We start from the raw sequence: 144,179 nt of genomic DNA, 5'->3' as shown, positions 1-144,179 counted from the left end.
ATACCAATCAAGAAGTAAGAGAACTTACCTAACATATAAGATTATCATTTATCTTTGTGGCCATATTAATTAATACCTTTCACTACTTCTAAGAGATTCATTATCACATTTCCATTGGCAAACTCAAATGTCTTTTTCCTTGTGATCAGTTATTGATGATGCGTAGACTAGAAAAGAATCCAATATAGATCTAGATTTTGGCACAAATTTTTTTTCTAAATAAATCTCATACATTTATACTTGACTTATATACTAAGACATACAAGATTCTGTATAGGTCAACTTGCACCAGGAATCAAAAGAAAAGCTTTATAGAAGATTCTAGATTTGACAAAACTTAGGCTAAATACGTATCATTATCATAAAATTCTTACATAGTGATTCAAAAGTAAGTAGGAAATTTGTTCATAAGTTGAGTCCTAAATATTAATTGTAAAATATTACACGGCGCAGCGAACAGAATCTGAGAAAGAGATAGAGAGTACACAACAAATAAGAGGAGAATCAGTAAATTCTTTAACTCCAAACAACTGATACAAAGATGGCTCTGTCCACCCGTGCGCTTCCACTGTGTGAAGCTTAGATGGCGATCTAGACAGAAGATAGGTGAAGAGCTTAAGGCTAGCTGGAACAACAACTCTGATTGGGTGAAAGATGAGTGTAAGATGGCTACGAAGGGGTTTAGCTTTTATAGCCTGCGAAGATCGTTAGGTCGGCCTGCTGACCGACCTACCATATGAGCCTCCACTAGTCGGCCAGGGAATATTCCAGGGAATATTCCCTTTACCATCGGGCCGTGGGCGCTGCCCCCGGACCCCCGCCAGGGGGGCCGCTGGCCCCCCTGGGACCCCCCCAGCCAGGGGCCGCTTCCGCGGCCCCCGGACCCCACAATAGGGGCCCCTTTTAACTCCCTTACCACACAACTCAATGCAATGTGCCTCGAGTTGCTACCAGCTTAACCACTCCGTCTAACCCAAAGATTAGACCCACAACAGTCACCTTTTTGCCATCCGGTCACATAGACCTCATCTGATATACAAGTCAGGACTCAACCAATGTCCGGGCTCACATTTGGCTTCTCCTCATAATGGGGCCCTTACAACTTTGAGCACCATGGATCATTGGTAGCACCTAATGAGGGTGGGGCATTGATCATATCTAACATTAATAAGGTATACTCGGAAGCTCTTTCATTTCGTAATTATTGGCAGAAGGTTCTTTCATTTCGTAATTATTGGCACAAGGTTAGCCTACCATGACTATGCAATTAGGCTACATGACCCTAGTAATGTGGCAATAAGTCCACTAGGTCAAGGTCATTGATTTTTCCTTCTTTGTATAGAGAGTTCGTGGAACTTGTATAAAATGTGAAAATTTGATCTAGTTGCAAACACTTAGCCCATTGTATCCTTTATAAGTCATGTTCTGTATCACTTACTAAATCAACATAGATGGAATAATAAACAAGCATCAAGCTCTAGTTAAAATAGTTGAACCAACCTTGGATATTTGTTAACCCCACTGTAAATAAAGTAAAAATAAATTTAAAAGACGTAAGTCAAAGTAGAAGAAGGCGGCTTGCAGCTAAAGAAATAGGAGGAAAAAAGGCCAAAAGTGCAAGGGCAATCTTCATAATTCAAGGCAAGCACAAAAGAGAAAAGGCGCATTTTAAATATAAAAGCACACTCTGAATCTTTGTAAAAGAGCGCCATGCTCTCTCGCATGCAGTTTGTAAATGTAGATGGGCAAGGGTGGAGGCATCATGCAAATAGGAAGGAAATAGAAAAAGAGGACCTAGGCTAAAATGGCCGAGCATCATGTAAAAAAGGGATGGGTGCCTAAAAGGGGATTAGGGATAGGGTTTTGCATAAAAGAAAAAAAGTAAATGAAGAAGAAGCTCATTCTTGTGTGTGGCCAAAACTAGCTCTTCTCTTCTCTTCTTCTTCTTGTTCCAAAATAGCAATCTCTATCAAGACTAAAAGCCTGCCTATGATCTTCTATGTGATGCCTAACACCAAGGCCGTTGGTAAGTAATCATTGCTAGGATATGCATTCAAGAAACAAGAACATTGTAATGTCAACTATGAATTACAGTGCACTCACCTTGCCATTAGCAATGTTCGGATAGTGATAGCTTTCAACAATGGCAGCGTAGCTCCATCAAAGCCTACAATGCCACTGGTAAAGGAACATAATGCAAGATCTAAGGAGGGGGTCATAATTTGTCCCACCCTACCAAGATAAATCAGCCACAACCTAAAGGAGACACATCTAAAACCACTGACCAGCAAGTCAAATGGAAGCCCAATTGACAACCATAGCTGCCTAGAAGCCAACCCTCATCAACTTGTGACCACAAAACATCACGTCCTAGGCCTAGGAGATAAAGATGATGCTACCAAAGAAAATGAACATTCAAGCTACTATGGGTACCCAAAGACCTATTGCATGCTCAAGGCTACTACTACGAAGGCAACAACTAGATTTGGTTGCCCAAGACTAGGAGCAACACGTATGTCTATCAATCGAGGACCTCTAGCCCATCTCCACAAGTGGTGAGCTAAGTAGGAAAAAGAAATCCATTGAATCAAAAAGCACCAAATCCATAGAATCTCAATGAGTCTATTAACCAAAGCCATAACCAACTAGCCACCCTAGGCCATCTCATCCTAACACTTCCAATGTCCCAGCTACCCCACATGTCCCAGCTGCACTTGGGAGGACTATGAGTTTGTGTTCATCAAGATTTGTGAGGTAGCCAAGAAATTGATTGGTAACGAGATCTCTCAAGAGCAAGCTTGCACGCAACGGCTTATCACATCCTATCACAGGAGCAAAGTCTCTGCAACAAGCCACAAGTTAGAAGAACTGACAAATCTAGCCGACTCTAAATCTTCTTTTCTGCGAAAATGGTATCCTTTACATCTCTAATGGAAATAAGAGGGCTACCGAATTGCTAAGTACAACCCTATCTATGTGGCTCCTACCTCGTTCCAGAGTCTTGGCCATCACGTGTAAACAACCTTTAGAGGACCATGTCACCCCTATTTTGATCAAATCCTAACCAAGGAAGAACTACATATTGTTAGTAGGATGAACTCTTGTGACTTCCCCACTGATGTCCTAACATACATTACACACGTAGGCATTAGATCTCATGATAGGGACCAACACCCCCACTTGGAGTATAATCGACACTTCTACGATTGACTCATGAAGAAATAAAGCATAGCATCATATACACTTAAATGTCCTTAACCCTTCATCCTCCAATCTTAGGAAGGATTTTCATCATTCTTCCCAGAGGGGGTAAGATGAAAAAGAAAACTTGACTTTAACTTCAAAACTTCAAACCAAATTCAAAGGCAAAAAGGGTTCAAAAGCAAAAAAGGATGAATAAAAGAAACTTAGCAAAAATGGATGAATAAAGGAAACTTGTACTTCAAGAAAATCTTTTATGGAATTCATGCTTGGAATGTGTGGATTCCTTGAAGTATAAAAAGTTTGCATTCCCTACTGAAAAAATCGCACCATTCCAATAATATTCGATAATCTTTTTTTGTTTTTGCAAAAAGTGCTCTCAAAGGAGTTAATTGTAAGATGTTGTGCCATAACAAGAACTTGAGATGGCAGGCCAACTTCCCTTCTCAGAGGAAGAGCACAACAAGTGCCAACTGGCCACTGAAACACAAGTCTACAACCAACTAAAGTACCACATCATTAGCAATTTGAGAGAGCTAGTGAATAAGGAAGGTGTGGTGAGACTACATCGGCAAAGATACTAGCCATAGCATCAAGGTGGCAGAAAAGGAGTCTTCAACTACCATAACAGAGTCTGAGAGAAAACAACCTTCCTCTAAGGCTTTGACTGTAGCCTTTGAAGGAGTGTTAACTGCCATCATTTAGGAAGCTCCGGGGGAGGTGGAAAGAGAAGTAGTAGAGGAGACCCTAGCTAATCCAAGAGGATCATTGCTCTTCCATCCTAGCAAGCCTAATCATCTCACTTTTAGTGTAGGAGAATAGAGGGAAGACAAATCCCACAAGGAACAATAGGACAACATGGAGAGAGTTACTAATGAAAAGGAAAATGACCAACCATCTCAATAGCAAGAGTGAGAGGACAATTAGTGAGCAACAACAAGGCTCAAAATTGTCGAGCCAAGGGGGGAGAAAAAGTTCACTCTCAAAATCCCCATAAGAAGAACTCAATCCACCTCCAAGGAAAATAGAGAGCTACAAAGGGTGGAGGAGGAATCAAAGAGACTAGAAGAAGGGTGTAGGAAAAGGCAAGAAGATAAGGAAGAATGACTAAGGCAATAGGAGGAGGAGGAGATTTCTCTAATAAAAATGGAATTAAAGATTTAGCCTACAAGTTGGCCCATTCTGAGAGTAAACACCTCCTGGGGGAAAGAAAAGCCCTGGTTGTCAACATATGAATGCTAGAGCAATAACATGCATTCTTGAGCACAATATTGAATGTCACGCAGCCGAGAGAAGAAGAGACATTGAAACAACTAAAAAGAAAAATAGAGCTAATAAGGAGGGTGCTGCAACATGGACTCCATGCCATGGCACCCAAGCCTAGCATGGGAGTAGAGGAGCAACGTACTCCCTTAATCTCAATTGGATGAAACTCACATGAGAACTCTCCTTGCTAGGTCTTGGGGAGCCTGAACAGCAAATGCAACCACCTCAACTGAAGCCACTGGAACTGGTCCACAAAGAAGGGCCTGATTCTAAATCAAATAAACAAGTGAAAGAACAAGTGCAGGAACCAAGCCCCCTCTATAGCCACAAGTATAGTTAGAAGAGAAAAGGGCTACATGCCAAGCCATCCATTCCTTGGCAAATCTCTTAGGCCCCCTCGAAATGTAACTACCGCAAAGCATCAAGATGATGTCTAGCATGCTCCCTCCCAATGCATCTCAATAGAAAGAGAGAGAAAAAGAAAAAAGAAACAAAGAAACAAAGAAAATTCCCACACAAAGCAAAATCCAAGGCACAACGATCTTTTCCATGTATATCAGAGTGCCACAAACACTGCACCTAGTGGTTCTCAAGTTAGATGCATCTAGTGGCCTCAATGGACCGGCTCCGTGCCTAACCCCCTAGTTGATCCTATGCCCCCACTTCACAATTAGGGAACATTAAGGGTAGGACACACCTAGGGAGTTTGTGTTAGATGTGTCTCCCTAACTCACACCCACAACACCTCCCTTGTACACAAACTAGGTCCTCAAGTGTGGGACAACACCGCAAGCTTCCCTGAGGTTCAACCCAACTCCCAGTTTTATTGGCACGAACACCATGCATTGTACAGTGAGGTAGATACACCCCTAGGTAGTGCACTTCCTTTTTCCTTCTCATGTACACTCAACAATTGCGATGAACCACCAACATCAGAGGTCCCCCGATCCTACCCAATCAAATCTATTCACACTCTATGCAATCTCTCATCCAATTTTGTGATGCTTCTTCTCCTGATTCAATCTCCATGAGATCTCCACAAAACCCCATCACTGACTCACATGGAAATCCTTCAACCACCCGAGCCCTCACCAACAAGTGCAGCAAGTGCCATGGGACCGGGACTCGGCTAGGAGGGGGGTAATGTTAACCCTAGTGCAAAGAAAGTAAAAGAAAATTAAAAAGACACCGGGCAAAGTGAAGAAAGATAGTCCCCCATAGATGAAGAAATAAGAGAGAAATTTTCCAAAAGCACAAGGGCAACCTTAATACTTCAGAACAAGTACAAAATAGAAAATGTGCATTTTAAATATAAAAGCACACTCTTAATCTTTGTAAAAGAGCGTCAAGATCACTCCTATAAAATTTGTAAATGTAGATGGGCATGGATGAAGTCATAATGCAAATAAGAAGGAAATAGAAAAAGAGGATCTAGGCTAAAATGGTTGGCCATGTAAAAAAGGGATGGGTACCCAAAAGGGGATTAGGGCTAGGGTTTTGTATAAAAGACAAAAAGTGAATGAAGAAGCTCATTCTTGTGTGTGGCCAAAGCTATCTCTCTTCTTCTCTTGTTCTTCTTGTTCTTTCTTGCTTGAGCTTGTGCTTGTGAGAGAGGAAGTGTGAGGGAGTGAGGGAGTGAGTGTGCATAGGTGAGGGACTGTGGTGGAGAAACTCTCCATCTTCTCCTCTATTCTTCTTATCTTCTCTTCCCTTCTCTTGTCTCGTACGTGACAATGGAGCATGGATCTTAGAGCTTAAGGATTGAGCTTGCTTGAGCATGCACCTTAGATTGGGGAGCTACTGGAGTTCTTGTGGGAGGAGGCAACTCGATTAGGCATGGAGGTAAGCTCACTACACTTGTAGGTGTGAGAGCATGTATGGCTATGTGAGAGGTAGCCATTGAACTTGGCTTGAAACACTTGAAATAATAAGCACTCCATGGTGGATCTTGGCGATTGAGCGAGAAGCTGCCACAATATTAGCAAATTGAAAGTTTGTAAGAGTGAAAATGTTTTCCATGGTCCAAAATATTTCCTTTCTCATAGTGAAACTGCACCGAGATCATGTGACTGATATACTTTAGGAAATAGCTCATCCACCACACTTGCAACTCTTCTTACACACAATTTTTGTATTGAGCTTCAATTAATCCCTGTGTGGTTTCAATCACAAGACTTAATATCTAAGACCAAACTCTAAGAAAATTCAACATGCAACTTTTGTCCTAAATTTCTATATGAGGAAAGCACATAACTTCCATCCATCGATTATTTTTCAGTGGTGGGGAAAGACAATTTCCCACACCCCATTTAAGCACTATTTTTCTTTAATTTTCTAAACAATGCATGCTAACATGCTATTTGACTTTGAAATGAAGATAGTCATTTCAATTCATTTGCATTTGTAATTAATTATCTTTACATTGGATTCCTACTCATAGAGTCAACTATAAAGATCCGCTCTCTTCTTTAGAGCAATAAACCAACCCATAAATTCCCGAGCTCCCAATACTCACCACATCATACTCATACAAATTTCTTCTCCATCTTAGGACCAACAAACTCTGTAATTCCCCTTTTCCAACTAGATCCCTCTAGTTGCATGTTGCCATGGAAGGAAACCTTCCATATGGGATATTCCTGCCTAGATGATGCTAGTCAAGCATTGTCAGAACATTTGGGATCGAAAGTCTACCACGGGGGTAAAAGACTGTAGGGTGAAGGGAGATTCAAGGAGAGGAGTAGATGGAAGAGAAGGGGTTTAAAGAAATAGAAGATGTAGAAGAATACTCATAGAGGTGAAGCCTATCAATTTATTTTTGCATCTTGAGAAGATACATCTCTTGTGGAAAAAAAAATGTATATAAAACAATAGCTTCCTCTCTATTACTCAGACCGCCAATCTGATGCTTTCTTTGGCTCTGAAAGGGGGATAAAATACCACGACACCTGGCAAGAATTCTCCCAGATCACTCCTTCTTCTTCTAGTTCAAAGTGTTGCTCACTGCCTGAAAATTGCAATCATGCATCACATAATTTTGCTGATCTTTCTTTTTACATAAAATCCCCCAAAAATGGCTAAAAGCTACTTGCTTTCTTTTACATGTAATCCTATACTAGAAGTTGTCTATAGTTTTGGATATTTACAAGACATAATATCTAGAATATCAAAATTTGGCTAAACTTGTCCAAAAATCTAGTATTTTTGATCCATCCACACTACGGACACTGACATTAATGACTAATATGGCATTGGCTCTCTAGATCAATAAGAAAGCCGCACTCTAGAGTTTTTCACATTATGATCGTGTAGCGGCATGACGGCGCTCATTGATGAAACAAAACCAACTTTAATCAAGCCCCAACAGTTGTGCTTTGGGGGGTGCAAACTACTTAATCCTGCCCTATATTTGAGAATAAGCACAAGTTTTTAATAAATTTCTTGGATTTACATTATACATAATATCCAACTAAAAGCAATAACAAATCACTCCTTCTCAAATAGTATTTTATTATTTAAATGAGAAGCTATATTTATACATTTAATATGATTGCACTTCTTAATTTAAGCAATCATATCAGTCAAGAAAAAATTCTAGTATTCAGTATTTTCATAAATTTTCCACATACCACTAGTTAGGATTAGACACCCCAACCAGCCGTGTACATGTTATCAATGCAATTAATCTTAACTTCTCATTGGCTCTACCTAACATGTGATTTGGATAATATCTATAAACTCTTTAGGCCTCATGATTTTTATTCATTGGATAATATTACCATTTTGTTTTTTTTGGAATAAATTTTAAGTGTTATTTTAATATACCTTATAGCCTTTTTAGATGTTTCGTAAAGGATTTTCCCTATTTGGAAACAAAAAGGAGCTGCTATTCAAAACTAGAATCTCCACCTTGACATCATTGATGGCATTTGTTAAAATGATAAAGGTGAATCACCCCCTTTCTCCCCCCTCCCTTCCCCCAAGTGCTATATGAACAGGGATAAGGATGCCTTGATAACTCATTTCGAGACTCAATCCTGCTAAGTATGAAGAAGCTACTCTCTCTCGCTCTCTCTTCTATCATCATGTAGAAGCCCTACTAGAATCCTCCAACTCTTCCCTCTCTTCCTTGCACATTGTAAAATCTTTGTCAAATTTTGCCAAGTCTATTTCATGGCTTCCAAGGAAACATAGAGATGTTGTGTGGGATCCATGAATGACAAAGTGGTTAGTGGTTCTTCAAGCTGAAGCTGAAGCACACCCCAAAGTCATCCCCAAACCCTTTCAACCCATTGAGCTAGTCATTGCACGGCAACATGAAGTTCCAGTTATATACCCCTATGACAATAATGGTTGGCCCATGGATGATAATCAAGTTTTGAGAGGGAAAAATAGAGTTATTTCTAAATCTTTGAATTTTATCTCAAAGAAGTCTATAAATTCTTTCATCAACTTACGTCGTTACTTTATTGTAATTAAAGAAATAAGCTCACAACATTAGAAAAACATGTAAAATAAGTATTTTGCTTCATACATTCTGTATGGCTAGAGTTACAGTGTACTTTACTATTAGGAAGCATAGAAACATACTAGAATCATGGTTTGCCTTTAGGAAAGGATATAGGAATTGATGAAGGGTTAGACTCTATGCATCACATATATAAAGAAGTGTATTAAAAACGATGTTTCTATGGTTATGTCTAATTTTGAATTTGAGAATGATAAGATATGTATCTTATGGTTCTATGCTTGTAACAATTGAACATGTTATGGAATATGGAGATTCTAGACATTGGGATCCCCAACCCAACACTCCTAAGCACTCTATAGACTATGGAAATACTAACTTTTGGATGGGGCTCCTACACTCTCAAGGGAGGCAGGTGTTTATTCTATTTTGATAATTCAAGCATCTAAAAGGGCAAAAGGTCAAGTGATAACTGCCCCTGTTACGTAGGACAACTCTTGAGGCTCAAGGAAGCTTAGAGGGGCTCTAAGTGAGTAAATTTTCTATTGACTGTAGATAGTGACCATAGACTATGATCGCATATAGCCTAATCTTGTTAAACTAGAAGGTCCTAGACTAGACAGTCATTGGTTTTTGGGTTGTTTGTTATGTGCTAAACATTGAGTTTAATGAGTCCTATTTAAGAAGATAATAAAAGAAAGCTGCTTTTATGTGTTTAAATAGCATGGTAGTATGCTTTGGTAACTAGAAAACTAAATCAAATCTAATTGAGAAAAGTCAGAGGCTTTGACCCCAATGATGATCTAATACCTATGGCTAGGTGGACCTGATAAGTGGAGTAACTGCTAGCTAGAGCTTATTAGATCATGATTCTTCAAAATTTTGGTAGGACTAGTTCTAGGTCTAACACCATTTTAGAGGGCCGAAGTTGAAATGTTGCCTTATGGGTAGGGGGATTGAGTTACACTCTCCCCCCCTGTCTCTCACTCTTTTTGAACCAAGTGCATTATTAACCATGCTCTTATGTTTGATTGATTACAAAGTGATGTTTCTTAGATGGGTGTTAGATTTCTATTAAGGGTGGCATGTTCATGCTTCACTTGTATAGTAGAACTGGGATTCCCATGTTCAACTAAGCACAATATTTCCTATGGGGAGATTGGGCAGTCTTGTGCATAGACATGAATTTTGATTGACTATTAGAGGATTCCTCCGAGCCTAATGGACGAGGCACCTCACAATAATACTATAATGAAGTATGTTTTCTTGACTTAAAATGTAGCACCCACCACTAGGAAAAATACATTGAGCACTATACTGCACTTTTCTTCTAAGTAGTCTATTAGGGCTTTGGATACCCCTTCCTTTTAGTTACAATTATGCCATGGGGGAAAGAATCACCTAATTAGACCATTTTGCTTCATTGGATGGCATGAGGCTATACTTTTTATGCATGTGCATGAGTGAGCATCATCACTCTATGCACACATTTTGGCATTGCACACATACCATTTTGATGCATTGCATGGCACAAGGATAATTGAGGCTATACTCATAAAAAATTAGATGCATGTGCATGAGAGTGAGCACCATCACTTTGCACATACACTTTGGCATTTCATGAAGGGAAGTTGATCACTTTTTAGGAATCTTGGGTGACTAAGTAAGGTGAGTGGCTAAGAAAAGGGTCATGAAGGACTAGAACAACTATAAGAGTGTTTCATCAATTTCATAGAATATATAATAAGTGCTTGAGAGGGTTAGGGGTAGATTGGAGTCCATATTTACAATGAGGGGTAAGGCACCAAGTGTTAAAGTACATCAATTTAATGTATTTGCATGTGCATTGAGCATTGGGACTAGTTAAGATAGGCACAAGATTTTATACATGCATCTTTCCTTTGTGTGCATTGTATGGTTGAAGTGCATGGCATGGTCCTAAGTATTGCATTCCACTCAAAGCATGCTATGCTTGAGCACAAGATACTTCAAATGGTTATGGTTTTTTACCTAGTACATGGAGGGACATGGAGCTTGTACCATGGGCACTAGTGCAAGGAAATTGGTGATTTTTTCATTTGAAGAGTGTTGTGAGGGGGGTGGTGTGTAGCTTCTTATTTCAACAAGAGAGGAGAGATTGAGAAGAATTAAAAAAATTCTTTTTTTTTTGGGATATCTAAGTATGGCCCAAAGTATGTGAGTATTTTATCTAAAGTATTATTTTCCTTTCTGTGTTTCTTTATCCCAAGCCTAAAATGTGTGCACAATCTTTTGTAATTTTTAAGATGCTAGGGTGTGGTAGAGTACTTTGTAGGGTTTTCAATGAGATTGTTTTTAAGTATCTATGCATGCATGTTAGTGCTTATATTTAGAGATACATGTGAACTACTCACTTAGGAAGCATGAAGACATAGATCAACTAGTTCACAAGGACAAAAGAGACAACATCTATGAATCAAAAAGACATGCCATTTTCAAAGGAATCCTCTAAGAGCACCCATGAACCACTTATAGGAGGCTAGAGTGCAACAAGTAGACTGGGAGCTCTAAAGTGGCTATATGCGGCCCTTAACACAAATAAAGCTAAAGCCATAGCAATAAAGCATGATATTTTGAAGAAATTCCATGAAAGTTAGGGAACATAGGTGACATAAACATAACTTGGAGAATTAAGAATTGTTCCCAAGGTTCGTCTTTCTGCCAAAAATCAAGAACATATATTAATAAGAGAATATTTCGCTATTTAAGGGAAAAATATTTTATGCTGTAAATATAACTAGTTTTATTTACTTGCATCATGTCCTGCATCAACATGCACTCTTATACCAACTTTAACGTTCCCGCTCGAGCTTTCCTTGGCGGTACATTCTTAGTGGCCCATCAAGAGATGTTCTAGAAAGTGTCGTCCGAGATTTTGATGGAAACCCTCAGAGTTTGCTAACTAGGCTCGCTTGAGTCTACTCTACAGTGGAAGTTCCAGTCGTTCCCACCTCCATTGACCTGAGTCTTTTTTGTCAAACCAACTACTAACAGTTGACTAGTATCAGCGGTTTGACATTTCATCCCTTATAGGAATTGCTGACTGAAATGGACTTACGTTGTGTTGGGTTCAAAGAGAATGGGTGAAGTATGACACTTTAATCCCTTCTGCCCAAGGTTCTAAAGTGATGTGAGTCAGGTTTTCTGATCTCTAATGGTCTATCAAAAATGCAATTTTTATTCCTTCTTAGAAAAGCTCTCAGCTTACCGAGACCACCAAACCATAGGTCTAGATCCGGAAGGGTCCATCACCTTGCTTCCGTCGAGAGAGTATTTTTTTAATTACCTAATTACCTACCACTTTATCTTCAACATATAAAAATAGCTTCTTTGAATTATCTCCTGATACAAAATTGTTACACGCCTTTAATTCACGACACAAAAACAAAGTAAAGCAGTTCCTTCTTTAGAGTTCCTTTCACAAAAATGACTTTTTACAATGTTTTCTATTGGAAGGTATTATTCTCTCCAAGTTCCATTCCCCAACTAGTATTGGAACTTCCAGACATAGTTTGAAAATCGAAGGGTAGTTGGCAGTTTGTATGTAAGTGCCTAAGGATTTTATGATCAGAGCCCCCTAGTAACCTCACCTCATCTTGTCGACTAGAGTTCCCTATGATGAGACCTTTCGCCTCATGATTGGCCTATACTCACTAACGTGAAACAAAAAGAGAAAACCCCTTGGATTAAGTTTTATTCACACTGGCCTTGGGGAGGTCTAGCACCATTAAGAACAATGCCTCAGTCTAGCAATCTGTGCTCACCGGAATACTGCCTCAGTCAGCGATCTGTACTTAGTCATCCATCTTTTATCCTGATGATTTTAGGAAAGATCAGTACTTAACTTACAATCACAAATATGTTATTTTGAATGCATTACTTTTAACAAATTTATTTCCAACTTGACAAATCTTTTCTTTAATAACATCAAGGCAAAACTTAGCATGAGTGGCAAAATTAGTGCAAGTGGCAATACCTTTCAATAGTCTTCCCAGATTTTTCCTTCCTAGGGATCTAGTTGGACTGTGTAATGGAGGGAAATACCTAGTGTCACACTGACCTAGGTATAAAAGGTGTGAAGGACACTGGCATGGACCATTTTTTATGAATACACATTTTTCCTTTCACCTTCTTCACCTTCTTCCCTGCCCTTCCGTGGCTGCCAGCCATTTCTCTCTCCTTTTCTTGCCCTTCTCTCTCTACTCCTAGTATTTCTCTCTCCTCATCACCCTATTTCTCTCTCTTTCTCTCTGCTCTCTACAGTCTCTCCCCTTCTCTCCTTCTCTCTCCTAGGTCCCCTTCATTACAATTGGTATCAGAGCTTAGTTTTTAGATCCTTCCTTTCTCTCTCCTTCTTTAGATTTAGTTTCTTTTCAGTCTCAGGAAACCCTATTGTGCACAGGTACAGCATTGAAGAACCACAACAGTCAAGAAGTACTAGACATGGCACCTTTCTTGGACTCCACACAAGCTATGCCAGGAGGTTTGATCAAGTTTGGAGGCATGGAGACAAAATGGCAGCTCATTTTCCAACTTTGAGGTAAAATTTTAGGGGTTTTTTTGGGAAAAATCTACCACAAGAGTTAAGGGAGAGTTAAACCACTACTACTTTTCAAAGAGAAGCCTTCTTCTACCTCCCTCAAGCTCTCTTGAGAGCTCCCATGGAGGACCTCTTGCTCCTACCTTTCTCCCAAGGCTTCCATGACTCTTAAGGCATACATGACTTGATCCCTTATGCTTAGAGCTCCACCTTGAGCACCATTTAACCTTGCATCATCCATGTGGCTGTTTGGAGGACGGGAGGATGTCTTCAACACTATTGCGCCACTTCAGGACAGGGGCTAAGGCAACAAAATCAGTTTGTTGGCTTGAAGGAGCCTACCTAGGCTTTCTATCAAGCCTCAAGCCTCAAGAACCTTTGGCAGGCCTGAGCTGCCTTTAAAATGTTTGTACGTGATGAAGCTCCAGCCCCCTCTCCCCTCCTCAAAACCTAAGGAAAAGCATGTCATGGTGAACTGTGAGCCATGAATTCCACTTCGTATGAAGCTTCTTGCATCACAAAGGAGGCATTCAACGCTTAGAGCCAGCTCTGTACAAAGCACAAGCTTCTTTTCCACTGTTGTATCTTTTGATGCTTGGGATTCTACATATGCTTTACTGATCTCCCTACACCATAGCTTCTCAAAGGACGGACACACATCATGATGCCTCTACTTGGATCAGTTTGTTCTGAAGTGCAGAAAGATCTTTCTGGACCTTGATGAATCAACCTTGACCATGCTGTTCTTTGGCACTCTTCTATAGCATCTACACCACTGTTTGCTGTCGGGCTCTCCTCCTACACCTAAACCTCTTCAACAACTCCCCTCAAGGTCCTCTACCCCTCGAGCTATGGCGTCTGTTGCATTTGCAATACCTCTCCCTATCACATAACCTCTTCTCAGGATGTGTTGCTTCTGGTTTCAGAGACAAATTTGGGCCTATAGCATTTGAAGGTTTATGTGGACCATTTCCAGCAAAGGTGCTTAAGAACAGGACTGCTCATGGAACAAGATCCGAATCCCATGTGGCTGTGATTCTTGGGCCCTTAGCTGGGGGTATGTTGCCTGGTTGTCGCAGGCTTTCTGTGCCGGTGGACATCTTCACCACAGTTCCTCGCATACTTAGGGTCATCGGTCACCAATATGTTGTCAAATAGAGAGCCTGATTCGACCTGCCATAGCTCTATACCAAGGTCCAAACATGATGCTATAAGGAGCGTCCCCACCAAAATTTGATTGATCGACAGTGCCACTTAATAGTTTCACATAATCGCCACCACAATCAAGATCCCGTTCATGCTTGACAGAGAATCGGAGCACCAGAGTCTTGTCTTTGTTACTGAACTCTGGGAACTCCGAAGAGATGCCAAAAAAAAGTGGGAGTCTCGACTTGTTTGTATCCCTTTGTCATTTGGATCACTGGGCCATTTTTCAGCCGTATGCAACCATTCTCTAGAAGCCCCTTAAGAGGACTACCGTCCAGAAGATCTCCTAGCCTTGATGGTGGGAAGCCATCTGTGTAGGCAATGGAGATAATTTCCCAATAGAACTAGTATCAATTGCCTCCACAGATGATGTGTGCCTCTTTGGGCCATCCACATCTTGTGCAGGCGAGCCCAATAAAGCTGACAATCGTTTCTAAAAGGAGTCTCCTTGAACAACAGCTTTTCCTAGGTCCCAATCATCAAAATACTTGGTGAAGAAGAAAGGCTCATTTCCTTCAGTGATCCTGTACAATGGGACATCCAAAGGAATTCCTTCAAGGGTAGTTGCACACTCTAGGTATTTCTGTGCAATATCGAATGCTTGTTGTTTTTTCTTTGGCATCAAAGTGTTGGCCAACCCAAGTAAAAATTTCAGCGTGACAGTCAAGGATCATAATGTCGCACTGCATTTCGGAAATGTTTCATTGACCTCATTGGAGCTTTCTTCTCAGATTTCCAAGCCTTTTCTTTGGATGATCAGGAGGCTTTGGTTTCTCTGGTATGGTGAAAGAAACTTTGCAAGCAATCAATGCCTTTAAAGAATTAAGGCAGAGGTCGACAGAGTACAAGCAAGTTAACAACTGTGATTTGCTGGCCAGATAACCAGAACTCTCTGGTTTGCAACTTTTTCACAGTTTCAACAGTTACCAAGTTCAGATAATGTATTCTCTAGTGGGCAACAAGTTGATTAGTGGAGAGTCCATGGCTCTGGAAAAGGCTCTCCTTTAAGAGCTAAAGTTTTCAATGAAGTTCACAGGGAGAACATAGAACAGCAAGCATGGGGCATGGATTGGGTTAGTGATCTCATCAAGTGAGTTCGAAATGTCTCTACCCAATTCTGTAGTGTTGCATTTGTCTTGTTCGGACTACTACTGAAATGGGTAGTATGTCTTCTATTCTGCTCACAGCGTGCTTCCTCAGCAGCCATGCAACTGCGGACTCATATATTGGGACAACTGGCCAAATATAAGCAAAGTGCTGACTTTCAATCGGCTCACAGCAGAATTCACACATTGAAATAAAAAAGGAAGAAGTTCCAACCACGGGGCATCCTCTGCAACATTTGCTGCTACTTCTGCTCTACAGTGTCACATAGCCTTTTGAGGACACTCTGGCTTTCTTCTCGCTGAACACAGTAAAGAAGTTTTTCTTTGATAGTCACATGTGATTGCAGATTAAGTTGTGACCATGATCCAAGCTGCTTGTGGACCAGAAAAGGGTAAGTGGTTCATGCATATTTTCCAAGAGTAGACATAACGCGTTCAGTATAGCCAGGCACAGTCTGTGTTGTAGCAGCAAGTGGAAAATTAGCACCTGAGGCTGCCTTTCCACGGATGGAGGCCTCTTGCAGGTGTATGTGGGTTGGGTAAAGAACCCCGTCACAAAAGAACATCAGGATGTAGACTGTTCATAGCTGCAGTAAATGCATGTGCTTGGGGTTGTATGGTCACTACTAAAGGAAAAGAAGTAAATGCATTGATTTGCTGCTGACTTGCTGTGGTTGCAGCTCATTTGTGATTGTGGTTGTAGCTGTGAATGCATTGTGATGATGGTGCAGCAACAAGAGCTGCAATAGACGATGCATTAACATTGTGCCGAGCTGAGCAATAGTAACAATTGGACTAGAAGCAGTCCCACAGCTGATAATCATTTTTAGGAAGCATTGTTTGGAAAACAGTCCATAGTTGACAATAGCAATGCATTTTCAGGATCTTAGCAATGGCCAAGGACCATTTGAGGACGATGAGATGCTTGGAGAGCTCAGCCAACTCTACAACACCTTGCACGAGCACGAAACATGGTTCTCTTAGCAGACCCAAGCAATTGAAGGCATAAGCCAAGCAAATGCTCATTAAATTGATATCCATGGTCAATGCAAAGGCTCAAGGAGATCTCATGGAATCTTTGAGAACCTTGTGCAACAATGGTATTAATCTTTGGCAATCTCTTCGAGGGAGAAAGGGAGTTTGGCTGCTCACATCATTATTAGGACGGCTATCTAAGCAACGACAACAGCAAGATGAATCCATTGCAACACTACTCTCCATTCTTAATGCATAGGTTAATGCCAGCAAATGGGCATGGATAATTGCGAGTGCAGGTGGCCTCCCTCCATTGGTCAATATACTTGAAACAGGTTCTATTAAGGCCAAGGAAGATGCTGCTATTATACTTGTTAATCTTTGTACTCATAGTAAAGAGGTTCGAGATTGTGTGGAGTTCGTTGAAACTCATCTGCTAAAGAACGCTAGATTAAAAAGGCAAATGCTAGCATTAAATGTGATTTGGTGCAATCATAAGGGGCAACTTCAACCATCTTTACAAGATGCGAGCGTTTCATTGAAGCATCATGAGGTGGAGACCCTTCAGTCCAAATGCGACAAGGCAGCTGATGCAAAGAATGAAAAAGATATTGCTGAATGTAATCTTTATGAGAGTAAAATGAAAGGACTCCAGCTCAAGGAAGAAGGTTGTGGGCAGATTGTTGATCCAATTGAGCAAACTACTAATCATACTGCCCTAACCACAGTAAATACAAAGGATGATGCAATGAATGTTTTAGCATATGCAGCCTTGTATGCTTTTGAGTGCATCACGGGAGAATCAAAGACTCACTTTATGCTGATGGTTGAGGATTACATCCATAAGACACTGATTGACTTAGCCCTGTTTGCTTATGGTGTTGGGGATGATGACCCAATGGATGGCAGTGATGTCACTTTTCCCCTTGATCCGGGTGGACAAAAGGGGTGTTAAAAAATCTTTGTAGGTCAGTAAGCATCTTGGCTAATCCTCATATCTTCATGATGATCTTTGGATGCAAAGGATGCAAGTTAAGTGCCCTGTCTCACTGTGGTCTGCTTCCTGCCTGCTCTTTGTTTTGAGCTCTTTAAAATTCTGAATTGCTTAAAGATATGTACCACTTACATCAGTTGATAGTACACTAAAAGAGCTTTCTACAGAGCCATTAAACGCTTGGTTTGGTTCAGCCTACCCAAACTTATGGTAGTTTTTCTACAACAGGGTTTGCAGGACAGCATGGCTATTCTATCAGGTTGCAATTCATGATTGCAAAAGAATGCATCAAGTCATCATCCTATGGTTCCACAATTGATGTATGCATCTGATAGTATGCTTGCAGCCATATACATAACCTACCATATGAAGATTTGGAGATTGTAATATCTTCGTACACCTGCATAGAGTCCCATATCCTCTCCACTACAATTTCCTTACCCATGTAATAAGTCCCTCCTTTCTTTGTTTTTGGGACAAAAACATCAAGCAAGGATGGATTGTAATGGAGGAAAATGCCTAGTGTCACACTGACCTAGGTATAAAAGGTGTGAAGGACACTGGCATGGACCATTTTTTATGAATATACATTTGTCATTTCACCTTCTTTCCTGCCCTTCCATGGCTGCTAGCCATTTCTCTCTCCTTTTCTTGCCCTTCTCTCTCTACTCCTAGTCTTTCTCTCTCCTCGTTACCCTCTTTCTCTCTCTTTCTCTCTCCTCTCTGCAGTCTCTCCCCTTCTCTCATTCTCTCTCCTAGGTCCCCTTCATCACAGACTGAATTTTATTCTTGAGAATAACTCCCTTGGAGTTTCATGGGTCTTTGCCTATGATAAAAGAAATATTGGTTAGTTTTATTATGAAATGTATTTTTTTCGACAATTTCATCACAAGGTCTTTCATATACCGAAAATTAGTATCCATGATTACCTATCAGAGATTTTGTTCGATCAATACAAATAAAAAATATTACATATTTTAGGAACAGAGTACCTTCCTTATACTTGCTTAGGTTCATCTTGTATAAACCCAAGTTATCCCTTGGAATTTGCGGTTAAGAGTTCCTTTAAGAGATTATGTAGGAAATCTTATTTTATGACTACAGCTTTTGTTGCCAATTCATGGGATGATGGCCTACTAGCTGCCTTTATTATAAAAATATAGTACCTCGGGATCCATGAAGGGTGCCTAGTTGATTGTATTCACAGCTTCATTTGTAACCCTAGTACTCCTCATTCCACTTGCAGTGATTGTGTCCGCAATGTTATTGGCTACTCGTGCCTTCGTGACCTTCGTAACTTTCTTCTTCAGAGCCATGGTCTTTAATCGCAAGATTGAAAAGGGGATTTTGGCAAAGGAGCTTGGAGGTAATTGGATTGACGAAAATTTGATTGATGGGGGTTGGAGATCACTAGGAATTTTGAAAAATTGAGAAGAGTCTTGATTACACATAGGGAAGTAGGGTACAAGAGATGGAGGATTCGAATTTAAGAGCTCACAGAGTATCCTCCTTGTCTTCATGATGAGAGATTCTCGTCCTTGTGCTTCTCTTTCCCCACTCCCTCTTGCTCTATACTCATGGGAAGGGCCACTCCTCCCTTACTCGAGCTACCCCCCAACGACTCCTCTTGCCTCATCTTTATAGCTAAATTGAAAAAGGGTTGTGGCCAAGAAGAAGAGTTGTTTATGGAGTGTATCTTGGATGATTATCAATCTAGAAGTTTACGAGATGCAACCTGATGCTGGTGATTTGATCTTTGAGGTTCGGAGAGGCTGCCAAAGATGCCATGATTGATTTGCCTGGTTCTCAAATGATCTTGCTTTAATGCAAGCCTCTCGTTGAACTGAGAAGAGGGGAAAATTGCTGGAGTTAACTACCAGAATACAGAAGGAGAATTCATGCTTTTTCATTAGTAAACAAGAACTCCAAATTTGAGGGTTTGAGGCACCATTTTTTAAATTAAAAAAAAAGGGGGGGAGGGCGACAGCCTGTTCATCGACGTCTTCTTCTCCTTCTTCTTTATCTTCATAAGCTTTTAAGCTTTAAAGGTTAAATCTTTGTGATTTGTCTTGCTTTTCTAAGTTTTAAATGGGTTTGGCCAAATTTGACTTATGGCCCGTGACTCATGTTCACGCGGTAACTTTCATGACAGATGGCTACAGTCCTTATTAATCTAGGAAAATGTTGAGTTACAAATCTTGGACCATTTTACTTGAGACCTTCTCTATTTAATGGTTTAGAGTTCTTCAAGTCCGTTTTGTGATAAGTCAAGAAGATTTGAAATTAAAGTCAAGATATCATATCCTCTTCCCCTTAGAGGAATCAAGATGTCCTCATCTCGTATGAAACTAGGGATATTGATTACATAGTGATTTCTGGTCAATCCAAGTGGCATCCTCTTCATGGTAGTCTTTCCACCGGACAAGATACTCTCTAAGAGTTTTTCTTCTTAGAGTCTTCTCCAACATGTCAAGTATCTTTTTTCGATGAAGTTTGAGGATTCCTTGATTTGGCATCACAATTTGTTGGTAAGTAAGTACATGGTCTAGATTAGAAACATATGCTTTCAATAGACTAACATGAAATCAATTATGTACTTTCAAGTTATTAGGGAGCTGCAGCTTGTAGGCATTTGGTCCTAGACACTTTAGCACCTTATATCACCCACAATACCTAGGACTTAGCTTCTTGAATTCCCCCAAAGATAAGGAACTTTTCTTTGGACGAACTCATATGAAAACCATGTCACCTTCTTTGAAAATGCGTTCTTGCCTTTGTTGATCAGCATATGCCTTCTATCTATCCTTGTTGGCTTGAATATCTTGCCTTATAGCTTTCACTTTTGCTGATCCATTTCTTCTAGCATTTGCCTAGATGTTTCTACCCGTAGGATAGGATATCGGAAAAATTTAATGGTATGAGAGAATATTGCACATATAGTACCTAAAAAGGAGTCATTTGGATACTTTGATGGTATGATGCATTGTAGGTGAATTCAACTAAGGGTAGGTATTGGATCCACCGTTTGGGTTCCCTATTACAATAAGCTCTTAGTATATCCTCAATAACTTGGTTGACCCGCTTTGTTTGACCATCCATTTGGGGATGGTAAGTAGTATTGAAGCAAAGCTGGGTTTCTAGAGCTTCAAACAAACTCTTTTGAGATGAAGAGAGAATCGTGGTCTCTAATGATTATTTGGGGTAATCCATGTAACCTCAAAATTTCCTTAATGAAAAGCCTAGAGATATCGAAAGCCTTGTAATTGGTTTTTACATGAATAAGGTGGGTAAATTTTGTTACCATATCAATGACTACCATTATGGAATTATATCCTCCTTGTACAAGGGTTAATCCAACTATGAAGTCCATGTTGATATACTCCCATTTCATTTGAGGGATATCAAGTGGCTAGAGCTTTCCTGGCAACTTGACACACTTGGCCTTAATGCGTTGGCAGTTTAGGCATTTGTTGACATACTTGAGTACATCATCCTTGAGTCTTTCCCAATAAAAGCTTCTTCAGACTATATTAAGAGTCTTAGCATAACCAAGATGACCCGAAAATCGAGAATCGTGAGCTTCCCAAAGTATTTTCCTTTTGAGTTATTGACTTGCAGGAATACATAGTCTTGTGCTGTAATAGGCAACCTCCTTGTTTATGGAAAATTCTTGATACTTAGTATTCAGTTTTGAATTTAAATCCTTGACGGAAATTTCTCTTAACAATCTCTCATATCTTGGATCCTTCCCTACCTCCTCTTTAGCCCTTTCTATGAGAGGGTTATTGGCCATTGAAATCATTGTGGCAAGAGTTACAACCTAGAGGGTTCCTCTTGGATTAGAGCATTAATAAATGATTTATGGCTTAGGGCATCTGGAATCACATTCTCCTTGCCTGGTCTATATTTGATTTCAAAGTCAAATTCTTGCAAGGTCTCAATCCATCACTGTTGTCTCATATTGAGATTTGGTTGAGTAAAAATCCACTTTAGGTATTTATGATCATAGAGAAAACCTATTAGCAAGCAAGTAATGTCTCCATAATTTAAAGGCATGAATTATAACAAGAAATTCTAGATCATGTATGGCATAGTTCCTTTCGTGAATCTTTAATTTTCTTGAAGCATAGGCTATTGGATGTGCTTCTACCATAAGCACACAACCCAAAGAAAGAGAGATTACATCACTTTTATGACTTCAAATTCTTTGCTAAGGTCAGGTAGCCTTAAGATAGGGGCAGTTACCAAACTCAGCCTAAGCTTCTCAAAGCTAGATTGTTCGGCGGACGTCCATGTAATGGAGACCTGCTTTTTGAGAACGTCGGTGAGAGGTGCAGCAATTGAGGCATAGTCTCTAATGAAGACACTATACCAATCCGTTAGCCCTAGAAAGCTTCGCACTTCCTTGACCATTATCGAGGTGGCCAATCTTCTACATCTTGGACCTTGGCAGGATCCACTGAAATGCCATCTACTAGTACTATGAATCCTAGATATTCAATCTGCTTCTTGAAGAAGGCACATTTCTTCTTTTTAGCATATAGTTTGTGGGCCCTCATTATTTCAAGAACTCTTCATAGTTCTAGCCCATGCTCTTCTTCATTCTTGGAATATGTTAAGATATCATCAAAGAAGACGAGGATGTAGTCATCAAGGTAGGGTCAGAAAATATCTTCCATCAACTTGTTGAAGGTGGCAAGAGCATTTGTTAACCCAAATGTTATCACAATAAACTCATAATGACCGTACCTTGTGTTAAAAGTAATTTTAGGGATATATTACTCCCTAATTCTTATTTGATAATATCTTGATTTGATATCGATCTTTGAAAAGACATTTTCTCCCTGGAGTCAGTTAAGGAACTCATCTATCCTGGGAATTGGATATTTGTTTTTCACTGTCACCTGGTTTAATCCATGGTAATCGATACAAAGGAGGAGTGTTCCATCTTTCTTTTTCTAAAATAGTAATGGGGCTCCCCATGGTGAATTACTCGGCTAGATGTATTCTTGGTCTAATAGTTGCTTGAATTGTTCTTTTAGCTCAATGGCTTTAGGAATTGACATTCAATAGGGCTGGTTGGCGATGGGGGCAAAACCTAGAATGAGTTGAATTTCGTAATCTACTTCCCTTGTTGGTGGGAGCTCTGTTAGGTCTTTTGGAAAAACATCCACGTATTCTTCTAGACAAGATGGTTGATCCTTGGCTTCACTATCATGCTCGGCCTTGTTGATTTAATTAGATAGACATGTAATCCTTTCTTCAGTCCTTTTACTATTTGCGAGGCTTTTGCCAACTAAACCTTAGGGTTCCCTGCTTCTCCCTGAGTAGTTACTTGTTCTCTTTTTTAGTTTTGGAATGTGATTTGGCCCTTTTCTCAATGGATATGGGCATTATATGGAATTAACCAATCCATTCCTAGCAGACACATAAGCCTAGAGGTTCATAATTTGGAAGTTCATTTTAGAAGAATTGCCACCCAGGCTAAATTCTACCTTGCTAGTTTGTTGTGTTAATAGAACTTCTTTGCCATTTGCTAACTCTATGAGCAAACTAGGTGCAAGAGTAGTGTTTATGCCTAGTCTTTTTGTAAATTTTGGTGATACAAAAGAGTGAGTACTTCCATAGTCGCTTAAAATCTAAATGGGTTTACCTTCATAGTTTGCTGGTGTTTGAATTACTGAGAATTGGCAATTTGGACCCTTCTTATTAAGAGTAGTGTGTAATCTAGCTCTTTCCATATCAGATTCCATTTTGGGATCTTTATCGTTACTGAACTCCTTTAGGTTTATTTCAGCAACTTTGCCCTAGCATATTGGCTTTGGCCTGTGAAACTACCTTGGCCAAACTTCGAGCACTGCCTCTTGAAATGTCTTGGTTCCTTGTAGTAGAAGCACCTTGGGGCCTCATTGCTCTTTCCTGTGGGTATAAAGCTTCCCACTATATTGGATTTGTCTTTCTTTATCTTGTTTGGTTGGTACTACCCTTGGGTTGCTTTTGCATAACCTTGGAAATTTTCCTTAATTACCCTGACTATTTCTATTCCAAATTTTTGCATTTCTTGGCCTTTGTTCTATCTCTCCTGAATTTTTGGAGTTGCTCAAATCAATGCATCCTATCAATCCAATGGTCTCATCGATTCAAGATGCGTATTCAAGGGGGGAATTTAGACCATTGCAAAATTTGGATACTTGTTGTGAAACATCCATCATAGGTGTATATTTTAGAAGTGTTATGAATTTGTAGTAGGCTTCTAGGCTTAGGCTTAACTAGTTTAGATTTAAGAACTTGTTCATCTTTTGGGCTTGATATGTGGATGCAAGATATCTCCCATACACAGCATACTTCTAAATGGTCCTATTCATGCATTTAGCCATACCATTCTGGGGTGGGGTGCAAGGGGCAGTCAACTGAAGCTTAATACCTCGTTCATCACAAAACTACTCAAAAGCACGTGATACATACTCACCCCCATTATCTGACCTTAGGAATTTGAGCATTTTCCTAGACTGGTTCTTTAGCAATGCAAGCCAACGTTAAAATGTGTCTAAGACATTGGATTTTCTCTTTATGGGATAAGTCCAAACCTGACGTGAGTAATCATCTATGAAAGTAACAAAGTACTTTGCCCCACCAAGTGACTAATAAGGCATGGGCCCACATACATCTGAGTGTAGAAGAGCCAAGGGCTCACCCATGCATTTCTTACCAGACTTTTTATGTGTATTCCTAGTCTGTCTTCCATACAAACAATGATCACAAGAATCAAAATGCAAAGATTCAAAAGGCAAAAGATACTGCAAAGCACGGAGCATTTTCATTCCTTTAAGAGACATATGCCCCAAACGAGCATGCCAAAGGGATACATGGGAAATAGAACCCACAAACAAAACATGATCCAATGTAGCTCCTGATACAAGTAAGAGATAGAGGCTGCTAGACTTGGCACCTCTTGCAAGTACAAGCCTGCCACGAGTAATCTTCCATGCAGAGTCTCCAAAAGACACAAAATACCCTGCATCATCAAGCTGTCCAGTTGACATAAGGCTGCGAGTCAAAACAAGTATATGGCGTACATCATGCAAGACAAAAGAACTACCAAAAGGAAACTTCAACCTAACATCTCCAATGCCCACAATGTCAAGAGACCTATCATCACCAAGATGCACAGAACCAGACATGGTACGATAGGTATGAAACCAATCTCGACAGGGTGTCACATGAAAGGATGCACCCGAATCCAAGAGCCAGCATTGCGCATACATAGAATGTATCTCAGAAGCCTGTAAGGCATCACATGAAGAAGCTACAAGTATGTAATCACCATCTGAATCAATGGCCTGCATGACATTAACCTCTTCTATCTTCACACTGGACTTTACAGGTACAATACTGCGCTTAGAAGACTTTTCATGCACTTTGTTTTTTCCATTTTCCTTGCGTTTATCATCGCGCATTTTATGGCACTGCGGCCTAATATGTCCTGCTTTCCCACAATAATGATAGGTAAGATCAGACTTCCGTCCACGGGACTTACTGCAACCACGTGACTTGGACCTGGACTTCTGAGAGTCCCTGCCCTTATGATCATTATTATGCCTACCACTTCTGCCACCTCTAATGGTCAATGCATGTGAAGAGTGGGAAGCATCATTGTTTCTCCTATTGATTTCCTCAGTCAATAAAGCCCTCTCAACATATTTGATTTTCAGCCCATCAAGCTTGTTTGTACATATGGTAGTACGGAAGATATCCCATGATTCACGCAAGATTCCAAGCAGAAACAACAGGTGCAAGTTTTCTTTGAACTCAATACCCTGTGACAATAGACTTTTCATGATAGCATGAAACTGACTGAAATGAGATGAAAGGAAGGTCCCCTCCTTCATGCGAAGGTCCATTAACTGCTTCAGCCAATACATCTGTGACGCAAGACTTTGCTGCACATAAAGCTCTTGAATCTTCTCCCATAAATCCCATTCACTCTGATTCTCATCTTCAACAACATTATGATGGACCTCTTCTGAGAGTGACAAAATAATGGTAGACTTACATAGCTCATCAACTTTCATCCAAACATCATCATCCATATCCTCACCTTTGACACCTTTGAAACGCAAGGATTTAATCTGCAACTTCTACACCAAAACCTGCCATATTTAGAACTTCCAATACCCATAGTTGGTACCATCCAACTTGGCAATGTTAAAGAGAGCTGTATCTTTCGAATGACCAGTCATACTATCCCAAATCAAAGCAAAAAGGTAAAATTGCATGTTGTTGTAATTAGTAGAAAATGCACTAAAACCACTGCTAAAACTGGCTAAAAGGGTGGATTTCACCAAGAGAAGCACCTGTCCACTAAATATGACCAAGATAACATCAAATCGTAAGCATTATCCTCATAGAAGTGCTCAAAATCTGTAGATTTCAGCTTGATGTAATAAATGATAGCAGTATGTAAATTGTCCCAAAATGAAGCAATCACTGATACATATGTCACTGCACCTGCCAGGTAGCAAGATACATCTAACAATGAGTTTCCAGGGGCAAGAAGGTACCAAGAATTGTCAAACCAATAACCTGTCAGGCAAGAGACATCTCATAGGTCCAAAAGTCATGCATGTAATGGGTCTCGGGGTAAGAGAAGAGACCAAGCACAAGCATAACTGATAGAGCAAGAAGCTCAATACACAACCATCAAAGATGCATACAAAACTGACAAACCTGTGACAGAGATAGGTGCCTGCCCCAAGAGGCGTATCAAATCAGCCCACTACAGACAAACTGCAGACATAAAGCTCTCAAGAGAGCAAATGCATGTAACGGTCCCACAAGCTCAAGCTCATCTGTAAATAAGACTCTGTGTACATCGGAATAGACCAAGAGGCTCCCACACTGGAAGTGAAGTCAGATGCAAAGAGAGCAAGCAACGCTCTAGTACATCAAATACATAGCATCAAACATGCCAAATCCTAGTAGGGTACATTTGGAGCATAAATCCCAAGCTATCTCAGACCCATAAAGCATAAGCCTGAAAGCGTTCAAAGAGCATGTAACGGACAACCAAATGTAATTCCTAGTAGATCCAAAATGCTCAAATACATCTGAAGATGAAGCTCCAAGTAATTGTCAAGCATGGGCAAACCAAGTGGCATCCATATTTGACCAAAGTATAAATGCAAGAGGCCTAAATGTCAAGCAGTGACAATAGGCATAGACCGATCCAAAGCATGCCAACTGAAGCCAAATGCCAGTGAAGAACAACCAAGTTAGAGCTTAATACAATCTAAAAAGCATTCCAGAACCAAAGACAAGCTCGATGTCGTACCCCAAAGGTCAATACTTCATTGCATATCCCAAAGGCATAACTTAAAACCAATAGGCATAACCAAACATGAGATAACAGGCTTCAACCCACTGTGGTACAGCAATGATTTATTGCTCAAAACTAATTATTTCCAGTAAGAAAATTAGTCCAAAACAATGGCATAACATGTTCCTTGCATCCCCCAAACAATCGGGCATCAATAGGTACCAAATCAGTTAAGTAGAAGTGCCCAAACAAGCATAGCATTAGATGTCAATGTTACTTTTGCATAATATGATTGTGGGACTACTGTAAACAGTCCTGGGAATGTATAGATCAGACCCAAAAATAATGCCAATGATCAAGGAGGATTCAACCAAAGTTAGAGAGCATTTCCAAGTGCATTGCCAAGCCCGAAGAAGCATGACATAGCCATCAATGAGGAGTAAGTGAGATGTTGTAGTGTGCTATCTAGAACAGCCCAAAAAAAATGGCACAAACGTTCTGATCCCTTCTTCTACTCCTGTGCATCCAGGTGGCCTCAATGGTAGTGGTTGGAGGCTCCGAGGGGTGCCCAAGGAGGTCTACAACAAGCCTCAAGTGCCCAAATGCAAGAGGGAGCAAGATCCAAGCTCTAGGGGTTCGAGCTATGGCTGCCTTATTTGACTGCAACCTAAGAATTGAAGAAAAACACTAAAAGAACACTTAAATACCTCTATAGCAATGCCTGAAGGGTGCCTCAATAGGCCCGGAAGGTGCTCGAGAAGCTGGGGAGTAATAAGAGCTCGGGAATTTCGGCTATGGCTGCCGAGAAGGAGACCCAATGTTGTAGGTATTTAAATGGAAGCTAAGAATGCCACGAACCAAGGTCGGGAAGTTGGGAAGCCTCGCTCTGACCAGTTGAAAGGTGAGAAGGATCAAAGCTTGCTTGGAAGTGAGCTATGGGCGGAGAGCAAGAGCAAGAAGAGAGAGAGACACAAATGGGAACTCTAACAACCACAATGTGTGGCCAAGCCTTCCTTTATTCAAATTGTCACTAAAAGAATAAAGAATAAGTGACTGTGACGGGTGCCCGCCACTTGCAGTGTGCACTGGCAGGTACTCTCAGTGTAGTAATACATGGGCGGCTAGGCAGAGGCGCTTTTACCCCCAACACAATGTTCTCTACCATTATTACAAAATTGATACAAAATAGTAAGTCTTTTGTAACCTTTTACAACAAGTACACTACAATATACCACACAATCTTTTTCACTAATTGCTCAATGCTACACGTAATCCATAACTTATTTGTAGATAAAACTTGTGTTTACTTATTATAAATACCTCAAAACTTATAGACTTGAAATCTATAACCTATGCATCCATTTTTATCGACACAACCAAAATCGCGGTATTCTCTAAAACTATTATTTGCAATCTTGTGGGTCTAAAACAAGTTTGAAATGGCCTCAAATGGTCTATAAAATATACATTTCTCTACTTACACACTAAATCTCATAGCAATCAAAGATTTTTACTCTACCCTACTTTTGATGCCTCCATATGCCCTATCCAAGAGAAACAGTGAGAGAATGGGAGAGCTTCTTACCCATTGCTTACTTGCTCAAACCTTTGCTTCTTCTCCTTCACTTCAGCCTCAATAACCCGTGCACTTTTGATACCATGTCACTAATTGAGTGATGAGAGGAATTACTCAAGCTAATGCGTTGAACACACACAAGGAGAAGCTCGCTCAACAACACACAAAGAGAGATGGAAGCCAAAACATTTTCCTATTTGTCTCTTTCTCTTCTTTCACACACTTTTCAATGTACACAAAGTATAGATAAGATACAACCTAAAGAAAAGTGACCTACTAAGTTAAACAGTGCATAACTAACTATACTAATCAATTGGCACTATAACTACACCAATTGTAAACAAGTATAACAAAACAAATATAATAAGTGATAAGTCAATGGCCATGAAAGATTCATAGTGACTACTGACATACTAGGTATAAACATGCGGACCTATCTAACTAGACGATCCATTATCAATGTCCACACGTGTTGAGCTTGTTGTCTCAATAATATTATGAGACACATGTATAGAGCTTTGCTTTGCTTTTAAACATTCTGAATTTTCTTTTCTGGGAGCTCTTTGATATTTTCATTATAGAGCTTGGACTTGGGGACTAGTGGGAGACTCTTACATGCTTATCAGCTTATGCATACACTATTCTTGTTTGCAAACATTGATGATTATGGGATGATTTAGTTTTCATTTGTATACTCATTAATTTCTCCTATTAGACAGATTTATCAGCTTTGCATGCATTCTTGATTATATACTTGAGATTCACTATTCATTATACAATGAGTTAGTTTGCAAATCTAGCAGATCTTTGTTGCTTTTGGATATCGCTTGTGCATAGTTGGCTTATATACATGTTATTTGTTTGCTTCAGATTGCATCTATATATCTTACATCTTTGGTTCTCTCATAGCATTTGCTACCTTGGTGGTTTATGCTCTATTTTGCCTCACCAATTGCATTATATATCCTGATTGCTACTCAAGTATTCCTAGTAGTGGAAGCTTTGTCTTTTGCTCATTTTCCTACACTTGTACTTTCATTTATCAAAATTTTATGGATAGCCATACAAAAATTAAATTTTGAGTAGTTTCTTTGGGAGAAAACAATTGTATTGTGCACTTTAATGCTTCGTACTTGTGGATAATACTACTATATCGGCTCAATCCTCCCCTTATTGTATGCATTTTGGCTTAGTTTTGGGGCTAATTTAGTATTATTATAGCAATTAATATTCTATTTGGTTGGCAAGCATAATGGCGGGTCTTTTAAAATCTTTCAATCATAGTGTCATTTTAATATTGAGAAGTTGAATGGTAATAACTTTCACGATTGGAAGACTCGAGTTTGGTAGGTATTGGTGCAAAAGAAACAAATCAGGCCATTGAAAACCAATGGCATAACTCCCAAACATTGGAATAGAGATAGCTCGAAAAATCTTCATGAGCTATACAAGTGTACCATTATATTGTATTTATTTAAGTAGGTGTACTTCAATATTACTATGACTGAAGATGGTGTTTATGATTTATGGAAAAAGATATGTGATCTTTATGACAAGAAAAGTCCTACTTCACAGTTATATTGGTTGAAGAAGCATGTGGACTTTTACATGAAGAAGGGCACTCCTATGTCTACTCATTTAAATTTATTTCACTCCATTTTTGGCCCACTTATCTCACAAGGCATTCAATTTGAAGATAATATAAAGTCTTTGTTATTGCTAGTCTCACTACTTGAGTCTTGTGATACATTCCATATTGCTATGAGTGCTAATGCTCACGAAGATAGCTTTAAATGCTTTGATGTAAAGAGTGCTTTGATTATAGAAGAAGTGAATAATAAGAACATTGATGCAACCATACTTCTCGTGTACTTATAGTTGGAGGCAAACGTGATGGTAAAGAGAATGCAATGTCTCTAACAAACTCATCTACTGCAAAGATCTTATCCTTCGTAATAAGAATGGGTGGTAAATGAGGCTTGCCATAGATGATCTCAATGGGTGCCTTAATAGTACCTAGAGTGCACTGTTTTATTGTATGCAAAGTCTACTAAAGGCAAATACTTTTCCCATTCTCTTTGATTACATAGGATTTCAAAAGGTCCAAAATAATAGAATTAGCACTTTCACTTTTCCCATCCGTTTGAGGATGATAAGAGGATGAAAACTTTAACTGGGTCCTCAGGTTCTCAAAGAGAGCTTGCCAAAAGAGGTTGGTCATGCGGGAATCTCGATCTCTTTTGACCTTTCTACTTCTTCAAGCAAGCCTTCTCAAACTTAAGAAGAACATCTTATTCCAACTTGACATTTAACTTACGACGATGCTTATCAACTTTGTTATGTCCTTTGGATAGCAGCTTTTACCAATCATAAACTGAGTGTCCAATGGGGGATAATTCTTAAACTTAACCAAATAGTTCTCTAATACCTGACCTGACCTTAAAGTATTTTCCTGATGGTGTAAAATTCTTTCAGGCACAAGGAACTCTTCTGTTTCTTCTATGTCAGGTAAATCTTCCTTGATTAGTTCCATTGGAGGTTCTCCAATATAGGGACATAGCAAACTTATATGGAAAGCATTATGAATGTTCCAATGATTATACCTACTACACTATTACAAGTTTAGTTAGACATGGTGATGATCATGTATGTGATATTATTGGTGTGGGTGTTGTGAGACTATAGTTTACTACTGGTGCTCCATTTGTGTTGCATGATGTACATCATGTCTCGACTTTGACTAAAAGCCTTATCTCAAGTAGGCCATTGGATGATGATAGGTATCATGTATCTTCCCATCTAACTCAAAACTTAGTTTGAAAAGTGAAATCCAAACTACTATCATATCTCATGATTAACATTCCCTTATCAAGCTCCTTTCTCCTTAGTTGCATGTTAAACCATTCCCTTCTTTTCAAAATCTATTTCTCATAACAATCCATTGCTTGTTGCATATCCAACTATAGCATATGCAATTTCAATCCTCTATCATCTTCCAATCCTAATTGATCCAACTAACATCTTCTTATAAATTCCATCATGGAAAACATAACATTCATAGGTATTATAGCCTATTGACCATATACTAAATGAAAAGGAGTGAAACATGGAATCATTATTATCCTACAAACCCATAAAGCTTGATGTAGATACTTTTCCTAATCCTTGGGATGGTCTTCCACCAATTTAAAGAGAATCTTTTACAAATTTCCATTGAATGATTCTACCAGCCAATAACATTGAGGGTAATAAGGGGTAGAAAACATGTGCTTTAGATCTAACTTCCTTTTTAGTTCCTGAACTAGTTGATTCTTAAAGCCACGACCCTGATTTGTTACTATTTCCAATTGTATCCCTAATCTGTAGCATTTATCCTCCATTAGAAATTGGAGTACATCGTCTTTCTTACATCTTCAAGTAGCTTTTTCTTTAGACCATTTGGTCATGTAATCAAATGTAGTAAGGATATAGAATTTTCTTATTTTAGTACCTAGTAAAGCTCCAATGAAATACAGACTCCATTTCTAAAATGGTGCATAGGAAACAATAGCTTTAGCAGGTTTCAAAATCAACACCATCTTAGCAAATAACTAACAAGAATATATAACTTTTATACTAATGAGAAAAATTAGCACTTAGACTAGTCTATTAGCCATAACTATCAATTGCTTCTATACTTAGGGGAGTAAAACATATTGCGCAATTATCCTATATCCCTCTCTTTCTTTATCCTACTTCTCTACTCTCCCTCTCTCTTTTCCCTCCTCTACTCTCCTTCTCTCTTTTTTCAAATTTTTTAAGTTTTTCTTTAATCTCTTTCCCTCTCTTTCTCTTTTTCTATCTTTCATCTCTATTCTCTTTCCCCTCTTCATCTCTACTCTCCCTCTCTCCTTTTTCCAATATGTTTTTACTTTTTTTCTAAACCTCTCCACCCTTCCCTCTATTTTACTACAGATATGATTTTATTTTTGGTTAGCTCAAGTTCAAAATAACCTCCACATCCTTCTTCATGACAAGAAGATAAACAAGCAAGAATTTCAAAACTATCCAATACTCTTCTCAGTATATTGTCAGGCCCTCTTATATACAGCTTGTCATCTATAAGTGTGTATGACTTGGTCTTTCTAACAATTGTGCAACTTTTACACTTATCAAGAAAATATTTTAGCTCGTCACTTTTTAGGAACTCTTTAATCAAATAAAGGATTTCCCTACCTTCATATCTATGAATATCTACCCTCACAACATAATTTAAAATATTCATGAGCTTCAGTATTAGTTTCCCTGCCAATATGTCAAATTTTAGATTTTTGTAGTTGCTTAACCAGACCCTTTATCTTGAACAATTAGTTCCTTAAAACCTCTTTGTTAGCTTTCCAAACATTTTGAACTTGCTTAATAACTAATATAGCATCCCCCTTTACCACTATCTTTCTATATCCCAATTGATTACATTGTTTTAAACTAGTATGTAAGCTTGCATATTCTGCCTCATTATTTCTTTCTATTTCCTTGCTTCCCTAAGTTCTTAAAAATACTTCTTGACCTTCTACATTCAAAATGGCAAATCCCAAACCTCCATTTTTTATCATTCTTCTATAAATGGCATAAAAAAACAAAATAGTGTATTTGTCCTTCATTTCCTCATGAATTTAAGGATGTGGGATTAGCTTTTGTTTTATACTAGCTATACTTTCAATAAGTTCCTTATAGGTCAACATGTCTACTAAATTAGCACTTATAGTATTCTTTTTTAGACAAGTAAATTCAAATTCGTGTAGGACCAATCACCATTTAGTTAATCTCAAGGCATTTTAAGCAGACCGCAAAACTTGTGGTGAGAACTGGGAACTAGTAAGTACTGCAAATGGTTTTTGAATCAAATATGATTTCATATATTGATTGCATATACTAACAACTCTTCTTCCATCCAAGCATTTTCAGTAGCTCCAACAAATCTACTCATGTAAAACACAAGTTGCATATTAGACATTTTCTTCCCTTTTGCATCAAAATAGCTTCGATGACATTCTTTCCAATGATGATGCTAAATGAAAAGAGGTTCATCCTAATTTGGAGACATAAGAATTGCCAAAGTACTCAGCTTCTCATTTATATGTAGGAATGCATCCTCTTCAATTTGTGTCCAAACTAAAGGATCTTCTTGAACTACTTTCTATAAAGGCTATATATATTTAGCTAGCATATGAAAAAAACTTGACAGATACCTTAGCTTCTGAACAAAGCTCATCAACTCTTTTATAGTTTTTGGTGAATCCATAAGAATTAAAGCCTCTTTCTTTACTAGGTTTAGGTGAAATGCAATTAGTAGATATACTTCATGATCTAAGAGCATCACTTTATCTCTTGCTATCTTGCATTCATCAAGATTTAGCTATCCCCCATCTTGATTTAGTTTACAAAAAACCTCATCCAACTTTTCAACATGCAAAGCTATAGAGATGTATATGCAAAACTCATCCATAAATACTGACAAGGATTTCCCAATGAAAGGAGCAAATACCCAATTAACCCATCTTTGAAAGTTGACATATGAATTCATCAAACCAAAAGGCCTTACCTTGTAACAAAAACATCCCCAAAAGGAGTAGTAAACATTGTATATTCTAATCCTCCTTTGCTATTCTAATTTGGAAGTATCTAGAACGCCCATCATTTACACTAATAATAAAGTTCATGAACTGCTACTTGATCCAAAATCACATCCTAAAATAAGAGAGGATATTAATATCTTTTGGTCACAGAATTAAGAGGCTTAAAATCAATGCATACTCTCCATTTTATGAGATAAATTTAAAGATTTAGACATAATTCTATTTTTCATTTTTCAAACTTGACTATCCTCTATGGGCCAACCATCATTATTACGGGGTATGACGACAACTTCATGTTGCCATGCAATGATTGGTTCTATAGGTTGGACATGTTAGGGGATGACTTCAAGGTGTGTGCTTCAGCTTCAAGTTGTTGAGCTTCAATACCAATGACCCCCTCGTCATGCATGGGAGTGCATGTAACATCTTTGTGTCTCTTGAGAGCCATGGAATAGACTTAATAAAATCTAGCAAAGCTTATGCATCGTGTGGGGAAGATAGGGAAGAGCTCGAAGGATTCTGGTAGGGCACTTGCATGATTGTTATAGAAGAGTGAAAGAGAGAGTGATTTTCTTACTCTTAGTAAGATAGAGACTATCCAAGAGTTGTTTGTTTTTTAGGCACCACTATCCCTGTTTATATAGTACTCTAGGAGGGGCAAAAGGAGAGGTTCACCTTTAGCATTTTAATTGACATGATCAATGGTATTAGGATGGGGGATCCATTTTTGAAACTTGATCATTCTTTTTTTTAATCTTTTTTGAATTTTTTTAAAATAGAGAACCAGATGCACAATGAGCAAGTATGGGCATTGCATCATGGCATCCCTCCGAGGCTCATGACTAAGGCTGTGACCAAGGCATAGGCATTGGCATCTTGGCCTTGCTATACTTGGCAATGGGCTACAAAGGCTTCACTAGTGCCATTGGCTATGCACAAGAAGCTACTGCTTATTTTTATGAAAAACTTCTCAAGATGTCGGTAGTGTTGTCACTCAAATGTACTTAACTACTATGTGACTATCCACTAGGCTAGTTCTTGTTATTGTTTTATACTACAAACATAGTTTGTAATAATCTTAACTGGGAGGCTTTCTCAAGTACTTTCACTTATAAATTTTTATTTAACACCTCATTAATAATAACAATTAGTCTTATTATTGAAACATGGTTAGCACTAGTTTAAAATGTGTTTCTTTTACTATATTTAAATATTATAATTTATTTTTTAAGTGTGCATATGTTTAATGAGGTGTGGTGTGCGAATGTGATAAATTTTCATAATAATTTGCTTTTCTAACCTAAAATAACTTGTTTTTTAAGTGAATATTTTTGCACATTACTTCTTTTAACACAATGTGCATGTACCTTGTTTATTAAGGTGAACTGAGTAATTGAGACATGTAATTATTATAAAGCTTCTCCTCTAATTGTTGTTCTCCAATCTTGCAAAACTAGTATAACGCAAGCCTTAAATACCATCAACCTTTTTCTCACTTGCTAGTGTCCTTCTAGGGTATCTTATCGTGTCTTTATATCCATGTGATGAGATCCATCCTTTCTTAAACTTGGTTTCTAATTGTAAGTAGTCCTAGGTGTGAGAAACACCCTCATTGCCATTTGGTCTCTCAAGTTCTTGACCCAAGTTATGAACTTTTCAATAGCTTTTGTGACATGCTTGCCTAAGCCGCTTTCTCATTGGCAGTTCTTAGTAGTCCATCAAGAGATATCTTAGACAATGCCAATCCTAGACTCTATGGAATACCTCGAAGTTTGTTGTCTAGGCTTGCTTGAGTCTACATCGTAGTGGAAGTTCTGATCATTCCCACGAGGATCGACATGACTTTTGGGTTTCTAATATTGATTAAGTCACCTATTGATCAACTAGCATCAGTATTTTGAGTTCTCACTTCTCACAAGATCACTCAAACTGAGATGGACTTGCATTGCACTCATTTCAAAGAGAATGGGAAATGAAGGGGAGTGCAGCACATTGACTCCTCTTCCCGTGTAAGGTAAAATCCCATTCCGGCCCTAAAACGATTCAAGGCAAGTTTTTCCTAATATCTAGTGTCCATTTGTTTGCCTATCTACTAACATAATTTGTTTAAAGAAAAGCTCTCAATTAATCGAGACAACCCAGCCCCATAGGTTTGGATTTGTCGAGGATCCATCCACCCGCTCTCTTCAATAGAGTATTTTAAATTATGTATTATCTACCACTTTAAGTATGACATATAAAAATAGCTTCCTTGATTATCTCTTGGCATAGATTCGTTACACATTCTTATTTCATGACACAAAAATACTGAAAAGGAATTCTTTCTCAAATAGTTTATTTTTAAAAATATACATTTTTACAATGCTTCTTGTCCTGACTAAACATAATATCAACTAGAAGGTATTATTTCTACCAAGTTCAGTCCCTAGTCTAGTATTGGGACTCTCAGAATACTATCTGGTCTTGAAGAGTAATTGAGAGTTCGTAAGAGTCGAAGTAACCAGCTCATTGAAATCAGGCATTTCAGCCCGCACAGACACATAAGTATCAAAAGACTTATACTCATGTATCAAGCCATTCAAAGTCATAGCCACCATGTCTTCATCTTCAACCTGTGATCCAACAAATGCCAGGTGATCTGCAATGGCCTTGATCTCTGTGATATAATCTTGTATAGATCTTCTCTTTCTCTCCATGTTGTTAAATTTTTGCTTTAACTGGATCTTTCTGGCACTTGTGGTCGTGCCATAGTACTTGGCCAGGATGTCCCAAGCATCGTTAAAAGAGATGCAGTTCATTATCTACATTACCATGGCATCTGATATACATAGAGACAGCCATTGCAACACCATGTGAGCTCTTTCTCCAAGCTTGGTGCAATCGTCTTTGATCAAGTGTAGGTCTCTCTACGAGCTCAGGTTTGTCTTCTACTCTAGTCACCAACTCCCAATATCCTTTCCCGATTAAGAAGTTCTCCATGTGGAACTTCCATATGGCATAATTATGGATGTTCGATTTCTCCCCCACAATCTGGGTAATATTGTCTGTCCTATCAACATTTGCCACGTCATATGCTCTGCTTGACTACCTACAAGTCAAAATCTTCCTGACAATTCAATTTCAGTGTGCAACTATTTATGACAGTTTTCAAAACTCTACGTGCTCAGACAGTCAGTATTTCAACCTGAAAAACAATGGTACATACACCTCCTGACACTTGGCAATCACCTAGATATTGCAGTCTGCATGTACGGGTTGCATTCAATGCAAAACTAGCATATATTTGGGCAACCTGTTCATGTACAAACAAGCAATCTATAGGCTAAAAAATAACAATAAACAACATCTCCTCTTTGAGCTCAACATAGAGGGTATGTGCCCCAAGAACACTTACAGCAGTTCAAAGATCTATCTCTGCATATGGGGTTCCAGACATGTTAGTCTGACACTGAGTACATCATGTACTACAAGTATAAGTGCAAAATATTCTACCTGCAAATTTCAATCAACCAAGACCAGCCAATCACAATGTATTTTAGTCCACAAAACTCCTCACAGTGTCACATGCATATGCCACCATACATGGGAATCAATACATAAACCTGACAGCACCCAAGAGTGTCATGTGTTCTGAAATGCAGTGGCATACAAAGCATTTACTGTTCATTCACTATTCATTGACATTCAAGACCATGTCAAACCATTTGCTTCAGCTCCAGACATTTGCATCAACTCCCTTCTCATTGCTCAATGCATTTGACAGACAAAACTCAAGTCATCAAGTACTTGGAGCTAACCAAAGTCATATAATTCTCTTCAAGAGTCAAGAGATACATGCAGCCCACAAATTTCAGTCATGTAAAATGCTTTAGATCTAAGTGCATTTGATCAGTAATCTTCAGCTCCAAGACATTCAAACCAATACATATGACTTCTAGTGTATGGCCAAGCTTCAGTTGTAGCCAAAGTACATGTCATATAGCTTTGGTGCATCAACAAGAGTCATGTATGTGCTACCTTGTCACTGTTCACAGTAGACCTGGACTATTTTTAGATCTGCATTCAACTGTCACAGCTCATAGATAAGCTTATCCACAAGTTGTAGCATCCAAAGACCATTAACTACCTTCCAAGGAGTAGATACATGCTCAATAAAACTCATATGATGCTTTGTGCCTCAATATGCAACCAATGCCTTCAGCCTGATCAGCAGGCGCAAACATGTTGTTTGTTGAATCTATTTACAGCAGATGGTCGTGGTCTTGATGATGGAAAATGTACACTTTATGATGCTCAATAAGGCCTCCCAAAGGCTCCCACAAAGTCACAAATGCTTCTTGACCAATGGCAAGTAGGATACCACAATGCATACCTTGTATCATAGACACTAACAGTCAATGGCAATCAGCCCTTTCACTCTACAAACACTGGCACTTCATTCTTCAAGTCTTCTTTTCGCATGCACTTCATAGAGCCCAGTCATGGGTGCTCTGATACCATGTTTTAAAGTCAGAGAAGGGTTGGAGCTAAAACAGTGAGGAGCTGAGAGCTCTCACTCATGTCTTACATAATCATTAACACATAACCGAAATGACTATTTACAACCTAAGGTCTCAAGGACCATTCACACCAAAACAACTAAGTTGTAAGCACCGACTTATTTAATGTCTGCATCATGTAGTACAACTGGACAACTCAAGTGTCGGGTACAGTCATACCAAAGATAGAAAGGTGATCTTGAAGTCTAACATTTTCTTCTTTGCATATATTTGTTCTACTAGGCTTTTCTAGCTACCTCACAATTAACAGAAACTCCTAGAACGATTGCCTAGCAGGTCAGTAGAATAGGGTCACTAGGACTACCTTCTAAAACAAGTTTTTCAATGCTTGACAATGCCTTTACAAGAGGCAACAACTGCTCAGACCTCCCATAGGCATACCTAACCTAAACATGGGATTTCATGCCTTGATTGCCGGTCCCCAACAAGAAAAAAAATCCTTTACAATTACACGAACACATGCAGCATAAAAATAAGGTACTCGTAAAGGAAATATATCACCTTTGGATTGGGCCACGAGAAGCTCCAATGCAGCAAAGGCTCCCCCTCTAGGTTCCATGTAATCTGTCTAGCACAGCACTGAAATAAAAACCCATAAAATGCACTCGCACTAAACAAAAAAATGGCCCTCTTAGCCTAATGAGATTAAAATTTTTATTGCAAACTAATTGGCCCTCTTGGTCTAACGTAATCTAGTCATAACATCCAAAGTAGCTAGCCTTCCTAGCCTAAAATACATAAGTAATTCTAATCCATGCAATACATGATCTCCTTGGCATATACATCACATCGTATCAAACTAATCAGGATATCAAGGATAGCATCAAATAGGAGGACTAGCCCCATGCTACTCCTGAGAGTCAGCTAAAAGCTTGATCTGGGCCCCGAGAGTGAGAGAGTGTGGGAGAGAGATAGGCCTTCTCATACATCAGGGGCAGAGGCCATTTTGATCCCCTCTTGTTAAACTTCTGCCTCATTTTCATTTTCTCTATCCCTTGCTACACCTTCCTCCCATACAACCATATCCTGGGAAAAATGCTAGCGATTTTTTTTTGGACGACCACAACTCTCCATAAACTACCATGTCAATTTCACCTAATATCCGATGGCTTTGCCAAGTCGCAGAAATTCAAAAAGTACATTTGAAGCAAGGGAAGCAAGGAAAGTGGCCAATGGAGAAAATGGCACAGTAAAATTGGTGAGACCCTTGTCACAGCAAACCTGAGAGAGATAACATCTATTCTGTTTGGAAAAATTTGATATTTTTTAAGCTTATAGATCGACTAACCCAAGCCTTTCTATTGATATCTCAATAATAATGGCAATCTCTTCTTGGGCACTATGAGCTGAATGAATGACATCATTAGGTTGATATATCTCATCTTCTTGGTCGTCATTCAAACGGATCGCTTGTCCCAACTTTCCAGTAACTCCTCCTACAGGGAGAACCATGGATTTATGATCATTCAACTCTTCTCTAATTGGACCATTACATATGTCAATGATACGATCCAAACTAGACAGAGCTTCAAGCCTAGACCCATCACATAGATGCATCTCAGGTTGCTCCCTATTGTCAGATGTAGCATTATGGCCTTTAGTCACATCCTCTTGGGAATCCATCAAAGCATGTCTACATGGAATTCCTAACCCTTCATCTGACACACCAACCACACATTTATAAATTTTGGGTCTCCAAACCCATCTCATATTCCTTTTCATATTCCTAGACTGCCACATTGGTCTAATGGACTCAAAGCCCAGACTTATTGCTATAGCCAGATGGCCTCACATCCTTATGACTTCCATCCAGCACAAGTGCACCTTGGGCATGCTACATCTTCTTCATATGAGATGTCTTTACTTGCCTTTGTCCACTCTGCAATTGCTTATTCATAGAAACCATGCTTTTACTAAAAGGAAAAACATCTACTCGAAAGCATTATTCATCCATAAATTGGAAAGGTCTCTCAAGAGCCTTACTAAGAGAAAAACTGAAACCACTCATTGGACATGCATCCACACTAGCAAGCCCACTAGTTCTATCAATGTGATCATCGCAACTACCTCTCATGGAAGCATTGCAAGCCTTGATGGGACTTGCTAGGCTTGGAATCGTTTTATCCCCCAGAGGCATATTATCACTTCTAATCGAATTGCCATTTTCTGCTTGCATATTATGGCTACCAATATCCCCTAGCAAGGTTGTCTTGGTATTAGCAAATGAATCTTCTCCTTGTAGAAAAGGTTGGATATTTCAACACACTTGCACTGAATGGGGGAAACTCCAAAAGTTTTCCCAACATCTTTGGATATATTGCTCATGGTCAACTGCGCGCACCTTGGCCTCACTTAACAATTTAGGCTCTCATATCCTCACTTGGATTTGCGTATTAGTCTCTCAATCGCTCATAAAGAGCTCACATAGCACATCATCTGGTAACATAGTAGCTCTTCTTGGCCAAATCCTAAGAATACCATCAAAGGCTTTAGCGTATTCTTTAGTGGAAGGATAAGACTCTTGTCTAACCTGTTGAGATATCGAGCTCCACTCGTGATATGCCAGGGTGACCGTTGTGCATTTATGTCACCGACTTGTCAGTTGCAGATGCGGTTGGTACACCGCCCATGAATAATAGCTAGATGACAGCTATCCTTATCTACTCTAGTTTGTGGCTCAGTTAGTATGCAACCTTAGTTAGTTGAGTTTGGTTTGAGACCCATATATAGGGTTCTTCTATTTCTATGTAATAGAGTTCTTTTTGGCTTACACAACTAAGAAGAAAAAAACTGTTTTCAGCCTCCACCCTTGTGTGTATTCCCCCATTGTGCAAGCAAGAAAGCTACAAGTGAGACTCCTTCCTTCTCTCCCACAATCTTGACATGGTATCAGAGCCTTGTTCGTGGTAAGGAGCTCAAGAAAGCAAGCCAAGTTCGCGGTGTTCTGGTAAGAGGACCAGTGTTGCTTTCATTTTTCTGTTTTGGGAGCAAGTCTTTGCAGGTAGCACAGCAGGAAAGTGCAAGAGTGCATTGTCTCAGATTGAGACACCCTTCGCAAGGTAGCAAGAGGGCAGTATATGCTGCGGGTGGGGGCTTTAGCCCTCGGTTGCTCTGTTTTTTTTTATTTGAGGCCATTTCGGGGCCTGTTTTGGAGACGGAGGTTTTCTGCACGCACTCAGGAAAAGGCCATGTTTTATGCTGTGAGACCACTATTCTATAGGTCGGTGAAAAGTTACCATAGAAATTGCATCGTATGCTTGTGTGCAGAGACATTGGGAGTTATAGAATCATCCTTGTTTCCTGTTTATGCAAAATCGTCACTAGGAAGTGACTGTGTGGTCAAATACCACTTTCGCCAGTCTTGCAGATTTGCCCTTCTAAGGGTGAAGCTGTGTTTTTTGCAGTGATAGAATTTTTTGCAGTGTTCTGTAATGGCGTCTGATTCTCTTTCACAGATTGTAACTGAAAAGCTTGACAAGAACAACTTCCAAGCATGGAAGTTTAGAATGATGAATTTCCTTATGGGAAAAGGATATTGGGAATTTGTTGCAGGAAATGAAGAAGAATCAGTTCTTCCTGATATTCCCAATCAACAGCAAATGCAGGCATTTAAAGCATGGCATGAGAGAGCCAGGAAAGTTATGTACCGGCTGTCTATCAGTATTTCAGACTATATGATTGTGCATATTTAGGATGCAAGTACTCCAAAGGAGGCATGGGATACTTTGTCAAAAATGTATAGCACAAATACGCAAGCCAGGAAAATGCAGCTCAAGCAAGAGTTGCATAATGTGCAAAGAGAAAGTATGAGCATCAATGACTACCACATGAAGGTGAAGAAGATTGCAGATGCACTTGCTTCCATTGGGTCGCCAGTGGAAGATGATGATTTAGTTTCTGTGACCTTGAATGGTCTAGGAAAGGATTATGCACAGTTTCGGACATCCATTTCAGTTCATGAAAGATTTCCTGATTTTGAAGAGTTGATTGCTCTTCTAATTTCTGAGGAGCAGAGAAATGGTGGTGCATCTTCTTCAGGAGGAATGTCAAAAGAAGCTATCTTCTACTCAAATGCTGGAAGAGGTAGAGGCGGAGGTAGAGGAGGCCGATCTGGAGGCCGTAGTAGAAGTCAGAATATGCAGCAAACTCAAGAAAACCAGTCCTATGGAGGAGGACGTGGTAACTCTAGAGGCAGGGGGAGCCAAAGAGGTCGTGGTGGATGGCAAAGAGGCCAAAATGCAAACAACAATGTTGAATGCTACTACTGTGGTAAAATGGGTCATATGGCTAAAGACTGCTATAAAAAGCAGAATGACATCATGAATGGAAAATTGCAACAAGGGAATTATGCATCTTCTAGTAGACAGGGTGATGACAGAAATGAGCATTTGTTTATGGTGCAGCACATGAACAATTCTGTGATAAGTGCAGAAGAAAGCAACGATGTATGGTATGTTGACTCAGGTGTATCAAACCACATGACAGGTCATGCAGAATGGATGGAGGATGCAAGGAAAATAGAAAAACCAAGATTTGTGGAGACTGGTGATGATACTGCACATCCTATTGTGCAGATTGGAAAATTTCCTTTGTCTATGCAGGATGGGAAAAAGAAATACATGTCGGATGTATTTCATGTCCTGAATATCACCAAGAACCTGGTTTCTGTTGGTCAAATGGTTGAGCAGGGCTTGCAGGTCAAATTTAATACTCATGGATGCTTTGTTGAGGATATGAAAAATAAAGGTCGCTTGATAGCAAAAGGAAAGAAGAAGGGCAGAATGTTTACGTTGGATGTAGACATGCCTGAATTGAGTGCAGCAATGTTTGCACATGGGACCGGTGTAGTTGCAGATATTGATGTCTGGCATAAACGCATTGGTCATGTTAATGTACAACGACTTAAATCAATGCAGGCCCAAAATATTATTGCAGGATTGCCTAAATTCAAGGTTGCAGAAATGCATAAGGTATGTGAAGCCTGTCACTTTGGAAAACAGGCAAGGAAACTATTTCCTAGACATGTTCAAGAGAGTAAAAAGCCATTGGAATTAATCCACTCTGATGTGTGGACTACTAAAGCTGCATCTCTTGGAGGCTGTCATTATTTTGTCACTTTTATTGATGACTATAGTAGAAAAGTTTGGGTGTATTTTATGAAAAAGTAAAGTGAAGTTTTTGGGCATTTCAAAACTCTTAAAGCTATGGTTGAAAAAGAAACAGGCCTGCAAATAAAATGCCTAAGGTCAGATGGAGGGGGAGAGTACCTCTCAAATGAGTTTGCAAGGTTCCTGCAGGAGCATGGCATAAAGCAGCAATATTCATGCAGTCATACCCCACAACAAAATGGAATTGCAGAAAGGAAAAACAAGCATATTGGAGAGGTATCTCGTGCCATGCTCAATGAAAAAGACCTGCCAGATTTTTATTGGGCTGAGGCAGTTGCTACAACAACCTACATAATGAACAGGACTCCCATTGCAGCAATACATGGGATGACTCCAGAGGAGAGATATATTGGTAGAAAACCAGATATTTCTCATTTGAAGATTTTTGGTTGCATTGCCTATGTTTATGTGCCAGATGAGTTGAGATCCAAGAAGGTGATGATAGAAAAGATAGACGATTTAAGGTTGATTTGGAGGAAATATTAATGGAGGCTTTAATACCATGAAGGTATTCATGGTTGAGTTAAGACATAAAGAGTATAAATAGGGTGACATAGAAGCTATGGAGGATGGGGATGTGGCATTTGTCTTCAAGAGAAAAAAAAATGCGAAGGTCAATGCAACTCAAAGTGGAGGAATATACAACTCAAAGTATCATATTTATTTTTAGAAAAGGATTATTTAAGTTTTTCAATATCTTGGGCACTTTCCACTTGGAATATATGCAAATTATTCTATCAATTTACTGCAAGGATGCAAATATTATCATTTTTATAACATTATGTAAGAGTGTGGCTTTCTCCCTAACATGGCTTTTTATGCCCAATGTTAGGGACAGTGTTTTAGGTTTCTTTGGGAAAATTTGCTTGATATTGTCTTCTTTGGTTGATATTCCATCTAGTACTTCATTAGAAGAGTCAGACGAGACTTCTATGGAGATGGATCCGTGTCTTTTCTACAAAGCATAGAGCTTCAGCACTACTTTATTGGGTCCCCTACCTAGGGTTAGGGCTTCTTTGAGTCAGTCTATCCTTGTGCCGATACTTCAAATAGCCATAGTCTTCCCAACAATATGGGTTAAGAGGTTTCATAAGAATTTGGTTTGACTACTAGGTAAGTCAACCAGTAATCTCTTCATGCAATTGTAGTCTTGATGTAAGGAAAGATGCCTCTAAGGGCTTGATTCTACTTTGATCTATCAATCTGATAAGCCATTGGATTGGCTACATGCCTTGTAGGCCCAAATCTTTCAGGTCAAATTCATCATGATGTTCACTAAAAAGCCTCTATATATCAATGCACTTGCGATAAAGTGACCTTCTATCTAGGTGCCAATCTTTGGAGCACCATGAACTAGGAAGGAATTGGCCACATCCACTCCTTTCACAAGCTTTGGGGGGTCTTATTGGCTTTGGTAATAGTTTTTGTAGGGTTGGAAATCCTTAGGCCATGTCTTTATGTGAGAAAGCTTTTGAACCTCTTTCTATAGAGTTGGAAGATAGCATCTCAATAGTTTTTGGAATGTCAAATCGGGATGGAAGGTATCCATGTCCTTTACTAAGTCATACTCTTTTATGGGATCCACTAGCTTCTCCAATTAACTAGGAAATAGGACAATGCCCACTTTTATTTGTCCTTTTTTTTCAATTAGTGGTTACATCATTGCATCTTCTATTACAGGAGGTACATCCATCTCTTGGATCTCTCATCATTTTTCCTAGATTGACCCTATAGTCTTCTATGGCATTAGAGTACTCTATCTTGTACCCTCATATTCTGTGCTACTCTATGGCTCGATTGGGAGCTCAAACTTGATAGCTTTTATAAGTGGAACATTTTTTTTTGGAACCATAGATTCTCTTTTCTTGGCTCCTATTATTGCGGCACTTCCAATTCTACCAAGTTGGAAGCAAGTTCTTGATTCTTCAGTTGGTTATCTGTGGCATTAGCCTTGGTTGGGGTTGGTAGCAGTGTGGACTTCTTCTTTAGGTTGTGTATAAAGAGGCTTGTAATCCATGAATCTTCTAGGGTTTGGATAATTTGGGGAGGTGTGACCTTTCTCTCTACATCTATAACACTCCACTTTGGATCTCTGTCTAGTCTCCCTCCTTAACTTTGGGAGGGAAATTTCCTTGGACCAAAACTAGGACCAAGCTCTCTAGGCTTTGGTCCAATGTCTTGCATTGTCATCTTCGATTCTAATAGGTTGAATCTTGCTTCTTCATCTTTCTTCCTTCTTTTATGCATCTCCTTTAGAGAGCAAATGTCCTCTATGTGGTTCTTTCTCAAACAATAAGAATAAAGGGCTCTAGGGATGGTTGTCTTTTGGGTACATTCAATGGCTAGATGTCATGCTTGATGGCACTTTCCACACCAAGTGTTTAAATGCAAGATATCTCTTCCTACTCCTAGAGGGTTTTATAGGTTGGTAGTATTCACTTTTAGTGTATGTAACTATTTTATAATCACACCCATCACCTTCTTCTTGATATTTACAATTGAGTTGGATAAGTAATTCTTTAAATTTTCTTCTAGAGCACTTAGATTAGGGTTTTAGGGAGTCTCTGTAATCACCACATAGATTGATTTCGTTGACGCTGAGGGTTCTCTATTATGATTCTAATTTAGATCTCCTATTTGGATTGTTGGCTATTGATTTCAGTGTGGTAGGGTTCCACTATTGTTGTTGTTGATTTTCCCTTGGGGAAATTGTTTAAGGCCACTATTATTGTGGTTGAACCATCCTTTGAGGCATTGTCACCACTATGGATTCGATATGTTATACTGATGCACTGTGTATGCATCTAAGGATAGGGGTAGGGAACGAACAACATTTGGTAGATACACCATTCTTGGCATTGAAGAGAGTAGGACTCCTCTTTCGAAGGTCATAGAGAATCATGCTTCAAATTCATCATACAACCTTGCACCTTCCACTGCAATTTGTAAATTAACTGGTCTTCTCAATTCCGCAAACTTTCAAACCTTTGGTTGTAGGCCTCTAAGAAAGACTCCCTTCTAGATGCCTAAATCCAAGTTATGGTTGGTCCATCTCTTTAGTATGAATTCCATTCTAGAGACATATGTTTCCACTCATTCTCTAGAGGACTAACTTAAATTCATAAACTCCTCTCGTATCTGCTCTTCAAAACCTTCACGCCTAAATTTGGTTTTAAAAAAGCCTTCAATTTATTCCATGTGTTGAGAGTTTGTGTTGCCTCTCATACCACTGAAATACTGCATCTTTGAACGTATTAAGAAATATCACCAACCAATGCTTTAGGTTTGTGGCCTTATTGGACACATAGGCTACCATGAACTTAGCTACATAAAGATCAGGGTCTTCATTATACTCTCCCTTGAAGATTGGCAATGGAACTACATTTACTGGCCTACCATTAACATTTCTAGGATAGATCTAGCTAGAAAGGGGACTTTGATTTTATTGAGATGTTAAATCTCTACATAAGCTATGATCTGATATACAACTTGGTGATGTAGTACGATATTATTCACAAGCATGTTAGGTGACTGATATAACAATACACTAGTGATTCTACAACTAGACTACACCCACATAGTCCATCCTTAGTTATGACACAGTCATTATGCCACGTCTTCTTTCCTAGCAAATTCACGCTTAGTGATTGTGTATACATACATTGTGGTACTTTTCATATTAGCCTTTTATCATGTTTTAGACTTATTTCTTTTGAGTGGAATAAGAAGAAATAAGAAGAACAAGATTTCAGCCCTATCTCTCTGTGTGTTTAAGTCTCCATTGCTTGTGTGTGTATACTCTTGGCCTCTTCAGCTCTCTTCCCTCTTATCCGTTTTCATAGTATCAAAGTCATTCCATAACTATGTGGAGCTCAATTGAAGGCTGAGATGAAGGTGTTGGAGCATAAAAGCAAGCAAGCAAGTAATGGTTAAAAAGTTCTTTACCTTGCTCCGTTTGCCTTAGATTATAGCCATAGAAGGCTCTTGAAGTTGGCAGGGCTGCAATCTCCAATTGTAATGAAACTTGTGAGTAGGAAGAATAGTGTATATACTAAAGATTCATCCCTTTAAGACTGTCCTACTGTGTTTTTTGGCATATGAGGTCATTTCAATCTCTATTTTGGATCTACAAGTAGTCCCGATATAGTAGTTTTTGGATATACTACAATTTCGACTGTGTTGATTATTTACACGTATGCACATTATAGATTTCAAATCTGTAAGGTTTTAGCAACACAAAAGAAATCTGCACAAAAATTTAAAATTGCAGTTATTGTTGTGTAACCAGTGAAAAAGGTTGTGTGTTTAGTTGTGGTGCACCTAGTATTAGCTTCCTTACAAGTTGCAATTTTTTACAAGGTTTTCTATTTTGTCAAAATGTCTAAGAACTTTAACCAAATTGTTAGTGAGAAGCTTGATAAGAACAATTATCCTACATGGAAGTTCAAGATGAAAATTTTCTTGAAGGGCAAAGGTATTTGGAATTACATTGAATGAGACATGGCAGTAGCACCTAAAGTTCATGCATGAAATGCTACTACAGAATAGGTAAATGCTAAGAAAGATTAGGAGTAGATGTAGAGTAAAGTCATTTGTTGCGTGTCTATTAGTGTCACAAATAGCATCATGGGCTATTTTTATAAATCTAAAATCCTCGCTATTGCATGGAGGAATTGGCGAGACTGTTTGAAGTAAAAACAAAGGATAGAAAGGTATATAGCACTCAGAGTTGAACCAAGCTAGAAGAGGGAACCTGACCATTAATGATTATGCCTTGAAGATCAAGAATATTGTGGAAGCTCTTGGATCTATCAGTGTGGTAGTTGATGATGATGATGATGTTGTGCGTGCATTCTTAGATGGACTTGGAGATGAGTACAAGAGCTTCAGGTCATCTATGAATACAAAAGATGATATCCTTGATATTGCAAACTTGATTTCTAGGGTGATACTTGAGGAGAAGAACATTGGCTTGGACTCCTCTTCTTCTCATAGAAAAAACAATTATGAATAGGTTTTTTACTCTATTAGTAGAGGTAGAGATCATGGAGGAAGAGGCCAAGGTGGTAGTCATTGTCAAGGTTATGATGCACATCAAAATAGAGGAGGATAGTCCTAAGGAAGGGGAGAGTCAAAGAGGACTTGTAGATTCTAATAGGTAACATAATTTATAGTAGCCCATATTGCCCTTCTTTGTACTTGCTTGGTCTCATTATGGATAATGGTTCTCATGTCAATGCTATCTCCAATATTGAGAAATTTGAAGCTATTGGAAGACCCAAATATGGCACATTTTAGTGCAAAAATTGCAAGTTCGGCCACTCAAAAATGGGGGTGTCAAATCCAAAAATATTGTGGCTGAGGATTCGGATGAACTAGAGGAGTTATACAAGTCTGCATCATTCTACTATCACTCTCTAAGCATGTTCACTACAATGTTGTAATTCGAAATCAAATTGTATATAAGCTTTGGATACAAATTAAGAATCTTTATGATAAGTAAAGTCCTATCTCTCATATGTATTGGCTAAAACAGTTAATGGACCTTTGCATGAAGGAAGGGACTTTTATGTATGCACAATTGAATGAGTTTTGCTCCATCATCAGTAATTTATCTTTGCAAGAGCTTGAGTTCAAGGATACTTTGCATTCTTTATTTCTGCTTGGTACTATACTTGAGTCATAGGATACTTTTCATGTTGTGTTACACAGAATACGCACGGGAACTCGCAAAAGTCACTCGTCGCAGGGATGCTTTGCAAGATGGAAGCCCTCCTCCTCTCCTCTCAAGAAACAAGAAACTTTTTAAGAAGTAGATTAAGGCAAGAGTCTCTTATTAAAATTCAAGAAGCCTCTTCAAAGATTCAACAAGCCTCTTCGAAGATACAAGAAGCCTCTTCAAAGTTTTGAGAAGCCTCTCTCAAGATTCAAGAAGCCTCTTTGAAGAGTAGGATCATGTCCAAGCACCTCTCAATAAGAGACAAGGGACAAGATATCAAGGCAAGGGCCTCACACACCTCTCTTATATAGTTTTTCACACATACACATTGGGTTATCTTTGGCTTTTTGCTTTCAAAAAAAAATCTTAAGATTTTTAATGTGTTAGGTTTTCTTTTTACATTTATGTAAAAATTAAAGCTTTAAGCTTTTCTAAGCTTAAGCTTTTGATTTGTCATGCTGCCACACCTTGAAGATGTTGCTTTGCTTCGAATAATATTTGCCATCCTTCTTGGCAGTATGCCACCTGCCCTATGTTCAATGTCAGCCGCCATATTTGTAGAAAGCTCTCTCAACCCAAAATTTTTGTTGACCTTTGAATTTTCCAACCAGTAACCTTGTGCTTCTAGGTTTCTCGCTGAAATACATGCATCAAACACATGAGAGATATGTACTTTTGGGAGATGGAGTATAGCAAAAAATGATGCAATATTGACGACTGTAGACGAAAAAAAAACCTGAACGATTGAGCTGCAATATAAATATTCTGAATCATAAAATTTATCCTTCATCAAATCAAGAATTCCTTGCACCACCTTGGAGCCTCCTCAATCTTCTTAACAATCCCTGAAATATTCAATCCATACCCAGGCCTACAAACTTCCATTGTTGATGATGAGCTCCATCACCTTTTTCTAGTTGTGCCGATAGAGCACTAAACCACCATAGATAAGACAAATCCTCTCACCAAATAAGTTCAGTTGCTCCCCTTGGGTCTATCTAAGTCTTCATACATTGACATTATGCTACCCTCACCTTTTCCACCAACACACCATCCCTTTTTTATGGCACATCGTCACCATGGTAGTCATTAACAGCAGCCATGTCATTCATACTGTCACCTACCCTACAAAATATGCCGCCAAGAAAGGGACCCTCAAGTTTTCATTTTTTCACTCACAGATTGTTTGTTAGTCATCACCACCATATGAAAGAAGAATCAAATAGTCTAGTAGTCAATCTTCGGATCTTGTGGTATATTCCCGAACTAAAGCTGCAAAAAGTGTTGAGAGCTGCTCTAGTAGCTTTTCTAGGCTATCGTATTCCTTTAGCAAACCTGCCTCCAGAACCATAACCTTGTCACTGTTCATCACAGTTGGAATCTTGTGTGCAATGCTTATTAATGTACTATTCTGAAACTCCTCTCTTATTATCCTCTACACCACTGCAGCACAAAATCAGAGTACTTGGTGGCAATTGAGCGGATTGGGCAATATGCACAACTTCCGACTGAAGCTCCTTTAGTAATAGAGGGTAGTGTGCCATATCCAAAATGGCATGAAAGAGGACATATTAACATAAAAGATTTGAAGGTCTGTTATCAGCCAATCATGCCATTGGTTATCAAAGGGATCAGTCTAGAAATAGTCGGTGGGCATAAGATAGGTTATGTAGGAAGAACTAGGAGTGGATAATCATTATTGGTCCAAGTTCTCTGTAGAATTGTCAAACCTGCTGGTGGGATAATCACTTTTGATGAAGTCAACATTACTTCGATGGACTCCATGATTTCAGATCAAGGTTAGGGATAATCCCTCAAGTTCTTGTGTTGTTTGAAAGAACTATAAGAACAAATATGGACCCCTTAGGTGTCCATACAAAGAGGAAATTTGGAAGGGCTTAAGAATATGTCAACTGGTTGATATTGTTGAGTTGAGAAATGGCATTGTCATAATGGCGAACTTTTCAGCATCTTTCGTTACATCCCATATATAGCCATATTCATGATCTTCTCTATGTCCATCATAACCAAAAGAACCTTATCTTCCATGGAATATGCCCTAACAAGAAAATATTCTTTGAAACAAAACTTTGTGCTCATCCACTCATGATTCAAGAAAATATGCAATGTTGGATCCATGTGATGCAATCAATCAAACAATGCTCGGACGAAAATTATGGATGCATTGAAGAATTGTGCCTAGCCTAACTACATGTGCTCTTGCGTCATGCAAAATTCAAACAAAAAGATACACACAATAGAAAAAAAATTCCTAATGTCGCTAACTAATGAGTTCTAATTCCTCGTGAAAAACTCCACCCTCAGGTTTGCAGTGGTGGATGTGTAGTGTCACGACATCTGCCCCCTCCAAACCTGCACATCCTTTGGATGGACCACAGCTACCCATTCTCATCACCGCCAAGCTCGATAGTCAATGCGATCTCCTCATCTTCTGAAAATCATCTACAATATCCACATTCTCATCTATATCATCTCTTGTCTCAAGTCCATCATAAAACTCATCATCCAACTCCTCAACTGCATAGGCTATATCATGTCTCCTCTTGAACAATTTGATTCTCTTTCCTGCAATTGTAATTCACAAGGTCATACCATCTAGCTTTGCTAAGAAATAAGTAGCATTGTCATGGACATGCTGCACCAAATAAGGCCCAAACCATTGTCTCAAAACATTGCGGATAGCATTGTATTGGTTGTCTAGAATGATGCCGTAAGCCAATACCCAGTCTCCCTCCTCAATCTCTCTATGTCTCAATCTGTGTCTATCAAATCTGACTTTGTTGCGAATTCTGGCCTCTTTGAACTTCTATACGACTCTCTCAATATCTTCAGATCTCCTCTCCAAGTGACGAATACGAAGAGACAAAAGATACTCTCTAGTCATTTCATCCTGCTGCGCCACCATAGTAAAGCACTCCAAGTGAGTGTGTAAGTTTCTGTAGGCATGATTGGTTTATATCCATACATCAACTCAGCTAGCATTTAACCTGTAGTCACACTATGGGTAGTGCGATCATCCCATAAGGTGTAAGGCAACAATCTAGGCATCTCCTTGACGGCCAAGGCTTTCACAATTGGGGCAAATGGCCTCGCTTGCTCTTCCCATTGCCTTTTGGGTTATATGTTGAAGTCAAAGAAAGTTTAATGCCAAGCTGAGAGAAAGACTCCCTAGCCTCATCAACATCCAACTCACCTCTATCTACTGTAATTTTCCCAATGCACCCATATCTGCAAATAACATCCTCCAATAGAAACTTATAGACCACTGAAGTAGTCTTCATCCTCAATGCTCTTCCTTCCACCTAATTTGTGAGATCCTCTCATGCCAAAACAATGTAATGCATCTGCCACAATCCAATAGGCATAGTAATCAAATCAAGAACCCACCTGTAGTGAATACATAGCGGGTAAGTAGGATGAAGCTCATCCCTATGCCTCACTAAAGAAAACAACTAACAATCAATGCATATCTCAACAAACTGTGAGATGTCTCTGTACATGCCTTTCCACCAGTAATACTCTCTAATCTTCTCATAAGTTTCCCAAACAGCTCTATGTCCTACCCAAAGACTTTCATATGAAACTCTTTCATGATTTGCACCTGTGAAGCTCTGTCACATACAACTCTCAATGGATGTACTCAATGGATGTCCTCCTCGCTTCCATGGATGCTTCCAAAGTAGCCCACTCCGCAAGAAGAAACCATAAGCTTTCCTCTTGATCTTCTTGAAGTCCACATCAATCCATTCATCCTGTCTAGACATGGTACTCAAATAACGACCAATCTACAAATACTCTCAACATCATCAATGCAAGAAAAATCCATATCATCATACCTCACTTGTGAAAGCATATCCGATACTGGGTTGTAGGATGAGATGACGTCTTTTCTCATCCTATTATACTTATATACATTTCTACATTGTCACTTTTTTCTTATTATCTCCTCATTAGAGACGCATTCGCCTTTAAGTGGAAGATTGTTAGGGATAAAGGTGCATGTGCCTAGCTACCTATATATTACTACACTAACAGTACACACACACTTGTACACTACAAGTGCCGGGTATCCATCACTGTCACTTCATTCTCTATTCTTTCAATGGTATTTAAATAAAGAGAAGGCCGATCACACATTGTGATTGTTGGAATTCCCACATCTTGTCTCTCTCACTCTCTTACTCTTGCTCCCTCCACCATAGCTCTTGCTTTTGCACATGTGCTTCCACTCTAGGCTCATTAATGTTCAGCTTGAGGGAGAGTGTTGAGATGTCAAGCTTTATATGAGCTAGCATCATCCATTACATGCCTTTGTGATGTGACGCGATATTGTTCATTGGCATGTTAGGTGACCAACATGATGATACACCAGTGATTCTACAATTGGGACTATACCCACATAGTCCATCCTTGGTTATGGCACATTCATTGTGTCACCTCTTCTTTTCTAGAGGGTTCACACTTAGTGACTATTTGTACATATGTTGTAGTACTTTTCATATTAGTCTTTTATCATGTTGTAGACTTGGTTTCTTTTAGTGGAAGAAGAAGAAAGAAAAAGAAGATTTCAGTCCTATCTCTCTATGTGCTCAAGTCTCCATTGCTTATGTGTGGCTCTCTTGGTCTCTTCAACTCTCTTCTCTCTTGTTTGTTTCAAATTTTCCATTGGGGCTTTTATGAAGAGTGCCACAAGGGTGTCAAAGGAGACTTATGCTGCTAGCTCATTCTTAGCTTTGATTTTGTCTTTCTCACTTCTCATGTACCTCTGGATTTGTTCTGGTGCTTACCTCTTTATCGCTACATTCATCGAGAAGTTGGCTCCACCCAATTTGTTGGTGCTTCACAAAAGGAAAATTAAAGGGATTTAGTCCTTGGATGACTCTCTTATCAATATTTATTCTACTTCTTTCTTTTTGTAGTCTTTGAATTCAGTGTTTATGCCATTGTAGAGAAAAAGATAGTCTATTCTGAAGATATTAAAGTTCACTCCTTTAAGAATTGCCATAGTACCATCATTTTGGTAGTATCAACTTCAGACGGTCTCAATCGCATAAATTTTGAATGACACTATGTCTACTAGCTTCCAGTGGATTGCCCATTGGACAAATAGAAGGTTGTCAATACACCAAGCATCCCACGTGTCTTGTTGTTGTGCATCTACAATAAGTCCTAGCTCTTTTCCTTCTTATTCTTGTGGACCTCCACTGACCAAAACTCCTGGAGCTTCTTCACAATCTCCCACTTAATAATATTTGGAAATTCTTCAATTAAAGCCAAATCTTCCATTGATATTCATTCTCTTTGTTTCTGTTTCTTCAATATTCTCCCAAATAGGTTGACACAAAAATGTACATCTATGTTGCTTCTATAGGTAGGGAGAACAACTCGTTATATACGAGGCTTGTATCAAGATAACATTGTGCTCTCACCATTGGAGAATGAGTCTCTTGAAGAAAGTGGCTTTGCTTATGAATTCCACCAATTCTTTTATAGCACTTGGAATCTTACAATCTTATGTGTTTCTTTTCCTCTTAAATAGTGTTGTTTCCTTCATTTCCAACCTCCTATAGGTACTTGTTGATGGCAATATTCCTCGATTATGCACCAAAACATTGAGCTCTCTACAAAATACCAAAGAAACGGGGCAACTACTACAGGAAAATCTATATTATCACACCAACAAGCTTGTCCTTCATACTTCAAGAAACTGTAAGAAGAAAAAGAACACCAAGAACATGAATTCTCTATGTAGCATCATAGAATGAATCTCCCATGGATTTATCATAATATATCTTCAACACATATTTATTATTGTATCCACAACCACAAAAACAAAAAAATATACTCCATCGTGAATGGAATTGATCACATAAACTTCATTATTCAATCATCATCCATAGTCTTCTTCCTTTAATCTACCACAATCTCTCATAAATACAATGTTTTGGCATAGAAAATGACTATCTTTTCTTAGTGTCTCTCTCTCTCACATACTCTCAATCTATCACACATCATAATCCGCATCCAATACAATATAATAATACACAATAAGCCTCTCTTGGTTGTGAACACACTTCTCAATAGGTATGCATGATATGAAGAGCCACTAGAGATACTACAATGTCCCTTCAAAGCTCATCAGTGTCACTATTACTTTAGTATTCACTTCAAGTCTTCAATACCTAGATCTTTCTTCAAGCTAGCTATTTTTTAGCTTGTACTCATCTATTTCCAAGATTAGAAAACATCCCCAAGCTAAGCATTCGTCCATCAAAACATGTAATAGCATACAAAGGCTTACATAATATATATAGAAGCTCATCAAAACACTACATAAGGTCAACAGAAAGCATAAAAACTATATAGCTCAAACCAAAAACAAAACCAAAACCAATCCAATCCATCAAAAACTATTCAATACATACTCAACCACACTTAAACCTACATTTTAGAATCTCATCCTCTCAAACATACCAAAACAAAGGTAAAATAGACTTATTAAAACCAAACAATGATCAAATAAAATATATAAGCATATCACAAATCATTCAAAAATGATCATGAGTTAATCAAACATGTTCAACCCATCCCAACATCCTCCAAAATACTTCAAACACCATTCAAACCTATCAATTCCATTACAAAATTAATCATTTGATATCCAAAAGATAACCAAATAATAATAATAATTCCAATCACTCCAATTCTTGACACTATTGGTCAAATGGTAAAGAGCTTCAAGTCAAATTTAATATGGAGAGTTGCTTTGTTAAAGACTTTAATAATAAGTGTAAGTTGATTGTGAAAGTAAGCAAAGTTGACTGTATGTTTACTTTGAATGATGGAATTCATGCTATAAATGTTGCTATATATACTAAAGGAAAAGAAATAAGTGTGAAAATTGAAATATGGCATAAATGTATTAGACATGGCAATGTGCAAAGATTGAAATTTTATCAGTAAGAAACTTGATGTATCACACCTAAAAGTTTTTGTTGCATTGTATATGTTCACATGCCTAATGAATTGAGAAAGAAATTGAACACAAAGGTTGAAAAATATATATTTCTTAAATACTCTACTAATAAGCAAAAATGACACTGCCATAACCCTATTAGTAGTAAGTTTAGAGTGAGCAGGGATGTTATTTTTTATAAATAAGCAATTGGTATGTATCTAGTAGAGATGCATTGATATCATGTGCAAATAGAAAAGCAAGATTCATGGATCCTTAATGAACCACAAACATCATGTAGTTCTTGATGGAGACTCTACTAGGTCAAAGAGTTTGGATAATGAGCTTGGTATTCCTTCAATCAAGACAATAGGTGTACAGAGAGCACATGATAATGTAAAGGCTTCATTGAGTAATCCAATGGTACATAGGTCTAGTAGATACCATATTAAAATATTTGATTTTGAGGGTTATGCAACTCACCATTATGCTTATATAATATAATAAAGATAGATGAGGATTTTGAGACTACTTGTTTTGAGGATGTTATTGGTTATGTTCATTGAAATGCAACAATGGATGAGGAGATAACTGTATTACATGCCAACAAAACTTGGGATCTAGTACCATTACCCAAGGGTAAGAAAACTATTATTAGTTGCAAGAAAATCATAATGTTGATTATTCTATTAGCATGTATAAGACTGGGATAGTTGCAAAAGACTATGCACAAATATATGGCATATACTATAAAAATACATTCAGTCTAATTGCTAGGATGGCAACTGTCAAATGTGTGATTTCTTTGTCAACAGCCAAAAGTTAGAGTTTGCAGCAAATGGATGTGAAAAATGCCTTCTTGCATGGTGATTTACAAGAAGAGGTATATATGGAGCATCCAAAAGGTTATGAGGATTTAGAGCATCCCACATAGGTGTGCAAGTTAAAGAAGCCGCTCTATGGGATAGGAAGGATGATATAGATTTGACCATCATAGTCATCTATTTTGATGACTTGATTATTATAGGTGATAGTGACAATGCGATTGCTAATATCAAGGGCCTTTAAAGAAAAGTTGAAGATTAATTATTTGGGTGAGCTGAGGTACTTTCTTGATATTGAGATAATCAAATTTGCTAATGGTTTACGGTTGTCCCAAAGGCAATATAGCTTAAATATGTTAACCAAGTATGGTATAAGGAAATATAAGTTTTTTTCGGTGTCATTGGAGCAAAATCTAAAGTTGAGAGCTGAGGTTGGGTTAAGATAGAATATCCTACTAAGTTTAGAAGGATAATAGGAATGTTAATTGATATGGATATTATAAGGCCAAACTTGAGCTATACTATTGGACTAGTGAGTCAATTTATGGAGGTACTTAAACCTCATTTGGATACAATCAAATGCATATTGAGATATGTAAAGTCAACCTTGCATAATAGAATTTTTTATGAGATAGATAAGGAAATGCAAGTGTTTGGATACATAGATGCAAATCAAGCCAATAACATATTCAATAGAAGATCTGTCAAACAAATTCATGTTTTCTCTTAGTAGTGCAGCAATTACTTAGAGCGACAAAAAGCAACCACCAATTGCTTTATCAAGTAAAGAGATTGAGTATCGAGATGCTGCTATGGTAGCATGTGAGGTGATATGATTGTAAAAGTTATTGGGTGATTTGTATATGCAAGGAGATGTTCTAGTTGTCATTCATTATGTCAACATGAGCAATATACTATTGTCTAGGAATCCAATTTTCCATGTTAGAATAAAACACATTGAGATGCACTACCATTTTGTGTGTGTGAGAGAAGGTACTTGCAAAAAAGACTGACGGTGTGTACGTCAACACACATGATCAAGTAGCTTATATTTTCACAAATGTATTAAGTGCAAAGAAGCTTCAAGGATTTTGAGGAGTTGTAGAGATGTAATTGAGCTTGAGAGAGAGTATTGTGATGGTGAGCTCAACATGTGTAGACATTGATAATGAACCACCTAGCTAGATGGATCCGCACACATACACTTAGCATGTCATGGTCATTACGATTCTCACATAGCTACTAACTTGGTTCAATACACTTGCCTACAACCAACATAGTCATTGAGCCAACTAATTAGTATAGTCAATTGTGCATTGTCAAACATAGCAATCCACTTTCCTTTATGTTGTACATTATCTATTCTTTGTGTACATTGTACTATGTGAGAAAGAAGAAAGAAAAACCGGCAAGAAAATATTTGGGCCTCCATTTATCTTCTTGTAGACTTGAGTGAGCCTCTTCTTGCATGTAATGTGTATGTCCGATGCATAGCTCAAGCAACTCCCCCTACCATGCAATTCGTCTTGTTATTCTTTCGAAGGAATGTCAACAAGCAATGTTTTGGTGGATCTCACTCAATTTTTTCTCACCCAAAATAATATTATGTCCAAAACATCCAAGCCAATTGTTCTATTCTCACCATGTCATATCTATTTTCTCATTACACTAGCCCCTTTTGTCATAGCCTTACATCTCACCCAAAAAAGAGGTTGAACAAGCCCTACCTACACCAAGAACTACAAACTACTAAATACACGAGAAATTATCATATTCTATCTACCAAATACACATGATAAATTGTATCCTATCAGACAATTATATTCTAAGCACCAACAAACAAGCTTAATAATGATCCTTCCTAAATTTGCCTTTCCCAAATCCTGGAGTATGCAGTAATACATTGACCGGAGCTACAATCTGTATTTCTGCAGTGACTGTAAACAGTGTGAAAGCATTTGGGCTCGTAAAAGATTACTAGGCTTACAAAAATTTAGTGAGGGCTTCGGGAAACCCTGGAAATTGGCAGGAATCACAGAAATTACTCTGATTTGACAGTACAAAATACAAGTTAAGTGGCTTTGCACACATTGTGTGAGAGATGGATAATGTAGACAAATGCAAGCATCAAACCGTGGAAAATGAATATCTGGGAGACGAATCTGATCAAGAACTAACACAACCATCCATGGAAGCAATGTTCAACACCCCTTCTAAGAACACACAGTACAAGACATATGGCCGTAGGGTACATGATTGGACTGCCTCCCTAGCATCTGACAAGCATGGAAAGACCTCACGCACTATGAATGAAAAGAAATACGAAGAAATTCACCTCACGATTCGCTCTGAACTACGAACTATGAGACAATAATTGGAGAAAGAAATACGAGAGCAGATCAAAGCCAAACTGATGGTAAATCAGAGGGCAGAAATGCAAGACATGCACATAAAGATTAAGAATGACTTACATGCATAAATGATGTCCGAGATGCACACGTTGAAAACTGAAATGCTGAATGTTGTAGATGCCTACAAATCTGAAATCTTAGAACTGAGGGAAGAACTAAATACATTTAAGAAAAAAGAAATGAATATGCAAGAATAATTACAAAAAGAGAAAGAGGTTTTGAAGGCATGTGAAAGGGAGGTTTACTCATGGGCAGAAGTGGCAAAGACAACACAGAAGCAGATAGAAGAAGCCACTCCATGGATTGAGGTAGTAAAAAAGAATAAGGGAACATCAGTGAACAAGACTGAAGTAATGAATGCTACCTTGGAAGAAGAGGCTAGGAGACAGACTAGGGTTTTACATGTACGGGTAGTAGGATGGGAGGAGAAGAGCAACCCACAAGAAGATGCTAAGACACTTGCTGACAAAATTAGGGCTTTAGACGTACCTATCGTTAGTGCTTGGAGAGTGGGGAAAGAGGACTCTAAGTCCAAGGCTCTAATTCTTCACTTTGGAGACATAAAGAAAAAAAAGGCCTTCCTCTCCAAGAGGAGAGCCCTCAAGGGTGAGAAGATTTATTTGGATGAGAACCTTACCCCAGCACAGATAGTGCATCGCAAAGAACACATGCCCAAGGTATTGGAGGCTCGCAAAGAGGGAAAGTGGGCTGTTTATAGGGATGGACGAGTCATCATCACTGACAAAAGGACTTCATGATGGTACAAGGCCTATGAGACACTTCGGATGTCAATATGGGATTGTAATGGAGCCCTACACTTGGATGCTGGTTACTTTGAAGATAGCTTCCGAAACATAGATATAGCAATGTACATAGAAACACACCAATGTAAAGGCAGCAGACTACCAGACTTGCGGGGATATAGGTGGGAAAGTGCATTTCATCCAGTAGCTAGAACACCAGGAAGCACTAGGGGTTCTGGCGGTGTGGCCATACTATACCGAGAAGACCTCAAAGGGATAGTGCAAGTAATGAAAAGAGATGATGATGCACGATATTTATGGATTAGGATACATGCAGGAAGACCACGGGATATATTCATCGCAATATGCTACTTTCCTCCTGCAAATTCTACCTATGCCACACGAGATGGATCACCCTTTGATGTACTTTATGAGGATATCATGAGATATGCTAGCATTGGGGACATTATTAGTAGGAGATTTCAATGCACGCACCGGAGATAGACAGAGTGACTTTTATATGCATGATAATGCCATGTTCAAAGAGATCGACATAGATTAAATAGGCCTACGCAGGAGAGCCCAGGATAAAGAAGTGAGTACCTATGGAACACACCTATTGACTTTGGGAAGTACACATAGACTAGCCATCTATAATGGTCTACCACAATGGCCAGGATCTAACAATTTGACATGTTGGAATCACAAAGGAGGGGCAAGTACTGTGGACTACTTGATAGGCTCACCAGCATTGATACCAAACATCCAAAACTTTAAGATATCTAAGAGACCAATTGGCATAGCAGTAGATCATGCTATTTTGACACTCATGCTCTCTCGTATACATATGAAACATGAAACACCATGCCTCCCTAAACATCCCAAGTACTACTTTACAGAAGACACCTCACACGTCTACATTGGTTCTCTGCAGACCAGTTTACATACATTGGACTTCAGTAGATCGTTGAAAGAATGTACAAGGGATTTAGCAGAAGCCATACATGGATCAGCCATGTATGCATTCCCACACACCTTGCCCCGATGTAGACCCGTACGATCTACTGCTCCCCAAAATAGCTGGTATGATGATGAGTGTAGAGCCACACGAGCTCGCCTACACAAGGAAGTGGAGCTAGGCACTCAGACACATCGCCAAGCAAAGGCGTTCTTCAAACGCCTTGTGCCGGAAGAAGAAACGAGACTACTTAGTGAAAGCAAAAGCAAAGATATATCAGCTATTTTTGGGGCAAGATAGCAAAAGCGCATGGAAGATGTTCCATGAAAGACACTCGCCAATACAGATTACATCACCAGATGCGTGGCTTGACTATGGGAGATAGCTGTATAACATGCCAGGACAGCCACCTATGCAGCCCCCACAAGCTTATAGGCCAACACAATGGTCATTCTTCACATGGAAAATGGTTAGGGATGCAATTTATAGATTACAAAATGGGAGGGCACGAGATGAAGATGGACTAGTAGCAAAACATTTCTCACATGCTTGTGACATATTAGCACCCATATTAGCACATATGCTCAATAGAGCAGTATGTGAATGTTTCCCTATGACTTGGTCAGACAATACTATAATCCCGCTATTTAAAAATGGTGATCCCCTGATTCCTAGCAACTATAGGATTATTATGATCGGTCATACTTTGGCCAAGACATATGGATCTATATTGGAGCATGAACTCAGTGAATGGGCTGAAATGCAAGGCAAGAGAGCACAAGGACAGGCAGGTTTCAGATGAGGATATACCACGCTGGACCATATTCTCACCCTTAGAGCCATTATTGAGGAGGGTCAAACCCGAGACAAGAGGATTTATTGTTGCTTTGTAGACTTTCGCAAAGCTTTTGATACAGTGCCTCGTACATGCATCATGCAGAGATTGCAGGACATTGTACCAGAGGGTATACGATGGGGTGTCTATGCACTATATGAGGCAGTGACAGGTCATGTACGAGCACCTGGGGGGCTATCACAGAGGATTGCCAATACCATAGGAGTGAAACAAGGATGCCTACTTTCACCCACATTGTTTGGTCTATACATAGATGAAGTGTCTGATTACATAGACCAAGGAGGAGTTGGAACCAGCCTGGCAGGGGTGTTGATACCGATATTACTTTATGCAGATGATATTGTTCTCATTTCAGATTCACCAGAGGGATTGCAGTGCCATCTAGATGCTTTGCACATCTTCTGTAGAGATAAAGACATCACAGTGAACCTTGGGAAAACCAAAACCATGGTTTTCAATACCTCAGCAGCATGAGTGACTAGATCTATGTACCAGTTCACATTTGGGGGAGACATACGGGAGCATGTGAGGGAATATGTCTATTTGGGAGTCACCTTCTCTAGCCGACGTTTTTCGTTGAGAGGGGCATGAGAGGCACGTTTGGCACGTGGATATGCAGCACTAGGGGCACTCGAGAGTCAATGTGCTCACATACAGTTCCAGGAGCCCGGCACCAAACTCTAGTTGTTTGACACCCTAGTCACACCTACATTACTATATGGAGCAGAGGTATGGGGTTGCAGCTTGTACCACAGGCGTCTTAGCCCACTCACTGATGAGATTGGAATCAAGAGGGATTATTATGATGGTTGGGATAGCGTGGAAAGGCCATTGATCATGACGATAGCACGCATGATTAGGAGTAAGCCCTCCACTCCACATCCCATTGTCAGAGCAAAGCTAGGGGCAACACCTATAGTTACGGAGGCACTCTTCAAGGCAGTGACCTTTTGGCACAGACTATGGGAACTTCCACGCCATAGATACTCTAGATTGGAACTAACCACATCTAGACAACTAGCAGTTGGAGGCGAGAAGAACTGTTGGTTTTCACATATGACTATTTGGATAAGCCTACATGGTTTGGATATTGACTATCTTCCACCTTTGGATTATAGCCTTGACTGCCCTACACTTTCTCTCAGCCAATCAGAGTTGAACCAGGTGATCAGAGCTGATATCCTGCGGATTGAAACAGCAAGGACATGGATCCATCCACCACTCCCTCTAGGATCAAGGATGGAGTTCTACAGGAGTCATTTCTTATGTCTCTTTGATGATGGCTTCACTATTCGGCCAGCATATATGGACACTCATCTCTCCCATAGCGTACGGGTTGCTATCGGACAGATTCGCACCTCCTCACATAGACTTCAGATGGAGACAGGCAGATGGACAAATACCCTAGCAAAGGATAGGACTTGCCAGCTGTGGTCGAGAGCCTGAGATGGAGGAGCACATATGCAGATGCGCAGTATACTATGACATACGAGGACGGTACCACTTCCTCTTCCGTGATGGATTTGGACCCCTTCGTCGCGTCATGGAGTACGAGGACCAAAGATGCCTAGGTCTTTTTCTCCTAGAGCTTGAGAGGCGTCGAATTGCACTACTACGAGACAGGAGGCCAGCTCACCCAGAGGGACACACAGAGAGCAATGACAGACTTCTTCTACAAAGCCGACCCTACTGACACTACCAACCTAGCAGAGACAAAGCCACCTTGCCAGACACCTTACATGCCACACCGTGGTATCGCATTGGATAGAGCCACTTCCGTTGAGCACGACGACCCCGTCTACCAAGACCACGTCCGAGAAGGCCACACCACAGTTGGATTAGAGCCATTATCACGAGACACCATAGACTCACCACCAAGCATATCAGTGAAGCAACAAGGGACTGCATCATAGCTGAGATCATGTGCAGATCTTGAGATCACCTACAACCCATAGTCCCCACCACACTTTTGTACATGGTTCTATTAGATCTGGTTCTCCTTTCCTTTCCTTTTCTTTTCTATTGATGGAATAACACTACATATGGTTCAACCCTAGTATAGTCCCATCATATAGTTATTTTCAGTATTGTTTCATAGGCCACCCACTTATTTATAATGTTATCTTTACCTTACTGATGAGATGACATTAGACATGTATGTACTTTGGATTTTGTCTCATAGGCCACATTCGCCTTATGTAGACGTTAATCTCTCTCTCTCTCTCTCTCTCTCTCTCTCTCTCTCTCTCTCCATGTGTTTGTCTCCCAAGTTTGGCATGCACAAACCCACACACTACCCCCCTCCCTGCCCCACATGTTTTATCTCCCAAGTTTGGCGCATGCGCGCGCACACACTCTCTCTCTCTCTCTCACTCTCTCTCAACACCACCCTTAATGCTCTTGCTCATTGTGTATAACTCATTTCTTGGCTCCACAAGTGGAAACTTCTGTGTCCAGAGTTGGCATTAGTTAACTTGATTGATTCCTTCTACCCTGCTCAGCCATGAACACATCCTTGTATGGCCAAGTGCAAGTGAATACAATCTACAATGACCTGTCCTTGCATTCATTAAGTAGAATCAACAATCAAGTGTGTGCAAGACTCGGATTCGATCTACCATGGCATGTCCATGAATTCATTAAGAAGAGTCACACAGTCAAATAGATAAGCAAACGATGCATGAAGTAGCAAAGGCTTATTAGTGGCAGGCATGTAATTGTGGCCATTACGTCGGATCGACACAATCAAATGGGTAAATCCACAATGTCCATTGTGGTCATTCACTACAATCAACACAGCCAAATGAGCGAGCAAATGATGCAAGCAATAGCAATGTTTTATCAATGTAAACCTTCTCTCGTATTCAGTTCAACCACGATCCCAACGGTTATGAAAGCCCCAGCGTTCCTACAATGTAATAAGCTAACCATATAAACAGAGGGAAAAATGCTCTGTTCTATCTTATTATTATGCCCATTGCTCGTAAGACTGAAATGTTCTGCAAATAATTGTTAGGCTGACAAAATAACAAGACGGAAAAATGCTCTTTTCTATCTTATACCAGTTTTAGATGTTTTGTACAGCTCTGCAAGACCATTGGTCCTTCCTAGACCTTGTACTGATTCGTCTGACAAGGAGGTGTGTCAGATGTCAGCTCTCTCAGTGGCTGGATAAGTTTATTACAATCTAGTCAAACAAAAATTGTTGTTTCTTATTGCACAATGTTACAACTCTGAAAAATAAATAATTTTGTAGCGCTTGTAGTATGTGTGCGGACCTCAGTCAAGGCTGGACAAAATTGTTGGCTCTCGCATTTTTCTGATGTGAACTCCATGGCAGACAGTTCCTGCAGCAAACATCCTGCCCTCGTACAGGCTATGATCAAAATCTGTCTGAACCTGTATACCCCTGTGGTGGAAACTGCAGAATTTGACTGTCCTAACAACAACTATCCGTCTGATCAGCATCATCCACCATATAATGCACGTTCCATATACAGCTGCATCATGGTATACAAGATCAAAACGAAACCTGCTCCCTCCAATAGCTTTCTACACTGGTATGACAAAGTTAAGTGGCACCATCCTTTCCAAAAATCTTGTGAATATTAAGGTCTGCCTTTTCATCTACATATACACATCATAGACACCTTTTGAGAGTGCAAGACATTTTAAATACTTAAGACAATCAGGTTGACGCTCTCTTCAAAGAATCAGGCACTGAATCTCCACAGGAAACCTGGAAATAGTGTAAGACAAGGGCACGACAAGAGCACATCGGCACCTGACTATCTAAGAAAGCTTAACAATTCTCCTCTTAATCCTCCAAATCTGTCTGTGTGTCACCACCATCTTTGACTGAATTGTCCAACAACAAATACCCTCTTGCAGCTTGCTCAGCAAACATTGCTATGGAATCAAAAACCGTTGGAAGATTTTCTCTGAGCTTGTTAAGGGTTGCCTCTTTGCGGCCCTGCACTGCCATTCGATGCCTATTCTTGTCATCCTCAGCAGTGGCTCTGGATCTGTCAACCTCATGTCTCTTACCTAGTAGGGTCACTTTCAATTTCGAGTCAGTACGAGCAGCCTTGTCAGTTTCATCTTCACTCTCCACATATTTTCTTTCCAACTTCTTCAGGAGGACTGTCTTGCGATCAAGGTCTCTTGCAGATCTTTCAGCCTCTTTCTTGAGGTCCAACTCCAATGACTGTTCTGTTTCAAGAGAGTGCACCACTGTTGAGAAGTTACGAATACTGTCAACAACCCTCTCCTGCATGTCAAGATTATTAAGCGTGCTGTGCCAAGTTTCAAGTAGAACACAGACTTGGCTTTTCTCAGTAGCATCGTCCTCATTTGGCTCTTGTCCTTTTGGTCCATTATGGCATAGCGCAGACCATTCATGTAAAGTCCCAATATATTCCTTCTGACTTTCAATCCATCGCTGAAAGTAATGTTGCCACTTCTCAAGTTCATGTTCTAATTCGATTGTCGCCTTCCTGTGCGCTTCGCTAGCTTCATTTCCTGCCACTGAGTTTTCAAGTGTCTGCATCTCCAAGGCAACATCTCGTTGAGCCCTATGACATTCCAACATCTCCTTCCACATAACAGTTAACCTGTAGCTCAAATTCAATCGAATATGTTATTAGAAACCTTTATACTAAATGTAAACAAGGTGTACAAGTAAAAGAAATCAGGCAATCAAAGTTGGCATCTTGTACATTATCATGGATACACACAAAAAGAAAAAAATGAATTTATGCAGTCAGCAATTGCATGGCAGAAATTAAGGATATGCGGCCTGGAAATGCTTTTCTGTAAAGTCACTATGTAAAAATATTAGAATCTCAAAGTTAAACCTACAGAACTCCGTGTCCGGGCATATAGTGTAAATGAGTGGCCAGAGCAGTAAGAGTCTAGCAATTGAAGCATGCAGAATGCGGGTGATGAGCCAGACTTTCACTTTCTAGGTCAATTCTTTAAAGAAGTCCATATATTGAAGCTGAACTTACTGCCAAAGTGGAGGTAATCCATATAGCCACTGGATGCTCTGCTGCCTTGGCTGCACATCTAGGTCATTGGGCCTTCCCATGTTCTACAAAGTGGCAGTCAAAATATATATTCCTTCCAGTACTGTTCTCTGTCACAACAGGTGAGAGGGCTCCCTACCTTGCCCTTCTCAACTTTCTGGCCTGGGGTTAACTTGGGCTTGGTTTAATGAGGACTGGATTTCAAGGGCTTACTCCAATTTTCCAATTGGGATGACAAAGCCTCTCACCCAAGGAATTGTTCTTAACACCACTAGTTGGCATTTGCTTAGGCTTGCCGCCATTGCCTTGCATTCCAAAGTCCTAAACTAGGTTCAGACCTTTAGGTAGGTCCAGGGCCCTAAACTGCCCATATCTCTCTAAATCTGACGGTCGAGACCACACAAAAACACTAATAAAGCCTCATCATTTTGCTTGCCCAGATCAGTAGTCATTGGGATAACTTCATCACTAAATTGAAAGATTGGAAGGGAGTGGGCCACTATCCCTATAGCTAGGTCAATTTGTTAAGGCAACACTGCCAATACACACTTGCTGCACTAGTGATATGACATGCAGCTAATGACACCTTTCCTTGTCCGTGCAGGAATAAGGAAAAGGTGTTGGGATGACTTCATCACTAAATTGAAAGACTGGAAGGGAGTGGGCCACTATCCCTATAGCTAGGTCAATATGACATGTTAAGGTAACACTGCCAACACACACTTGCTGCACTAGTGATATGACTAATAACACCTTTTCCTTGTCCATGCAGGAATAAGAAAGAAAATAACTATTGACTGGGCAAAAAGAGCGATCCACCTTACCATCGTACTTACTAAAGGAAGCTTTGAGTTGAACAGCCAAGTTGCAGTTTTTGAATGTGGGCCATCTTGTGAGCAAGTGCCTGCAGCGCAGCCTCATGCCAAGTTTCTGCCTTGCACCTTCAGCTTGGAGTGCCGTCTGTTGAGCTTGCTGTCACTTGAGCCTTATGCGCTAATGCTCAACCTTCATTTCCAAGGGAATGTGCTCTTGCTCATTAGGGGCTCATCTACTCCAAACTCTACACTGATCCTGACACCATCACCTCAATCTCAATTAGAAACTGCTCCAACGCAGAACCTTGAGTTTTGACCTTTCCAGCCTCCTTTTCTGTAACAGAGCCTGCAGAAATTCCTCTCTTTTTGCAATTTCTTCACACTCCTTTTGGAGAATGCCACTCAATTGCTCCATCTATGACTGAAGGAGCTGAGTTTCTATTTGTTAGGGGATTCTAATCTTGGTAATCCAATAAGGTACATTCGCCTATATCCCTTCTTGAATGCAAAAGCCAAAGTTTGTGATTTGGCTACACTCTTGATGCATCAGCTTCCTAAGGTCATCTCTTTTTTGGCCTTGGAACCTTGATGGCAATGTTACATGCTGCAGCTCAAAGGGCAATGTGACAGTCATTACCTTTCTTCCACTCTCACTTAGAGAACAGCAAAAGGGTTTAGAGAGTACTCAAATATTTAGGGCCCAATACCCATTGAAGCTGCATGCAAATGCATCACCCGGTAATGCAAAAGAAATAGTTTGTGTCTTTGGCTACTCTGATCTGTCAATTTCCTAAGGTCATCTCTTTTTTGGCCTTGAAGCCTTTATAGCAACATTATATGCTGCAGCTCAAAGAGCAATGTGACCCTCATTACTTTTCTTCCACTCTCACGTAGAGAAGAGCTCAAGGGTTTAGACAGTACTCAAACATTAAGGGCCCGATACCCATTGAAGCTGCATGCAAACGCACCACCAATACAAAAGAAAACATTTGTATGTCCATTTTTTTGCTGCACTCTTGATCCACCAGTTTCCTAAGATTGTTTCTTTCAAACCTTGAAGCTTTGATACCTAAATCAGATACGGAAGCTTGATGAGCAATATGGAGCTAATCACTTTGCTGTAAACTCACACTTCTAGAGCAGCTAAACTGGAACTGAAATGTAAACACTACGTGGGGCCCAATAGCCTTTGAGGCTCCCCCTCCCTTGGAGGAGTATTTGCTTTTCTTTTCTTGATGTAGAACTGGGCACAATGACTAAAGCAGCCTTACTGGAGTGAGCAGGCTGTGGAGTTGAAGACTCTCTGCAGGTGTCTCAGAAGTTGGGAGTAGACCAGGTTGAGATGACATGATACAAAGAAGTGTAGGCAAAGATGTAGACAGAGAAAGCTCTACTAATGCAGGTGGGTGCACGATGTCCCACTCATCACAGACGTTCTCTCTCCTAACTGGGATTTCTGTTTGCACACTGCACTAACAGTACATGGATTGTGCAAACAATAGGCCTTGGCTTTGGAACAGTAGCCTGGAAAAATCAAGACCTTTGCTCTAGGAACAAGCTTACTCATCTTGTCATCATGAGTGTGAGGGTATGCATGACTCCCAAACAGTAGATCTTGGCTTGGGACGAGTCGCCTACAAAGATCAAGAGCTTTGCTCTAGGCACGAGATTACTCATCTTGTCATCAAGAGTGTGAGGGTATACATGACCATTTTGGAAAGGTGAGTTGGTGGAGGTGAAACAGTGTTGGATGCTATGCTCATGCTCTACATGTAGACTGCTGAGAATATGGAGCACAAAGTTGTTTCCCTAGCTGATAGGCTCGGCAAACATCCTTGGACAATTTTTGGCATGGAAGGCCCTCAACCATCTGACATCACAACTCCTCATAGAGAGTTGTAACCAAGATGGAAGACTGCTCTCCCCAAACAACAAAGCTGATGGAGGGAAAGAAGGTTCACCCCAAGCTAGGGCACATGATAGACATTGTCCTACAATGCAAGATCTAAGTCATCGTCAAGATTAAATCTGATATGACCAATGTCCTAAATCTTGGCTGAGAAAAAGTTATTGCATCTAACATTTTTTGCCACCAAGCCACAAGAAACAAGTCCTTGAGTGGTGTTATGTAATGGGTGGCTCCATTGTCCACTATTCAAATGGCCTAATGGCTATAAGGACAGGTCGAGTGGGCCTTTGCGGTAACCTTGTCTTATGACAACTCACGAATTTGAACCAAGCTCTCAACCTGTGATGTCTTTAAAGAGACAAATTGGGTCTAAGGATTGAAGTCCCCATCAATGGTCTGGTAGACCAATGTGACATCCCCTTCAATGTCAAAATGGAAGCAAGTTATGGATGATTATCCAAAGGTGGTATGACCTTGAGGTCTCTAGTGGCCTTGTGTTGGATGATGACCACCACTCTGCCTCCATTGAGGGGAGTTAGCCATTGCAAATGGAACTGAGGTTGAGAAGAAGTGGGGGATGAATGGGGCTTGATGACCTTAGCCTTTGAATAACACTCATCGTTAAAATGGTCAGCCTTTTGACATGTTGGCAATACCTACTTTTCTTAGGTACACTCTGTGATCCAAGTTTCAATTCAGAGTGGGTGTTCCCAAGTGACACACTACTCTTTGAGTCTTTGTCCTTGTTCTTGCATTTTCCTTGCTTCCCCTCTGAGAAGTGGAAACTAGAGACCCCGTTGAAGATGGCAAAGAGGACTTCTTATGAACTTGACCAAACAGCAGTGCATAGCACAACTAGCACTAAAACTCATAGAAAATTGCAAGATCACTTGTTGCATAAATTAAAGAACTTGGAGGGCAACTTGGTTAGGAAAAAAGTGACCTATCCATTGGGTCCTATCCCAAGCTGCATAGGGATTAGTCAAGTAAGACGAATGGTCTAATGCTAAGTCAAAGAGTTAAAAGCGAAGACCTTGTATCAACTCAACTCTACTAGTAGCATAACAATTTTTTTGAGGGCCGATAGCATAGACCAAGTCATGGAGTTGGTCTTATTGAAATGAATATTACAAGTGAAAGCTATCATCGCCTAGTTGTGAGCTCCATCAAAGTCTAACAAAGACATAGGAACTTGGATTATTCCAGCCCATTCTTTTCATATGCATTTCTTTTTCAGTGAGCTTCAAGTGTGTTCAAACTGAACACTATCAGAGGTTAGTTTACAGCCTCATGCATTTGCTTTCCAGAGGCCACAATGTTGAGCTAAAACATGCTTTATAGCTAATTGACATTTGTAAACAACCCCAAAACAAGCGTAATTAATGAGATACAAATTTGATGCAAGTTCAAGAGAGTTTCACTAGACCCCAAAACCCTAATTTTTGGGGGCACCTTTCAACATCTATAAATAGACACGCTGCCCACCATTCAGCCTATTCCTTTTGTGCAGATTTCTCACTCTACCGTGCAGATTTCAGCCATCAGCCACCTATCATCTACTATCCAGCCATCACCAATTTCAGCCCATCACTATCCAACCCTAGGCGGCCTATTTTCAGCCATCGCCTCTTGTTGTTTGGAGATCTCCAATCTCTTACATCATCATAGCACCTGATCAGCCTGCGTTTTCAGCATCTAGTGCCAAGCGATAGGCTCCTACCATCTCTCCCACCAGGCAACCGCTATAGTAACTGCGTTTTTGTTGTGACCACCAGTCGGAGGCTCGGAGTGCAAGAAACATCAAATGTTGATCACCAAAGTGTCAAGGAATTGAGGCGACAACAGAGAGGTGTTTGCTGATGTTGACGACCTGTTGGACAGCAAAAACGCAGGAACTGCAACAGTCCCCCTAGTGGGAGAGATGGCAACAGCTTATCCCTTCGCACCAGATGCTAAAAACGCAAGCGGATCATATGCTATGATGATGAGTAGATGGAGACCTCCAAACAACAAGGCATTGGCTGAAAATAAGCCACCTAGGGGCTGGATAGTGATGGTCAGACAACAGATAGTAGGTGGTTGATGGCTGAAATCTGCAATCGACGATGACTGGACAGCAAATGGTACGTGGTTAATGGCTGAAATATACACAATAGAGTGAGAAACCTACACAAAAGGATGGGGCGGAATGGTGGGCAGCTTGTCTATTTATAGATGTTGAAGGGCACCCCAAAAAATTAAGGTTTTGGGAAACCATTGAAACTCTCTTGAACCGCATGCCAAATTTGTGTTTTTCATTAATTAAGTGTGTTGTGGGATTGTTTAAAAATGCTAATGAGTTGTAAACAAGGTTGTCTACGTCCGACGGACAAGTCAACTCATCCGACCTGTCCAGTCCCGTCCGCCATGTCCTGACCCGTCCGGTTCGTTCCCCGCCAGAGTTGCCTAATTGCGCCCTGTCCGCCGACCTCAGACTCCTGACCGTTACACGGGCAGCGGATCCCATATGCCTGGGCCTTGCGGCAAACAAACAATCACCTTTTTTACCATTTTCAGGTTCCGTAACTTGTTTTTTTCTTTTCTTTCTTTTCTTTCTTACCTTTCTTTTTTTCTTTTCTTTCTTGAATCTTCTCTATTCTTCTTTTCTTTCTCTCTATTCTTTTATTTCTTTCTTTTCATTCTGTGCTGAAAGTTGTAGATGCCTACAAAGCTGAAATCTTAAAACTGGGAGAAGAATTGAATACATTTAAGAAAAAAGAAATGAACGCGCAAGAACTACAAAAAGAGAAAGAGGCTTTGAAGGCATGTGAAAGGGAGCTTCACTCATGGGCAAAAGTGGCAAAGACAACACAAAAGCAGATAGAAGAAGCCAACCCATGGATTGAGGCAATAAAAAAGAATAAGGGAACATCAGTGAACAAGACTGAAGTAATGAATGCTACCTTGGAAGAAGAGGCTAGGAGACAGACTAGGGTTTTACATGTACGGGTAGTAGGATGGGAGGAGAAGAGCAACCCACAGGAAGATGCTAAGACACTTGCTGACAAAATTAGGGCTTTAGACGTACCTATCGTTAGTGCTTGGAGAGTGGGGAAAGAGGACTCTAAGTCCAAGGCTCTAATTCTTCACTTTGGAGACATAAAGAAAAAAAAGGCCTTCCTCTCCAAGAGGAGAGCCCTCAAGGGTGAGAAGATTTATTTGGATGAGAACCTTACCCCAGCACAGATAGTGCATCGCAGAGAACACATGCCCAAGGTATTGGAGGCTCGCAAAGAGGGAAAGTGGGCTGTTTATAGGGATGGACGAGTCATCATCACTGACAAAAGGACTTCATGATGGTACAAGGCCTATGAGACACTTCGGATGTCAATATGGGATTGTAATGGAGCCCTACGCTTGGATGCTGGTTACTTTGAAGATCGCTTCCGAAACATAGATATAGCAATGTACACAAAAACACACCAATGTAAAGGTAGCCGACTACCAGACGTGCAGGGATACAGGTGGGAAAGTTCTTGAAAGCATGCCATGATGACCTATGTGGTGGACACTTCGCAGGAGAAGCAATAGTCAAAAAGACTCTGCTCGCAGGATACTGGTGGCCAACCCTCCACAAGGATGCATATGGCTATTTCAAGAGATGCGATATCTGTCAGCGAATGGGAAAACCCACCAAAACAAGTGCTATGCCATTGCAACCTATTCTTCCCCTAAAGCCATTCAAGAAGTGGGGGATTGATTTCGTGGGTCCCATTGATCCACCCACCAGACGAAAGCAGAATAGATACATCCTGGTATATACGGAATATGTCACAAAGTGGTGTGAAACTAAAGCTCTGAAGTGGGATGATGGTAACCACATGCACGATATTTATGGATTAGGATACATGCAGGAAGACCATGGGATATATTCATCGCAATATGCTACTTTCCTCTTGCAAATTCTACCTATGCCACACGAGATGGATCTCCCTTTGATGTACTCTACGAGGATATCATGAGATATACTAGCATTGGGGACATATTATTAGTCGGAGATTTCAATGCACGCACTGGAGATAGACAGAGTGACTTTTATATGCATGACAATGCCATGTTCAAAGAGATCGACATAGATTAAATAGGCCTACACAGAAGAGCCCAAGATAAAGAAGTGAGTACCTATGGGACACACCTATTGACTTTGGGAAGTGCACATAGACTAGCCATCTTTAATGGTCTGCCACAATGGCCAAGATCTGACAATTTGACATGTTGGAATCACAAAGGAGGGGCAAGTACTGTGGACTACCTGATGGGCTCACCAGCATTGATACCAGACATCCAAATTTTCAAGATATCTAAGAGGCCAATTGGCATAGCAACAGATCATGCTATTTTGACACTCCTGCTCTCGTGTACATATGAAACATGAAACACCATGCCTCCCTAAACATCCCAAATACTACTTTACAGAAGACACCTCACACATCTACAATGGTTCTCTGCAGACTAGATTACATACATTGGACTTCAATAGATCGTTGGAAGAATGTATAAGGGATTTAGCAGAGGACATACATGGATCAGCCATGTATGCATTCCCACACACCTTGCCCCGATGTCGACCCACACGATCTACTACTCCCCAAAATAGTTGGTATGATGATGAGTGTAGAGTCACCCGAGCTCGCTTACAGAGGGAAGTGGAGCTAGGCACTCAAACACATCACCAAGCAAAGGCGTTCTTCAAATGCCTTATGCGGAAGAAGAAACGAGACTACCTAACGAAAGCAGAAGCAGAGATATATCAGCTATTTTTGGAGCGGGACAGCAAGAGCGCATGGAAGATGTTTCATGAAAGACAGCCCCCCATACACATTACATCACCAGATGCTTGGCTTGACTATGGGAGACAGTTGTATGATCTGCTAGGACAGCCACCTATGCAGCCCCCACAAGCTTGTAGGCCAACACAATGGTCTTTCTTCACATGGAAAATGGTTAGGGATGCAATCTATAGATTACAAAATGGAAGGGCACAGGATGAGGATGGACTAGTAGCACAACATTTCTCACATGTTGATGACATATTAGCACCCATATTAGCACATATGTTCAATAGAGCAGTATGTGAAGGTTTCCCTATGAGTTGGTCAAACAATATTATAATTCCGCTATTTAAAAGTGGTGATCCCCTAATTCCTAGCAACTACAGGACTATCATGATCGGTCATTCTTTGGCCAAGATAAATGGATCTATATTGGAGCATGAACTCAATGAGTGGGCTGAAATGCAAGGCAAGAGAGCACAAGGACAGGCAGGTTTCAGACGAGGATATACCACGTTGGACCATATTCTCACACTTAGAGCCATTATTGAGGAGGGTCGAGCCCGAGACAAGAGGATCTATTGTTGCTTTGTAGACTTTTGCAAAGCTTTTGATACAATGCCTCGTACACACATCATGCAGAGATTGCAGGACATTGGAGTACCAAAGGGTATACGATGGGGTGTCTATGCATAATATGAGGCATTGACAGGTCATGTACGAGCACCTGGGGGGCTATCAGAGAGGATTGACAGTACTATAGGAGTGAAACAACGATGTCCACTTTCACCCACATTGTTTGGTCTATACATAGATGAAGTGTCTAATTACATAGACCGAGGAGGAGGAGCTGGAGCCAACCTGGCAGGGGTGTTGATACCGATATTACTGTATACAAATGAAATTGTTCTCATTTCAGATTCACCGGAGGGTTTGCAGTGCCATCTAGATGCTTTGCACATCTTTTGTAGAGATAAAAACCTCACAGTGAACCTTGGGAAGACCAAAACCATGGTTTTCAATACTTCAGCAGCATGGGTGACTAGATCTATATACCAATTCACATTTGGGGGAGACATACTGGAGCATGTGAGGGAATATGTCTATTTGGGAGTCACTTTCTTTGGCCCACGTTTTTCGTTGAGAGGGGTGTCAGAGGCACGTCTGGCATGTGGATACGCAGCACTAGGAGCACTTGAGAGTCAATGTGCTCACATAAAGTTCCAGGAGCCCCGCACCAAACTTAGGTTGTTTGACACCCTAGTCACACCTACATTACTATATGGAGTAGAGGTATGGGGTTGCAGCTTGTACCATAGGCGCCTTAGCCCACTCACTGATCAGATTGGAGTAGAGAGGGATTATTATGGTGGCTGGGATAGCATGGAAAGGCCATTGATCATGATGATAGCACGCATGATTAGGAGTAAGCCCTCCACCCCACACCCCATTGTCAGAGCAAAGCTAGGGGCAACACCCATAGTCATGGAGGCACTTTTCAGGGCAATGACCTTTGGCACGGACTATGGGAACATCCACGCCATAGATACTCTAGATTGGCACTAACCTCATCTAGACAACTAGCAACAAGAGGCGAGAAGAACTGTTGGTTTTCACAGATGGCTATTTGGATGAGCCTACATAGTTTGGATATTGACAGTCTTCCACCTTTGAATTATAGCCTTGACTGCCCTACAATTTCTCTCAGCCAATCAGAGTTGAACCAGGCGATCAGAGCTGATATCTTAAGGATTGAGACGGCAAGGACATGGATCCACCCACCACTCCCTCTAGGATCGAGGATGGAGTTCTACAAGAGTCATTTCTTGTGCCTCTCTGATGATGGTTTCACTATTCAGCCAGCATATATGGGCACCCATCTCTCCCATAGCGTATGGGTTGCTATCGGACAGATTCACACCTCCTTGCATAGGCTCCAGATGGAGACAGGCAGATGGACAAATACCCTAGCAGAGGAAAGGACTTGCCATCTTTGTGGTCGAGAGCTTGAGACGGACGAGCAATACATATGCAGATTCACAGTATACTATGACATACGAGGACGGTACCACTACCTCTTCCGGAATGGATTTGGACCCCTTCATCGCGTCATGGAGTACGAGGACCAGAGATGCATAGGTCTCTTCCTCCAAGAGCTCGAGAGGCGCCGAATAGCACTACTGCGAAACAGGAGGCCAGCTCACCCAGAGGGACACACACACAGAGCAATGACAGACTTCTTCTACAAAGCCGACCCTACTGACACTACCAACCTAGCAGAGACAAAGCTACCCCGCCAGACACCTTACATGCCACGCCGTGGTATCACATTGGATAGAGCCACTTCCGTTGAGCACAACGACCCCGTCTACCAAGACCACGTCCGAGAAGGCCACACCACAGTCGGATTAGAGCCATTATCACGAGACACCGCAGACTCACCACCAGGCATATCAGTGAAGCAGCTAGGGACTACATCATAGCTGAGATAATGTGCAAATCTTGAGACCAGCTACAGCCCGTAGTCTCCACCACACTTTTGTACATGGCTAAATCAAATCTGGTTCTCCTTTCCTTTTCTTTTCTTTTCTATCGATGGAACAACACTACACATGGTTCAACCCTAGTATAGCCCCATCGTATAGTTATTTTCAATATTGTTTCATAGGCCACCCACTTACTTGTAATGTTATCTTTACCTTACTGATGAGATGAATTAGACATGGATGTACTCTGGATTTTGTCTCATAGGCCACATTGGCCTTATGTAGACGTTAATATATCTTTCTTTCTTTATTTCTTTCTTTCTATCTTTTCTTTCTCTTACACAAAGACTCAAGAGAAAAGATTAAATATTAAAGTTTTAAACTAACAAATTCACTCTCCCTTTCTATAAAAATCTCCCCTCCCCCACCATTTCATTCATCCTTTCAAGTTCTCCCTTCAAAATTATATGTATTTTTTCTTTCATCGGACATAAAATCGGACGTAGATCCAAGATTTATTAGTCCGATTAGTACTGTACTAGCATCGGACTATACCAATCGAATGCCATCGGACGTGACAACCCTAGTTGTAAAGCATGCTTTAGCTCAACATTCCCTCTCAGACCCAAAACTGAGCCTAAAAGGGAAGGCTTGCAATGTTTACCCCCAAGGCGTCCCACCCCAAAGCAACCAAGGCATCGAACAAAGGATGCACCTAGGTTGCTCGATGGCCTACCAAGACTACAAAGGTGATGGTTATCTTACCGAGTCCAAGTGTCACCCCAAAGAGGACAGGGCATTGAACAAAGGATGCTCGGACGTCAACTGCCCAATGGCCTACCAAGCTCTATAAAGGCAAATGGAACCACATTGACCTTTTTTATTTTTAGTTTTGTTTTTTGGAGCATCTCACTACTCACATCTGTGCTTGCACATTTTGATCTCTTTTGTGCGGTTTGTATTTCAATGTAGAGCTAACATGCAAGCTTGAACCAGTCCTTTCTGACCTAAAGACAGGAGATGCATGTTTTGCTTTCATGGTTCCATCTACTTGGAGTTTTGCTCTTCTACCAACATAGAGGCTTCCCCTTCCACGGCGGACTGTGCAACATCTCTCTCAATGCTATCATGGCGATCACTTCTATCCTTGCTCTTCCAGTAGGGATGCTTTATCATCTTCATCCACATGGTTCTCAACACCACATGAAGACCGACATCCTAAGGCTCCTCTTCCTCCTTCGGCATCAACATCCAAGTGGAGGGGGTTCCTACCCTTCTTGGTATTCTACAGGTTTCAGCACTTGTCTTCGACATCATCCTTCCCCCTGTTGTACCTTCACCTATACATTGCATGATTTCATAATCTTTGTACTAGGCACGTTGGGCAAGTGAACAATTTCCCCACAAGAAACACTGTCCAAGTAGCACCTGTTGTATATGCATTCTTCAACATATAGCATACTATGCATCCCATTGTGCAAAGCACCACTACACAAATCCTAAGTTATTTCCACCGGCAAATTATACCACCATTTTTCTTCACATAATACTTCATCACCTTTTCCTCATCATCGACATCCTCGAGTGGTTGGGTAAGCTTGTATTATTTTGTGATATGTTAGGTGTATCATCCCACTTCCGTCTTCTGGGTTACTCTTACTTAATTAGCCGCCACCCCTAAAATTAACTTTCCAACCAAAACAAAAAACAAAAAAAAAGTTCAATGTAGTTCAATCTGCCTTTGTATGGCTTGGTAGGCCACTAGGCAACCAACGAGCACCCTTTGACCGATGCCCTGTCCTTTTTGGGATAACTACTTGGACTCCCTTGGTAAGATAACTATCCTATCTGTAGTCTTGGTAGGCCACTAGGAAATAGTGGACATGCACCCTTTATCTGATGCCCTAGCTACTTTGGGGTAAATACTACAAGTCTTTCCTTTTAGGCTCAATTTTGGGTCTGAGAGGGGATGCTGAGCTAAAACACGCTTAACAACTAATTAGCATTTTTAAACAACCCCAAAATGCACTTAATTAATAAAAAACGCAATTTGGTGCAGGTTTGAGAGAGTTTCACTGATGCCCCAAAACCCTTTTTTTTTGGGCATCCTTCAACATCTATAAATAGACACGTTGCCCACCATTCAGCCTGATCCTTTTGTGCAAGTTTCTCACTCTACTGTGCAAATTTCAACTGTCAGCTACCTACCATTGTTATCTAACCATCACTGACCACAGCCCATCACCATCCAACCCTAGGTAGCCTATTTCAACCATGCCCTTGCTATTTGGAGGTCTCCATCTACTGCATCATCATAGCACTTGATCAGCCTACGTTTTCAACATCTGGTGCCAGGTAATAGGCTGCGGCACGAACCACGAACTGCAGTGAAGAGGCTAGAGAGAATAGGTGATGGACTGAATGAATCAGCCGTGAGGAATGAATGAGAGAGTGGCCTATAAATAGGCACAGTCAATCTAGGATAGCGCCCCTTTTTGGGGCTACAAACCCTAAACGTAAAATACAAAAACGCAAAAATGCAAACTGCAGGTGAAGAGTGAAGGGTTTCTCAACACCCCCTCTCAGGCCCAAAAAGGGAAACAAGAGAAAAGTGAGATAGAGATGCAATGCTACATACTGAAGAATGCTCATGCAGCAGGTGCCACTTGGACATTGTCCCTCGTGGGAAAATTGTTCACTTGCCCAAGCACCCTAGTACAAAGATGAGGAAAACATGCAATGCATAGGAGGAATGTCCGACTTTGTGTGGTGCCGAGAACCATAAGGATATGCCCGTACTAGATCTCGGGAGTTGGCTCCATGCTAACCAAGGGATGATGAAAATCCACCCTGTAATCTGAGAATACCACCTGAAAGGAGACCTTTGAAGATAGTCAGGAGATTGCATGAGCTGTAGAACCCAAAACTCAACCTCGGGAGAGAAGCCACTAGCTCCGTGACTCCATGCTCGAAGGAATACGAAGGCTTAGCCACCAAGTCGTTGTTGAAGACCCAAGGGCCCTGATCTAGGTAGATCCTCTAGATCCTGGATATGAGTAGAGAAAATGATTGCTCAAAGGAGAGTCACTTCTCGAAGTGAAAGGTGGTGGTGTGTGAAGAACTTCATGGCACATAGGGTCCCTCCTTGAATTGGAAGGAAAAGTAGGAGTCCCTCTCTGAAGCCGAAGAAGAACTGGAAGCCCCGTCTGAGGGCGAAGAAAGAAAATCCCCTCTGAATCCTAGTCTTCAATGGGCCCAGAAAGGAGAGGTGGCACAAGGAGCGCCTAGTGGAAGACGCATATACTTCGGAGGGGTGGGGAGCAAAGGTCGATATCGACAGTCTTCAATGGGATGACCGTTCATGTCACAATAGTAGCACCCAGTAGAAGGGCAATCTGTCAGTGGAGATGCCATGGTACCGGTGTGGCAAACTGGAGAAGGGAGGGTGGGAGGGAGAAAAAGGATATCTCCCAATGCGCAGTAGAAATGATAGAGAAATCAAATGTTGATGCCAAACCCGCCACAGCTTTTTGTCTTCTTTGATGAGGAGGATCTTTGTGGGCAAACGCAGCCAAGGAAGATTGGATCTGATGTAGATGACAGTGCAGGAGAGAGAAAGAATAAAAACGCAAGTGAGGAGAGAGAAAGACTAAAAACGCAGGAAAAAACCAGCAATAGCAATCAGTATGCTGAAATCAGCTCCGAACAGTGTGTGGTAGGATGGAAACATGCACCAGACTGTTGTAGACAGCAATGGCCAGCTTGGACCACGATGTCCTCCGCGTCTAGGGTGTGGGCAACAAGCTGAAATACCTAAAATCTGCAAAAACGAGATTACTTTCTGAATGGAGAGTAATCAGCAACAATCGTTCTGCTGTAAACAGCTGCAAACTGTGGGTGGAAGGCTGGAAACAGGCCCCAAACTATAGATGACAGCAAGGGACAGCTGAGACTGCGATGTCCTTCTCGAAAGGGGTGTGGGCAGCAAGCTGAAAACACCTGAAACCTGCAAAATGTAGGGACCAGTTAGGCATAGAGATCGAGACAGACTGTCGTTACGTGTAGTGAGAGACAGAGAGAGTGAGAGAGAGCAGAGTAGAGAGTAAGCACGTTTTTAGGTACAGTGACGAGTTAGTACCTTTAGGTTTTTAGATAGATACATATGTGTAAGTACAAGTGCTAAGGGGGTGTTCACACTCGAGCACATTTAAAAGGCACGAGGCCTTTATTCCCAACAACCTCCCACCTAAAGGCAATGTGCCTTAAGAGGAGAAAAGAATCAACTAAGTCTAGGTATATACAAAGCTGAAATACATATATCTATCCAACTCCCATCATCTGTCGGCAATAAGCAAACTGCTCTGCTGGAAGACCCTTCGTGAGAAGGTTTGCAGGGTTAACATCTGTATGCACTTTGACAAGCTCAATGCTCTTGCTGTCAAGTGCATCTCTAATGAAGTGATACTTCACCAGTATGTGCTTTGCCTTTGCATGAAAAAGGATTCTGTGCTAGCATGATAGCACTCTGACTATCACAATGGAGAACAAGTAACTCTGAGATGCCAAGCTCTCCCACCAGACGTGAAAGCCATAAAGCCTCCTTACATGCCTCAGTGGCAGCCACATACTCTGCCTCTGTAGTAGACAATGCAACACACTTTTGTAGCTTGGAGATCCAAGCGGCTGCTCCTCCTGTGAAAGTAAACACATACCCAGAAGTGGACTTCCTGTAGTCTGCATGACCAGCATAGTCTACATCTGTAAAGCCAACAGATGCACAACTCCTTTGTGCCTTTGAGGTATCTCATAATACATTTCACTACATCCCAATGCTTTTTGCCAGGGGTTGCCATGTATCTGCTAACCACTCCCATTGCAAAGGCAATGTCAAGACATGTAGCAACCATAGCATACATCAAACTGCCAACAACTGAAGCATATGGTATCCTGGCCATTTCAGCCTTCTCATCATCAGATGTAGGGCTATCCTCTACACTAAGTTTCACATATGAAAGCAATGGAACCTCAAATGTTTTCCCCCCCTCCATATTGAAACGCTACAAAACTTTGGAGATATACTCCTACTGAGATAGATAGAGTAAGCCTTTTGATCTATCTCTGAGTATTCGCATGCCAAGAATGTGATTTGCATCACCAAGATCCTTCATGTCAAAGCTGCCATGAAGACTTTGCTTCAATGAATCCAAGGCATGAGTATCCCTACCAGCAATCAGCATGTCATCAACATACAAAACCAAGATAATTAGGCTGCTATCTGCTGCCTTCTTGGTGTACAACCAATGATCCACTTGACTTCTATGAAAGCCTTGAGACTCCATGAATGTATCAAACTTATGATATCATTCTCTTGGTGCTTGTTTCAGCTCATACAAACTCCTTTTGAGTTTACATACCATTTTTTCTTTCGCTTGTTCAACAAACCCTTTGGGTTGCTGCATATATATGTCTTCATGCAGATCACCGTGTAAAAACGCAGTCTTTACATCCATCTATATGAGCTCCATATCCTCAACTGCAACCAAGCCCAAAATGGTTCTCAATGTAGTCATCTTAACTACAGGAGAGAAAATCTCATCAAAGTCAGTTCCATGCTCCTGCTTGTACCCCTTTGCAACCAATCTTGCTTTGTACTTTGGTGAGGAACCAAAAGTGACCATCTTGTAAACCCATTTGCATGGAAGGGTTTTCTGCCCTTTAGGCAACTGCACCAAGTCCCAAGTGTCATTTTTTTCAAGAGATTCCATCTTTGATAACATGGCTTTATATCATTTCTTGCTGCCCTGTCTGTCCATTGCTTCCTTGAAGCAAGACGGTTCACCACAGTATGTCAACATGACATAATCAGCCACATTAATTGCACCAGGAACAAACCTGTCAGGTTGTCTAGTAGTCCTAGACGATCTCCTAACCCAATGGTCATTGTTTGTTGGCTGTTCCTGCAAATTTCCATTTTCAGCATGCTGTCCTGGCATTTCAGCCTACAAATCAGCATTAACAGCTTGTTGTCATGGCTCTTCCTGCACATGTAATGGCTCATTTTCATGGGCAATTGCTGGCTGATCATTTCCAACATCATTTCCTGCATTTACAGGTTCATGTCCAGCAGGTCTTTGCTACTGTAAAGTGGGCATATTTTGCTGTCCATGTTAGCAGTCATGCCTTGTCATCTCCTGCCTGTGAGCCTCAGTCTGAGTCAGACGAGGACATTAGGAGCTCTGACATGTCTGTCATGTGTTATGATGGAGGAGGCTAGTCACAGTCTCGACTGGCTGTCAGTTTGCATTTCTATGCATTCCCTTTATTTGTCGGGGTCCAGTGTGCATTTTTAGGGCAGTTTCTGCATTTCCCAGGCTGCCCACACCTACCAGGCATTGTCCCCCTGTTTCGGGATTTTTTGGCCCCAGATGTGCCACATCAGCATTTTGCGACTGCATTTAATGCAGTCGGACTGCATTAAATGCAGTCGGCCCATTTTTAGGGCCCCTGGGGCAGGTCGGCCAGTTTTAGGCTCTTTTGGCTATATATAGCCAGCCTCCCACACTTGGCTGATCATCTCTCTTCAGCAGGTGCACACTCCGACGTCCTTCTCCTCCGTCTTTGGTGCTGCCATCGTCATCAGCCTGATCTGATTCCCTTACTGACGCTTCGGGCTGCGTGCAGGGACTGATCAGTCCATTTCAGTGTATTCAGCATTCATTTCAGTCAGTGCAGATTTCTCTTCCTTCATTCTCTGCTTTCTCTCCTCTCCTCCGTGTTCGTATTTCCTCTTCCGTTGCGCACTCTCACATGGTATCATCGCCAAACTGAGAGTACACGGAGCTGAGTTTTACGCGGGAGAACACCCACAACTCTGTGTTTGCTGGTCAAGACGTCTCCAACAGCTGAGGCGTCATCCTCTGCACCATCTCCTTGATCAGGGCGGCCTATTTTGGTGTCAACAAATTTGCGTTTGCTGCTGGCGCCTTCTCCAGTGGCTGCCACGTCATCACCACCCTCTTCCTGCCTGCGTTTTCAGCCTGGGCGGCCCTCCTCCAGCTGGGCGACACCCTTCCAGCCTGCGCCTTGCTGTTCTGGCTATTGTTCCATCGTCCGGCGGCTCTTTTCCTGCTGGCGACTTCTTCCCAGGCTGCGTTTTCAGGCAGGCAGCTGTTTTTCTGTGGTGATTGCATCGTCAGCATTTGCGTTTGACATCATCCTTGCGTTCTGTGCAAGGCGGCCAGCTCAGGAGCTTCTGGTGTTTGTGTTTCGGCACCAGCCACCTTCCCTTGTTGTGTTTTGGTGTTTGCAGATTGGAAGATGTCTTATCATCAATTTACAGGCTTTGATGACTCAGATGATGAGCTTTTGTCTCAACATTCATCTGAACGGAGGCGTGATTTCTATCACGAGGACCGTCGTCCGGAGTCTATTCCTCTTTCTCGTCCCCCTTCTATTCATGTATCTCGGCGATCCCCTTCCAGTGGGCCGAAGATGCAGCCTTTGGTACCCCCTGTACAGGTACCCGTACTTCCTCAGCTGCCCAAAGAGGACCGGTTGGATGGCTCCAACTTTTCTCTATGGTCTTGCAAGGTGGAGTGTATCTTGGACTCCTTCGATCTTTGGGAGCTTGTTTCTGTTCCTCTTCCCCGGCCTATGGTGGATCCCGCAGATGGGACATCTATGGATCGCGCAGCCTTATGGGATCGGCTCAATTCTAGAGCCCGATCTTTCCTCTTTCTGAGTTTGCAGGATTTTGTCCTTGTTCATGTTCACAGGTTGAAGACTGCCGCGGACGTGTGGCAGAAGCTAGCGTCTCTCTATCAGCAGAAGACGTTTGCCCACCGGATATCTCTTGAAAAGAAGTTGCGGATGCTCGCTATTGATGATAGTCCTTCCATGAAGGACCACATCAACAGATTACAGGATATGAGGGATGAGCTTGCATCCCTCGGTCGGACGATATCTTCTGAAGACCTGGCTATGATTCTTTTGACTCAGCTGCCATCGCCTCGGTTTGATGTCTTCTACACCAGCCTACTTACATCGAGGACCCGTGAGAAGCTTCTATGGGAGGAGCTATCCCCGCTTGTCTTGGAGCATGACGAGCGACTCAGAGAGGTCAGTGCTAGTGGATCCGACTCCACTAGAGCCTTTGTTGCAGGTTCGGGAGGACAGAAGAAGAAGAAGACGAAGTCAAAGGCTAAGAAGAAGGACAGTTCTTCAGGCTTTGACTCAGATTCAGAGCGACCGAAGTGCCCACACTGTGGGAAAGGGACACATCCAGAGGAGAAATGCTGGAAGAAGTACCCTCACCTTCGTCCGGGAGCGAAGGGTGGATCTACATCGGAGCCTTCTTCTACCTCTACGCCAGCTGTTACCCATGAGTCAGTGTTCCTTCATATCCATGCTTTGGAGGAGGATCCTTCTTCCGTGGCTGCAGTGTCTTCTGCGCAGCCTTGGTTAGTGGACAGTGGTGCTTCGAGTCATATGACTCCCCGAGGTGATTTGTTACAGGATCTCCGTCCATCAGAGGGTTCAGTCACTCTTGGTGACCTTTTATCGGTGCCTATTAGTGGTGTTGGCACATTGCCTTTGTTTACAGACCGACCTACAAGCTTCCTTTCACAGGCCCTACATGTTCCGGACTTGGGCCTTCCCCTCCTCTCAGTTTATGGCCTTACGAGGCTTGGCACACGAGTGATCTTCACCGAGCATGCCGTTGTTATTGAGGATTCTCTTACAGGCGCTGTCTTATCTACAGGTTGGCAGGAGAGCGGGCTTTACACGCTCCATTCCCCTTCTTTGATGCAGGGTCCTCCGAGGCATTCTATTGCTACACCCGTTCCCGCTTGTGCACCCTCTATTCCACAGGTTCCTTCCCATCCCCCATCCTCTCCTCCGGTGGTTCCCTCGTACCCCCCATCCCTTTCAGAGGGGGGCGATCTCGGTGATGCGGCTGTGGATTCCCTGGCCCCTAGTGTTTTAGAGGGGGCTTTCCAGGATCGTGAGGAGCTCCTTCAGCGGCAGTCTACATCGACGGACTTCATCGACATTGGCATTCCTCTTGCCATCCCCGGATCCATTTCTTCTTCGGCCTTCAGCCACATCCAAGATTTGAGAGGGGGTGTTAGCTATTTGTCATGCCTTGTCATCTCCTGCCTGTGAGCCTCAGTCTGAGTCAGACGAGGACATTAGGAGCTCTGACATGTCTGTCATGTGTTATGATGGAGGAGGCTAGTCATAGTCTCGACTGGCTGTCAGTTTGCATTTCTATGCATTCCCTTTATTTGTCGGGGTCCAGTGTGCATTTTTAGGGCAGTTTCTTGCATTTCCCAGGCTGCCCACACCTGCCAGGCATTGTCCCCCTGTTTCGGGATTTTTTTGCCCCAGATGTCGTGTTCGTATTTCCTCTTTCGTTGCGCACTCTCACAGTCCAAAAGGTATTTCTTCCCAGAATACAACTCTACAAACCTCCTCAGTCTTTTCGGGCTGTTTGTGCATGTGACCTTCCCGGAAAATAATGTCATTGGTGCGTACTACTTTCCTTTTCTCGCGATCCCACAATCTATACCGTATTTCACCCTTGTCACCATATCCTAGGAAAATGCATTTATAGGACTTTGGCTCAAGTTTGCTACGTTTTTCTTTACGAATGTGCACAAAAGCCTCGCAGCCAAACACTTTCAGATGAGCATATGAAGGTGGCTTGCCCAACCACGCTTCTTAGGGAACTCCCTCCCCCCCCCCTCCCCCCAAAGACCTGTTTGGTGACCGATTTATTAAGTGAATGGCTGTTATAACAGCCTCTGCACAAAAACCATGGGGTAATGCAACATGAGACAGCATCGTACAAACCTTATCCTGTATGGTCCGATTCATACGCTATGCAACTCCATTTTGGGGCGAATTATGAGGGGCAGTGAACTCCCTCTTTATCCCTTTGCTATCACAAAATGCCTGAAAGGCCTTGGATACATATTCCCCACCATTGTCAGAGCGAAGACACTTAAGTGTCTTATCTGTCTGATTTTCAGCCAATACCAAGAATTTTTTAAACTTATCAAACACTTCATCTTTGCTACGAATGGGGTAAACCCATACCTTCTGTGTAGCATCATCGACAAAGGTGACAAAATATTTCTTTCTCCCTAAAAATAATCCTAGCATTTGACATACATCTGAATGTACTAACTCTAGAGGAGAAGATTTCAAAGAAAGAGACTTTTTATGAGACGTCTATGCATGTTTGCCATAAATACAATGATCACCATGCTCAAAATCAGTATAACGAAGACAAGGCAAATAGCCCAAACGAGAAAGCACTTTCATTCTTGTTTGACTCATATGTCCCAACCGGCCATGCCACAAAGAAACGCTTGGCTGCTCGGTCACGGCAACAACATGGTCACGCACACTAGATACATGAAGTGGATATAAAGTATCACTCTTGTAACCTCTAGCAATAACCCTAGATCCCTTACAGATCTTCCATTTTCCATCACTAAAGGTGGTATGAAAACCATCATCATCTAGCTGCCCTGTGCTAATCAAGCTCTTCTTGAGCTGAGGTACATGCCGTATATGCTGAAGTGTAAAGACAGAGCCATGCTGAAACTGTAACTGCACGCTGCCAATACCTGCAATCTCACATGCATAGCTGTCCCCAAGATGGACAACACCATGTCGACCCCTTGTATATGCGAAGAACCACTCACGATGAGGGGTGACATGAAAGGAAATACCTGAATCAAGAATCTAGGTATGCATGTCATCATCTGTATCTGCAAGTAAAGCATGTGCACCAAAGTGTGAAGAGACAAAGAGTACGTCACTCCCACTATCACTGTCATGAGTGACTACATTCACCTCTTCAATTTTTACACTGCTCTTCTTAGGCTGACTGTCCTTCTTTTCTTCCTTGCTATCATCTGTATTCGTGCCTTTTCCTTTCTCTTTCTTCCATTTATAGCACTCACGTTTAAAGTGACCCTTCTTGCCACATTGATGGCATTCAACATCTTTGCTACGTGATTTACTGTGTCCCTTGCCATCATATTTGCCCTTTTGTTGTGATCTACCCCTAGTATGCAAAGCACTGGAAGACTTATTGGATGCATTGTTCTGCCGATTCATCTCTTCCATAAGTAGAGCACTCTCTACATCAGCATACAAAAGGATTACATTAGAATTGCTCATAGCAATCCTGAATGTATCCCAACTCTCTGGTAGTGTGCAAAGTAAGAAAGTAGCCTTAAATTCCTCATCAATCATGAACTTCAAGGCAACCAGCTGGCTGAAAATGGAGTTAAACTCACTCAAGTGAGTAGACATTGCTATATCCTCTTTCATACACAAATCCATAAGCTTTTTCAGCCAATACACTTTGCTTGCAGCACTCTTTTGTGCATACAGTTCTTCCAGTCTAGTCCATATAGCATATGCAGAATCCAAACCTTTAATGTTGAAGAGCAAGGCAACAAAAATCGATAGCTCTATGGTTGAGCATGCAAGCTCATTTAACTCATCCCAATCGTCTTGATCCATGCCCGCGGGCTTTGCCCCTTTGGTTTTCATCGGCTTTGCGTGCTTCTTTTGTAACAGGATATTGTAGCACTGCTTTTGCCAAACTGCAAAGTTATGTGCGCCTTCAAGCTTCTTTATTGCATCAGATTACTACTGTCATTGCTGCCAGCCATGATTTTCAGCCTAAATGTGACCAAAAAAACAACAAATGCACGCCCAAACTGTCACCCAAGTGACCAAGGTACAAACAAGTACCAATCAGCAATAAATGACCACGCAGAAGCACAGATTTCAGATCTGTAATTAAATTTTCAGAAGCACCCAATTATGTGCTACAGCATTATCCAACTGATTACAGCTGTTCCAAGGGCATATGCATCACATTACATGAGGAATCCCAAAATTTCAGCTGCAATTTCTGTTGTACATATACCCACGGGCATAAAATTTGACACAAACAGTCAAAAGCCCCAAAATTTTGTGCTCAAAAGCATCAAACACACATCTGCATTTCATCTGTCATGCATAGGACAGGCCAGTTTTGCCAAAATAGAGCAATTTCAGCAAAACACCCAAATTTTACCAAGTGTTGATGTCCAAATTGCACGGAATTCAACCTGCATGTACATAAAATGACCAAATGCTGCACAAATTTTGCCCAAACTGCAAAAGCCCCAAACTCCACAAGGTCCAATGTGCATCAATGTCGAGAAATTGGGTAAATTTCAGCCCAATTTACACATGTACATTAAAAGCCCCAAATCTCGGGGACAACATGTCACAAATTCCTGCAATTTCTGAGACAAATTTGTTTGTCCTGCATCACATTCCTCAAATCTGGGAAAAGCCCCAAATTTTTTGGCCAAGATTGCGCAGATTTCAATGAAATTGACTAATCCAAGAAAAATCTCACTTGCATTTGAGAATCCCAAAAAAAAAATTCTGAGGTTTGTGCATTCAATGTCTGCAATTTCTGGTCCAAAAAACACTGCAATGTGTGTCAGACACAAATTTGGGAAAACCCCCAAATTTCAAGAGGAAAATTTGCACAAATTCGGGCTCTGTGCTTGCTCACGTGAACACCCGGAAGAAGGGGCAGGAAATAAATCAAACTGAAAAAGAAAATTTTATTTCAATTTTTTGAAAAAACAGGCATTGACTGCCCGTAATCCATGCGGCTGCATGACGTCCGTCGTCCGTGCAGCCGACACACTATATCCGTCGCGCATGAGCAACGCCTCCAACCCCGTCGCTTTGATGCTCACCTCCAGCCCTGTCGCACAGCAATCCATTGCGATTGGACGCCTCCAATCAACGCAGTAGTTGTGCAGCAGTCGCCCGTCAGTTGGTCGCCAGTCTGCCACACTCTCCTCGCTGGAGCCTGGCCCTGTCACCTGTCTCCAGCCTGTCGCCTAGTCTCCAACAATCGTCTAGTCTCGCTGCAACTGACTGCCGTCTACCGCTGCCCACTGCCTGCACGTCACGTCCTGCTCGCCTGCGACTACCCATGATGCTTACAGCTCACGACTTGCTCATCTGTCCTGCTCGAACTCCGAGAGGCACGAACACCTCAACCGCAGTTCTGATACCAGTTTGTAGGGACCGGTTAGGCACGGAGATTGAGACAGACTATCGTTACGTGCAGTGAGAGACAAAGAGAGAGAGAGAGAGAGAGAACAGAGTAGAGTGAGCACGTTTTTAGGTACAATGACGAGTCAGTACCTTTAGGTTTTCAAATAGATATATATATGTAAGTACAAGTGCTAAGGGTGTGTTCACACCCGAGCACATTTAAAAGGCACAAGGCCTTTATTCCCAACACAAAAACGAGATATTGATGTAGTGGAAGGAGGAGAGAAATGGATGCCGAACCTACCAACGGTCTTTGCCTTCATTGGAGTGGAGGATCTTCCTTGCTAGGTGAGTAGATCTAGCTCTGATACCATGTCAAAAGATGACATACTAGCAAGACAGTAGGATTTGCGGGGAGGAACATGGAGTGAACTCGGTAAACATGGAGAAGAGAAGAGAAAAGAAGAAACTCTAATGAATGGAATGATGAAGTTCTGAATCATAAAGTGAATGTGATAGAAGGGAACAAGGGTGCCATAGCACAAGGAAGATGATGATGACAGCCAAGAACCATGAACCACAATGTCCTCCTGAAGGGGTGTGAGGGCAGTGGAGAGGCTGGAGAGAAGAGGTGACGGACTGAATGAATCAGCCGTGAGGAATGAATGAGAGAGTGGCCTATAAATAGGCACAGTCAGTCTAGGATGGCGCCCCTTTTTGGGGCTGCAAACCCAAAACGCAAAAACGCAAAAACGCAAACTGCGGGTGAAGGGTGAAGGGTTTCTCAACATGCCGCTCCTTGACTTGCGGGCCACAAAGATCCCCACCTCCAGAGGTAGTGGAAACTCTCCATGCTCCGCAACTCTCAAGTAGAACCACGGACCACTAACAGAAGAACTCCTGTGGAAGCAACTGGGCTTGCCTAGGAAAAGTGTGACGTACGGCTGGGTCAGATGAGCTAGTGGCTATGTGGGGAAGGGTGGGCTAGGCTGCTGGTGAGAAGAAGATATAGGCGTATGAGGCTCGGCATCCCCTGTAGGAAGGGGGGGGGGGGGGGGGGGGGGGGGGGGGGGGGGGGGCCGCCCGAGTCACATATACTAGGTGGGGATCAGGGGGACTGATCGGCGGGGGGGCAAGTGAGAAGGAGGCAGATCACGGGATGGTGGAGTGATTGGAGGTAGAAGGCCAGTGGCCCTGGAAGGGGGGGCCTGTGGGAACTCTGGTGGGGGAGCCCATGACTCCTCCGTGGGTGGTGGAGATGGAGGTCTGTTATCCTACTGGGTGGGACGAGCTGGAGGGTGCTATGGGGTGCTCTGCTGGTCCGTCACACGCCCTCCTGCTCTCTACTACTGTGACTAAGTCTAAGGAACTAACTGAGGCCCCCCTTGCCACCTCCCTCTTTGTCGTCGCTAGACCTGTGTGAAACCGTCAATATCCACCTACGGGCCTGTCAATGGAACCGGGCTCCGAAGTGCGTATAATCTGTTGTCTGATGCCTGTTGTGCTACGGATTGCTCTTAGCCACTTAAACAGCCCCAAAACATGCTTATTTTAGGCTTATTTTAGCCAAAACCCTAAAATGGGGAGCGGATCGAGAGAGTTAAGTGGGAGAGGATCTAGAACCCTAATTTTCTATAAATTGGCAGTCAGCCCTCCACTCTTCCCCCAATCTCGTTTTTGCAGGTTTCAGGTGTTATCAACTTGCTGTCCACACCCCGTTTGCGGAGGACATCTCAGCCCTTGCTGTCCATCACTGTTCCCTACAGTCTAGCACCTGTTTCCAGCCCTCCACAAGCTGATTGCTGCTGTTTCTGCCTGGCGACTGACTGCTGATTATCTGCATTGCTGTCATACAGCCTGCCACGTCAGCAAACTGCTGCGTTTGCAGACCCCAACTGCCGCCCCGACAGTTTTCTCTCTCTTGTGTGCAATCACTGCAATTTTTCTCTCCTGTAGGCTGTCCTGCCTGCGTTTTTAGTCTTTCTCTCTCCTGCAGGCTGTCCTACCTGCGTTTTTAGTCTTTCTCTCTCTTGCAGGCTGTCCTGCTTGCGTTTTTAGTATTTCTCTCACCTGTTGCTTGCATTTTTAGTTTTTCTCTCTCCGCACTGCTGTCTGCATCAGATCCAGCTTCTCATTGCTGTGTTTGCTGGTGTTCGACATCCGGAGGCTACCTTGCTACGATTCGGAATCCGTTCAGAGTACGACACACTCTCCAGCTCATTACCCCTGCCCTAATCCTTGAGATTCAGGAGTTCGAGGTTCAATATTCATTCACTCCATAGTGTGTTTGCTGCATGAGCATCGTATTATTAGTAGTCATATTATTTCATTTATTAATTGTGTTCATTGTCGCTAAGTTATCCTAACCCTAACCCTAACTGTGTTCTTTTATCAATCTGTGGTTTGTCGTATGGTTTTTGTTTATGATTCTATGTTAGGGTATTTTCTTTACAATGCCCAAAGTCATGGCATCGTAGGCACTACCCTAGCTGCCCAATCACAATAACCTGCTGCCTGAAGGAGTGTCTGCCTACCTCAATCTCCAAAAACTTTGGTATATTCTTTGTATCTTTCACAGCCACCCGTACCTTCGGGACACCTGAGGCTGTCACTGCATCTGCGAAGGAGGCAAGCATCATTGTGCTAAAGAGCCATCCAAAGTCCTCCACTAAGTAGCAATACTCTACCGTCAATCCGAGGAATAGTAGGGTGACCGGGTGTCTGAGAAACCTACTATGAAGTGCGAACTCCTCCACTATGAAACCGCTATACTAGGGAACCGTATAAATGACCCCCTTCGTGGAGGCATAAGGTGAGCTATCCACTAGTTCACAAGCTGTGTCTGCAAAGGAGAGTCGAATCATGAAGATTCCTTGACCCATGAGAACTCCCTCCGTGATCTGCGCTATGCCAATGCATAGAGTGGAGTAAAGCCAATCCTAAAGCTAGGTCCTGGATGGAAAGAGTCCTACGACCTAACCAAGGATTACTGTTTCTGTCACCTGTCACTGTCACCTGTAATAATCAAGTCATCCACATAGATGACTATGACCAAGCATGCATCTTCCTTTCTCACATAAAGTGAGTGATCATCATCAAAAACATAAAAGCCAATGTTGACAAGATACACTCCAATCTTATCAAACCATACTCTAGATGCTTGCTTCAGCCCATAGAGCGCTTTATTTCACCTGCATACATATGTGGAATCCTGTAAATCCTCAACCTATTGGCTGCTCCATATACATCTCTTTTTGCAATTTACCATGTACTTTAATACTTAGCACTTGTACTTTAATACTTTACATATAACTATCACAAAAACCTAAGAGTTGTACAACCCTTTGTACCCACACATCATACATCTTATTCTCTCTCACTCTCTAGTGTTTCTGCTCACACACACACACACACACACTCTCTCTCTCTCTCTCTCTCTCTCTCTCTCTCTCTCTCTCTCTCTCTCTGTGCCATTGCCATTGCCATTGCTAAACATCAAATCTTCACTACACACAAGCCACCACAAACTGGTATCAGAGCTCAAGGCCATCCCGAGACACCACAAGCAATTAGTCTCAACCAGGTCACAAGACTGTCCAGTCAGCAGCTCGAGGCCATCCTGAGACACCGCAAGCAATTAGTCTCAACCAGGTCACAAGACTGTCCTGTCAGCAGCTGTCAAGGCAGTTAGACGACAGGCAAGAATAGGCGTCAAGTCAAACGCACAGGGGGCAACATGCAGGCTGCAGGCCACGTCATTAGCGCAGGCGAAGGCAGGCAAAGGCAGGCAACAGGCAAGAGACACGCATGCAGGCTGTCAAGCAACATCTTGGCATGTAACACGAGCGTAGGTTCAGCAGGCAGCCAGCCGTTGCAAGTTAACTTTTTTTTTTTGAAGTAATCTTTCTTTTCAAAGGTCTATCCTTTGTTAAAAATCTATGGGCCTGTGTGAAGATTTTACTCAGCAAAGTAAAATTTATGGATTCTTGCACACTCTTGGGTCTCAAAAATTGGGGCTTTTCATGTACAAAATTGCAGCACAACAGGTACAATTCTTGGAATTTTGACACATAGGACCCTATACAATTTGGGGCTTTTGCAAAATTTGGATCAAATTTGGTCTTGATATGTACTTGCAATGCAATTTCTATGCAAATTGAGCACATAGGACCCCGGACAAATTTGGGGCTTTTGCAAAATTTGTGAGATTTTGGTAAAATTGGCTTGTGCAATCCATTCGGGAGTTATGTTTGATGTCATTTGAGCAACTTGAGCAGAGAATTTTTGGGCCTTTTGACCGTGAGAGTCAAATTGGTGCCCAAAGCCCGTGGATGCATTTGGAGCAAAAATTGCAGCTAAAATTTAGGGCTTTCTCATGCAATTGATGTATTAGCCCATGATACAACTGCAATTGCTTGTGGTGTGCTGTAGCACACATTTTATACCTCTAAAAATAAATTTGCAAATCTGAAATTTCTACAATTACTTGAATTTTCATTGCTGGTTGGTACCTGCTTCATACCTTGGTCATTTGTGTGACAGTTGGGCTCACATTTGTTGACCTTTGAGTCACCTTTGAGCTGTAAATCATGGCTGGCAATAGTGATAGCAACAATCTTTTGCACATTAAGAAGCTTGAGGGTGCACACATCGCTATATGGTAGAAACAGTGCTATAATGTCTTGGTGCAGAAGAAATAGGTGAAGCCTATAAAAACAAAAGGGGTAAAACCAGCAACCATGGATCCGGATAACTGGGATGAGTTAGACGAGCTTGCGCACTCTACCATAGAGCTTTCACTGTCAGACACTTTGCTCTTCAACATAGAGAAATTGAAGTCTACTTATGATATGTGGCAATAACTTGAGGACTTATATGCTCAAAAAAGTGCAGCCAGCTATGCTCAGAAAAGTGCAGCCAGCACGGTTTATTGGTTAAAAATTTTGATGGACCTTCGTATGAAGGTATAGCCATGTCTATACATTTGAATGAGTTTAACTCTATTTTCAGCCAGCTGATTGCTTTGAAATTTCACATTGATGAGAAGTTCAAAGCAACCTTTTTGCTAGGCACTTTGCCTGAAAGTTGGGACACTTTTAGGACAGCAATGAGTAATTCTAACACTATGCTATTATGCTCACATGTGGAGAGCTCTTTACTCACGGAGGAGCTCAATAGGCAAAATATTTCAACAAACAAGTCTTCCAATGCAATGCATACTCGAGGCAAAGTGCCTAGCAAAAAGGTTGCTTTGAACTTCATCAATGTGAAATTTCAAAGCAATCAGCTGGCTGAAAATAGAGTTAAACTCATTCAAATGTATAGACATGGCTATACCTTCATACGAAGGTCCATCAAAATTTTTAAAGCGTGCTGGCTGCACTTTCTGAGCATAGCTGGTCAAAGTCCTATAAATGCATTTTCCTAGGATATGGTGACAAGGGAGAAATGGGCTATAAGTGATGGGATCCCGAAAAAAGGAAAATTGTATACAACAATGATGTAATCTTCTAGGAAGATCACATGCATAAACAGCCTAAAAAGACAAAGGAAGTGAGAAGGGTTGTGTTCCAAGAAGAAATGCTTGTAGGACAGCAAAGAGTGCCCACTCTACAAGAGCAAATACCCACTATAAATGACCCTATAAATGCAGGGAATGATGCTGACATTGATCAGCAAGAAGTTGCCCATGATATACCACAGTTTCAACAAGAAAATGTGCCATTGGAACAACCAGAACAGGCAGGACAGCATGCTGAACCTTTTGAACAGCAAGCTGTTAATGCAGATTTGCAGGCTACACTAATCATTGGGTCCGTAGGTCGACTAGAAATACCAAACAACCAGATAGGTTTGTTCCTAGTGCGAATTATGTTGTTGATTATGTCATGTTGAAAGATCGTGGTGAACAGTCATGCTTCAAGGAAGCAATGGACTGAGAGGACAGCAAAAAATGGCATAAAGCTATGATGTCAGAGATGAAATCTCTAAGGAAAAATGATACTTGGGATTTGGTGCATTTTCCTAAGGGGTAGAAAATCCTACCATGCAAATGGGTTTACAAGATGGTCACCTCTCATTCCTTGCCAAAGTACAAAGAATGGCTTGTTGCCAAAGGGTACAAGTAGAAACATGGGATTGACTTGATGAGATCTTTTCTCTTGTAGTCAAAATGACTACTTTGCAAACCATATTGGGTTTGGTTGCATGTGAGGATATGAAACTCATACAAATGGATGTAACGATTGCTTTCTTACATGGTGATCTACATAAGGACATATATATGCAACAACCAAAAGGCTTTGTGGCTAGGGGGCAAGAAAAGATGGTCTATAAACTCAACAAAAGCTTGTATGGGTTGAAACAAGCACTGCGTGAATGGTATCATAAGATTGATACCATCACACAACCTCAAGGATTTAAGAAAAGTCAAGTGGATCACTATTTGTATACCAAGAAGGTGGAAAATGGCAGCCTTATTACACCGATTTTATATGTAGATGAGATGCTGATTGATAGTAGGGATATTCATGCATTAGACACTTGAAACAGAACCTACATAGCAGCTTTGATATGAAGGATCTTGGTGAAGCAAATCATATTCTTGCCATGCGTATACTCAGGGATAGATTGAAAGGTCTTCTTTATCTATCACAATAGGAATATGTATCCAAGATTTGCAGCATTTCAATATGGAGGGGGGGAAAGCAATTGTTGTACCATTGCCTCCATATGTGAAACTCAATGCAAAGAACAACCCTACATCTGATGATGAAAATGCTGAAATGCCCAAGATTCCATATGCTTCAACTATGGGTAGCTTGATGTATGCTATGGTTGCTACACATCCTAACATAGCATTTGTAGCGGAAGTGGTTTGCTACACATCCTAACATAGCATGTATATGGCACATCCTATGAAAGCAGTGGGAAGCAATGAAAGGTATCATGAGATATATTAAGGGTACAAAGGATTTTTGCATCTACATTGGAAAGCAAAAGACATCTGTCATTGGCTTTACGGATGCAAACTATACTAGTCATACTAACTACATGAAGTCTACTTTAGGGTATGTATTCACCTTCACAGTGGGAGCAATTTCCTGGATCTCTAGGCTACAAAAGTATGTTGCATTGTCTACTACAGAAGTAGAGTATGTGGCTGCCACTAAGGCATGCAAAGAGGCTTTATGGCTTTCACGTCTAGTGGAAGAGCTTTACATTACTGAGACTCCCGTCCTCCACTGTGATAGTCAAAGTGCTATCATGCTAGCACGGAATCCCATCTTTCATGCAAAGACGAAGCATATACAGGTGAAGTATCACTTTATCAAGGATATACTTAACAACAAAAGCATTGAGCTTGTTGAGATACATACAGATGATAATCCTGCAGATCTTCTCATGAAGAACAGAGCGGTTTGCTCATTGCCAACAGATAATGATAGTTGGATAATATATGTATTTCAACTTTGTATATACTTAGACTTAACTGATTCTTTTCTCAATCTTCAAGCATGTTACCTTTAGGTGGGAGGTTGTTGGGAATAAAGGGCCACCGTGCCTTTTATACATGCTCCGGTGTGAACATATCCTTAGTACTTGTACTTTATTACTTTACATATAACTATCACAAAATCTAAGAGCAGTACAACTCTGTACCCACACATTATGCATCTTAATCACTCTCTATTGTTGCTCCTCACTCACTCACACACACACACTCTCTCTCATTGAATGCTAGTACGCCCATACTCAGGCCTGGCTACAGCTGCATGGGCTACAAATGGACCACCTCCCACCCCTACAATATAGTCTGGACTGCCCCCACCTGAATATTAGCCGGGAGGAGTTGAACCGCGTCATCAAGGCTAATATTATTCAGCTACACACAGCCAGGACATGGGTGTTGCCGGCCAAGGATCTCGGGAAGAAGATGGCCTTCTACCGAGAGCACCTCCCATACCTCACACCTGACGGCTTCATTATACGCCCGAGATACATGGATGTACACCTATCCCATGGGGTCCGAAGTGCCATCAGGCAACTCCGTACGTCATCACACCAGCTACGAATCGAGACAGGCACAGAGGGAGCAGACTCTCTTCCCCCAGAGGACAAGATCTACCAACTCTGTCAGCCGGAGCCAGGGACAAAAGAACATTACATATGTAGATGCCTAGTGTTACTACGAGATCAGAGGCCGCTTCCATTGTCTCTTCAAGGAGGGATTCAGGCCAATCTCCCAAATACTTGACTTCCCCGACTAAAAATGCCTCGATCTCTTTCTCCTGGAGCTACGCCGACATAGAGACCACCTTCTATAGGTCCGAAACCAAACAGCCAAGAACACACAACAATGCACCCTCCACCCTCGGCCACCCCCTCTACAACGAGGACTGCAACCAACCGACCAGTGGTCCCACCCCGAGGAGTCACCTTGGATAGAGCTACAAAGAGAGGTAGAGCTCGCCGCCCACACCCAACAGGCCCACGCCCCCGCAAGAGACATCACCTACAAATACAGCGAATACTACAGCGCCACCGGGGAGCCATACCCCACCGCTTCAGCCTCTCCATGCTAGACAGTCCCATGCGGAACATCTTAGGATGACCACGCTCCATCAACAGTTCCACACTGCACTTAAAGTGCATCTAGATTGTAGCGAGTCCATATACCATTTTGTACTTACTCACCTAGTTTACCATAACACTAGATAGTAGCTTTACTGCGACTTGGAAAACTTCCCAAACATTTTGTATGTAACCTTTTGCTCTCATAGACCAACTTGGCCTTTTGTAGACGTTAATATAACTTTCTTTCTCTTCTCTCTTCTCTCTTCTCTCTCTCTCTCTCTCTCTCTCTCTCTCTCTCTCTCTCTCTCTCTCTCTCTGTGTGCTATTGCTATTGCCATTACTGAACATCAAATCTTCAATATATATTATTCAAGAAGCAAATCTTTTAACATGGTATCTAACCCTACTAAACCTGCGTACCATTAGATCACTTAGTAGAGCCTTTACATCACCATGTGCTCTATACACCTAGTGTCTTGACTAAAGGAATACCAAGCTCATCATCCGAACTCTCTATAAACCATTGGAATCTCCATCAAATCCCAAATGACTAGTAGATGCATCATTACCATCTGACACTTTCTTCTTCCATTTGTCTTTACCTGCAACACTTGTAGATGCACCTGAAGATATGGAGCTACTCCTTAGTCTCCTAGACCAAGGGCTAACTATAGATGTAGTACCATATGATGTTTTTAGTCCACCAAGGCTTCATAATTCTTGCTTTTCTTTTTGCACATAACTATGATCATCATCATCATCCAATGCATCACCACTAGATTCATACCAACTACTTATCTCATCAAAAGTAACATATCTGCTCACTCTGAACTCACTTATGATAGGGTTATAACAACAATATCCTTTCTGCTCTAAAGAGTATTCAATAAAAATACATTTTTCAACCTTTGGATCAAGCTTCGTTCATAGCTCATCTGGCACAAGAATATATGCAATATAGCCAAACACTTTTAAGTGTGACACATCACGCTTCTTGCATGCAAAGAATTCTTCGGGGGTCATCCCATAAACTGCAGCTATGGGAGTTATATTCATAATATAGACAGCAGTATGAATAGCTTCAGTCCAACAGTATTTTGGTATATTCTCTTTAGTCATTTATGCCCATGCAACTTTTGTAAAATGTCTATTTTTCCTTTCTGCAACCCTATTTTGCTATGGGATATACCTACAAGTAAACTGTCTCTTTATCCCATGAGACCTCAAAAAGTCACTAAACTCATTAGAGATGTATTTTCTGTTGAGATGGCAAGCTTAACACGTGCGGACATTGATGATGGACCGCCTGGCTAGATGGGTCCGCACGTCTACACTTAGCACGTTGGTGGTCATTATGATACTCACATAGCCACTGACTTATCACTTATTATATTTAATTTGTTACACCTACCTACAGCTGGTAAAGATATAGCGTCAATCGATTAGTGTAGCCTATTATGCACTATTTGACTTAGTAGGCCACTTTCCTTTATGTTGTATCTTATCTATATTTTGTATGCATTATATAGTGTGTGAAAGAAGAAGAAGAAATCAGCAAGAAAACGTTTTGGCATCCATTCTATCTTCTTCTTGTGTTCTTGAGGGAGCTTCCTCTTGTGTATACAGTATGTGTTTGGCGCAGCAGCACAAACAAGTCCCCCCACCACGCGATTCTTGACATGGTATCAGAGCCGCACCAGTGAGAGAGGCTGATTTTGAAGGCTGAAATGAAGGAAAAGGAACAAGGTTCGAGCAAGCAAGCAACGGGTAAGAAGCTCTCCCATTCTTTCACTCTTTCTCTTGGATAGTGCCTATGGAGGCACCGGAAGCAAGGTAGAGTGAAAATCTCAGATTGTTGTGAGATTTGGTGTGCAAACAGAACACCATATATTGTGCAAATAAGCCCTTCAAGATTTTCCCAGCAGTTTTTTTTGGGCATCTGAGGTTGTTTCAGGCCCCGTTTTAGAGCCGCAAGGTTGTGGACAGCAGTTTCAGGGTACATTGTGATTTCAGTTGTATTGACCAAAAGTCGATGCAGAGGTTACAGATTTCGAATCTATAATTTTTTGAGGTGTTTGCCAGGAAGCAAACATTGTTAGAGGTAGAGTCATCCCCTGGACAGGCAGTTGGACACATCACGAGAGTACGGTAGTTCCACGTCAGCACAGTACAGCGCAAAGGACAAGCCAACAGCGTACGGACAGAGTAGGATGCCACGTCAGCACAGTACAGATGTCAGCAGTCTGCAGTCGAATAGTTTTTTATTGTTTTTGCTACAATCGGCTGCATTTAATACAACCGACCTAGTACTGGGCATTCTTTATTTTTTGGCTATTTATAGCTAGTGTCTGGCACACTCCATGATTCACATTCAGATTCTGATCTTGAGATCTGTTGGCTGAGACTAACGGAGATCGAGGTCATCAAGTCGGAGACACACACAGATATTTCCTCTGCGCCCGTGTATATTTCTATACTCTTATACAACATACTACACTGCAGATTTTCTACGTTTACACTGTCTCCTTTTGTCTCTCTTCTCTCTGTGTTCACTCTCTCTCAGTCATTGTTCTACGCTTTCGCATCGCTGCACTCTGACAAACATAAGGTCTATCTGCAAAAAGGTTGCAGATTACATGTACTATTAAGCAATCAATGAAAAAGGTTGCTTGGTGTATTGCTGTACACTTGTTGTGAAAGGTTGCAGAAGACTAGCTTGCTGTGTTGTATCCTTTTTTGTGATAATGGCAGAGAACAGTGGAAATCCCATCATTGAGAAGCTCGACAAGAACAACTACCCTTCATGGAAGTTCCATGTGACGAACTTCCTCATTGGAAAGGGCCTTTATGAGTTTGTTTCAGGTGAAGAAAAGAAGCCAAAGCTAGGTATCCCTCCGACTGCAAATGAATTAAAAGCATGGAAAGAATGGAATGCAAAAGACAAAAAGGTGATGTACTGGCTATCTACAGTCATTGATAATACGATGTTGGGACATATCAAGAATACAAAAACCTCACATGCAGCTTGCACAATTTTTGAGAACATGTTTTCAATAAATACAAAGGCACGAAAGATTCAACTCAAACAAGAGTTAAATACCTTGAAGAAAGGGAAAATGTCCATCAATGAGTATGTTTTCAAGGTGAGAAGCATTGCAAATGCTTTAGCAGTAATTGATGCAATGTCTGATGGTGATGATTTGGTTTCATCCACTTTGAGTTGCCTTAATAATAAGAAGGCATGGAAATCATTTATTACTTCAGTATATACGGAAGCCATTTTCAAATTTTAATGAGCTGATCTCTCTCATAATTACCGAAGAAATCAATATGCAAGGTGACTCATCTAAAAGAAATGGTAAATAGGTCTAAGTATTTTACTCAAGTTCAGGAAGGGGACGTGGTAGATTCTCTTCGAGAAGCCGTGGTATGGGACGTGCTGGTGATAACCAGCAAAACAGGTTCAATCAGCAATTTGATGAAATGCAGGTTTCAGGAGGCCAATGAAACTTTAGAGACAAGGAAAGCTCTAGAGAAAGAGGTGTAAAGAAAAATACCCTGACACAGAAACATAAACGGAAACTGTACGACAAAGCACAAACTGATAAGAAGAACACAGTTAGGGTTAGGATTAGAGCAACTCAGAGACAATGAACACAGTGAATAAATGAAATGATATGACTACTAATAATACGATGCTCATGCAACAAGCACACTATGCAGTGAATTAATACTGAACCTCGAACTCCTCTATCTCTAGGATCAGGGCAGGGGTAATGAGCTGGAGAGTGTATCGTACTCCGAACGGATCCCGAATCGCAGCAAGGCAGTCTCCAGATGTCGAACACCAACAAACGCAGCAATGAGAAGCTGGATCTGATGCAGACAGCAGTGAGGAGAGAGAAAGACTAAAACCGGAGCCTACAGGAGAGAAATACTAAAAACCCAGGCAGGACAGCCTGTAGGAGAGAGAAAGACTAAAAACAGAGCTTGCACGAGAGAGAAAGACTGAAAACACAGGCAGGACAACCTACAGGAGAGAGAAATACTATAGCGACTGCAGACAAGAGAGAGAAAACTGTCAGGGAGACAGCTGGAGCCTGCAAACGCAGCAGTTTGCTGGTGTGGCAGGCTATACGACAGCAGTGCCGATGAACAGCAATCAATTGGCAGGCAGAAACAGCAGCAATCAGCGTGTGGAGGGCTGGAAAAAAGCGCCAGACTGTAGGGAACAGTGATGCACAGCAAGGGCTGAGATATCCTCTCCGTGACTAGGGTGTGGGCAGCAAGCTGATAATACCTGAAACCTGCAAAAATGAGATTGTAAAAGAATGGAGAGCTGGCTGCCAATTTATAGAAAATTAGGATTCTAGATCCTCTCCCACTTAACTTTCTCAATCCGCTCCTCGTTTTAGGGTTTTGGCTAAAATAAGCCTAAAATAAGCATGTTTTGGGGTTGTTTAAGTGGCTAAGTGCATTTCTTAGCACAACAAGAGGTGGATGGCAGAACAGAGGTTCTAGAAATACTGCTATTGTTTTCCATTATTGTGGCAAAACAGGTCATATTGCATCCCATTGTTATGCTAAGAATGATGATATTCGCAATGGTAAATTGCAGCAAGGAAACTATGTATCATCTTCACGACAAAATGAAGATAAAAATGAGCGTTTGTTTGTTATGCAGCATATGATGAAGCAGTTACATGAACACATAATGATATATGGTATATGGATTCAGGTGCATCTAATCATATGACCAGTCATGTTGAATGGTTTGGAGAGATGCAGGACTTACAAAATCCAAGTTATGTGTAGAGACGGGTGATGATTCATGCCACCCAAATTCATATATTGAAAAGGTTCCCTTGTCCTTGCATGATGGCCAGACAAAGAGTCTGACAAATGTATTACATGTGCCTTCAATTACAAAGAATCTAGTGTCTGTTGGTCAGATGGTAGAGCAAGGGTTGCAGGCTCGATTCAATACAAAAGGTTACTTTGTAGAAGACTTTAATGATAAGTGCAGGTTGGTCGCAAAAGGAAGTAGAGTTGGCCGCATGTTCACTTTAGATGCTCGAATTCCTGCAATGGATGCTGCTATGTATGCTAAAAAAAAAGGAGTAGTTGTAGATATTGAAATATGGCATAAACGTATTGGACATGCAAATGTGCAAAGACTGAAATTAATGCAGTCCAGAGGATTGGTTACAGGGTTTCCTTCCTTTAGAGTTGCAGAATTTCATAAAGTCTGTGAAGCATGCCAATTTGGTAAGCGCACAAGACAACCCTTCTCACATGATAGAGAAGTGAGCAGAAAAATACTTGATGTAGTGCATACAGATGTTTGGGAGCCTACACAGAATGTATCTCTTGGTGATAGCAAGTACTTTGTCACATTTATTAATGATAGTTCAAGAAAGCTATGGATATATTTCATGAAAAAAAAAAGTGATGTATTTAGGCACTTCAAATCTTTCAAAGCAGCTATTGAAACAGAAACAAGCTTGAAAGTGGAATGCTTGAGATCAGATGGAGAGGGAGAATACCTCTTTAATGAGTTTACTAGCTTCTTGAGGACTCATGGAATAAAGAGGCAATTTACTTGCAAGTACACCCCACAGCAAAATGGAGTTGCAGAAAGAAAAAATAGACATATCGCAAAAGTTGAACAGCATAAATGGCTGAAAAGAATATACCAAAACATTTTTTGTCTAAAGTTGTCCATATTATTGCCTATATTATGAGCAGAACCCCCACAGTTGTAGTTCATGGAATGACTCCCAAAGAATGTTTTACTAGCAAGAAGCCCGATGTATCACACTTGAACATATTTGGCTGCGTTGCATATGTTCATGTGCCAGATGAGCTACGGAAGAAGCTTGATCCAAAGTCTGAAAAATGTATTTTTATTGGATGCTCTTTAGAGCAGAAAGAGTATCGTTGTTATAACCCTGTCACAGGTGAATTCAGAGTGAGCAGGGACATTATTTTTTATGAGATGAGTAGTCGGTATGCACCTCCTGGTGATGTATTAGATGATGATAATGATCATGATAGCTATCTGCAGAAGAATCACGGACTCTTAGTAAACCAGAAACATTATCCGATACTACACCTACAGTGAGCCCTTGGTCTGGGAGACTAAGGAGTAGCCCCACATCTTCAAGTGTATCTATAAGTATTGCAAGCAAAGACAAAGGAAAGAAGAAAGTGCTGGATAGTAATGATGCATCAACTAGTCATTTGGGATTTGATGGAGATTCTAGTGGTTCAGAGAGTTTGGATGATGAGCTTGGTATTCCTTCAGTCAAGACACCAAGCGTACAGAGAGCTTATAGTAATATGAAGACTCCATTGAGTGATCCAGTGGTACGGAGATCTAGCAGAGTCAGATACCCTGTTAAAAGATTTGGCTTTGAAAGTTATGCAGCTTACCATTATGCTTATATAGTGAAACTAGTTGAGGATATTGAGCCCACTTGTTTTGAGGATGTTGTTAGTCATGCTCATTGGGATGCTGCAATGGATGAGGAGATGGCTGCATTGGAAGCCAATAAGACTTGGGATTTGGTACCCTTGCCTAAGAGTAAGAAAGCTATTGTTTGTAAGTGGGTTTACAAAATCAAGCATAATGCAGATGGTTCAGTTAGCAGGTATAAGGCTAGGTTGGTTGCAAAAGGCTATGCTCAAACATATGGCATAGATTATGAAGAGACATTCGGTCCAGTTGCTAGGATGGCAACCGTTAGATGCGTAATTGCCTTGGCAACAACCAAAGGTTGGAGTTTGCAACAAATTGATGTTAAGAATGCCTTCTTGCATAGTGAATTGCAAGAAGAAGTGTATATGGAGCAGCCAACAGGTTACTCGCATTTAGAGCATTCTACATATGTGTGCAGGTTAAAGAATGCGCTCTATGGGCTGAAGTAAGCATCTAGAGCATGGTCTGACAAGATTGGAGAGTATCTTGTTAATATTGGATTTTGTATTTCCAATATTGATCACTCACTTTATGTGAGAAGGGGAGATGCAGGTTTAGTCATCATAGTCATTTATATAGATGATTTGATTATTACAGGTAGCAGTGACAATGGGATTGCTGAAGTTAAGGACTTTTTGAAGAAGAAGTTTGAGATGAAGAATTTAGGTAAATTGAGATACTTTCTTGGTATTGAGGTAATCAGATGTGATGATGGTATATGGCTATCCCAAAGGCAGTATGGCTTGGATATGTTATCCAAGTATGGTATGACAACATATAAGCCTCTTTCAGTACCATTGGAGCAAAATGTGAAGTTGAGTGCTGACATTGGGGATGAGATAGAAGTCCCTACTATGTTCAGGAGGATAGTAGGGATTTTGATTTACATGACTTATGCAGATATCTAGAAAGCCTCATTTGGATGCAGTTAGACGTATATTGAGATATGTAAAGTCCACTTTACATTAGGGACTTTTTTATGAGGCAGGTAAGGATGTACAGGTCTTTGGATACACAGATGCAAATTGGGCTCGTAACATGTCAAACAGAAGATCTAGTAGATTCATGTTTTCCCTTGGTAGTGCAGCAGTTATATGGAGCAGCAAAAAGCAACCTACAGTTGCTTTATCGAGTACGGAAGCTGAGTATAGAGGTGTTGCTATGGCAACATATGAGATGGTATGGCTGCAAAAGTTATTAGGTGATTTGGATGTGCAAGAAGATGGTCCAGTTGTCATTCATTGTGACAACATGAGCAGCATACAGTTAGCTAGGAATCCAGTGTTCCATGCTACAACAAAACACATTGAGGTGCACTACCACTTTGTGAGAGAGAAGATACTTACAAGAGAGATTGACTTGGTATATGTAAGCACACACGATCAAATAGCTGACATTTTCACAAAGGCATTGGATACAGAGAAGGTTCGAAAGTTCCGAAGCTTACTTGGAGTTGCAGAGATAGAGTTGAGCTTGAGGGGGAGTGTTGAGATGGCAAGCTCAACATGTGCGGACATTGATGATGGACGGCATGGCTAGATGGATCCGCATGTCTACACTTAGCACGTTGGTGATCATTATGATACTCACATGGCCACTGACTTATCACTTATTATATTTAGTTTGTTACACCTACCTACAGCTAGCAAAGATATAGCGCCATAGTTGATTAGTGTAGTCTGTTATGCACTGTTTGACTTAGTAGGCCACTTTCCTTTATGTTGTATCTTATCTATACTTTGTGTACATTGTATAGTGTGTGAAAGAAGAAGAATAAATCAGCAAGAAAACGTTTTAGTCTCCATCTCTCTTCTTGTGTTCTTGAGGGAGCTTCCTCTTGTGTATACAGTGTGTGTTTGGCGCAGCAGCTCAAGCAAGTCCCCCAACCATGCAATTCTTGACATTCTTTCCCCTCCATCTGATCTCAAGTACTTAACTTTCAAGCATGTTTCTGTTTCAACAATAATCTTGAAATTTTAAGGTGCTCAAATATATCACTCTTTTCATTTATGGAATATACCCATAGCTTTCTTGAACAATCATCAATAAACGTGACAAATTATTTGTTGCTACCAAGAGATACGTACTTTGTAGGCCACCAAACATCTGTATGCACAACATCAAGTATATTTCTGCTCACATCTATGTCATACCTTATTATACCGATATGTGTAGGCCCCCAAAGTATTTACAAGTCTAGTGGTATAATTAAAAGATTTGCTTTCTTGAACAAGCCTTATTATATCCATAGCTTTCTTAAACAATCATCAATAAACATAACAAAATATTTGTTGTCACTAGGAGATATGTGTTACATAGGCCCCCAAACATCTATATGCACATCAAGTATATTTCTGCTTATATCTCTATCATGCAAAAAAAGGTTGTCTTGTCTGCTTACCAAACTGACATGCTTCACACACCTTTTAAAATTCCGGAACTCTAAAAGCCAACAACCCTGTAACCGATCCTTTGAACTACATTCATTTCAACCTTTGCACATTTGCATATCCAATACGTTTATGTCAAATTTGAATATCTACAACCACTCATTGTCCTTTAGCATACATAGCAACATCCATAGCAAAAATTCCAACATCTAAAGTGAACACTCATAGCCTTTCTAATGTGTGAAATTGGATGACATGAATTATCACTTGTCTCATATAACTTGAATTTTGTAAATCCTGCATCTCTCTAAACCATTCAGTATGACTTATCATATGATTAGATACACCTGAATCGACATACCATACATCATCATATGTCCCCTTTCCTATAACAGCATTCATCATATGCTACATAACAAACAAATGCTCATTTTTATCTTCATTCTGTCATGAAGACGATGCATTTTATGCAAAGAAACTTCATCACATATACTATGCATATCTACCATATGTCCTACTTTACATCCCCTTTTTTCCTTGTTGCAATTTACAATTGCAAATATCATCCTTCCTAGCATAACAATGAGCTGCAATATGACATGTTTTGCCACAATAATGATAAACAATACCAGATTTGCTAGAACCTCTGTTCTTCCATCCATCTCTTCCTCTAGAGCTCCTCCTAACTCTAAAGTTTTCACAGCCTCTTGAAACTTGCATTTCACCGAATTGTTGATTCAACCTATTTTGCTGGTTATCACCAACACGTCCCATACCACAGCCTCTTAAAGAGAATTTGCCACGTCCCCGTCCTAAACTTGAGTAAAATGCTTGAACCTATTTACCACTTTTTTCAAATGATTTACCTTGCATATTGATCTCTTCGATGATCATGAGAGAGACCAACTTACCAAAATTTGAAAATGGCTTCCATACATATACAAAAGTAACAAATGATTTCCAAGACTTCTCATTATTAAAGCTATTCAAAGTAGACGAAACCAAATCATCATCATCAAACATTGCATCAAGCCAAAGCATCTGCAATGCTCCTCAACTTCAAAACATACTCATTGACAAACATTTTTCTGTCCTTCAAGGTATTTAACTCTTGCTTGGGTTGAATCTTCCGTACCTTTATATTTACTAAAAACATATTCTTAAAAATTATCCAAGTTGCATATAAAGTTCTAACATTTTTTATATGCCCCAACATAGTATTATCAATGACTGCAGATAACCAATACATCACATTTTTGTCATTTGCATTCCATTATTTCCGCGCCTTTAATTCATATGTAGTCACCGAGTTACTCAACTCTGGCTCCTTTTCTTCACCAGAAACAAACTCATAGAGATTTTTTCCAATAAGAAAGTTCGTCACACAAAACTTCCATGATGGATAATTGTTCCTATCCAACTTCTCAATGATGGGGTTTCCACTATTCTCTATCATATCACAAAGTTGATATAAAACAATAAGCAAGTCTTCTATAATCTTTCACAACAAGTGCATAATAATACACCAAGCAGTCTTTTTCACTGACTGTTCAACAGTATATGTGCTTCCTAGCAAACACCTGAAGACTTACAAATTTGAAATCTGTAAACTTATGCACCCACTTTTGATCAACACAATCCATATCGCAATATACCCTAAAACTGTTGTCTGTAACCTTGCGGCTCTAAAACGGGGCCTAAAACAGCCTCAGATGGCTTTGCTCGCATACCAAATCTCACAACAATTTGAGATTTTTGCTCTGCATTGCTTCCGGTGCCTCTACATGCACTATGCAAGAGAAAGAGTGGAAGAATGAAAGAGCTTCTTATCCATTGCTTGTTTGCTCAAATCCTTGCTTCTTCTCCTTCACTTCAACCTTCAAAACCAGTCTCTCTCAATGATGTCGCTCTAATACCATGCCAATAATTACGTAATGGGAAAACTTGCTTAAGCTACGGCGCCAAACACACACCATACACACAAGACGAAGCTCACTCAAGAATACAATAAGAGAGATCGAGGCCAAAACATTTTCTTATTGGTTTCTTCTTCTTTTCTCACACACAATACAACGTACAAAAGTATAGATAATATACAATATAAAGGAAAGTGGCCTACTTGTTGAGCTAAAAATGCATTAACCTGACTTAAATAACCCTAAAACACGCTTGATTAATGAAAAAGAATTATTTTAAAAAGAAAGACGATCCTAGAGAGTTACTTTGTCCTACATACAAAACCCTAATTTGGGTGCCCCAAACTTTCTATAAATAGGCATGCAGCCCATCACTCTACCTTAATCTCATTTTTGCAGATTTCAAGAGCTGTAACTCTGCTGTCCACACCCCGTTTGCGGAGGACATCGTGGTCAAAGCTTCCACCAGCTATCTGTTACCATCTAGCACCTGATTCCAACATTTCTCACGTATTTGCAACTGTCGCTAAATTCCAAGAGCTATCTCCTACAATTGGTGCTATTGCCTACATTTGGTAGCTGTCACCATCAGCTGGTTGCTCTCGCCATCAACTCGCAAATATCACTATCATCTTCTCTTCTTTGAATGCTACGTTTTGATTTTGTGGCTACCGCCCTCATATTCTCTCACCGCTATCTACTACATTTGCACGTAACAACTATTGTGCAGATTTTCTCTCTCCCCAGATACCTATGTTATTAGTATTTCTCTCTCTTGCACTACCATCTATATCATTTGCTGGTGTTCGATGCTCGGAGGCTACCTTTGCTACAATTCGGGATCTGTTCGGAGTACAATACACTCTCCAGCTCATAACCTCTGCCTTGATCCTAGAGATACAAGAGTTTGAGGTTCAATATTCACTACATAGTGTGTTTGTTGCATGAATACTATATATCCATTATTCATTCAATTTATTATTCATTGCGTTCAAGTCTCTAAGTTACCCTAACCCTAACCCTAACTCTATTTTGAGTTTATCAATGTGTGCTTTGTTGTACGATTGGTTTTGTGTTTTTTGTGTTTAGAGCATTTTTTCACACTACTAAGTGAAATAGTGTATAGCTATATACTAATCAACTAGTACTATAACTATGCCAATTGTAGGTAGGTGCAATAAACTAAATATAATAAGTCATAAGTCAATTGCCATGTGCGGATCATAATGACCACCGACATGCTAAGTGTAGACGTGCGGACCATCTAGCTAGGTGGTCCATTATCAATGTTCGCACGTGTTGAGCTTGCCATCTCAACAAGACACTCTACTAGGCTTGTGCCTAAATCCTTATCAACATCTATCTTTACAGAAAATAACATAGCTCACTCTAAGAAAAAAAATTGATAGTAGGCTCTCAAGCATTTGGAGTGGCAACTAGTGATAGAGAAAAAGCTAGAGAGCATAGACCCAAATGGAATATAGACTTCGGTGGAGCATCCAAGAAGCTATGAGGTCATAGGGACAAATTAGATATTTCGTGCAATTTACAAAGCTCAAAGCTAATAGAACTTTAGGTAAATACAAGGCTCATTTTGTTGTGTAAGGGTTTCACCAAAATCATGACATAGATAATGAGGAAACCTTTGCATCTACATCATAGTTAATGTCTCTCCATCTACTTCTTGCATTGACCTCTCATCACAGATTGGTGATCTATTAAATGGACATCAAAAGTGCCTTTCCGAATGGTTATCTAGATGAAAAAGCCTACTTGGATTAGCAACTAAGTTTCTCTCTTCAAGGCCATGAGGATAATATTTTTCATTTGTGAAAAGCTCTTTATGGACTGAAGCAAGTACCATGATCTTGGTTCCATAGGATAGACGATTTCCTCAAATCTCATGGCTTCCAATCTACCCTTTACAACCCAAACTTTATCTTAAATCTATTAGTAGTGTACATTTCATGGGTGTTAGGCTCTTTATCAAGCTTTACATCGGGTACCTTTATGGGTTGGGCAGCCCATTTAGGGCTAGCTCATTTGTCTCAAGTCTCACACTAGAGTACATATCTAGTTGGAGAGAGGGAGTCTGGATATATTATTGGCCACCTCACATGCCATTCACCTATTAGGTTTCTCTGGTATATCTCTTGTATTCATTCATTGTTTGAGTTCTTGTGCTCTCTCTTTCATTGCTCATTCTTCTTCGTGTTCAACAGTTGTGATTCTTCCCCATCTATTGCTCATTCTCACATGATATCAGACGGCCAATATTGGTGGTTTTGGTGCTTTGTGCTGCTGCTATTCATTGTCTTCTAGGCTGCAATCATTAGGTCATGCTCCTCTCAAGTCTATTTGCTACTAATTGACCTATCTACAAGCTGGGCGACCTGATTGCTACTATTTCGAAACAGCTATAATCTGCATTCTATCATTGTGGAGCTATCCCAACTTGCATTTTCCTCTCTCAGCCTATTCCTTGATGTGGGCAACATGATTTCATGTCAAGCAACCTCAGTTTGACGCTAGACGACTTGTTTTCCAACCTCAGCCTACTGGTCATCTTGCATTTTCCATTGTTCTCACTCTATTGAAGCTGTTTGTGACTTCACAAATGATTCTTCAATTGTCATCAACCTGTCTTGACACTTTATTGATCGTGCGTGTGGTGGTTGAACGACTCCTGCATCATCTAGTAAACTATGCACTTTTGCTTATTTGTTTATATCCACACTTTGCCTTTTGTGTTTCACATTCATCTTCACCATGGCCTAACCTTGATCTTCTAAGGCTTTCTTCTCAAGCTTGGAGGATGGTTGTTCTTTGGTTTGCAATTGTAGCTATTAGCAATCATCTATATCATGAGAAGACATCTCCTACCTATGAGCCTCAGTTCAAGTCAAGACAAGGACTTTTAGAGCTCTAAGATTTTAATTGTCTGTGAGTTTGTGTATCCTAGATACTTTAGATGGAGGATACACTAACGCATTTCATTTTTGGCATGGTGACCATTTTTTGTCAATTGGGTGGGCTGACTTGGGTGCCCACATTTTGGCCCTGACCAATTGTATAATAGTTGTGGCCTCAAGTTGCTTGTATATAGGCAGCATGTCCCCTCACTCCATTCATCCATCAAAATTCAAATCCTTGACTCTCAATTTTGAGCATGCATCTCGAGGCAGCTGTCAAACCCTAATTTTTTCTGTAAATTAGGATTCACGACAAAGATTAACCAAAATCTCCACCTTTGATGACTCAAATGGCTGGATTTTGCTAAGATAACTTGAGAGACAGCTAGACAATGAGAGAGAATCCTAAAGAAGAGAAAATTCAAACTTCCATAGCAAGAAAATGGAATATATCAGCCGTTCCCCTATCTAGACAACCATGAAAGCTATCTTTGCTGATGAAACACCCTGAATATGATGTGGCCTAGCTGAAACAACCCTCAAACCACTGTCACCAACTACAATAGTCTCTTTTGGGCATGTCAGCAGCTTTTGGAGAGTCTCCTACTCGTTGGAAATGGAGTGCCAACTATTGCAACAGCAATGGCAGCCTTCTCTCTCTCTCAACTTGTACAAGGCTAAAATGACACACACACACACTCTCTCTCTCTCTCTCTCTCTCTCTCTCTCTCTCTCTCTCTCTCAAACTCCAAAAACGTTTTTCCCATTTGCATGGACAAGTTTTGCCAAGTGGCAACCTTCTAACCCCATTTTCCAACATTATCACTTACTAACTTAATTTTCATAATATTAATTTTGAAAAATAATTTCATATTTATTTTAATGCCTAGATAAAAAAATTATTTCATCGGCTAATAATTAAATTGTTTAGACCAATTTGTCTCCCAAATATCCCTAAGTAGTTATTAGCCCTTAGACTAGCATTAATTAATTAATTAATGCCTAGTCTCTAATATCACCACTAACATTAGAAGCGAATAAATCAGTCTAGACCCAAATCTGAGTCATCTTCGCAAGCTAGTGGTTCCTGATGTGCTTCATAGAGTTCTCTTGGTAGCCATTTTCCAATGGCTTTGGTGGCTGCATCTCTGCACTATCCAAATGAGATAGTGTCGTACTTCTTATGGTATTGGTACTTCTTTCGTGATGATCGACAATGGTGATCAATGTAGACAAGGTCACCATATTCTATTCAGCTACTAAACAGATGCCTCCTTCATTGACTCTAAACCCCTTGAACTAACTCGACAATGGTTCCATATCACAAAGGGAAGTCAATTTTTCATATGGCATGATTGGGTTAGACCAATGCCTAGCCCATATGCCTATGCGAGTTTCAATATTCCCCGATCTCCTATACCGCAACACATATTCAGCTCTAGTGCATGACTTGGCACAAAGCTAGCATATCCATGCTCTATAGTAGCAGATGCTCCTCATGTAACCCCAAGCCACAAAGGGATGATTGTGAGAGGGGCAACAATCAAGCATGTTGATGCCTACTATAAATTCATATGATACATTGGATCTAGAGGGAGGCTTTTTACATGCGTCGACATAGTCTAGTGAATCAAATCTTGGAGCTGGTTTGACTTTTAGGTCCATGATGGGAGGTTTGGGCAATGAGCAATGTTTTGCTCCTAGTCTATTCCCATATGGGGAGGAGACACTACGGTAGTCTAGTTGAAGGCGGAGGGAATCCCTGGTCATAATGTGCTTCTACAAGGCATAGTGGTAAACATAGCAATTCAGCTATTTCCACTTTTTATGATCAAGGTTTGTGTCACTAGGTCATGAATTCTTAATTTAATGCTCTTTGCACACTTAAGTTGGGGCACATGTGTTGTGCACATGTTAGATTGAGTTGAATGTGTATCACAATGACAAATAATCCTAGGGAGACAACAGCAAAAGTTGTGATGGACAAGTGCCTATGGGTACCTAGGTCATAGGGATATTGAGTAGTCCCTTAGTAATGACTTTAAATTTCATGGGGATTAGCGAATCAAGAGAGATAATGTCTTGAACTAGGGTTTGTGATAAGTTTTAACAATTTTAGGTTCAAAGAGGTTAGGAATTTTAATTTGATTTTGGGCAACATTTAATGTTCTTTTAAATGAGGACAAGCCTAAAGGGCCATACTCGAGTGTGGTTCCTAGGCTATTTGGGGGATAGACCTTTGGAGTATACCCATCCAAACACACCTTCGAAGAATGGTGTGGTGGAGCATGTAAATTGGACCATGCTAGAGATGGCTCATGTTGGAGCATTGGGGTCTTCCTCATACCCTTTGAGGTAAGGCAGTGGCTGTTGCGGTTCACATCCGCAACCACTCCCTGACTTCTACATTACAAAATATGACTCTTTATGAGGCTTTCTTTGGTCAACAACCTTTCATGTCTCATTTTCGCATCCTTGGTTGTTATGCTTTTGTCCATGTGGACAAGAAGAAGAGGCAAACAAAGCTTCAACTCGAAGTCAAGGAAGCTCATCTTTGTGGGCTACAGCACTACCACGAAGGGCTATCGACTCTACGACCCAACGACAAGGAAGCTTGAGGTGAGCAAGGATGTGATCTTCAATGAGACGTCAGCCTCCGCGTATTCGATTGATGATTCTATTGCAAGTGACTCTTCATCATTGACTAACCCTCCCCCAACCTCCATTCCTCTTCTCCCCTCCAAGTTGCCTCTTCATTATGCTTCTTCATCTTCGGCTCCTTCCCCTCCTCCTCCTCCTCCTCCTCCTCCTCCTTCCTCTACTCCAGCTTCCCTACGACCACTGATGGATGCAACTACTTCTTCTATTTCATCGCATACTTTCACCCCTTCTACCTCCCCTCCAGAGTCCTCTTAAGGTGTTCACTCAGATAAGGAGGATCTACCTTCCCTTTGTGAGGGGGAGTCCCTACCCCAAACACGTGCACTACAAGTACCGAAGACTAGATAGTCTCCCTCGTAGCAGGATGAGTCTATTCGAATTCCCCATTGGTACCAACAACTCATGCGGGATTTGGGTGTTTCTCACTTTCCTACTTCTCCTACAAGTCCAAGCAGATCAGCTCCCTTACAGGCCCAACAAAATAGTTCAATTTGTGTGAACTATGCTCTTATGCCATAGATTCTTCATGATTATGAGCCTACTACCATTGAGGAGGCCCTTGCACAAGATATGTAGCATAGCACCATGCAAGAGGAGCTCAATTCCATTGAGCATAATCAAACTTGGGAGTTGGTTCCATGTCCCTTGAAGCAAAAGGCGATAGGTGTGAAGTGGGTCTGTAAGACCAAGTACCTTGTAGATGGTTGCCAATGCCACCACAGCCGGTGACTCACATTGCTTCTGTATTGTCTCATGTTTTGGTATATGGATTCCATTTACCGAGCATACATTTGAGTTCTCATCTGTATTGTGTTCTCTCTTTCTTTTCTTTTGTCTTGTGTTCGGCAGTTTATTTCAGCACATGTTTATGCTTCCATTGCTGCACCACTTCTGACATGGTATCAGATTTCAGGATTTGTGTTTTTGTTGTGTTTTCCGGCTGATTTCAGGACTATTTTCCCTCTTGCTGGTCAGGCAACTGCTGCTCCAATCAACCGACCAATTCTGCTTGCGTTTTTTGCTGACGTCAACATCTGTACAGCCTACGCATCTGTTTTAGCCTGCATTTTGGTGTCTCTGCTTCTCCTCCTAGCTGGGCACTTGCATTATCAGACCGTTTTTGCTGTTTCTACCAATTTTTAACTGCTTTCTTGACTTTTTACAGCAGCTTTTGTCTTATTTCGATCAAATTTCGGGTTCTACTGTATATGAACTCTTGCCTTTTGTAGTCTGTGCTTGTGGTTTGGCTGTGTTCCCTCTCCAAATCCCTTCTTTTCTCTATTTCTTTTCTAAATCCTCTACAGATGGCTCCTCCATACACACCCACTGATGATAAGCTACATGGAGATTCCCATGAGGCTCTTGCAGCTTCAGAGAGAGGTTCCAAGACAAAGAAGTCGAAGGCCCAGTGTTCCCACTATGGCAAGAAGGGTCATTTAAGGAAGGACTGCAAAGAATTAGTGGCTTCCACAAAGAAAAAGGAGCAGAAGAAGAAGCAGGATGCGGACTCCTTTGACGAGTCATCATCTGCCTCAAATTCCAATTCCGATCCCCCTTTGGCCAAGGCAAAGTCCAAGGCACAAAAGGAATCCTCTTCTTCTGATCGTGGGAAGGGCTTAGTTGCCCCTTCCTCAGTTGCTTTCTAGTGGTGATGATGCGGTCATTCCTCATGACTCTCCAGTGCCAGAGAGGGAGTGTGAGAGGGTGGTGAGATGGGGAAGCCGTACCTCATCTATAATTCTATATAGATACACAGGATCCAGGGAGGGACATCCCTGACGCATCGACCTATTGTATTGTATCAGATCACCCATGATCTGAGAGAGGGTGTTAGCAGATTAGTCAGTTCATGGTTAAGTATGCACTTGTGGTACAGTAGGCTGGGCTTAGAAATTATTTAGGCATTTTATTTGCCATTGTTTTTTGTGGTTTAGGCATTATTTGCAGCCAGTCGGCGAGCATTTAATGATGGCCGACCAGTCATATTTTAGGCATTTATTTTGGCCTATTTATTGTCAACCTCCCTCCTCCACATTCATTCATCACTTGACAGTTTCTAGGGAGAGGGAGCATGTGCCAGTGCCTCCACAGTCGGTGACTCACATTGCTTCTGTACTGTCTCATGTTTTGGTATATGGATTCCATTTCCCGAGCATACAAATGAGTTCTCATCTATATTGTGTTCTCTCTTTCTTTTCTTTTGTCTTGTGTTCGGCAGTTTATTTCAGCACATGTTTATGCTTCCATTGCTGCACCACTTCTGATACTTTCATGCCCCATGGACCCAAAGTCCAAGCTTTGGGCAACTAGAGCTCCCCTTACAGGTACCTGTTAGCCTGCTCTTATTTAGTCTCAGTCTGTCATCTCCTGGTTGTGAGCTCCTGTCAGAGTAAGAGAGAGGGCAGGAGAGAAAGAAAGAAGAGAGAGAGGGACTGCAGAAGAGAGAGAAGAGGTGCAGGAAGAGAGAGAAAGACTGTAGAGAGGAGAGAAGGAGAGAGAAAGAAGGGAAGAGGAGAGAGAAATGGCTAGCAGCCACCGTGGAAGGACAGGAGAGAAGGTAAAGAAGGTGAAAGGACAGATGCATATTCATAAATTGGTACCTATGCAGTGTCCCTTACACCTTTTATACTTAGGTCAACCTGAGACTAAGTATTCCCCTCCATTACAATCCATCCCCACTCAAAATAAAGTTTTTGTCCTCAAAAAAAAAGATTGGACTTATTGGTATGGCCAGGTAGTGGGCTACAGAGTACTACTCTGTATAGCATTACAAGTGGGAAAAGATAGTTGCAGAGGGGGGGGAAGGCAGGGAGGAAATCATGTATGCAGTGTGAGCATGAGGGAAGGTGTCTCAGTACAAGATGATCACTAATTCCAAACCCCGGGATCAAATGGATAACCTACATGGTAAGCATCACCAGCGTGCAGGTCATCCATACAAACGTGGGTCTCTGCACTGCCACCGAGATCGAGTTATGTGTGCTTGAAATGCTGCAGGCTACTATCACAAAAGTTTTTACCTACAAACAATGTCCTTCCTACGTCAAGAGATGAGGCTCTGTCAGTGTGTTTTCAGGCTGCTTTAGTCAGCATGTAGCCCTGGGCATTTTACAGCCCAGATCTGGGCTGTTTTTGGGGTGACTGCCCATTATTTTGGGCAGTCGGACCAGTTCTGGTCAGTCGGACCAGATCTGGCCAGTCGGACCAGATCTGGCCAGGTCGGCCAGTTTAGCTGGTCGGCCAGTTTTCTGGCTGGGGGCTATTTATAGCTGTCCCCCCAGTCAGTCCAGTATTCATCTCATTCATGCTCTGCAGGTTCAGCACTGCTCCCTCCGTCTCCGTCTCCGGCATTGGTGCTGCCTCTGCCTCCAGTCTGTCCTGGTTCCCTCACTGACGCTCCGGGCTGCGTGCAGCGACTGTTCTGTCCATTCCAGTGTATTCAGCATTCATCTCAGTCAGTGCAGACTTTCTTCCTTCATTCTCTGCTTCCTCTCTCCTCTCCTCTGTGTTCGTGTTCTTCTTTCGCTGCACACTCTCACATGGTATCATCGCCTGATTGAGAGCACGGAGGACGAGAGAAATACCTTACTGCTGCTGCCCACAGTTCCACAACAGCCAGGAGATTGCTTCAGGCGGCTGCCAACAGGTCTTTTACAGCCAGGCGACTGCATCAGAAGGCTGTACAGCCTGCGTTTGCTGTACACAGGGGCTGCCACGTCATCCAGTGACGCAGCAACTCTGCGTTTGCTGCCAGGCGACCTCTTCTGCTGCAGGGCGACCCTCCTCCAGCTTGCGTTTTGCTGTTTTGCAGGTCGCTTCTACCCCGGCTGCTCCTATCCTGCAGGCGACCTCTGTCTGGGCAAGTTTCCGGTGCTGGTGGTCTCGATTCTGGTGTTCTGCATCAGATCTATTTGCGTTTTGCAGATCTAGGTGGTTGTAGGCACTCTCTGCCTGCATCTTGGTGGTTGGTGACCACACTGTTGGTCCTATTTCGTCAGCGGCACAACTTTCTTGGTATTTTGCAGATTGGAAGATGTCTTACCAGTTCTCAGGCTTTGAAGACTCAGAGGATGAGCTTCTTTCTCATCATTCCTCTGAGCGGAGGCGGGACTATCGTGAAGTTCGTCATCGGGAAGACCCTCCTCGCACTCGTCCTTCTTCAGTCCATGCATCTCAGAAGGTTCCATCTACTGCGAAGGTTTCTTCCGTGAAGACTGCATCCACAGTGCGGATGCCTTCCTTGATCCCCTCTATACAGGTGCCGATTCTCCCTTCCTTTCCGAAGGAAGACAAGTTGGATGGTTCCAACTATTCCCTATGGTCATGCAAGGTGGCTTGCATTCTTGATACCTTTGATCTATGGGATCTTGTTTCTTCGCCCATCGACCGACCCCCCGTGGATTCGTCCGATGGCACCTCAATGGACCGTGCAGCCTTATGGGATAGGCTCAACTCTCGAGCCCGTTCCTTTCTTTTTATGAGTCTCCATGATTCAGTTCTTGTACATGTTCACAGGTTAAAGACCGCGGCGGAAGTATGGACAAAGCTTGCGTCTTTGTATCAGCACAAGACATTTGCCCACAAGATTTCCTTGGAGAAGAAGTTGCGGATGCTCAGTCTTGATGGTTCTTCTTCCATGAAGGAGCACATCACGAAGATGGAGGATATGCGAGGCGAGCTAGCCTCTCTTGGTCGTCTGATATCGTCTGAGGATATGGCGATGATTCTGTTGACTCAGCTGCCATCACCCCGATATGATGTCTTCTACACCACCCTCATCACTACGAGAACCCGTGAGACTCTCCTATGGGAGGAGCTTTCCCCGCTTGTCTTGGAGCATGACGAGCGACTCAAAGAGGTGGGAGCCAGTGGCTCCACCAAGGCATTTACGGCTGCCAAAGGTGGTGGCCATGTGAGAGTGCGCAACGGAAGAGGAAATACGAACACGGAGGAGAGGAGAGAAAGCAGAGAATGAAGGAAGAGAAATCTGCACTGACTGAAATGAATGCTGAATACACTGAAATGGACTGATCAGTCCCTGCACGCAGCCCGAAGCGTCAGTAAGGGAATCAGATCAGGCTGATGACGATGGCAGCACCAAAGACGGAGGAAGATGACGGAGTCGGAGTGTGCACCTGCCAAGGAAGGAGGGAAGTTGATAATACAACTGACTGGCAAGTGGGAAATGGCTATAAATAGCCAAAAAACCCACAAACTGGCCGACCTGAAATTTGAGGCCATAAATATGTCCGACCAGCATTTAATGCTGATCTGACCAGCATTTAATGCTGGTAAAAATGCCAGGAATGCTCAGAAAAATCCCGAAAAGGGTGGACAATGTCCGGCAGGTGAGGCAGGCTAAAGAATGCAGAAACTGCCCCGGGAAATGCACATAAAATCCCTACTGGAGAGAAAATGCACTGACATGCAATAAACTGAGTGCTCTAGAATGAGCTACCTCCTCCGTCAAAACAAGTGATAGACAAGTCAGAGCTCCTAATGTCCTCGTCTGACTCAGACTGAGGCTCACAGGCAGGAGATGACAAGGCATGACAAACATGACTGCTAACACCCCCTCTCAGATCCTGGATGTGGCGGAAGGCCGAAGAAGAAATGGATCCGGGGATGGCAAGAGGAATGCCAATGTCGATGAAGTCCGTCGAAGTAGACTGCTGCTGAAGGAGCTCCTCACGATCCTGGAAAGCCCCCTCTAAAACACTAGGGTCCAGGGAATCCACAGCCGCATCACCGAGATCGTCCCCCTCTGAAAGGGATGGGGGGTACGAGGGAACCACCGGAGGAGAAGGTGGGGGATGGGAAGAAACCTGTGGAATAGAAGGTGCACAAGCGGGAACGGGTGTAGCAATAGACTGCCTCGGAGGACCCTGCATCAAAGAAGGGGAATGGAGCCTGTAAAGCCCGCTCTCCTGCCAACCTGTAGATAAGACAGCTCCTGTAAGAGAATCCTCAATAACAACGGCATGCTCGGTGAAGATCACTCGTGTGCCAAGCCTCGTAAGGCCATAAACTGAGAGGAGGGTAAGGCCCAAGTCCGGAACATGTAGGGCCTGTGAAAGGAAGCTCGTAGGTCGGTCAACGCAAGGATGATGTCAAACGCAAATGCTGACGATGCAATCACCACAGAAAAACAGCCGCCTGCCTGAAAACGCAGCCTGGGAAGAAGTCGCCAGCAGGAAAAGAGCCGCCGGACGAAGGAACAACAGCCAGAACAGCAAGGCGCAGGCTGGAAGGGTGTCGCCCAGCTGGAGGAAGGCTGCCGAGGCTGAAAACGCAGGCAGGAAGAGGGTGGTGATGACGTGGCAGCCACTGGAGAAGGCGCCAGCAGCAAACGCAAATTTGTTGACACCAAAACAGGCCGCCCTGATCAAGGAGATGGTGCAGAGGATGACGCCTCAGCTGTTGGAGACGTCTTGACCAGCAAACGCAGAGTTGTGGGTGTTCTCCCGCGTAAAACTCAGCTCCATGTACTCTCAGTTTGGCGATGATTCCCTTACTGACGCTTCGGGCTGCGTGCAGGGACTGATCAGTCCATTTCAGTGTATTCAGCATTCATTCCAGTCAGTGCAGATTTCTCTTCCTTCATTCTCTGCTTTCTCTCCTCTCCTCCGTGTTCGTATTTCCTCTTCCGTTGCGCACTCTCACATGTTAGCAGTCATGTTTGTCATGCCTTGTCATCTCCTGCCTGTGAGCCTCAGTCTGAGTCAGACGAGGACATTAGGAGCTCTGACATGTCTGTCATGTGTTATGATGGGGGAGGCTAGTCACTCTTGACTGGCTGTCTTAGGATGTGTATTTCTTTTTGGCCTCTTTTAGTGGGCAGCCACTGGCTGCCCGGCCACCTTTTTGGTCACTGTTGTGGGGCACCCATTTTAGGGCACTTTTAGGGTTTGCGCCGATTTTAGGGTTTGCGCCCATTTTAGGGTTACGGTTAGGGTTTGTCCGTTGCCTATTTATTGGCAGCCCCCCTCTACTCCCGTTTCTATGAGTGGCAGGTGTTTGTGGAGACCCAAACAACTTCCAAAGTCCGTGGTGTTCGAGCTGATCACGGTGGAGAGTTCACTTCTCACCTTTTCTCTCAGTTTTGCAGGGATCATGGTATTCGGGTGGAGTATTCCCATCCGAACACACCATCAGAGAATGGTGTGGTGGAGCGTGCAAATCGGACCATGATTGAGATGGCCCGATCTATGCTGGAGCATAGGAGTCTTCCTCATTTCCTTTGGGGTGAGGCGGTGGCTACAGCGGTGCATATACGCAACCGCTCTCCGACTTCGGCATTACAGGACATGACTCCATATGAGGCTTTCTTTGGAAAGAAGCCTTCCGTGTCCCATTTTCGCATCTTTGGGTGCGATGCTTTTGTCCATGTGGACAAGAAGAAGAGGAAGACGAAGTTCGACTCTAAGTCGAGAAAGCTTATCTTCGTTGGTTATAGTACGACCACGAAGGGATATCGGCTCTACGACCCGACGACGCGGCAGGTTGAGGTGAGCAGGGATGTGATCTTTGATGAGGCTTCGGCCTCTGAGGATCCGATTGAAGGTTCTATTTCCGATGTTTCTTCATCATCGACGGACCCCCCCCCACCTTCTCTCCCTTCACTTCCTTCCAGGATCACCCTTAGCACCCCCTCTATTCCTCCTCCTCCTTCGGCTTCCCTTTCCCCTTTGGTGGATGTGCCTTCGTCTTCTACGAGCTCTTCTACCGCCTCTTCGGGATCTTCACGGGATATACAGCCTTCTTCAGATGCGGAGGATTTACCTTCACTTGGTGAGGGGGAGTCCCTCTCCGATTTGGGTGCTTTACAGGTTCCGGAGACCCCCCGGTCTCCCTCACAGAAGGAGTCTCTCAGGATTCCTTTATGGTATCGCCGACTCATGCAAGATTCAGGTGTTACTCACTTTCCTGCTTCTTCTACAGGTCCTCGTCGATCAGCCCGCTTACAGGCCCAGCGGGATAGTTCACTATGTGTGAACTATGCTCTTATGTCACAGATTCTTCAGGATTCCGAGCCTTCCACTGTGGAGGAGGCTCCATCGAGCGAAACCATACGTGGGAGCTTGTTCCGCGTCCCGCGAAACGGAAGGTGATTGGTGTGAAATGGGTCTTTAAGACCAAATATCTTGCAGATGGCTCCTTGGACAAGCATAAAGCTAGGCTTGTTGCCAAGGGTTTTGCCCAGCGTGCAGGATTGGATTACTTTGAGACTTTTGCTCCTACAGCCAGGATGTCCACCATCCGAGTGCTTTTGGCTCTAGCTGCTCATCACCGTTGGCCTGTCTATCAGATGGACGTCAAGTCTGCTTTTCTGAATGGTGTTCTTGAGGAGGAGATTTATGTTTCACAGCCTCCTGGTTTTCTTGTGCAGGGGAAGGAGGATCATGTCTACAGGCTGCGGAAGGCTCTTTATGGCCTAAAGCAGGCTCCTCGTGCTTGGTACCAGCGGATTGACCGCTTCTTTCTACAGAGTGGCTTTGCGCGCTCCGCTTATGATCCCAACCTCTACTTACGGGTTGTGGATTCTCTTTCGGTGTTTCTCATCTTGTATGTGGATGATCTTATTATTACAGGGAGCGACACTCAGCAGGTGGAGCATTCTCGGTCCATTCTACAGCAGGAGTTTGACATGACGGATCTAGGGATCCTTCACTTCTTTCTAGGTCTGGAGATTTATCAGATGGCACAGGGCATTTTTATCTCGCAGCACAGGTACATCTCCGAGCTTCTTTCGGAGTTTGATATGGCTGACTGTAGGCCTATCTCATGCCCTATGGACCCTGAGTCCAAGCTTTTGACAGCTGGAATTCCTCTTACCGATCCCACCCGTTACAGGTGCCTTGTCGGCTCTCTTATCTGGCTGCTTCACACTCGGCCGGATATCTCCTTTGTGGTGGCTTTATTGTCTTCCTTTATGCAGACTCCTACCCAAGATCACTGGCAGGCAGCCTTGCGGGTTCTTCGCTATTTGCAGGGGACTCGATCCTTTGGGATCATGTATGGAGATGGGATTACCCTTTCTGGATGGAGTGATTCTGATTGGGCAGGTGATGTGGATTCGCGACGATCCACTACACGTTATGCTTTCACCCTTGGATCTGGTGCTGTCTCTTGGAGCAGCAAGAAGCAGCCTACTGTGGCACTTTCTTCTACAGAGGCTGAGTATCGGGCCCTATGTTCGACCGCTATGGAGGCAGTTTGGCTCCGTCGCTTACTCGCGAGGATTGGCTTTACCCAGACCGGACCTACGGAGCTGCGCGTGGATAACCAAAGTGCTCTTGCTCTGGCCAAGAACCCGGTGTTTCATGCTCGTACGAAGCACATTGAGGTTCAGTATCACTATGTTCGAGAGCGGATCGTGGATTCGGAGCTGGTGGTGGTCTATTGTCCTACGGCGGCCAATGCAGCTGATCTCTTTACGAAGCCTTTGCCTCAGGCTTCTTTGCTTCATCACATGCGGTTCTTGGGTCTTCAGTCTCTCCCAGGAGTTGAGAGGGGGTGTTAGCCTGCTCTTATTTAGTCTCAGTCTGTCATCTCCTGGTTGTGAGCTCCTGTCAGAGTCTGACAGGAGACAGAGGAGCTCTGTCAGTGTGTTTTCAGGCTGCTTTAATGTGCATTTCCCGGGGCAGTTTCTACATTCTTTAGCCTGCCTCACCTGCCGGACATTGTCCACCCTTTCCGGGATTTTTCTGAGCATTCCTGGCATTTTTACCAGCATTAAATGCTGGTCAGATCAGCATTAAATGCTGGTCGGACATATTTATGGCCTCAAATTTCAGGTCGGCCAGTTTGTGGATTTTTTGGCTATTTATAGCCATTTCCCACTTGCCAGTCAGTTGTATTATCAACTTCCCTCCTTCCTTGGCAGGTGCACACTCCGACTCCGTCATCTTCCTCCGTCTTTGGTGCTGCCGTCGTCATCAGCCTGATCTGATTCCCTTACTGACGCTTCGGGCTGCGTGCAGGGACTGATCAGTCCATTTCAGTCCATTTCAGTGTATTCAGCATTCATTTCAGTCAGTGCAGATTTCTCTTCCTTCATTCTCTGCTTTCTCTCCTCTCCTCCGTGTTCGTATTTCCTCTTCCGTTGCGCACTCTCACATGGTATCATCGCCTGATTGAGAGCACGGAGGACGAGAGAAATACCTTACTGCTGCTGCCCACAGTTCCACAACAGCCAGGAGATTGCTTCAGGCGGCTGCCAACAGGTCTTTTACAGCCAGGCGACTGCATCAGAAGGCTGTACAGCCTGCGTTTGCTGTACACAGGGGCTGCCACGTCATCCAGTGACGCAGCAACTCTGCGTTTGCTGCCAGGCGACCTCTTCTGCTGCAGGGCGACCCTCCTCCAGCTTGCGTTTTGCTGTTTTGCAGGTCGCTTCTACCCCGGCTGCTCCTATCCTGCAGGCGACCTCTGTCTGGGCAAGTTTCCGGTGCTGGTGGTCTCGATTCTGGTGTTCTGCATCAGATCTATTTGCGTTTTGCAGATCTAGGTGGTTGTAGGCACTCTCTGCCTGCATCTTGGTGGTTGGTGACCACACTGTTGGTCCTATTTCGTCAGCGGCACAACTTTCTTGGTATTTTGCAGATTGGAAGATGTCTTACCAGTTCTCAGGCTTTGAAGACTCAGAGGATGAGCTTCTTTCTCATCATTCCTCTGAGCGGAGGCGGGACTATCGTGAAGTTCGTCATCGGAAAGACCCTCCTCGCACTCGTCCTTCTTCAGTCCATGCATCTCAGAAGGTTCCATCTACTGCGAAGGTTTCTTCCGTGAAGACTGCATCCACAGTGCGGATGCCTTCCTTGATCCCCTCTATACAGGTGCCGATTCTCCCTTCCTTTCCGAAGGAAGACAAGTTGGATGGTTCCAACTATTCCCTATGGTCATGCAAGGTGGCTTGCATTCTTGATACCTTTGATCTATGGGATCTTGTTTCTTCGCCCATCGACCGACCCCCCGTGGATTCGTCCGATGGCACCTCAATGGACCGTGCAGCCTTATGGGATAGGCTCAACTCTCAAGCCCGTTCCTTTCTTTTTATGAGTCTCCATGATTCAGTTCTTGTACATGTTCACAGGTTAAAGACCGCGGCGGAAGTATGGACAAAGCTTGCGTCTTTGTATCAGCACGAGACATTTGCCCACAAGATTTCCTTGGAGAAGAAGTTGCGGATGCTCAGTCTTGACGGTTCTTCTTCCATGAAGGAGCACATCGCAAAGATGGAGGATATGCGAGGCGAGCTAGCCTCTCTTGGTCGTCTGATATCGTCTGAGGATATGGCGAGCCTCAGTCTGAGTCAGACGAGGACATTAGGAGCTCTGACATGTCTGTCATGTGTTATGATGGGGGAGGCTAGTCACTCTTGACTGGCTGTCTTAGGATGTGTATTTCTTTTTGGCCTCTTTTAGTGGGCAGCCACTGGCTGCCCGGCCACCTTTTTGGTCACTGTTGTGGGGCGCCCATTTTAGGGCACTTTTAGGGTTTGCGCCCATTTTAGGGTTTGCGCCCATTTTAGGGTTAGGGTTAGGGTTTGTCCGTTGCCTATTTATTGGCAGCCCCCCTCCCCACTTGGTCAGTTGTCTTCTTGCAGATTCCGACACTCCTCCCCCGTGGTGGTGCTACCATCATCATCAGCCTGATCTGGTGCCCTCACTGACGTTGTGGGCTGCGTGCAGGGACTGATCAGTCCATTTCAGTGTATTCAGCATTCATTTCAGTCAGTGCAGATTTCTCTTCCTTATTTTCTGCTTTCTCTCTCTCTCTCCCTCCGTGTTCGTATTTCCTCTTCCGTTGCGCACTCTCATATGAACCAACTCAAGCGGTGAAGTAGCCCTCCTAGAAGCAACCTGCGGGTGAGGCTGCCTGTGCTGCTTGCCCCTCAAGCAGCTAGGGCACAAAGTGTGAAGAGGAGGGAAATCAAGAAGTCCCTCCACCATCTTCCTCCTAGAAGCCCGGCGAAGAGAATCAAGGTTCAAATGACCATACCGAGCATGCCAGAGCAGCCCAAGCTCATGGGAAGTCCGCGCAGCCAAGGCTGTGAGCGTATAAAGCCCACCCTCCTATGTACCTGTCCAAAGGGCATCACCTGTAGAAGCATCCTCCACTGTGACTGCATCCTGAGTAAAAATGACTCGGGTACCTAACTGAGTAAGACCATGCACAGATAATAGGTTAAAACCCAAATCAGGCACATAGAGCACTTTGGCGGAGGAAGACCGCCTGTCAGAAAACATAGGTAAAGTCCCCACTCCATGAACAGGAACTGTAGAATTGTCACCAATGGTGACTATACCCCCTCTGGAACGAAGATCCTGAAGCCAATCCTGACGGAAGGTCATATGTGAAGATGCTCCACTGTCGACGAGCCAAGGCTTCTCCTGTGTGGTAGAAACTAGGGCAGTGTCTTCCTCAACAAAGAGATGCACAAACGCAGATTCTGTTGTGGCTGGGGCCGCCGTCGAGTCCTTCCCCTTAGGCTTCAAATGGGGATACTTCTGCCAACACTTCTCCTCGGGATGAGTGCCCTTCCCACAATGGGGACACTTGGGCTTCTTCTCCTTCGCATCCTTCTTATCTTCCTCCTTCTTGTCCTTGGACTTCTCCTTCTTTTGTTTCTTCTTCTTGCCAACACCTGTGGCAGCCGTAAATGCCTTGGTGGAGCCACTGGCTCCCACCTCTTTGAGTCGCTCGTCATGCTCCAAGACAAGCGGGGAAAGCTCCTCCCATAGGAGAGTCTCACGGGTTCTCGTAGTGATGAGGGTGGTGTAGAAGACATCATATCGGGGTGATGGCAGCTGAGTCAACAGAATCATCGCCATATCCTCAGACGATATCAGACGACCAAGAGAGGCTAGCTCGCCTCGCATATCCTCCATCTTCGTGATGTGCTCCTTCATGGAAGAAGAACCATCAAGACTGAGCATCCGCAACTTCTTCTCCAAGGAAATCTTGTGGGCAAATGTCTTGTGCTGATACAAAGACGCAAGCTTTGTCCATACTTCCGCCGCGGTCTTTAACCTGTGAACATGTACAAGAACTGAATCATGGAGACTCATAAAAAGAAAGGAACGGGCTCGAGAGTTGAGCCTATCCCATAAGGCTGCACGGTCCATTGAGGTGCCATCGGACGAATCCACGGGGGGTCGGTCGATGGGCGAAGAAACAAGAAACCATAGATCAAAGGTATCAAGAATGCAAGCCACCTTGCATGACCATAGGGAATAGTTGGAACCATCCAACTTGTCTTCCTTCGGAAAGGAAGGGAGAATCGGCACCTGTATAGAGGGGATCAAGGAAGGCATCCGCACTGTGGATGCAGTCTTCACGGAAGAAACCTTCGCAGTAGATGGAACCTTCTGAGATGCATGGACTGAAGAAGGACGAGTGCGAGGAGGGTCTTCCCGATGACGAACTCACGATAGTCCCGCCTCCGCTCAGAGGAATGATGAGAAAGAAGCTCATCCTCTGAGTCTTCAAAGCCTGAGAATTGGTAGTACATCTTCCAATCTGAAAAATACCAAGAAAGTTGTGCCGCTGACAAAATAGGACCAACAGTGTGGTCACCAACCACCAAGATGCAGGCAGAGAGTGCCTACAACCACCTAGATCTGCAAAACGCAAATAGATCTGATGTAGAACACCAGAATCGAGACCACCAGCACCGGAAACTTGCCCAGACAGAGGTCGCCTGCAAGATAGGAGCAGCCGGGGTAGAAGCGACCTGCAAAACAGCAAAATGCAAGCTGGAGGAGGGTCGCCCTGCAGCAGAAGAGGTCGCCTGGCAGCAAACGCAGAGTTGCTGCGTCACTGGATGACGTGGCAGCCCCTGTGTACAGCAAACGCAGGCTGTACAGCCTTCTGATGCAGTCGCCTGGCTGTAAAAGACCTGTTGGCAACCGCCTGAAGCAATCTCCTGGCTGTTGTGGAACTGTGGGCAGCAGCAGTAAGGTATTTCTCTCGTCCTCCGTGCTCTCAATCCGGCGATGATACCATGTGAGAGTGCGCAGCGAAAGAAGAACACGAACACAGAGGAGAGGAGAGAGGAAGCAGAGAATGAAGGAAGAAAGTCTGCACTGACTGAGATGAATGCTGAATACACTGGAATGGACAGAACAGTCCTTGCACGCAGCCCGGAGCGTCAGTGAGGGAACCAGGACAGACTGGAGGCAGAGGCAGCACCAATGCCGGAGACGGAGACGGAGGGAGCAGTGCTGAACCTGCAGAGCATGAATGAGATGAATACTGGACTGACTGGGGGGACAGCTATAAATAGCCCCCAGCCAGAAAACTGGCCGACCAGCTAAACTGGCCGACCTGGCCAGATCTGGTCCGACTGGCCAGATCTGGTCCGACTGGCCAGTTCTGGTCCGACTGACCAGAACTGGTCCGACTGCCCAAAATAATGGGCAGTCACCCCAAAAACAGCCCAGATCTGGGCTGTAAAATGCCCAGGGCTACATGCTGACTAAAGCAGCCTGAAAACACACTGACAGAGCTCCTCTGTCTCCTGTCAGACTCTGACAGGAGCCCCAGCCACAACAGAATCTGCGTTTGTGCATCTCTTTGTTGAGGAAGACACTGCCCTAGTTTCTACCACACAGGAGAAGCCTTGGCTCGTCGACAGTGGAGCATCTTCACATATGACCTTCCGTCAGGATTGGCTTCAGGATCTTCGTTCCAGAGGGGGTACAGTCACCATTGGTGACAATTCTACAGTTCCTGTTCATGGAGTGGGGACTTTACCTATGTTTTCTGACAGGCGGTCTTCCTCCGCCAAAGTGCTCTATGTGCCTGATTTGGGTTTTAACCTATTATCTGTGCATGGTCTTACTCAGTTAGGTACCCGAGTCATTTTTACTCAGGATGCAGTCACAGTGGAGGATGCTTCTACAGGTGATGCCCTTTGGACAGGTACACAGGAGGGTGGGCTTTATACGCTCACAGCCTTGGCTGCGCGGACTTCCCATGAGCTTGGGCTGCTCTGGCATGCTCGGTATGGTCATTTGAACCTTGATTCTCTTCGCCAGGCTTCTAGGAGGAAGATGGTGGAGGGACTTCCTGATTTCCCTCCTCTTCACACTTTGTGCCCTAGCTGCTTGAGGGGCAAGCAGCACAGGCAGCCTCACCCGCAGGTTGCTTCTAGGAGGGCTACTTCACCGCTTGAGTTGGTTCATACCGACCTTTGCGGACCTATGGGCACGGCCTCCCTTGGGAAGGCCAAGTATTTGATGCTGATTGTGGACGACTTTAGTCGTTATGTTTGGCCTTATTTCTTGGAGTACAAGAGCGAGGCGTACTCCCGTTTCTGTGAGTGGCAGGTGTTTATGGAGACCCAAACAACTTCCAAAGTCCGTGGTGTTCGAGCTGATCACGGTGGAGAGTTCACTTCTCACCTTTTCTCTCAGTTTTGCAGGGATCATGGTATTCGGGTGGAGTATTCCCATCCGAACACACCATCAGAGAATGGTGTGGTGGAGCGTGCAAATCGGACCATGATTGAGATGGCCCGATCTATGCTGGAGCATAGGAGTCTTCCTCATTTCCTTTGGGGTGAGGGGGTGGCTACAACGGTGCATATACGCAACCACTCTCCGACTTCGGCATTACAGGACATGACTCCATATGAGGCTTTCTTTGGAAAGAAGCCTTCCGTGTCCCATTTTCGCATCTTTGGGTGCGATGCTTTTGTCCATGTGGACAAGAAGAAGAGGAAGACGAAGTTCGACTCTAAGTCGAGAAAGCTTATCTTCGTTGGTTATAGTACGACCACGAAGGGATATCGGCTCTACAACCCGACGACGCGGCAGGTTGAGGTGAGCAGGGATGTGATCTTTGATGAGGCTTCGGCCTCTGAGGATCCGATTGAAGGTTCTATTTCCGATGTTTCTTCATCATCGACGGACCCCCCCCCACCTTCTCTCCCTTCACTTCCTTCCAGGATCACCCTTAGCACCCCCTCTATTCCTCCTCCTCCTTCGGCTTCCCTTTCCCCTTTGGTGGATGTGCCTTCGTCTTCTACGAGCTCTTCTACCGCCTCTTCGGGATCTTCACGGGATATACAGCCTTCTTCAGATGCGGTGGATTTACCTTCACTTGGTGAGGGGGAGTCCCTCTCCGATTTGGGTGCTTTACAGGTTCCGGAGACCCCCCGGTCTCCCTCACAGAAGGAGTCTCTCAGGATTCCTTTATGGTATCGCCGACTCATGCAGGATTCAGGTGTTACTCACTTTCCTGCTTCTTCTACAGGTCCTCGTCGATCAGCCCGCTTACAGGCCCAGCGGGATAGTTCACTATGTGTGAACTATGCTCTTATGTCACAGATTCTTCAGGATTCCGAGCCTTCCACTGTGGAGGAGGCTCTTGCACAGGATATTTGGAGACAGGCTATGCAGGCCAAGCTCGACTCCATCGAGCGAAACCATACGTGGGAGCTTGTTCCGCGTCCCGCGACACGGAAGGTGATTGGTGTGAAATGGGTCTTTAAGACCAAATATCTTGCAGATGGCTCCTTGGACAAGCATAAAGCTAGGCTTGTTGCCAAGGGTTTTGCCCAGCGTGCAGGATTGGATTACTTTGAGACTTTTGCTCCTACAGCCAGGATGTCCACCATCCGAGTGCTTTTGGCTCTAGCTGCTCATCACCGTTGGCCTGTCTATCAGATGGACGTCAAGTCTGCTTTTCTGAATGGTGTTCTTGAGGAGGAGATTTATGTTTCACAGCCTCCTGGTTTTCTTGTGCAGGGGAAGGAGGATCATGTCTACAGGCTGCGGAAGGCTCTTTATGGCCTAAAGCAGGCTCCTCGTGCTTGGTACCAGCGGATTGACCGCTTCTTTCTACAGAGTGGCTTTGCGCGCTCCGCTTATGATCCCAACCTCTACTTACGGGTTGTGGATTCTCTTTCGATGTTTCTCATCTTGTATGTGGATGATCTTATTATTACAGGGAGCGACACTCAGCAGGTGGAGCATTCTCGGTCCATTCTACAGCAGGAGTTTGACATGACGGATCTAGGGATCCTTCACTTCTTTCTAGGTCTGGAGATTTATCAGATGGCACAGGGCATTTTTATCTCGCAGCACAGGTACATCTCCGAGCTTCTTTCGGAGTTTGATATGGCTGACTGTAGGCCTATCTCATGCCCTATGGACCCTGAGTCCAAGCTTTTGACAGCTGGAATTCCTCTTACCGATCCCACCCGTTACAGGTGCCTTGTCGGCTCTCTTATCTGGCTGCTTCACACTCGGCCGGATATCTCCTTTGTGGTGGCTTTATTGTCTTCCTTTATGCAGACTCCTACCCAGGATCACTGGCAGGCAGCCTTGCGGGTTCTTCGCTATTTGCAGGGGACTCGATCCTTTGGGATCATGTATGGAGATGGGATTACCCTTTCTGGATGGAGTGATTTTGATTGGGCAGGTGATGTGGATTCGCGACGATCCACTACAGGTTATGCTTTCACCCTTGGATCTGGTGCTGTCTCTTGGAGCAGCAAGAAGCAACCTACTGTGGCACTTTCTTCTACAGAGGCTGAGTATCGGGCCCTATGTTCGACCGCTATGGAGGCAGTTTGGCTCCATCGCTTACTCGCGGAGATTGGCTTTACCCAGACCGGACCTACGGAGCTGCGCGTGGATAACCAGAGTGCTCTTGCTCTGGCCAAGAACCCGGTGTTTCATGCTCGTACGAAGCACATTGAGGTTCAGTATCACTATGTTCGAGAGCGGATCGTGGATTCGGAGCTGGTGGTGGTCTATTGTCCTACGGCGGCCAATGCAGCTGATCTCTTTACGAAGCCTTTGCCTCAGGCTTCTTTGCTTCATCACATGCGGTTCTTGGGTCTTCAGTCTCTCCCAGGAGTTGAGAGGGGGTGTTAGCCTGCTCTTATTTAGTCTCAGTCTGTCATCTCCTGGTTGTGAGCTCCTGTCAGAGTCTGACAGGAGACAGAGGAGCTCTGTCAGTGTGTTTTCAGGCTGCTTTAATGTGCATGTAGCCCTGGGCATTTTACAGCCCAGATCTGGGCTGTTTTTGGGGTGACTGCCCATTATTTTGGGCAGTCGGACCAGTTCTGGTCAGTCGGACCAGAACTGGCCAGTCGGACCAGATCTGGCCAGTCGGACCAGATCTGGCCAGTCGGACCAGATCTGGCCAGGTCGGCCAGTTTAGCTGGTCGGCCAGTTTTCTGGCTGGGGGCTATTTATAGCTGTCCCCCCAGTCAGTCCAGTATTCATCTCATTCATGCTCTGCAGGTTCAGCACTGCTCCCTCCGTCTCCGTCTCTGGCATTGGTGCTGCCTCTGCCTCCAGTCTGTCCTGGTTCCCTCACTGACGCTCCGGGCTGCGTGCAGGGACTGTTCTGTCCATTCCAGTGTATTCAGCATTCATCTCAGTCAGTGCAGACTTTCTTCCTTCATTCTCTGCTTCCTCTCTCCTCTCCTCTGTGTTCGTGTTCTTTCGCTGCGCCGAACACGGAGGAGAGGAGAGAAAGCAGAGAATGAAGGAAGAGAAATCTGCACTAACTGAAATGAATGCTGAATACACTGAAATGGACTGAAATGGACTGATCAGTCCCTGCACGCAGCCCGAAGCGTCAGTAAGGGAATCAGATCAGGCTGATGACGATGGCAGCACCAAAGACGGAGGAAGATGACGGAGTCGGAGTGTGCACCTGCCAAGGAAGGAGGGAAGTTGATAATACAACTGACTGGCAAGTGGGAAATGGCTATAAATAGCCAAAAAACCCACAAACTGGCCGACCTGAAATTTGAGGCCATAAATATGTCCGACCAGCATTTAATGCTGATCTGACCAGCATTTAATGCTGGTAAAAATGCCAGGAATGCTCAGAAAAATCCCGAAAAGGGTGGACAATGTCCGGCAGTGGAGGCAGGCTAAAGAATGCAGAAACTGCCCCGGGAAATGCACATAAAATCCCTACTGGAGAGAAAATGCACTGACATGCAATAAACTGAGTGCTCTAGAATGAGCTACCTCCTCCGTCAAAACAAGTGATAGACAAGTCAGAGCTCCTAATGTCCTCGTCTGACTCAGACTGAGGCTCACAGGCAGGAGATGACAAGGCATGACAAACATGACTGCTAACACCCCCTCTCAGATCCTGGATGTGGCGGAAGGCCGAAGAAGAAATGGATCCGGGGATGGCAAGAGGAATGCCAATGTCGATGAAGTCCGTCGAAGTAGACTGCTGCTGAAGGAGCTCCTCACGATCCTGGAAAGCCCCCTCTAAAACACTAGGGGCCAGGGAATCCACAGCCGCATCACCGAGATCGTCCCCCTCTGAAAGGGATGGGGGGTACGAGGGAACCACCGGAGGAGAAGGTGGGGGATGGGAAGAAACCTGTGGAATAGAAGGTGCACAAGCGGGAACGGGTGTAGCAATAGACTGCCTCGGAGGACCCTGCATCAAAGAAGGGGAATGGAGCCTGTAAAGCCCGCTCTCCTGCCAACCTGTCATCTCCTGGTTGTGAGCTCCTGTCAGAGTCTGACAGGAGACAGAGGAGCTCTGTCAGTGTGTTTTCAGGCTGCTTTAGTCAGCATGTAGCCCTGGGCATTTTACAGCCCAGATCTGGGCTGTTTTTGGGGTGACTGCCCATTATTTTGGGCAGTCGGACCAGTTCTGGTCAGTCGGACCAGAACTGGCCAGTCGGACCAGATCTGGCCAGGTCGGCCAGTTTAGCTGGTCGGCCAGTTTTCTGGCTGGGGGCTATTTATAGCTGTCCCCCCAGTCAGTCCAGTATTCATCTCATTCATGCTCTGCAGGTTCAGCACTGCTCCCTCCGTCTCCGTCTCCGGCATTGGTGCTGCCTCTGCCTCCAGTCTGTCCTGGTTCCCTCACTGACGCTCCGGGCTGCGTGCAGGGACTGTTCTGTCCATTCCAGTGTATTCAGCATTCATCTCAGTCAGTGCAGACTTTCTTCCTTCATTCTCTGCTTCCTCTCTCCTCTCCTCTGTGTTCGTGTTCTTCTTTCGCTGCGCACTCTCACAGTACCACCAATTACAAGTGTCTTGTTGGCTCCCTCATCTCGCCTATTCATACTCGGATAGATATTTCTTTTGTTGTGGCTCTGTTTGTCTTCTTTCACAACAACTCCCACTCAGGAGCATTGGAGCGCAGCCTTGCGCATTCTTCGTTATTTGCAGGGGACTCGATCTTATGGAATCATATATGGAGAGGGGGTTACTCTCTTTGGTTGGAGTGACTCTAGCTGGGCCGGTGATGAGGATTCATGGAGGTCCACTATAGGTTATGCCTTCTCTCTCGGATTAGGAGTTCTCTCGTGGAGTAGCAAAAAGTAGCCTATTGTAGTCCTTTCTTCTACAAAGGCCGAGTATCATGCCATATGTTCTACAACTATGGTGACAATTTGGCTTCGCCACATGTTAACAAAGATCGGCTTTCCTTAGCCAAGACCTACAGAGCTATGTGTGGACAACCAAAGTGCTCTAGCTTTGGCCAGGAACCCTTTGTTTCATGCTCGCACAAAGCACATCAAGGTTTAGTACCACTACGTTCGGGAGCGGATCGTGGATTCCGAGTTGGTGGTGGCCTACTATCCCACGGAGGACAACCCAGTTGATCTCTTCACGAAGCCTTTGCCCAAGGCTTCTATGTTTCATCACATGAGGTTGTTGGGTCTTCAGACGCTCCTAGGATCTGAATGGGGGTATTAGCCTACCTGTGTTAGTCATGTATGTTTGTCATCTCCTGGTTGTGAGCTCTTGTCAAAGTTTGACGAAGACACAGGAGCTTTGGCAGATTAGGTGCATTTTGTTTATTTGTCGGCTTCCTTTGTGCATTCCTAAGAGGCTAGTTACTGCCTTCCACAGTCTGCCTACACCTATCAGACATTGTCACTTCCATCTAGGATTTTTCTGGGGTGTTCCCTTTTTTTCTGGCATTTCTTTCTATATGACCAGCATTCTGCCAGCATTTATGGCCTCGCCTAGATCAGGTCAGCTAGTTTATTGGTACTCCTATTTATAGCTGCACCCCCCACTTGGCAGACACGCACTCTTCAATCTTCAGTCTTCCCTTTGCAGGGAATGAGATTGAATGGGGGCAGCCTATCTATCTATAGATGAGGATGGACCCTCCCATATTAGGGTTTCACGAAACTCTCTCAAACCACTCCCTGTTTTAGGGTTTTCATTAAATTAAGCTTGTTTTGGGCTGTTTAAGTGGCTAATCAGCATGGAATGCATTTCTTAGCTCAACACTTGAGCATTCAAAAACAAGGGCCAAATGGAGGGTTAACGATGCTGAAGACTATTTTAGGCTGGAAATTGTTGTTGATCACTGTTTTAGGGCTGAAAATCAAAGATCTCTCTCGTCCTTGCCTGATGCGTGTGAAATCCTGTGGAAGAAATTGAAGATTTGAGCCTTGAACCTAAAGTGTTGCTGATTGCAAATTTTCCAATCCCAATCTGTAACCAACAAGGATTAGGGTTTCATCTTTCCAAACAAACTGAGCCTAACCCACATATCACCCAAACTAAGGTCTCAGCCCACCATAGGCAAATCAACACCTTCATCAATCCAAACATATAGGAACTGCTACCTCCACTAAAATATGTCTAGTATAAGGCTGAAGCAAGACATATGGGAAATAAAGCTGCTTAATTTGCTGGAGTATCTTTGTGAAAACACATGGAAAGTACTAGAAGATTGAATTGATCCATGGTACATACCCTCCCAGTAACTCACATAACTGATCCAAAAGATCGTCATCAGTTAGCCTCTGAATCTTCTCTGAAACAGAACGTATTGCTTTAAGAGCCACAATGAGCCGGGTGTCAAGCTTCCTCAACACAGCTCTGGTCTGATCTAATACAAATTCATCTTCTCCTTTTGCTTGCAGGTTATGCAAATGCTTGTTTTTGTGATTAAATTCTGCCTGGATGAGTTCCCCTGCCTGTTTTCAAAAGACTCAAAATCAGATATAGTGCAGCTGAGACAACTGAGCTCAGTAAACACTTCCCAATTTTGCCTCCAGTTACAACCTAATGTAAACATCTGACCACAGAAACCATGTACAGCTCCAACATCGTGTGATGCTACCAAAACGCTCTGTAGTGATCTAATTCAAACTAAGATGTGATTGCAATACCTAAAATCAAGAGTCGGACTAGCATTGGCCCACCTTCACTTCATCATAAAGCTTTTTCTCCCATGCATATAGCCTCTCCAGAATTAAGGCATGACTGCCGTGCATACCACCATTTGCATGCTCGTCACCACTGTCTTCATATGCATCTCGCATTATTGATGATGTTTTCTGGGACCAGTGCATTGTTATAGCATTCAAAACCTTGGACGAATCTGCAGTGTTAAACAACTGGGCATCAGAAGAATGAACTGCACCCAAACTGAGAGTCTTAAGCAATAAGATGAAGAACACCTTCCAAAATACTGTGATGGACCATTTTAATCTGCAACAGCTGAGAGACTTCCGCCCCACTTCTAGATGCTCTTGTAAACTGACCATGTATGTGTTTTACAGCTTCAATTAAATTTCTTCCTTTTGGCCCAGTAGCAACACTAAGCACCTGCTTGGGTATTTTCTTTCCAGAGCTCTCAGTGGCTGCTTCTTTACTCACACTTTTCATCACAACTGGCTTATCTTCTGCATGACCTGTATCAGTAGCTTCTGTGGTCTTGAGTTCAGACACATCTGCCTCCTTTTCATTGGGAATGACCCTTGTCTCTTCCACTTCTGCAACGGCAGCTTCAGTTACACCAGGGATCTCACTAGCCTGCTCAAGTACTGCACTTACGTCCTCCTTCAGCTCCTCCTCTTCCAGGTCTGGTATTCCCTCCTCTTTTTGAACCTGATCAAAATCCTGTATCTCATCATCATCCTCAAGTTGACCAGTTTGTTTCATCCTCCTTTGTTCTTGCAGATGATAGGGAATTGGTGGTGCATTGAAAATGTCGGGAAACCATGAGGCAGTCGAAAGGGGAGAAGATGAGACTGGTGGTGACCTAGAGAAGCGAGAGGAAGGAGAATAAGTCGAAAAAAAATCATCCGTCTCATTTCTGTCAGGGGAGTAAAAAGGTGGTGAGAAATCACTGCCCCTTTCCGGGGAGGCCATTGCATTCAAGTACTGCACATCTGGCATGTCTTGTAGGGGAGTAGCACTCTGAACAGGCTGCTGGGGGCTGCTAAGCCTCGGGGATTGTCGTGGAGTAGCTGGGATTCGCGATGGAGAAAAAGAAGGTCCTGGACCATTAGCAAGAGGAGAAGGAACAGGAGAGGATGTGGAAACCGGTGTAGGTGAGCTTGGAACCTCCGGCGACCTTGTTGAGGCGGAGGCAGGGGGCGACAGCACTGCAACAGGAGTTGAGGAGACGTGCGGCACAGGTGCGACAGGGGTTGTAGGTGTTCTTGGGGAGGCCTGAGAGTCCTGGATGTCCCCTTCCGCAAACCGTCTGAGGGCGAGTCCCACGCTCCTTAGCGTTTGGATGTAAGCAAAATGGCTGAGTGCAAAGTTCTGTCTGTATTTCAGAGCATGTTTCAGCAGCCTCTTGCGCTCCTTGCAATGCTGGACCACATCCGAAGGCTCCAACTTCGAGGTGACACAACCCATTCCTCTTTTGCATCCACCTCTTCTAGTCAGTCTCTGCACTTCAAACAGGCCTTTTGGATGTTCTCAACGGTGTCCAAGCAAGCTGACCTTTTTTTGCAGAGCAGAAGCACAGAAAAGCCTTCACCTTCAAATTTGTAGAGGTTTTCACTAATTTGTTTGCAGGTTCTTTTGCCACTTGTATAGCCAGATTGCCATAGAAATTCAAGGAATTCAACCTCCAGCCTGAATTTGCAAATCGCCCGATCGCACCAGACCTGATTCAACAGCTCTTCATTCAGGTGGCAAGTATGCTGCCAGACATGCATCTTCCGATAATTTCACCATAGACGGACAGCCAATGAATGAGATTCAACGAGAGATCAATACGTCCTTGTGGCTTGCCACAATCCTGTCAGCTCGTCTTAGCCACTTCAATTTCACTGCGTCGGATTGCAATTGGCAGCAAGATCAACACGAGCTGATGTGTTCTAGAGAGTGGATGGCGTGAACTCGAAGTAACAAGCTGCACTCAATAGCTATGGAAGAAGAAGAAGAAGAAGCAGGCCGATTGATGGGAATCAGAGAAGCACGCTAGCTCGTAAGAGACTCCTCTCTCCCTAATGCCCTAAACTTTTTGTCTGATGAGGTATTGGGGAGGAGGAAAAAGAAGCAACGCAGGCGGACCCAATCATTATAGCGTGATGGTCCAATGGAAACGGATTGGTTTCCGGGGGAAACGTTTGGGTGCAGAACGGCTGTCTTAAAAGGAATTGAGTTAGATACAAAGTCAGGAGATTAATTAAGGCAGGAAGGAATCCAGACGGTGGGGCTTTGACTCTCTGATGATGGTGATGAAGAATGGCGGAAAAGAAAAGGTGGTCTCGAGAGGTGTCTGCGCAAAGTAAAGATAGCCATTGGCATCTTGTGTGGGCGATCTCCCAGACGTGCCAAAACGGGGTTCTAGAAGAGAGAGAAGAAGAAGAAGAGCTTTTATGTGGTACCTTCCTACGATCGCTAGGAACAATGCTCCTTGTCGCACTCCATCATACGAACAAGTCAAAATCTACCTCCTCGAATCCATGTGCAAGTAAGCACCTGGACACCTGCAAGGTAAGGTGCCAACGAGTTAACATACACAAGAAGTTTTACACAAATTCCTACCGTAATTATCATATTGTGAATTACAACATCATGAGCTTCTACGAGAATAGCATACCTAGCTAGGTGCGGTTGGGGGCCCCACCCCCAACTCCACCGAACTAGGTATACATTACCTCCCAGAGCACAAGCTCATGATTTTGAATTGGCATCTGAGGCCGTTTCAAGCCACGTTTTAGAGCCGCAAGGTTGCAGACAGCATTTTCAATGTACACTGTGATTTCGACTGTATTGACCGAAAGTGGGTGCACAGGTTATAGATTTCGAATCTGTAATCTTTGAGGTGTTTTCCAGAAAGCAAACATAAGGTTCATTTACAAGGTTACAGATTACATGTACTATTGAGCAATCAGTGAAAAAGATTGCCTGGTGTATTGCTGTGCACTAGTTGTGAAAGGTTGCAGAAGACTAGCTTACTGTGTTGTATCCCTTATTGTGATAATAGTAGAGAACAGTAGAAATCCCATTATTGAGAAGCTCGACAAAAATAACTATCCTTCATTTTTCCCATATGGAAAACAAGGGAAAAGAGCCCATTTTCCCACATGGAAAAAGAGCTCATTTCCCCATGGCAAAATATCAAAACCTTCTTGTGACAATCATTTTAAGGGTCATGTGCATGAATCTTTTCTTATCCTCCATGCAAAATGAAGCTTCATGAGGTACATTAAGTAGCATTCTTTTCAAGGATGCTAGGGAAACTCCACAAGGTTAATCTCTCTTGGCTAAACAACAAGTGTTGATCTTGAACTCTTTCTGGATGATTAGATTCTTAAAGCCCATCTTCATGTTGCTAAATCTATTTGACCCACCATGTTACAGCTTGCATGTGGTTGGACAACAATGAAGGTCAAGACTTGATAGCATTACGTTGAGTTCAACCCTCGACAACATTGAGTTCATGCACTTGCACATGGCATTCAAACCAGATCTAGATAGGACAAGGCTAGTTCACACACATCATAGTACGATGGGACTAAGACATGTGTGATGGTCAAGGGAGTATGGTCAAATTTTGGGGTAATCCCTTTATTTCGCCACACTCTGGTGAAGTGGCCACTCCTAAATGAGGGGTTTGGGCTTTCTATCCCTTGCTCTCCATTGTCCTACTTTCTCTCACCTAATAATGGGTGTACTAATGTGAAGTCCCATGTCCAACAACTTGCTCGTGGATAGTAGTCCATCAACTTATAAAAGTGGCATGCTCAAGTTGGCGAACTTACGCATGTTATCATTTTAAGGATGCTTTTAATATATTGTGCATGTGGATACAAAAAGCTATGTCACATTGTTGGCTACAAAATAATCCATACCACTGGTTACCTAGGATAATAACTAAGGAAAAACCTACATTGATCTGTACATACTTTAAACTATTCTCACTCACAGCGTATTATGTTACCATGCTTACTATTCATGCCTATGCTTAGCTATAACAAGCCTATTATGCATGTGTATGTAAGCTTGTTAGGTAAGCATTTGTAGTAAACTTTAATACCTTCATCACAATCAAGCCTCTAAAGTTCATTTGAACAACACATGGGGATACGTTTACCCTTCATCCATCTATTTAGACCTTGAGAAGGCTCATTTGAGTGCTCTAACATGCCTTTGCCTCATTAGGTTAGCTTTATTCATGTGCATAAGAGATGTAATCAATATAACTAAACTTCCAAACTACAACTTTACTCGACTTCTTCATATGTCTAACATATTATGAGCTTCTCTATGAGAGATGTGAGCCAAACTTGATATGGATAAGAGCCCCCCCTCACCTAGGTAGACTCATAAATTATGCTAGCCCTACTAATGTACATTTGCTCCACAAGGCTATCGATAGTTGCACAAATTTAGGAGGGTTAAAGACATACCACAAATACCTTGAAAGTAGTAATTGTTTCCAACATTTTAGTAGTGTTAACACTCTTTCTACCAATCAAATTCATGCATCATTAGCAGATTAGCAATGTTAGCCAATCTTTTGCAAGATTCTAGGAATCGTAGCTCAATATGTTAGAAAGTGAGACCATGGAGATCGTTATGCTTATAAAAACCTTGACCTATTTTTATGTGCGCCTATTTGCATTGGGTGGGATGGGATTGTAAGGTGTTTCCTTCTCAAAAACCTATGGGGATTCCGACTTTTAGTAAGCCATGTATTGCCTAGAGGCTCTATGATTAATGGGACTTAAAATTGTTTCAAACATAGCTTTTTTTACCTTTTCCCTTGAATATAGGGAACCTCCACAAACTTGCAAAAATGGGAGGGTTAACAGTGATGCGGGGGAATAGACCAATATAAAATTATGGAATAAGAATTAAAAATATCAAAGTTAATAGCTAGTAGCAATAGCTCTAGGTGGAACACCTTTTCTCACCTCCCCCCCATTTGGGAAGCCCTCCCCCCACAAGCTTGGGGTGGGTGATGGCTTCAAGGCATTATAGGATTCAACCATGTTCAACTCTAGCATTGTGTAGTGATCTAAAAAGACTTTCTTGGCATTTAGTTGTGCCATTGAATCTCTCAACATTCATTTTTGTATGGGAGTGTGCATAAGCTTCAAGTTTACTTTGTATGTCTTTGCCAAAACGAATATAGTGGAGAATTCGGCCTTTTGAAGGCAAATTGTTGGAGTACTACTTCATTGATTTGACTTATGAAACATAACATACTTCTATAATGGAGCTACCACATACCTAGCACATGTCACAATGGGGGATGTGGATCGCAAGCATGGATCATGAGCTTTTATTACACACCATGCCTAATATGTATACTATTGTTGTGTGATAATCGTAAAGTAACCCACAATGGAAAACAAAGAACTCTTTGTGTGTGTGTGCATGTGTGCATGCACATGTGCATGTTGTGTGCATGAGCATCTATGTGCCCTTCTTAGAAACCTATAAGGATTTGGAGCTTTAGCAAGCCCTTTCTTGATAGAGGCTAAAGATTAGTAGTACTTAAAATTGTTTCAAAAGTAGCTTTGTTTACCTTTTTCCTTGAATATAGAGGGATCCCACTAACTTTCGCAAAACGTAGGGTTTTAATAGAGCGCACAAGTGATGTGGAGCATAGAGCAATGGAAAATTATTCAACATAAATTAAAAAGATCAAAGCAAAATTATGGCTAACACCACTAAGTTTTGGTGGGATACCTTTACTCACATCCCCCCATTTTGGGACCCCCCCCCCCCCCCCAAACAAGCATGGGCTAGGTATTGGCTCTAAGGCAGTATTGGATTCAACCATTACTAACTCTAGCATTTTCTTGTGGCCTAAATAGACTTTATTGGCATTTAACTACACCACTTAATCTCCCAAGATGCCTTTGTATACAAGAGTGTACATAAGCCAGAGGTTCCTCCCTATGTCTTTAACCAAGCTAGTTGTAGAGAATTTGGCCTAATGAAGGCAATTCATTCAAGTACTATTTCATTGGTCTCACTTGCAAACCATAACAAACTTCTACAATGAAGCTACCACATGTCATGATGGGGGACGAGATTGCAAGCACAGAACATGAGCTCTTGCATGCCATGCCTAACACACTAAAGTGGGATATGGGGACTAAATATATTCAATATTGATATTGTGTGTGAGAATAATAAAGTAACCAACAATGGAAAATGAAAAGCTACTTGTGTGCATGCATAAGTGTGGGCAAGAGGATGTGTGTATGAACCAATTAGTCATGTTTGCAAAAGGACTTTGATGGTTGTGCACATGACATGCTCACCTTGCATTTGTGGGAGACAAAGAGCAACAATGATAATAAGAAAAATGCTCAATACATATTTTGGCCTATCTAGCATGAACTATTC

The 144,179-nt window shown here is 42.4% G+C and overlaps 1 protein-coding gene and 1 pseudogene across 1 annotated transcript; one reads left to right on the top strand and one right to left on the bottom strand.

Annotated features, from left to right (window-relative positions):
• The first annotated feature begins 60,039 nt into the window (after positions 1 to 60,039).
• LOC148039603 (uncharacterized) lies at positions 60,040 to 60,717 on the top strand (annotated as a pseudogene).
• A 4,784-nt stretch (positions 60,718 to 65,501) lies between these two features.
• LOC148039602 (protein ALTERED PHOSPHATE STARVATION RESPONSE 1-like) lies at positions 65,502 to 140,120 on the bottom strand. The gene is made up of 4 exons (XM_087692144.1): positions 138,029 to 140,120; positions 137,771 to 137,949; positions 137,319 to 137,542; positions 65,502 to 67,129 (listed from the first exon to the last, which is right to left on the bottom strand). Exons 1-4 carry the CDS (start codon positions 139,215 to 139,217, stop codon positions 66,334 to 66,336), a joined length of 2,388 nt encoding a protein of 795 aa, XP_087548270.1. The 5' UTR covers positions 139,218 to 140,120; the 3' UTR covers positions 65,502 to 66,333.
• Between the last annotated feature and the right edge of the window lie 4,059 nt (positions 140,121 to 144,179).

Source organism: Lygodium microphyllum, chromosome 2 (assembly GCF_053477565.2).
Source record: "Lygodium microphyllum isolate KBCC chromosome 2, Lygodium_microphyllum_v1.1.10, whole genome shotgun sequence".
Classification (NCBI taxonomy): Eukaryota; Viridiplantae; Streptophyta; class Polypodiopsida; order Schizaeales; family Lygodiaceae; genus Lygodium; species Lygodium microphyllum.
The sequence above is the reverse complement of the archived record's forward strand: the minus strand, read 5'-3'. Positions and strand labels throughout refer to the sequence as shown.

Coding starts and splice junctions, on each gene's coding strand:
- LOC148039602 (XM_087692144.1), bottom strand. CDS start 139,217: ATGGGTTGTGTCACCTCGAAGTTGGAGCCTTCGGATGTGGTCCAGCAT. Junction 137,950..138,028: donor CCATCACAGTATTTTGGAAG/GTGTTCTTCATC, acceptor TTAACACTGCAG/ATTCGTCCAAGGTTTTGAAT. Junction 67,130..137,318: donor TTATGTGAGTTACTGGGAGG/GTATGTACCATG, acceptor TTTGAGCTACAG/GTTAACTGTTATGTGGAAGG.